This window comes from Diabrotica virgifera, chromosome 2 (assembly GCF_917563875.1).
Source record: "Diabrotica virgifera virgifera chromosome 2, PGI_DIABVI_V3a".
NCBI lineage: Eukaryota > Metazoa > Arthropoda > Insecta > Coleoptera > Chrysomelidae > Diabrotica > Diabrotica virgifera.
In genome coordinates, this window is record NC_065444.1 from 230442809 (window position 1) to 230586987 (window position 144179).

Here is a 144179-nt window from a genome sequence, read left to right on the forward strand (position 1 = left end):
TATAGCATAGGGAGACGACGAAAAAATCCATCAATGTTCCATTGAAGTATCGAGTTGAATGTTGTTAACAGATTCTGAGTTAGATGATACTGAACAATTGTCTACAGAAGAATCACTGTCTAAGTCAGAACTCTCTTTCCCTAAATGAATGTATAGTTTCTTTTGAAGTTTTGTAAACTTGGTTTTTGTAGATCATTTGCATATTGATAGCTGCTTTGTAAAAGATGGAGTAAACCAGCCATATCAGTTGTAAATTCTTTAACGACGCTAATAGTGTCGGGGGAGCCCTTGACATTATCAATCAGTAAGGACAATTGGTGGTAATTTAAAACTAATGGTGGGGTATGATTATCAATAAAATTTTCAAGAGTTTCCCGTGTAGATGGGACTTTAGATGAGCGCGGTTTTTTTGGTTTAGAGGATTTGGGTTTTGCAAACAGATTTTGTGATGAAATTGCCGAGTCTGAAGGAGGCGTATCGATCTCACCAATACTGCGTTTTATGGAAGAACTTGCGATTTCGCAAGTGCTATTAGAGTTTTCACTTAGATGCTGTGGATTTATTACATGTGGAAGTATTGGAGCAAACTCATTGGTAGTGACAGAAGTCCAGCTTGAAGTTTTATTTGTAAGATTGGTTGAAATGGTTGTTTCAGAAAATTGTGGTGATGTATCAGTTTTGCTAGAGTTTTCTGCAGTTGTATCTAATGGAAGAGGTGCTGAAAACGGTATTGCCGCTGAATGAGGTTGAATAAGAGTGTTGCTATGAGTAGGAGTATTAGTAATTTCTTGGAGATTTGTAGGTGTAGGTGATATGCTCGGATTTGATAATGGATAACTTGATGACTGCTGAGTGTTTGGTACCTTGTGTAGTATACTTGTTGGAGCTGTTTGATTTGGTACTTCATTGTTTGACTCCATATTAGTTGATTCCGTTACTGAACTGTTATTGCATTGGGATGATATATGTCCTGTATTATTGCAAACAAAGCAGGTGAGTGTACCTTGTGACAAAAATATGCGGTAAGGTGTTTGGTCGAAATTTATTAGAATAGAATCTGGAATTGATGATGTTATAGGGCTTACATAAACTTGCCTCCGAAAGCTCAATATGTGACTATATTCGGGAAGAGTCGAGCTAATTTTCAGAAATGTTATTGGGGAAATAAGCTTTAACCCGATATTCTGTAATATTCTGTTGATGAGGAATTGACGGGCAGACACCAGAAAAGACTAGTCTTTCTGCTGGAAAGACAAGTCTCCGTGCTGTTACAACTTCGCCGAGTACTTCTATAGAGCCATGCTGTGTCATGAAATTATCTACTACGGTTTTGTTTGCCAAATACATGCAGATTCTATTATGAGATAATCTAGATGAAAAAATAATATTTTTTGGGTTGATGATTGTGCCCAACGGAATTAAATAATCCTGCAGTTTAGCATTATCGATACAACTAAATACAATTGCTTGGGTCTTACTCGGAAAAGAATTTGAAGCGGCTAATGCATAACTGTTTGTGATATTCGAACGTTGATTTACTGGACTGGTTAGATCGGAAGGTGTGTTTACATTCTGTGAAGACATTTTAAGCTGCGTTGGCGAAAGCTTCACTCCGACTCTGGTAAGTGACAAACCAACCGCATGCTAGCTAACCTCACAAAATGATTGTACCGTGGTGTATATTTATTATTTGACGTTTTCTTTTCAGAATAATAGAATATTAATTACGTATAGATGACTTACGTAGTAATATCTAGTAGATAAACACTTTAATGTTAAAAAACTATTTAATAATACCACTTGTTTTTAGTAAAAACTAGGAGTACAATATCAGTACAACTTAACCATTCCTTGCCAGGGCCGGTCTCTATATTAAAAATTGTTCCTATTCTGAAATGATTTTAGAATAAAATAGTTATTTAGAATTAAATATACATATATTCTACAACTGTACAAACTTAAAAATCACTTTTCTGCTTAACTAAAACATCACTTTTATATCATAATATGTCCATATTTTGTCCTCCTGGTAGTTTGGTCGCAGCTAGGTATGGGTTATCTATATAATTCGAACTGTTTGCATTGTCCTCGCTTGTTCTAGATTCATTCAAATTATCGGGTTCGGCATCTTCTTTCTTTTCTTGCTTCACATTATTTTTCGCTTTATCATGATTCTTCTGCTGTTGTAATATTTGACTCTTGGGGTCGATATCCAAATCTTCTGCATCGAAAATTTGATCTTGTGGAAGAAGAGCGCTGAGATATGGAGGATATACAGGAACACAAGCAATCACTAAAAATAAAGTTATTTGATTAATATGGAATAAGTACTTTGATTTGATTCTGTACATGATACTATATCCAACAGGTATGATGTTACAGTAGACATAAATTAATTGAAACCTGGGGCATAGTTGATTTATTAAGCTTTTTTATGTATTTTGCCAAAGCCAGTGTAGGAAACATACAAAATAAAAATTCCTACCAATCATCATTAATAACTGAAATAAACTTATCTTGAAGATTTTTTTATTGAAAGAAGAAGAATATTTTGAAACACTTAAGGCGTTCTGGAAGAATGCTAAAAGTCTGGAAATGCATAATTATCTCTTAAATGGATGGTCCGAATATTATAAAAACAGGGGGACACCTATTTTGCAATACCAAGATTTGAAGTTTAAATGTAAATTATTAGACAAGTGTGGATCTGTGAAACAACGTCTATTTTTGGATGTGCGAGGTGACATTCGGATTTTTGCAGATAAAGTTAGGTGACAGCTTCAATAATAATAATTGACTTATGCTCCTTCTCAAATATGCCCGGAACATTAATAAAAAAAATAAAATATATCGAAAAACATCGATTTTTTTCTACTTTTTTGCTTATAACTTTAAAACAATTCATTTTGGAAAAAAGTCGTGGAGAAGTAAAATAAAGATAATTGAATTTTGTATCATATTCGTCCGGTTAAAAATGTCTTAAATTATTAACTGTAAAGAATATTTGCTATGCCGATGCCTGCCCTGGAGGATGACATAAGGAATACGATGTTTATAATATAGGAATAAGATGTTTACAATAACAGCATTAACAACCAAGGCCGAAAATGGGTTAAGCTAATTAAAAAGTGTCATTAGAGATTGATATTTCATGATATTCAGATCGGTGTACCTTTTTACAAACTAAATGTGTTTAATTCGGAATTTGCCTTTAAATTATTTAACATAACCTTTCTGCAAAATAGCAATAAATACAAAATAAGGGGGCAAAACAAGCCTATTCTTATTCAATGTTTTTCAACCACTTTGGTTGCACTTAGAACCTTCGTAATTCGCTTAGAAAATTCTTACAACATACTTAAATCGTCCACCAAATTTCATTAAAATCGACTTAATAGACTTTGCATAATAATTTTGCAATCTAAATTTTTTTTTAAAAAGTTAAAATTTTTTAAAATAGTATAGTATAGTTAATCCAAAAGATGGCATAACCCAGAAATCCAAAGTGAAAGTTATCCTTCAACGCCAAATTGTTCTATACGGTCCACACAATGTCCAGAAAAAAGTCACACCATTTTGAGCGTCGGGTTTGGGGGGGGGGGGGAGAGGGGCTAGAAATCGGAAAATTCGTAGTTTTTTAGGTTTTTTCGTCAATATTTCTAAAACTATGCGGTTTAGCATGAACAACCTTTTATACAAAATTGTTCTACATTAAATTTGAAATAAAAAAGGCCCTATGCATAATCTTTCTAAAATGAATGGTTCCAAAGTTACGGAGGTAGTATAGTATAACTGGTCCAAAAAATGGCCTAACCCAAACATATAAAGTAAAAGTTTTCCTCTAACACCAAATTGTTCTGTATGATCCACATATTGTTCAGTAAAAAGTTACACCATTTTGAGCGTCCGGTTTGGGGGGGAGATGGGGAGATGGGGAAGAAGTCGGTAAACTAGTAGTGTTTTTAGGTTTTTCGTCAATATTTCTAAAACTATGCTTTAGCGTAAACAATGTTATATACAGAAATGTTCTAAATGAAATTTAAAACAAAAAATCTTGTATACATAATTGTTATAAAATCAACGGTTCCAGAGTTACGGAGGGTGAAACGTCGAGGTTTTCGATACTTTTTATATTTTATGGGCAATGTATGGGTATAACTATATCAAAAACCCAGACATCCAAAGTGAAAGTTATCCTCCAACACCAAATTGTTCTATATGGTCCACATAATGTTCAGAAAAAAGTCACACCATTTTGAGCGTCGGGTTTGGGGGGGGAGAGGGGGGAGAAATCGGTGAATATAAAAAGTATCGAAAACCTCCATTTTTCACCCTCCGTAACTCTGGAACCGTTGATTTTATAACAATTATGTATAGAACCTTTTTTGTTTTAAATTTTATGTAGAACATTTTTCTATAGAATATTCTTTACGCTAAAGCACAGTTTTAGAAATATTGACGAAAAACGTAAAAAAACTACTAATTTACCGACTTCTCCCCCATCTCCCCCCCCCCCAAACCGGACGCTCAAAATGGTTGTAACTTTTTACTGAACAGTATGTGGACCATATAGAACAATTTGGTGATGAAGGAAAACTTTTACTTTGGATGTCTGGGTTAGGCCTTTTTTTGGACCAATTATACTATACTACCTCCGTAACTTTGAAACCGTTCATTTTAGAAGGGTTATGCATAGGGCCTTTTTTATTTTAAATTTAATATGGAACAATTTTGTATAGAGAGTTGTTCATGCTAAAGCGCATAGTTTTAGAAATATTGACGAAAAACGTAAAAAACTACGAATTTACAGATTTCTCCCCTTTCTCCCCCCCCCCCCCCCCAAACCCGACGCTCAAAATGGTGTGACTTTTTCTGAACATTATGTGGACCATATAGAAGAATTTTGTGTTGGAGGATACCTTTCACTTTGGATGTCTGGGTTTGGGTCTAACTATACCATACTAAAAACTTTCTGAACAAAAATAGACAATTTAGAGGTTTGCTAATTTTTTTACATATAAAGAGGCGCTCTACCTATCTAATGCACTTTACAGAACCATTTGATTATTTAAGCGGCCTCAGCACTGTTTTAAAGTTATAAACAATATTTTGGTTTATAAACAAATACAGTGAGGACGTTTGAGTTGGAATAAATTCATTTTTTAGTTATTTATCAAATAAACATTTTTTTCTGTTTTAGGACAACAGTAGAATGTATTTCGAATTAAATAAATTATATACTTTCTTCTTTTTGTCTCAATTAATTAAAAAAAAATTTTGGGCACCCTGTATAAATAATTATGTTAATGTTCATATTAATGAATAGAGAATTGAATAAGCTTTCGAATAAGCTAGCACACGACCCCTATTCTCATTTTAAAAAAATCATCGATTACGTCATCACACCCAGATGGATGACGTCACTAGTATGATATATATGCCAAACAATTATAATTTAAATATAAAAATCGACCTGTTTCGGGATTTATCTGCAGAACCGCTCATTCTCGAGAAAATGAATTTATTCCAACTCAAACGTCCTCACTATATTTGTTTATAAGCCAAAAAATTGTTTACAACTTTAAAACAGTGCTGAGGCCGCTTAAATAGTCCGATTTTAATTCTGTAAAGTGTAGTAGATAGGTGACGAAAGACTTCTAAACGCCACATTCTGGGAAAGGCCCGATGGAAAAAGGTCAGTTGGTCGCCCAAGAAAGAGATGGAAGGACGCAGTAGCCAGCGATCTACGCAAAATGGGAGTACAGCAATGGGAAATAGCTGCTCAAGACCGACAACAATGGAGGGAAATAGTAAACGCGGCCAAGACTCACATAGAGTTGTAGAGCCAAATGATGATGATGGTGATGTAGTAGATAGGTAGAGCGCCTCTTGATATGTAAAAAAAATTAGCAAACTTCTAAATGGTCTACTTTTTGTTCAAAAAATTTTTTAAAAATTTGAACTTTTTTAAAAAAATTTAGATTGCAAAATTATTATGCAAAATCTATTATATCGATTTTAATGAAATTTGGTGGACGGATTAAGTATGTTGTATAACATTGAATAAAAACAGGCTTATTTTGCCCCCTTATTTTGTATTTATTGCTATTTTGCAGAAAGGGTAATAATTTAAGACATTTTAAACCAGTCGTATATCATACAAAATTCAATTATCTTTATTTTATTTCCTTACGACTTTGTTCCAAAATGAATCGTTTTAATGTTATAAGCAATGAAAGTTGAAAAGATCGATGTTTTTCGAAATTTTTAAATATTTTAATTTTTTTATTAATGTTCGGATATATTTGAGGAGCATAAGTCAAATATAATTACTGAAGTTGTCACTTAATTTTATCTGCAAAAATCCAAATGCCACCTCTCACATCCACCTCAAAAGAGATCCGCCCTGGTCTATATTACATTTCTAACTCCATGTTTCTCTACAAAAAGGTGGACTCAAAGATAATGGATGTCTTGGCTCTGCATTATTTGCAGGTTTCATTTTATAATCGAGTATCCCCAATAAAAATAATATTTAGGATTCAAATCGGGTGAACAAGAAGGCCATTCAATACTACCTAATCTATCAATCTATCATCTGGGATATTACTGAATTACTTCAAAACTATTTGGTACTGAGAAGTTTTATTTATTTAAGACTTAATAAGACTTTCGTGACTAGATAAAATAACAAATGTTACATATGGTTTAAGGCGTATTGAAGAAGTGAAGATTCGAATTAAAATTACACAGTGTTGTATCAAAAAAATTTAAAGTGATTAATAGTATCAGAAAAATGGTAAATCTGGCAACATTGCAAGCATCAAATTTGAAATCTTGCAGAATACCTATCCCGGTTTTTGTACAATTCGGGCTATTAATTTAAGAGATAATTAGCAATTTATTTAAACAGTACCAAATATAAAAAAAAATAAAAAATAGCAAGGAATAACTTTGCAAAGATTATATATAGTGAAAGCATACATCCAAGATGAACGGTGGCAGTTAGATTCAGATTCTAACTGGTAGGATATGACCATTATGATGCTGGTTTTTCGCGCCAACAGTGTAGAGCGTTGACTGATCAGTGTGGCATGGAATACTGATATGCGTCAGGTACCTGAAACCAGAATGAAAGGTTCACTCTGGTAAACGTCTGAGTCAGACTACCATTTTGCGCCATGCTCGCCTAAATACAATAGATTTTCTCTATCCCTATTATTTGCACATCGACTCCACGCCGGCTGTCTGAGTCTGAAAACCAGTGTGCATCTTGGACATACCCAAAGATTATGTTGGCTTATGGAACAAGAACTTCTTCTTCTTGCAGTACCGTCTCCTATCGGAGGTTGGCTACCATCACAGCAATCTTAACTTTGTTGGCTGCAGCTCTGAACAACTGTACTGAAGTGCACCCATACCACTCCCTTAAATTTCGCAACCAGGAAATCCTCCTACGTCCCACATTTCTCTTTCCCGAGATTTTTCCTTGGACTATGAGTCTTAGCAGAGAGTACTTTTCTCCTCTCATTATGTGGCCTAGATATTCCAGTTTTTCGTTTGTATGGTTTTTATGACTTCGCATTCCTTCTCCATCTTCAGCAAAACATCTTGATTTGTTACTCTTTCTGTCCATGGTATTTTCCACATTCTCCTGTAGCACCACATCTAGAATGCCTCAATGTTTTTTTTTGTTTTTGAGATGAACCCAGTGAAGATTATTCTTTGTAAATAGACAATTTACTAATTTTATGACGCTAATCTTAAATTACTATAAATTTTTTATGGCTATACTTACATGGAAAAATATTAGCCTCATCTGTATCAAACAAATTATGTGTAGTATTAGTTTTAGCAAGGAACTTGGTTAGGGCCTTCTCAATATCTCTTTTTTGAATGGCCGCTTTTTCTCGTACAGATTCATAATCAATAATTGGTTGTTTATGTGTCTGAAATGTAAATTAAAATTAGTTGTGATTTGACTATTTTTATATTGCTAACATTTGATTTTAACAATATGATTTTTTTCACTAGTTTAATTCAAATTTCAACTTAATTCCTTTTTCTTATTTAATTAAAAATATAAATTACATACAAAAGGTAAAGAGGGTTCCAAAATCTGTAATAGACGGCTTTTATCGCAAAAGGCAAATTCTCAAGTTAAGGTTGCAGAAATAAAATTCAGACTTATCTTACAATCTGTTTAATTAAGTCAAAAGGACGACAGGGCCGGTTTCGGACATTACAATTTACTGTCCATGTTCAAGACCAGTTAACTGATAAAATTGCAATAGAACGAGGAGTACGACAGGGCTGTATTTTATCTCCACTACTATTCAATATTTACTCTGAATGGGTATTTAAGGAAGCTTTAGACGGTTGTGCCAAAGAGTATTAATAAATGGTGAATGGTTGAATAACATTACATATGCAGATGACACCATAGTTTTTGCCGATAATCTCAATGATTTACAGATATTAACAAATCGTATAACAGAAGTCAGCAACAGATATGGACTAGCTCTTAACAAGAAGACCAAATTTATGACAATTAGTAAGAAACCAATACTAAACGCTCAACTTACAATCAACCAACAGAATATCGAAAGAGTTGAGCAATATACATATCTGGGTACGAATTTAAATAGCCAATGGGACCACTCAACAGAAATTAAACAGCGAATAATACGGGCGAAAGCAGCATAGGTTAGAATAAGACCCATTTTCAACAGTCGAGACATAGCATTAAAAACAAAATACCGTCTATTGAAATGCTACATATTCTCAGTTCCGCTCTACGGAATGAAAGCAAGGACACTAACTGTTGCATCACTAATGGTGACCAGACGCACACATGGCAGAACATGGGGACTTAAACCGGACATGATGTATTGGATATACAACATGATGGTAAAGCCCACAATAACGTATGTAGCATTGGTCTGGTGGCCAAAGGTGCAACAGAGAAATGCTATAGAGAAGTTAGGCAAGATACAAAGGCTTGTCTGTCTCAGCATAACAGGAGCAATGAGAGGCACACCAACTGCAGCAATGGAAGCCTTACTAGACCTTCCTCCCTTACACATCACAGTGAAGGGCGAGGCAAGGATGGGGTTACATAGACTGCAGGGTAATCAAAGCAAAATTGCAGTGGGCAAAGGACACTGCAGCATCAATGATATATGCGGGGATCCAATATGGGAGATGATAACAGACCATTGTATCCCCAAATATAAAATGGAAATACCTTTTCAGGTGGAAATACACTCCAGAGAGGTATGGGAAGATCCTGGCAGACATCTGAAGTATGAGGGCCACACCTGGTATACAGATGGGTCCAAGACAGAAGATGGTTCGGGATCAGGAGTATATAGTGAGGATAGGAACTATAACGGTTCCATCCCACTAGGAGAATATACCTCTGTATTTCAGGCGGAGGTATATGCAATCCTGCACTGTGCACGGATAAACAGATTGAGGACTTATACTAATAAGAGAATCAATATCTGTTCAGACAGCCAAGCGGCCTTGAGGGCTTTAAAGAACCCAAGGATAACCTCAAGGCTTGTATGGGAATGCCGCGAAGAACTTGACACCCTGGCGGAACATAATGAGGTAAAACTCATTTGGGTGCCTGGACATCAAGGGATCGCTGGTAATGAAAAAGCTGACGAACTTGCTAGACGAGGATCAGCAACAGGATACTTCGGTCCAGCACCGGCACTGGGAGTGCCCAAAAGCACAATCAGAGACCGATTAAGAGGCTGGATACGAAGACAGCACAAAGAATACTGGGAAGAAATTCCCACGCAAAAGCATGCGAAGAGATTTATACCTCAGACATGCGCAAAAAGAGCTGAAGAACTGTTCAAAATGAACAGGAATCAGCTCAAAATTATTACAGGTTTCTTAACTGGACACTTTCCAGTAAAAGGACACCTACACACGATAGGACTATATAACGGAGATCTCAGCTGCAGACTATGCAATAGAGAGACCGAGACAGTCAGACATTTATTGTGCGATTGCGAGGCGCTGGATCGTAAGAGACAAGCAATATATGGAGACTGCAAACCAAGTCCGACAGTGTATGGCACTAACCCAATGGACCTTTACAGGCTAGTAAAGGGCACTGCATTATTGGATTGGGTGTCATGAGAACAAATGGAAGGAAGCACAATAAGCTGAAAAGCTGCAGTGCCACCAGGGTGCATGCAGGGACGGCTTCCGGAAAAAAAAAAAAAAACTGTTGCATCTGTGAATCGGCTCGAGGCTTTCGAAATGTGGTGTTATAGGCGCATCTTACGTATATCCTGGGTTGACCGAATTACCAATGTGGAAGTCCTGCGTAGAATGGGGAAAGAGTGTGAAATTCTCATAACCGTAAAAACAAAAAAATTAGAATATCTAGGACATGTAATGAGAAATCAAGAACATTACGGCCTTCTTCAACTGATTCTCCAAGGGAAGGTAAATGGTAAAAGAGGACCGGGAAGAAGACGCATTTCCTGGCTTCAAAATTTACGTAAATGGTATAACACTGGACTACCACTGAACTGTTCCGCGCTGCGGTAAACAAAGTCAAGATAGCCATGATGATCGCCAACATCCGGAACGGATAGGCACTTTAAGAAGAAGTCCATGTTCAGGTCTCTGGTAAGGTCAGCTTAAAATGATGCCGGTTCAAGGAATATAGTAAGAAAGCTGAAAACCTGAAGATTGACAGTAAATTGTAGTGTCTGAAACCGGTTGTCCTTTTTTGCTCAATAAAACAAATTGTGAGGAAATATGAATTTTGATTCTACAACCCAATTGAAATGAACTCACATGTGCAACCCACTCATCATTTAAACCAACAGGTTTACAAAAAATTAGATGTTGTCATGGAAAATTACAGGGTGTCAGAAAAAATTAGAGGGAGTCAGAAAAAATTAGAGAGAAAGTTAGGAAAAATTAGAGGGAGACATGATAAAATTGGAGGAACTACAGTGAGGTCTCTTTTTATGCGGATTATTTTAATGTGATTTTGAAGTTGTGCGGTTTGTATCTCATCCAAAAATTTCTATTATTAACAACTGGTATAATTAATATTAACTATTCCATCCAGATGTCAGTAATCTGAGGGTTTACAATTCGGGTATTCCCCTTGTTACATGATGTAGCATGTAGCTATTAAGCTATTACATCAATCTGAGTTTCGCATTGAAAGGTATAACCTGTACTTAATTGTTTTGAAATTAAATTTAACCGATTATTAATTAAGCTGATTGACGTACTGGTATGTTATTCAAAGAATACTTTGATAGATGGGTGCCGTGCATGTACTACTTTGTATGCAATAGCTTGAGACGGCTGCCATACACGTTTTTACCTCTTTTGCATTTTTTCTGGACTGATGCCGTACATATACTGCTATATACACTCCTGGCCAAAAAATCGGGACACCTTAAAAATGGGTCATTTTTGATGTCGCTCGAATCTCCTAAACCTGTTGTCCGATTTTAGTGATTTTTTAGTATGTTACAGTCTTATTCTTTAAGAATCTCGATGTAGTAATATTGTTGCTGAACAGGTAAATGTCATTGTATACCGGGTGTAACAATAATACTGTGTTTTTCCTCAAAGTTCTGAACACCCTGTGGAATATTCTAGCATTTAAAAAACATTGATATTAAAACTCAATTGTTGCCTTAGGCTTTCTTAACAGTCTGTTCTTTGACTCATTGACTTATGTTGGATAATAAAAAAGTTAGGTACTTTAACAACTAGCCATGTTCTTCATCAATACAGGATGTTTCTAAATAAGTGCGACAAACTTTAAGGGTTAATTCTGCATGAAAAAATAGTGACAGTTTGCTTTATAAACATATGTCCGCAAATACTTCGTTTCCGGGATACAGGATGTTGAATTTTTGCTTACAAAATGACAAATTTTTTATTGCTCTAAAACTGGTTGAGATATGCAAATAAAATTCAGTAGGTTTTAAGAGGTAGTATTTCACATTTTTTGACATACAACTCAAAATTTTATATTCACCATTGACGTGCATACAGGTAATATGTCCGGGTAACATGACCCGTATGCACACCAATGGTAAATATAAAATACAGAATTGTATGTCAAAAAATGCGCAGTAACTACCATTTAAAACCCACCAAATTTCATTTGTATATATCTCAACCGGTTTTAGAGCAATAAATAAATCGTCAGTGTGTAAGAAAAAATTCAACATCCCGTATTTCGGAAACGAAGCATTTGCAGACATATGTTCATAAATCAAACAATCATTATTTTTTCATGCACAATTACCCCTTAAAGTTTCTCGCACTTATTTAGAAACACCCTGTATTAATGAAGAGCATGGCTAGTTGTCAACGTACCTAACTTTTTCATCATGCAACATAAGTGAATGAGTCAAAAAGCAAAATGTTAAGAAAGGCTAAGGCTACAATTGAGTTTTAATTTCAATATTTCTTAAATGCTAGATTATTCGTCAGGGCTTTCCGAACATTGAGGAAAAAGCACAGTATTATTGTTACACTCGGTATACAATAACATTTACCTGTTCAACAACACTATTACTATGTCGATATTCTTAGAGAATAAGGCTATAACATATTAAAAAAAATACTAAAATCGGACAACAGGTTTAGGAGATTCGAGACATCAAAAATGGCCCATTTTTAAGGTGTCTCGATTGTTTTGGCCAGGAGTATATATTATATATGTACATATACATAATGTCATAGATGTACAGCCGGTTCCTAAAAAAACTGATACGACTCTTAGTAAGATTTGATCATGTTGAGCAGTGTATTTGATTGATCTGACATTATATTTATTATGACATACAAATAATAAAATAAACAAACAACAAACAACTGATTACATATTATGTTAATTCATAAATTGTACTAATTATTAAGGTCTAAATGTTTATATTATTTTAAATATATCTAAACTTTTATATTAACTATCTAAATGATAGTTTTTACATCAAATAGATCACATAATATATTATTTTAAATATATCTAAACTTTTATATTAACTATCTAAATGATAGTTTTTACATCAAATAGATCACATAATTATTGTAAACGTGGATTATACAACAAAACAAATTAATATTCAATTCAGCCCTGTAACTTATTAAAATAAATATTATAGAAGTTTTCAGGGACTTTCAGCCCTCGGTAATAATGTAGACTTTCATTCTGAGTTTAAATTTTTCAAAAATATTTATTAGTTTTCTCAGGATTCGAAGAAAATGAATACAATTAAAATACATTGAGAATTTTGACATGCGTCACAATTTTGCATTAACTCAATGTAAAATTCTAAACTGTTAAATTCCAGCTTCAAAAGACATTACTATTAAAGACTAATTATTTGACATCAAAAGACATTAGAAACTATTTGTAGAAGATTGAAATCTGTATTGAAAACAACTGTTAAAATTGGTCTACGTAATTAAACATATTCCAAAATTTTGTAAAAATGTAATACATTTCAGTTTTCAGCCCAAACTTAGGCCACACACAATGCAATAATGTTCACATTTTTGAACTGTCAATATTTTTATTTTATCATCTATTGTTTAAAAAAAACCCAGTTGATAAGATACTCTCAGTTGCGGAGAAAGTATTAATAATAAAGATTAATAATAAAGTCTAATAACCGTGGAACAGAATAAGCTATCTGACAAATTTTAAGATTTGGCAGTGACATTGACAGTATGTAAATATTTAGTATTTATCCTTCAAAATACACTGCTCAATTTTCTACAAGGAGTGTATATTATATATGTACATATACATAATGTCATAGATGTACGTCAGTAATATTCTCTTTGAAAGACTGCTGCCGCACCGGTACGGCAGTTGGAAACATAGATATAATAACACAATAGATTAGGCCAGGTCCGAAAAATAGCGTAACACGGAGCAGTTCGGGTCGGTGGTCTATTTATCTCTCTCTCTACCGGCGCTTAGCTTTCTCTCTCTAGCATATGATGGCTGCCGCCTCTGTGTCTGTGTCGTTCCATTACTCCCACCTCTTGGTAGATACGCTCACACTCGCACGACAGACAAAGATAGCTAGACCACTGTACTTAATATTGGCGTTACACCCCGATGCATTGAGTGGCATATCCCTAGCCAGATCTATTGTTGACATATCTCTGGTTGGAAAACGCATTAGTCTCAGTACGACCAACATACAGGTACGACATTGATTATTTTTGGGGTTGTAAATAAAAAGCATTTGTAATTAATATGTTTTAATCTTGAATAAGTAATCAGCAAGAAACAAACTATAAAAGCAAAGATTTTAGTTAGTTTTTCTAAAAACGCATCATTCTCGCCTGACGGTATTCGCGGTGTGCAAGTACTTGGAAGGGAAACGAGAAACGACCGTGCGCGAGTCGCAGAGAAATATTGCAACTATCTTAAATAATTCATATTGTTAATTGAAACTGTCAAATTGACGTATATTTCATACCTTCTGTCATTGAAGCAGAAAAATTATATATTGCTCCACAATATCGATATGATATGCAATTATTATATAAAGGTAAATTTAATGAATTGTATTTTGCTTGCAGTACTGCATTTTAATAACTAATTTTATTTACTACATACAATTGTTTACGTTTGCATAACATAACCTGCATCTTATTTTTTCTTCTTATTATTTTTTTGGACTATGACCTTGACAATTATCCAGTAACCAGGACTAATATAATTGGCTAATATAATTAAAAGTGCGAATAAAAGCACAGAGCGTAGAAATAGGGGTCGCTTTGCCGAACTTGCACGGTCCCAATAGTATGGAACCATCCACACCCCTTGGATTCCTGACACCGTCCTAGACAGAGGCGCGCGATAAATCGGTCCGTCCTGAATGGGTTAAATGTTTAAGTATTTAAGATTTTAAATGTTGCTGATTTTAAGTTGAAGTATAATAAACAGCACATTTTGATTTCTTGATTAAAATGTTTAATTAAGACCCGGTACTTTATGTCTCGATTAACAGCCGGTTAGTTAACCGAGGTTTAATCGGGACCTCTTTAGGGTCTCTTGCGTTGTAATAAATGCAATTACAAGTATTATTATAATTATGAATAAGTATAATAATAATTATAATTACATTTATTACAACTCAACAGACCCTACAGAGGTCCCGATTAAACCCCGGTTAACTAACCGGCTGTTAATCGAGACATAAAGTACCGGACCTAAGTGTTGTAAAGTTTTATATTCCATTAGAAGAGGTTTTTGAAATCTCAATATCGTTAGTCTGCGTTTTTAATTTCTTCTTTAAGATTTTATTTGGCCCAATGGAGAAAAAAAAATCAGAGACATACAATTTTTGGTGAACAAACATCCACCATTTTATGTTATTTTAGAAAACTACGGAATATATCCCTACTTTTTCAATGCAAGTAAAGTCTTTTTTATGCGATTTTTTTATATGCGCTTTTCTTTAGAATGTATCCACCGCATAAAACGAGGCCTTACTGTATGGGACCTATGTAGATTCTTAAAATTGTTTTGTCACAAACTTAATTAACACTCATATGATCTTTCGAGCAGAATTTATTCTATACTTAAACTTGTATTCATATCAAATCAGTGGCGTAGCGTAGTGGGGGCGGTAGGGGCGGCCCGCCCCGGGCGGCACTTTTTAGGGGGCGGCTAAATTTAACAATAGATAATAAAAATATTTTGTATATATTTGAACCATTTTATATTTTTATCGCAACTACAAATTCGGACCGATTGAAAGGAGCACGGAATTTTTCATTACTTTTGTAATTTGTAATTTGAATGATATTTTGTAGAGACTGGCAATAACGTCTATATACTGCCTTATGTGGAACGTCTATACGATACTGTACGTCGTGAACATCTTGTAAGGTTTAAAATATGTGGCAAAATTTCAATCACTTACATGTCACCACAAATACAAAACGAATTTATTGCCATTTTTAGAAATAATGCACTCCAGATCTTTCTCATAAAGACCAAACAAGTAAATTATTAAGATACGTAGTAATTGAAAATCAGGAAGTAAAAGTAATGGAATCTTCTATAGATTTCATTGAAACTAAACACAACTGCTTAAGGAATTTTAAAGATGATTTTTAACAAGATTCAAGCTGATGGCCTAGATAAAAGCAACTGTGGAGACCAAGCATATGATAATGCTACTGTTATAGCTGGAAAGGATTCAGGAGTTCAGCAAAGAATTCAACAAATAAGCCCTAAAGCAGAATTCGTACCTTACTCAAATCATTCGTTAAACCTAGTTTGTTTACACGCTGCCTCAGTTGAGGTGGATTCAGTAACTTTTTTCAGCACTTTAGAACGTTGCTATTCTTTTTTTTTCCTCATCGATACATCGTTGGGAAGTTCTGATAGCAGCTAGAGGCAAAAGTAAAAGGGGTTCAAGGCACGCGGTGGAGTGCAAGAAGCGATGCCGTAAATGTGACATGGCATCATTACAAAGATATTCTCGTCATTTTGGAAAAACTGAGGTGAAAGCAGGTGAAAAACTGAGGCAGGTAAAAGCGTAAACATTAGGACAGATGCAGGTGCTTTACTAGTTTCGATGCAGTCATTTTCCTTTCTTTGTTTTTTGGACGGTGCTACATGAAGTGAATGATGCACAAAATATTTACACACAAGAGGACTTGACATAAGATTGTGCGCTCAGAAAGTAAATGCTGCGCAGATGATATTGACAAAGAAAAGAAAGTAATGGGTAAATGGCGCCGTAGGTTATGCAAAAAATATGTGTGAGGAACTTGGAATTTCCATACAACCTCGGAGGCGCATAACAAGAAAGCATATTTTTAATGACGGAACTAGGCATGCTAACATGTCTTGTGAAAATGAGTTGAGACGAAAACTATTTTCTTCGTTAGATAGTTATTGTAGAAATTCGTGAGTGTGTTCAACAGCTACAGAAGTTAACGGATAAGTTTGCTTATCTAAATTGACGAGCAGGATTTCAAGCTGGAAAGACTTTGACTGCGGACTTTCGTTGCTGCTATACAGGCATGAAAATAAATTGATTAACGCAGACTCACTTAAATTATTTAAATTTATTGTTAAATCCAAGCTTGAAGATACTCTGCCCAATATTTTAATAATGTTCCGAATAGTTTTCACAGTTGCTATAAGCAATGCCAGCTGTGAGAGAAGTGTTTGAAAATTGAAATTGATTAAAAATTATTTAAGATCGACAATGAGTACTCTAAGACTAACTAATTTGGCTATTTTGTCTATTTAGCGAGAGGTGTGTGATGCGATAGACATTGACGGTGCAATAAAAGACTTTGCTCTTAAAAAAGTAGAAGTATAAATTTTTAATTGAAAACGGAAGTTTTGTTTTTAATTCTAACAAATACTCATACCAATTACTTTGCAATAAAAAAATATAACATTATAGTATCGTTCTAGTTCTAATTAAAAACTGATTTTATTTAATCTTGTCGATCGTCAAGGTGTACCTACCTAATCTTAAGTGATAGCTACCTAAGTTATATCAATGTATCTAATTGGTTAAAGTAAAAGAATTTTTGTATTAATAAACGTGATTAACTTAGATCCACTTTTTTTTATTTAAAATCTAACCTGTATAATGTAAAATAATGATGACTGTTGTTACGGTTTTTAATGCAACCTTCACAATTCATTTAAATACGTCATCTAGATATTGGAAGACGTATTGGAAATACGTAAAAAAATTGGAAATTAATAGTTATTTATGATATAAGTGTTAAAAGTACACGTTTAAGGCACGCATGTGAAAGTTTGCAGAATGAGCGATAGCGAGTTCTGCAATTCAAATGAGTGTCTTAAAAATGTACTTTTTAACACGCATATCATACAATATTTTTTTCTACAAACGTAATTACAGGACAATATCTACAAAAACTTTTACTTGAACTTGACTGACATTCCATTTTTATATTTTTTGACATTACATTAAATTTGCCTATACGGTCAATACGAACTGTAGTGCCTTAAAAATTTTAAAGCACTAGTTCCTTAGAGTAGCATTTTTAACGCTCGTATGGAGTGCTAAAAATTGCATTTTTAACACGGTTGTAGAAAAATGTATTTAAATGAATTGTGAAGGTTGCATTAAAAACCGTAACATGTTCTTGCTGAAAAGTTCTCTATAATTAATGTATGTACTGTATAGTATACATTAAATTAAAATACCGAAACAAGAGGGCGGCAAAATTGTCTTCCGCCCCGGGCAGCCGACACTCACGCTACGCCACTGTATCAAATACGATATTTATATGAATAAATCTTAATGTTAATTATTTTAATAATGTGTTCATACTTTCCGCTGTTGTCAGTATAACGGCATTGTCTGTATTATTGATGTTTATAGTTTGGAAATAATAATCAATATTAGCTATTATTATTAGCAAAATTTATACTTACAGGAGTTCTAACATACGCATGTGGATCTGGAAATGGTGGAAAATGTTGGGGTATATGAGCCGGTAAAGGTTGTTTACTACCAGCTGCTAACATATTCAACTGTTTTTGAGGTTGTTGTTGTTGAAGTGAAGGCAAAATACTATGATTGGAACCTTTGACATAACTTTCCAATGTGTTAAAATTAAAACCTAAAAAACAACATACAGTTTTAAATGACTTTATTATCAACTACAAGATATTATGGTTGTGAAACTATTTTTGTGTTAAGTTTCACATACATAGTTTAACACTGGATTACGACAGAACATTTCAAATTTAATATATCAAAAAATAGCTTGAAAGGATTTTCTGTATTAAGATTTGATGAGAAAAATGTGTACCCATGATTATGAAAACAGTGAATATTAGAATTTGATATGAATATTTTCTAAACTTACCCATTTCTACAAATCCTAAAACTATATCACCTAGGACTGGATCTACACGTCCTGAGAGTTCACAGTAATTTCTAGACATTGAAGCAACCTCTGTAATAACTAAAAAATATTTTAGTAAAACTTTACATAAGTTTGATTTCAAGTACAGAATACTAATTAGCATAAATTGTGCACCATATTATGTGCAGGACAATGGTATATGTAATAATACAGTAAAATAGGTAATACAGCAATAATACAGAAAAAATCCATTTCAGATTGAATATTTGATTATGATGAAACTAGTGTGGACTTTAATGATTCCATGGAATACAAAAAAAAGATAATATAGTTGAATCAGTCATTTTAAAAACAATATATCTACATTTTGTCAAAAAAAATCAAACTAATCCGACCCCGAAGGTGTTACATATATTATATAAGTAACAAGTCACAACAATTGCCTTATCAAACAAGATATTGCATGTAAAATGGTTTTTCTCAAAAGTACTTCAGTGGATATATGAGGAGGTGGCGTTCAAAAAAGGATTTGTCACAATAAATCACCTGTTGAGATTTTGGTGTCATTTTAAAACTTATTTTGAACCCTACATGTTAGTGAATAAAAAGTGTGATCAAAATAAATTTTGTCATATGGTTTTTCACATATGAAATATAGGTAGCCGAACAAAACAAGTTTTGTCCACCATAAGTGGTTGATCAGAAAAGGTTTAGTCACAACAAGCCAATCACAGGACAGCATTCACCCTACCCATGATGTTCTGTTGTTTGAGGTTAGGAGTTTTGGCAGTGTTCTGTTCAGTTTCGTTGTTACAGTGTTGCAGAGCTAGTAGTTAACTTTCGATTTTAAACTCATAAGTAATAAAATTATTGATGTTTACGTACATCAAATTTATTGTTTTGTAAATTCATCTGACCTACATACCTACCTACATTTGACCTATATGATTAATCAAAAGAGGATTAGTCCTCATAGAGTTTATTCAAAAGAGGTTTTGCCCATAGCAGTCGATCAAAACGCGTTTAGTCCATTAAATAAACCCATTTTTTTGCAAAATAAGCAGATACTATTTTACTTTTGTTTATTTTTAGTGTCCAGAACTACCAATCTAAACTTACGTGCATAGAAATCGGCCTACTTAAAAATTTGGTCATTTTTGATGTCTCATATTTCCCAAACCTGTTGGCCGATGTAAGTGATTTTTTTAACATGTTATAGCCTGATTCTTTAACAATACCACTGTAATAATATTATTGCTAAACAGGTAAATTTTCATTGTATACCGGGTGTACCAATCAAACTGTGTTTTTTTCTCAAAGTTCGCATCACCCTGTGGAATATTCTAGCATTTATAAAATACTGAAATTAAAACCCAACTATAGCCTCAGGTTTTCTTAACATTCTGTTTTTTGGTTCATTCGTTTATGTTGGATAATAAAAAGGTTGGGTACTTTAACAACTACACATGTTCTTCATCAATACACGGTGTATCTAAATAAGTGCGACAAACTTTAAGGGATAATTCTGCATGAAAAAATAATGACAGTTGGCTTTATAAACGTATGTCCGCAAATGTTTCGTTTCCGAGATACGGGATGTAGTATTTTTTTCTTACAAACTGACGATTTATTTTATTGCTTTAAAACCGGTTGGATATGCCAATGAAATTTGGTGGGTTTTAAGACGTAGTTATTGCCCATTTTTTGACATACAACTAAGAATTTAATATTCACTATTAGCGCGCATACGTGGAATATGACCGATCATATTACCCGTATACACGCTAATGGTAAATATAAAATTCTTAATTTTATATAAAAAAAATCCGCAATAACTATCTCTTAAAACCTACCAAATTTCATTTGCATATCTCAACTGGTTTTAAAGCAATAAATAAATCGTCCGTTTGTAAGAAAAAATTCAACATCCCGTATCTCGGAAACAAAACACTTGCGGACATACGTTTATAAAGCCAACTGCCATTATTTTTTCATGCAGAATTACCCCTTTAAGTTTGTCTCACTTATTTAAAGACACCGTGTATTGATGAAGAACATGTCTAGTTGTTAAAGTACCTAACTTTTTTATTACCCAACATAAACGAATGAATCAAAAAACATAATGTTAAGAAAACCTGAGGCTATCGTTGGGTTTTAATTTCAGTATTTTATAAATGCTATAATATTCCACAGGGTGATGCGAACTTTGAGAAAAAAACACAGTTTGATTGGTACACCCAGTATACAATGAAAATTTGCCTGTTTAGCAATAATATTATTCCAGTGGGATTTTTAAAGAATAAGGCTATAACATGTTCAAAAAATCACTTAAATCGGCCAACAGGTTTAGGGAATATGAGACGTCAAAAATGACCAAATTTTTAAGTGGAAACCATAACCACAAACTTGGAAAATAAAGAAATAGTTTTTTTGATTTTCTGGACATTTTTCTAGTTGTGATAATTCCTTTTTTGAATGCCACCTCCTCATATGTTGTTTTAAAAATGACTGATTCAGTTAGTTTAAGCTCTAATATACCCACAAAACTATGAACTTGCATATAAGAGCCCTAAGGTATTATGTATTATCTACTTTGTTATAAGGACTGGAAACTAAAAACTAAAAATAAGAATTAGATTTGGAAGCATGTAAAAACAGATTGTGATGCGATGTACAGCTAAAGAAGCTGGACTGAACTTACAATGATGACCAAATACGACAAAATACGGACAAAGATTTAAAAATATACATGTGGAAAGTGCTTTATGAACCTGGAAATCTTAAAAAATTAGTAGACATACCTACTAACTCAATATAAAACACATATTACTACTGTGCAAGAAGATAGACTGGCCAATAACTTAACCACAAGTGACAATGCGATATCTATTACAGCTGTTACAAGATCAATCATGAATTCGGGAAAGCATTAATGTCAATAAAAAAAGCAAAAGATCTTATTATGCACTTATTACAGCAGGGAGGCGAGCTAGCATGTATTCTCTTTAATATTGCTTCAGAAAAGACAGAGATATAGAGTGGCACAATAGATCAATCTTTAATAAGGCAACTCAGAATATGGCTTATGCTGTAGATTTGGATTTAGTCACAAGCACCACACAAGAACTAAAGAGATGACTGGCTTACACCTTTTTAAAGCAAAAGACCACTATAATTTTCAGGTCGTAAATAAGTTTAGGCATCTGGGTTCTCTCATAACAAGCAATAATAGCACATCTGAAGAAGTAAAATAAAGGATACTGATAGCAAACAAATGTTATTTTGAACTAAAGAAGCAGCTAAACAGAAATTTAAGCCAAAAAACCCAAATAACAATATATAAAACACTCATCCTATGACTGCTGACATATGGGTCAGAAACATAGAACATCTCAAGATGGGATAAAAATTATCTGCGTCTTCAAAAGGAAGATACTAAGAAGTAAATGGGAGCAATCTGTGAGAACAGTATTTGGAAAATGCGATAAAACGAATTATATAAGAAATATAAAGAAACAGTAAATGGCAGAGATGTAATATCTTTCATAAAAATAGGTAGGCTTAGATGGTATGGACATGTGTCAAGAGCAAATGAAAATTAACCAGCCAGACAGATTTTTCGCGGTACCAGTAGAAAATAGAAGTACATAGATGCAGATGAAGAGATATTAAAGGATAGTGTGGATAAGGATGCAAGGGAAAGTTTCAACCAAGCTAATGAGATACAAATTGGTATATTACAGGTAATATTGATATATCGACAGCCCCATCGAACAAGGTTGTAACTCAAGTTACATCTTTTTTCAGATTTCAACATAGGCGAATTCAGCAAAAAATCAGCACACATCAATATAAACGACATAGTTAAATTCTCAATAGTTTGGCTAATAAGATGTTGCATTTTAAGTGACGTGTGCTATTTTAGTGTGAAAAAGGTAGTAACACTGGATACTCCCTATGTTAAATATTTACTTTCTTTATACTTGACAATTAACAAGGTTTTTAAATGAGTTACAACTTTGTTGCAAGTATGTTTAATTTATAAAGTAATCAAACATATGCTGCATCTCATAATAAGTCAATTTATCGAAATGTAAATAAAAAAGGATTTACAAACTTTTTTCCTTTTTGATAGTTGAGGTGGACAAAATAAATATAGAATAGTTTTTGCTACATACTTCTACGTAGTAGAAAAAGTTTAATATTTAATGTATTTTTTGAAATAGCACATTCCAAAACAGAGGGTGATTCAATGCATGCCCTTATAGAAAAACAGAAAAAAATAAGTCGTATATGCTCCAGACCAATGGATAACCATGATACGATGTGCCAAAGCATCAGGCAAGTTTTAATCAGTAACTGAAATAAATCAGAAGCAAATTCTAAATTTTAAACTATTTAAGGACACCCATGTTAATTTTGAAGTAGATGTTAATAGTAAAAGAGTAAAGTAATAAAGCAAAATGATCTAAAATTAAATATTTACAGATACGCAATAGAAATGAGAAAAATTTGATATATTTTATAACATGTTTTCTTCATAGTGATAGAATATTATTGTTATTGTAAAATTTATAATTTCCAATGAAAGTTGTGAAAACTATGAGTTGATATTTTGTTTAAATATACCATAAAAACTAATTTTCTCCTATCTATATTGCCGATGACTCAAAACATACAATCTTTTAATAGTAAAACTTTAAAAATAATTAACACGGAGAGTGTAAAATGGTTGTTAGACAAGTTACAACCTTTTTCTACAAAGAATCATCATTATTCTTAAAGTTGTATCTCAATCAAACTCAAGATTTTCAATAGTTAATAAAAATACAAAACATACATCTCACAGTAATCCCTTATTATGTTATAAATATCATATCGCATCAGTGTAAAAGAGTCTAACCATTTCGCTACAAATTTTTAAAAATTTAATTTTTCGTTTTTTGCCCCTTCTGTAAAATCGCTAAAAATGAGTTACAACCTTATTCGATGGGGGTGTTGATATTATTGGTATATGGTACAGATAGTAGAACTGTTGATATCTTACCAGACTTGATATACCATTTTGACTTGTAAACTGTATACAGTGGAGCCTTCAATAACCTAGAAGTGCGACTAACCTGAACCGATTTTCATCAGATGAAATTGACAAAACCGCAACTGAAGTGAGTTTTTTACCAAGAAATGAACAATACCGTATACAACTTTACGTATTTTAGGTGTACTGTGCATATGTACTTCCATGTTTTTGCAATTATAATGGAGTTTATCTGTAAGTATACAATATTTTATTAATTTTTAGCATATTCTCCGGCTAACCCGGATTCTCGATAACCCAGATCTGGCTTGGTCCCGATTAATCCGACTTATCGAGGTTCCACTGTACCTTGTAGCAGAGCAACTAATTCCATAGAAATATTTTTTAATCTTAAATTTAAATCAATTGAAGTTTGGCTGAAAGACTTCCTGGATGGCCTTTTTGTATCAATAAAGTATGTCTCTCTCAATTGAAGTTATATTTGTATGATGAATTATGACTAGTATTATCAAGTAAAACAAAACATTTGATTCCAAAATTAAAAACTTACAAGCTTGCATCATTTCTGTAAGAGTTCCTAAACATTCTCTATCCACAGTATCAACACCATATTCTAATAAAATACTGGAAACGGCTGCTGCTAGCATCTTTCTATATATGCTTGGTTGATGTTCCATATTTAATTTACTATTTAGTTTCTATTTTATAATAGAGAGTATTTTCTCTATTTTAATTTTTACATTTATTACTTATTTTGTTATTTAGTTTGAAAACAAACCTAATGTCAAATTTGACACTTGACATGGTTAACCTTAACCTACAAATTCATCTGTTCTTCTTCTATTATTTGTTGTTCATAATAGGAAAACCTCCTGTTAATAGGTATAAAATATATAAAAATAATATGACTTATTTTATGCAAAAAAATGAAAATTTTATGAAAAATTACCTTTGGAGTAAATTAGAATTAGAAGGAATCATATAGAGCTACATATTTTACCAAAAATGATAATTTTATGTTGAAATATTTATGTTAGATGCTAGAAAACTACTTTTTTTTAACAGATAAAGTATATTTATTTATGTAAATTTTATTCAGGGGATGTCTAATAATATGTAAAAAAATCATAATTTTTCTGAAAATTATTCCATGTCAAAATACAGAACAGAAACAAGCCTTGTGATTCTGCGATTCTGGATGATACTATTGGGTTAGTAGAAGACAGAAGATGCCAAATTCTTGCCAAAAATAAAAGATAGTGTTTTTTCAGATGTCGGAGATTACATCAGTAAGTGGCAGTATTGCCACTGTCACCAAATTCTCAGGAGACCTCTAGATTTTTTTAAGGTATCAGGCTCTTATCTATGGTATTTAGGTATTTAAATTTTGAATATTTTTGTTCCTTCTTTTCCTTTTCAACTGGATTTAGGGAACATGATAATTCATTTAGCGATAGGTACATACAAAAGTAGTAAGTAATTACGATTACGCAAGTCAGTGTGATGAAAATATATTACGCCCGGTTTCATAATCAACTTAAAGTGAACATTAACTAAAGTCCACTTTAACGTTGACATTTACCCATATGAATTGCATTGACAAGGGTACCAACCTAAAACTTAATGTCCACTTTAACTGATTATGAAACCGGGCGTTAGAATGAATAAAGTTTTTGAAGTTATACTTCTTTACCGGCGATAGAGGGTGATTTTTTTATATGTTAAAACCTATCAGCCCGGCGCATGCGCATTATAACTTTGTTCTGATTGGATGTTCAAATGACATGTCAAAAATTATCCGATATGGCAGCTGTGGTTTGGAGGTAAAGGTAAACAAATGTATAATATATTAGTTTTATTGTTGTGAGGACAGAAAAAAAAAGTTTATAATATTGTAGTGACTTTTAAATAGTTTTTAAAAGCAACAGGTACGTAATAATTGTTAATGTATCATGGGTATAAACCTACCTATTTGATCTGCCAAAATACATAGTATGTAATACTTTCATTTATATAATTTGATTACCATCAAAATTTCTATCAATATTCACCTAATATATTGTTTTTTACTCTATGTTTTGTTGTATTTTTTCAATTCTAAATCATTTCAATTCAAAATTAAAATAATTTGATCAATTTTCAAAATATCAAAATATCACAAGTTTACTCCGTTTAGTTAGTCGATCTTCGTAAATAATGACACATAGTGTCCATGGCTAAGCGGAGAAGGCGAATGAATTCCAATACCAGCCGCTCTTATCAGCGCTGGTTCGAGTCCCAATAGAAACTTTCTTTTTTGTTTTTTTTATACATTTTATGATTGTAAGTATATTTATTATATAATTGTATTTTCAGAAAATACGTATTTAGTTAAAAAAATTTTCGACAATTAATGTTCAGACATCATTTGTGGCTTGTTTAATGTGTTTGTGTGTGTTTTATTCTTTTATTATTTTAATTTTTGGCACTGTTCTAATAAAAATGTTTGAGAAGTAGTAAGTATAAATTAGTTTAATATTTAAACAAAATATAAATAAAAAGTATATTAATTTCGTTTAAATCATATAATAGAAGTATAACTTCTTACGTGCGTACAAAGTACACACACATTCTTTTTTTATTTATTGCATTATTAATTGTATCACATGGAAATATTTATATTTGTAAAATCCACAAGGAAACGAAAAAACTTTCCCGTAGTTGTCTGTACACCATCAATCACAAATATTAGAAAAAAAAATCCTTTGTAAAAGGTATAAAATTTTATTAAAATCCCTTTAAGGACTACATCACAGAACATATTATTAAAAAATCATCATCAGTGTTTTTTTAGGCAGGTTAAATGTCAGCTGAGCCACCAAAGAAATACTAGGGTGAAAACCCTAGTTGGGGTATGTAGCTACCTATTTATGTAGTTGCATTAAAGGTGCATACCTACTTGATTAAAACTCCATAGGATGGATATAAATAAAAAACACGCAACATAAACATGCAACAAGAAAACTGTTTCACAATCAGAACCTTTTCAACATTTTTAATTCTTTTATAATTGTTATATTGGCACAGTTTCACTCAGAATTATTTTTTTGCAACTACATAATATAAGTCGAACCCGCTTATTGGAATAGCCTTCGTGCCAAGCAAAAGTATTCCTATAACAGGGATATTCTAATAACCGATCATATGTGCCTAGTAAAAACGTTTTGGGACTTCAAATTTCTATTCCTTAAACCGAGATATTCCTTTAACCGGTTTTCTAATAAGTGGGTTCGACTGTATTGGTTTTATCATAGAATACAGTTTAGGTAATCCACTGAAGATACCAATATTTAGATTTGTGGAAGTGGAAATTCAAGCAAGTTGTGTTTTTTCAATGTAAAAGGAAACAATTTTTCTTTGTTTCCTCAGTTCATATTTTTTAGCATTTAAACTTGGCAACATTGCGCGGTGCCCAAATTACCGACGTTCATCTGTCAAAAAACAATATGGCAATGGCTCATTGATGAGCAATAGAATTTTATAAATATTTTTGAATGATTAAAAGATTTGTTGTGTATTAATCAAGTTCAGTTTTAATGAAGTTTTGTGATGAACGGAATGTTACCTTCTTTTACACCACCGGTGGTTAAACGACTGTTAGGCTGGAAAAAAGGCACAGACGCCGATGACAAATGGTGTGAGAAAGCAGTGAAAAGTTTGGTGAAAAAATTAAAAAAGTCAGGTGCTTTGGAGGAGTTAGAACGCGCTATTTCTTCGCAAAATCCCAATACTAAGTGTGTAACTATACCCAGGTGAGTGTACTTGAAAATGTTTTTCTTTTAGTTGCTAAATAAAGTTTAAGGTCATATTATTTAGTAATAGAAACCATCGAATAGATAGCATCGAATAGTTCGATGAATACTATCGATTAATTTGACAGTTCCTAACAATCATTTTACGTTTTTAAATTTAAATTATTGTATAATTGAAAGTAACAATAATTTTCACTGTCGGGATGATAGCTGAAATTAGAAAACAATCTATTCTTGCTTATTCGCTCTTGCAAATTTGGACAAGCTCATTAGACAAGCCGATTGCAAAAAAATAAATACGAAAATCTGGTTTATTCTGGTTCATTTCGAAAATGTTTTTGTTTGTTATGAAAAATATTCCACCAAAACAAATAATCGATCATTGCTGTAGTTCAGTGAACGGACATTCGATAGCGGAAATCATTCGATTGTTCTCATCATTACATATTATGGATTTGCTTCCCCCTCACCTCACTATGTCTGGCTTGTGACCTACCCTAAATGTCTGCCAAATGTCCTGGACCTTGATCTAAACTTGCACCACTTCCTTGAAATTGAAATGGTTCTTGTTTTGCTAATGGGAATAATAATTAGCCTTTGGTTTATTAATTCATTTGAGAGTAATAATAATTATTTAATAATAATAATTTAGAATATTGTTAGACATACAAAATTAAATATTTATGACTTGATTAGCCTTGGAAACAATTAAGAACAAATAAAATTTATATTTTGGCAAATTACTTATAGTCTATTCCATGAACATAGGACCATTTTTGATGCCTGACAAGGAATATTTTACTGTGAGACATAAGAAGTACAGATGTAAATTGCTGTAATAATTATTCCAATAAAAAGGTTCTCCTGTCAGCTTGACATAATTTAACTAACACATGGGCTGCGTTACGAGACAAATAGATCTCATATTACACTAACGGTTGAGTGCGCCGACTGTGGTGTAATGTACTGTGGCAAAGTTTCACTTTGGGACATATATGCCTCGTAACGCACTCAAAGTAAGTTATAAATATCTCTAAACGCAACCAAGCCAAGTGTTAATACAGTACAACCTGCCATATCCGGACTTGTCATATCCAGACCTCCCCATATCCGGACAGTTCTGTGCCGTCCGGATCTACCGAAATCTACCGAGAAAGGCAGTCCTGCTGTTGGACAACGCACTAAAAGAAGAACTAAAAGATGGCGAAATAATGTATTATAGAATCTAGAAAACGTGTCTATCGATGAAAGTTATTGACGGCGTTGATTACTGGAATGAATGAAGAAGAAAACGTTTCAGAGACTATAAAAGAAGTAGTGGTCTTGATATCCGGATTTTTTCATATCCGGATCGGTCTGTCGCCACATTGATCCGTTAATGGCAGGTTTGACTGTACTGATTCTTCAAAGAGTGTGTTTGTGTATTAAAAAAAAAATGCTGAGACATATTTTAGGTGTAGATAACTTTATATTTAATCTAGTTGCTTATGTTACTGCTGAAAAAAACCAATGGGAGCCTTTGCTACCAAGGGAGCCTTGCCTAAGCGTGTGTGTGAAACACTGTGTATTAGTGAAATAAAACTAAAGTCAGTTTTGCAAATAGCAAAAAAAGGATAAAGAGAACAAAATACCGCACAATACAAACCTTGCTGACACCCAAAGACTACAGATATTCCTGCTGAAGGTTGCCAATTTGAAATCTGTGAGACTTATAAAATGTGTGAAAACAAAGAACATTTTTTTTAGATTCAATGTTACAGATATTAAAAGAAAGTAATGTATTTGAAATTTCCAGACAAGTCTCTGGAGACTTTTGAGATAGATTGGGTTAAGTTCAAAAAGGAAAACAATTGAAAAGCTTTGTGTGAAAGAGCTAGTGTTGTTCACAAAAGATTAGAATTTTTAAAAAATTGTAACTAATTTAAAAAACAATGTTCTTCCTTTGTTTATTTAGATGAAACATGGATTTTTGCTAATGGTGGAATAAAACGGATTTGGCAGGATGAGAATAAAATTCATAAAACACATTGATACTGACAGAAAGATACCTAGTGCATTCATGTGGAGAACATGGTTTTATTGATGGAGCCAATCTTGTGTTTTTATCAAAATGAAAATCAGCTAATTATCATGACAATATGAATAGGGAGATGTTTGTGAAATGGTTAGAAGAAAAACTGTTGCCACCTGCTATAGTACTGGACAATGCTACATACTATTTGGAAATTTTAAATGAGCAACCCACAAATGCCTGGACTCTCTAGTAAAAAGAATGGTTAACCCTTAGTTGACGGACGGTACTTTAAAGTACCACTTATTTAAAAATATGTATACAACATATCTTTATATTTACCTTGATTTTTTCCTGTAGGTACTTTAAAGTACCTTATAGAGAATAATATAAGTTAATTTCAATCAACCGGCAACATTGTTTTAGAACTTGTTTTAAATAGAACAATTGTTTTAAAACAATAACGATATTAATGCATAACCTAACTATTGTGTTGTGATTTGTCATCTGTAACACATGTGCAAATAAATTGAAAATTATCAACGTATTTCGGTATAACTGATTATAATATTGTATACTAAACATTTGAGTGCAAGCGTAAGTATTTACTTTTGATAAATAATTACTGGTGTTTGAGAAAACTGATACTTTTCGCTGCGGACTTAAAAGTACCGTCAGGCATTTGGAAGTACATAATTTATTACTGGACATATATTTGTTTCGCGACTATCGTTTCTTTATTCTAACCCGTTTCTTTTTTTAGATGAAAAAAAATAGACTGGACTAGCAAAAAACCTCTAAGTGATGCGGAATTATTAAATATTGTTGACAATTTCTTGTTTGACGATATACCGGATGGCCTAAATTTCCAAACTGATGAAGAATCAGATAGGTAATGATGATGAGGCATTAATTAATTCTAACAATGCTGTACCAGAACCTTCAAGTACATTAGGCTACAAATTGTGGTGTCTTTCCGATCAATATGGATATATTATGAAATTTACCAGGGAAAACACAGCATAGTTGAAGAAAAGTATAAGGACTTTGGACTAGGAGCCCGTGTAGTTCTGCATCTTACTGAACAAGAATGGGGAAAGCAAAGAATGATTTATTTCGATAACTATTTTACCTCCATACCCTTGTTAGAGAAGTTAAAAAGTGAACAAACTTTAGCATGTGGAACAATTAGACAGAATAAAAAGTTTCTTTTTCATCGATGGATATTGGAGTGTGGAAATGGAAGGACAATAAAGTTGTTCACTTCGCTAGTAATTACCATGGTTGTGAGGATATAACTGTTCAAAGAACCCAAAAAGATGGTGCTAAGGCTGATATTGTTGCTCCCATGATTGTAAAAGATTACAATAAATTCATGGGTGGTGTTGACCATGCTGATCGTTTGAGAACTGCTTATGGACTAGACAGACGCAGTAAGAAGTAGTGGCATAGGCTATTTTGGGAATTAATAGATATAGCATTCGTTAATGCTTATATAATATTCTGTGACATACGAGAAACCCAATTTTTTTTGGAGTTTCAAAGAGGAATTGCTGTGGGCCTGATGGCTCACAAACTTCAGCAAACTCCATCAAAACGACGAAGACCGAATAGTGATGTGTACCCTGAAAGAAGAAGAAGAGGAACATATTATTCAGTCCCATCTGATGTACGCCTTTCAAATACAGGCTCCCACTGGGTAAAATATGGTGCCCAAAGAGGTAGATGTGAGGTATGCAGCAGCCAAAGTGTTCAATCGCGACCTCATTCAACATGTTCTACCTGCAAAGTTTATCTGTGTTCTAATGAGAAGAAGAACTGTTTCAATATATATCACAATATTGAATGTTGATATAGTTTTTACAAATAAATTGATAAAAATCTCCGTATTTACCATTAGTCACCTAATAACTTACTACCTACACTAAATTACTCTACACAGCCTGACAGTACTTTAAAGTACCACATCTGTTTTTTTGCGTAAAAGGTTTTGAAAAATTTTGAAAAAAATTATACTTCTTTTTGAATGTATTTTTGAACATATTTCATCAAAAAATTAAAAAATTTTGTGTTATTTTTATAATCCGGCAACTAAGGGTTAATGAATGAATGAAAATATTACATTTCTTCAGTATTGCTTTAGTTTCAATTAAGTACCTACTAATGTTAAAGTTAAAAGTCATACACAACCAAACATATATACAGGGTATCCAGAAACTCTCCTAGAAAGTATATGTCCAGTACAAAGAGACTTGTTGAGTTAATCCATACATAAGAAGACGACTTTCACACTGTCGGATGTCACGAGAAATGCAAGCTATTATGTCTATGTTGAATTCTTGACATACCTGCCTCAAATTTACACGAAGATAATGGGGCACTTACCTTACAAAAACATAAAATGTGCACAACTTGTCCATTAATCAAGCATATAATGACTCATTACTTTTGTATCCAATACAAGCATGCGATTTAACCTTCAGTATTCCATACCGATTTGGTGATTGCAGCAGACCATAATCCTGTTTTTTTTTTTAATATATAATATTTATGTAGTCACCTTTTTAATTCAACAGTTATCTAGTACTCATAAAAATATAGTTTAATTATTAGTTTTTTATAGAGTTTTTAACTCTATAATCTTTTAAAATGTTACAATTTTTTTACCCTCTTAAAGTTACTTGCAGTTTACTGCGTTTTTTTTTGAAAAATTAAAGATATCTTAACCCTGTGACGGACAGTGCATCAAATGAATATTATGCTAGATCAATGGAAATTAGAACGTCTATAGACAATGTGTCCGTCAATGTGTTAACAATGAATATGATATTTATCAGAACATTTTAATACCTAAGTTAGCTGAGTAATGTTTTTTTAAATATCACCTTATGACAAAAATATATAGGGATTATATACAATCAAATGTGAGACCAGATCTTTCCATTTGTGTTGCAAAAGTCTTTTGGTTAAGGGTTAAAGCTTGTTGTCACCATAGACATATTATACCTAGACTGCGAGCTGCCATCTAAAACTATGTGACAATTGCGACAGACAAAACTGAGGCTATTAGGTGGGAAGTCTCTTTCTAAGTGACAGAGTTTATCTAATGACGTTGGGTTTGTTAATCACATCACTTTCCTACTATCACCGATTTGATGAACTACGATTAGAAAGAGGTTTCCCACCTAATACCCTCAGTTTTCTCTGTCATAATCGTCACTTAGTTTTAGATTACAGAGTGCAGTCTAAGTATTAATATATAGGTATGTATGGTTGTCACTGCTTAATTTTTAATTTACCTATTGGTTATTCATTTTTAGGGTACGTCCCAATGCTGAGATAGGGAACCTGCAGCAACAGCGTAAGGGGTTACCTCATGTTATTTATTGTCGTTTATGGAGGTGGCCTGAACTTCAGTCACATCATGAGCTAAGGTCTTTGGATCATTGTGAATATGGTTATGCTTTAAAAAAGGAGGAGGTTTGTGTTAATCCATACCATTACACAAGAATCGAGACCCCAGGTAAGATGTGTTATTTATATTTTGTTTGCATATGATTCCTTCCCTTTATATAAGTAGGCATTGTAGATCTTTAAAAATGTGTATACTAACTTATACTCAATTCTTGTAATCTTTCTATTCCTGTTGGCCTTTTCACTAATACCCTTTTCCTGTTGGCCTTTTCACTAATAATCAGTTCAATTGAAAATATTTTTAATTAATCTCTATTAATTTGTTTTTACTTACTACTTAGGTATCTATTTTTCTTTTATTTATATTCTTCTTAATATCTCAAAATTTGTCTGTATCCCTTATGTATTGCTCTTAGTTTTGTACTACCTATGTAGTAGGCACATTCTGTAATACCCATATTTTATATGCTGTAAATTTATTTATTTATTTATTTATTAACGGGATAAACCCAATACATACAAAATACAATAAAGCAGAGCTTTCGTCATAATAATGAAAATATAAAAATTAGATACACATAAAACTACAACTATAAAACACAAACATAAAAAATAAAAAAGAATAATTATTTTCAAATGATGAAAACAACAGAATCAATTACAACAGTTAAATCTATTTAATTTTTTTTAAATTCAAAATTTAAGATGCCAGAGTTCTTGTTTAATATAGGAAATTGAAGAACCAAACAAATCTATTAGATGACTAAACTTGTTTCCATACAGGGTCAATCTACTAATTGGTGCATATTGACCATAATTTGTAGCATGCCGGTGTTCCTTGAATATTTGTGGATTTCGTGTCAATCTAACAGGTAGGTATATTAAAGCACACAAGACTTATCAATTCTTCGGAATTAATAACACCAGAGATAATTTTGCGAAGACAACAAATATCCAACATGACTCGTCTGCGTTCAAGAGTTTGTAAATTTAATCTCATTAATATATTGTCATAAGTATAATTTCTAACTGTTAAACCCATCTTAAAAGCTGCAAAACGTAAAAATTTGTTTTGAACCTTTTCAATATTTAGGATTTGATATGCATATCTAGGTGACCAGACAATAGAACCATATTCAATAATTGATCTCACGATACTGCAATATAAGATTTTTATTGTGTGAATTGACAAATCTTTTGATGAACGTATACAAAATCCAACATCTTAAATGCCTTCGAAACAGTATGGTCAATGTGAGAGTAAAATGTTAATTTACAATCAAATATTATACCTAAATCCAGAATTTCATTCACACGTGTGACAGGAGTATTATTAATAAAATATTGATGGTGAATAGGCGAACGGGATCTAGCAAAAGTTATTAAAAAGCATTTATTAATATTAAGTTCCATATCATTTCTACCACACCACTCATAAAAATCATTTACTTGTGACTGAAGCTGAGAAATGTTATCGTCAGTTTTGATTTACACTTATGTATATACAGTAGAACCCGTAAGGCGTTCCACAAGTATAAACCGGTTACCGGTTTCGAAACTTATTAGTCTCTTATCAGGAGGCACATATGCTCCTCTCTCTGATCCAACCAAAACAAACCTTGGCTTGCAGTCGTCACGGATTGCAAAGAATGAAACGGCATAGATGCCCTAGCGGCAACTGCTAGCAAAAGACTAAGTTTTCAATCTAATGGCATATAAAACAACATAATGTTACTCTACATCCCACCAGACTAAAAACAATGGGAACCTTCTCTGGTTACACCTCCGAGATAGATTGAAAACTTAGTCTTTTTCATCTTATTGTATTTGTATGACTAACTACTGTATTATTTATTTTAGCACTACCTGCAATTTTAGTACCTCGTCATACATTAGGTGATGAAAATAATTTATTTCCCCATTCTCTTGAGGATTTGAGCACTTCTGTTCCAGAGAATACTTCTTTTCCCCACCACAATACTAATACGTTAGTAGGGTAAGTAATATTAAATGTTTTGTTATATTTCAAGATACTGACATACAATACAATAAAATCACAAATAGGGATGTTAACTGAGGAGAAATAGAATTTAATAGTAGAAGAATAATTTATCAGTGAAACTCTAATAGATAGATACGTATAATATATCCGTAGTATGTTATTTATACAGATATATATGAATAGAACAAATTATACAATAAAGAAGATCTTTTTTTTCTGAAAAATGGCTTTGGTGGATTCGTCAATCAAAAATTAAATACATATATTATTTTTTCTACTTTGTTAATTTCTTTTGTTAATTTTCTACTTTGGCAACGCTGTTCTTGCAGAAACATACCTACGAAACGGATTGGTTAGGTCACACTGGCTTCTTATATCTTCTATATCGTTTTAGGCCGATCGTCCATTGAAAGCGTAGTCGCGCGACTCGAAGGTAGCGCGTATACGCCCGTATAGAAGCGACTGATCCTAACAAATAAAAGGTAACTAAACAACGTCCACTGCAAACGACTTTGAGCGACCGGGCTCGGCCGACCACAAGCGACTGATCCCTCTAGAATGGGATTAGTCGCTGGTAATCGCATGTTGATGCTACATTGGTTTGCAATAAATATATGTTCAGGTATTTTTGATATTGTATTAATTTTCGATAATTGTGTTATTTTCGATATGGAAATTAATAACGAAAAACTGATTAGTGCCGTTTATGAAAAGTCTCCGTTGTGGGACAAAACGTGAAAGACACAAGATATCATTCACGTGATGTTCAAAGGACATTGTGGTCGAAAGTTGCAGAAGAAATAGGTGCTAGTTATAAGAGTTTTTAATATTATTATTTTATAATATATAATTACAATGTAAACGAAAAATAAAAAAATAGAGCGTGGCACTTGCGAGTGCCGACAGAAGTGAATACTTCTTATAGTTTTAGGATTAACAAACTTTCGAAAGAATTTTTATTTGAAATTTTTACAATAATAAACGTCTTACATCTAAACCAAGTAAATATAAAGTTATATAAATCTTTAAATTATTTTTATTAACAAATTACTTAATGTTTTTTTTTCAATTTGGTGAAAAATGTAATTAAATACTGATAAAGTATAGTAAATATTTCGTGTAAATTTGAATCGCCAACAATATATGGAAGAGTCGATTCCCGCTAAAGGGGAGGCCATTGTACAAAGGTACAAACCTTTTTTTAAAGTTGTTAATAAATAACATACATATTTGTGTAATAAATTATTCCTTTCAAACTATGCTTTCTATGTATATTTTACACGCTATTCACAAAAATACACCTTCTTTTGATGATGACAGCCAGTTTGACAGTCGCGAACTAAGTAGTATACAGTCGTCTGCAGTGGATGATACCAGTCGCTCAGTCGCATGATCGCACATACACGGACGTATACGCGCTACCTACGAGTCGTGCGACTACGCTTCCAATGGACGACCGGCCTTATATGGGCGTCTCTCTGTTGCTCCCACTGAAAGCGCATACCTACGTTGAACTATTTCCTAAGTACCTAACTACATTGAATTAAATATAAAATAATGCCCTTGCCAACACTATGGCTATACAATGTTCTCGTGGAAACACACAAAACTGCAGATACTTTAATTAAACAGTCTGACTTGCATAATTACAGCACAAGAGGTGCCAATAATATCAGAACAGTCAAATATCGTTTGAGTAAATCACAAAAAAACTCTATTGACTTTAACATATATAATGTCCTACCTAAGGGGTTTTAAAAACCTTACAATCAATAAATTTAAAGTCATTCTGAAAAAATATCTTCTGAGATTTGCTTTTTTACTCTGTTAGTGAATATTTTGATCATTTTAAAGCAGTATCATGGACATGAATATTACTCACTATGTTTTCCGATGTCTCATTTTGTGAATTCGCGTGAATGTACAGTATTTCTCATCTCATGATCATTTTTCAGTGCGTAACAAATGATAGGAAAAAGGGTAAGTCCGTGATAATACACATTTATGACATTTATTCTAACATGACATTTTAGTTAAATCTGACAGTTGTCACATTTTATTTTCAATTTGGAATAAAAACAAATCAAAAGTGTTTCTTGCATTTTTAAAATGGTATTTTCTTTGATTTGTATAGTCTTATAAATTATACAGATTATATTTGTAATATTATTATCTAATTAAAAAAAAAATATTTTTTTATTATGGCGCCGTCTATCGACAACTAGAATAAATGTTATAAAAATGTCACCGACGAAATGTAATCACCGACGTGCCTTTTTTTCTGTCACATACAATTTAATGCGTTAGAAAGAAATCGAAAAACTGTGACGCACTGAAAGATGATCACGAGAAATACTGTATCTATATTTCTATATATTTGTATATATTTACACATTATCTTATATATCTTATATATTTTATATATATCAAATTGACTTGCTACAATTCAAAAACATTTTTTTTTGAAAAACGTAGTCAATAAATTTTTGAATCTTGAATCTTTGAATCTTTCCCATACTGTATATTTTACTAATTAATTCCTAATAATCCTATATTTATTATCTAATAATTAAAGGAAGCATCATCTAATTTTTGATTGATTTGTTAGATTGCACCTGCAGCACCCCACCACTTACATGGATACGGTAGGCATATGTCCCACTCCGACAAATATGGAATCACCTCACAGTGTAGTTCCTCCGACAGAGACACCCCCTCCTGGATATATGTCAGAAGATGGAGATCCTATTGATCCAAATGACAACATGAGTACGTATAATCTCATAAATAATAAAAATATTAATTTAAAAGTCTCAGTGAAAGGCAGTTTATGTTTATTTTTTATTCAGAGGTGGTTTACGATCCCCAGACAGCTGTTTCTGTCTCTAGACGTCTTCAGTGAGACTACATGAACACCTCTGAATCGAAAAAAAAAAGAAACTGCGTATTTAAGCAGAATTATAAAAATAATGTTATAATCCACTTTAAGGACGCTGTAACGACATCTCTTAAAGAAAAGATGAAAAGTCCAGATGCAGAACTTATTAAAAATAATAATTAATCATTTAAATCTAAAAATCCACGAGGAAAATAAAATTCATGTAGCTGGCTGTATACCATCAATCACAAAAAATACAAGATCCTTTGTAAAAGGTATATTAAAAGACCCCAATAAGGGTTACATCACAAAACAAAACGTTTTCGGATTAATAGGTAATCCATCATCAGTGTTAAGCCCTAAAATAGTAAGTATAACCTAATTAATAATAGACAATGTTATGTGCACCGAAGCAGCTGTTATGCAGCCTTCCACAGTTATGTGCACCGACTAGAGACAATTCCATTATCTCCATCTGACTATAATAAAGAACTCAATATTCTCCGTCAAATAGCATTTAACAACGGTTACGACTACGACCCTAATCTTATAAACAAACTCATCCAAAAGAGACACCTTAGAGTCTTGAGAGAGACTGCTTTCCCCAGAGACTTGACCATTAAAGCCCTCTATGCTTCCCTACCGTATCATCATGAACATCTTTCCGGTGATATCAGATACCTTCTTAAAAGATCAGTTGATAACACTCACATTTCTTTTAAAGTACAAAATAATCTAGGACAGTGTCTTACCAATTCTAAAGACACTATTAACTATATGAATCGTAGTGGAGTCTATAGTTTACAATGCTCCAATTGTGATGCTACATATACAGGGTAGCGAGAAAGTATGGAAACACGGTAATTTTTCGGAAACCGCTTGAACTATTGTTATAAATTTTGGTGGGTAAGGATATTCTAATACGGCCGATATTATAGTGGTAATTACATTGTTGTCAAATCTTCCGTTTTTTTGGAAATCTAATGAATTTTGTTATTTTAAATTGAACACCTTGTATATTTTTTGATACTATACAAATTTATTTTTTTGAACCGGGTAGATACTATTTTAGGTTCTGTGAGTTATTGGGAACAAAAAGGTCTTTTGTAATTTTCCTCAAAAGTTAATCCTTTCCGAGTTATAAACAATTTAAAACTGAAAAAAATCAAAAAATGACGATTTCCTGGGTTCAAAAACATAAGTAAAAAATATTATTTTTTAAACTATGAACTGCCTAAATTCAAGTTCAAACTTTATTTGATCAGATGCCGATAAGTGATTTGGTCTTATTTTATTCTAAAACATTATTTTTTATTTGTTAATGATGTGCGATAGCCCGTCCTCCCATATGAGCTTTATTAACAATTAAAAAAAAACAATGTTTTAGAATAAAATATGCCAAAAATTCTTATAGGGATCTGATAGAAAAATGTTTGAGCTTGAATTTAGGTACTTCGTAATTTTAAAACTGATTTTTTTACTTGTGTTTTGAACGTTGAAAGTCGTCATTTTCGATTTTTTTTCAGTTTTAAATTGTTTATAACTCGGAAACCATTAACTTTGAGGAAAATTACAAAAGACCTTTTTTGTTCCCAATGATACAAAGAACCTAAAATAACGTCTACTTGGGCCGAAAAAATTGATTTTTATAAATTGTTAAAATTTAGTTTTTTTACAAATGTAGCAATAACTCCGAAATTATGGCATTTAGGTATAGGGAACATAACATGAAAAATAATCAGTATTTTTTAAGGACTTCAAAACTCAAAAAATATACAGGGTGTTCCATTTAAAGTAAGAAAGTTCATTAGATTTTCAGAAAAACGGAAGATTTGACAACAATGTAATTACCACCATAATATCGGCCGCATTAGGACACCCCTACCCACCAAAATTTATAAAAATCGTTACAGCGATTTCCGAGAAATCACCGTGTTTCCATACTTTCTCGCTACCCTGTATAGGAAGAACCTGTAGATCACTAGCTTCTCGTTCCTTAGAACATACCAAAAGAGAGAACACTTCAACTTTCTCACAACATCTCATACAAAATAAACATACTCTCAACATCCCAGAAGACGTCTCATTGTTACATAACATCCCTCAAAAAAACTTCCTAAAATTGGACCTGTATGAGGACTTAGAAATAGTTAAAGAGAAGCAGAAAAGTCCTAATTGTGTTAATCGCCATTTTCCTTTAAATCGAGATTTTCAACCCCTACACTGACAACTTTTTTCATAACACATATCATCTATATCCTATCATCTTATGTGTATCATCATACTTTGACTATCCTAACCTTTGACTAGCTTTGACTAACCTTTTTTATTTCTATACAAATTTTCTATCGGCAACATCGTACTTCAAACTCTCAATACATTTTATTCACATTTTATCGTTCCACATTCTTATTATTTCGCTTCTACGGCAATTGAGACATACTTCTACATTATCCGTTTTATTTTCTACATTATTGATTATCTCCACATCCTTCCACCCTGATCCTCCACCCTTCTTCCTACCACCCTACCTTCCACCCCTACCTTCCTACCACCCTTCCTACCACCCTTCATCCATTCATTTTCGGGCGGTTTGGGGTTGAGTCTCTTGGGTTATCAGTCTTATCAAGTGTTTTTAGTCTCATTCTCATTCGCACATAACGACAAAATTTCTTCAGCCGAACGAAATATACCATCACTTTCCAATTTTGTCAAGTTTATCTGTACTCAACAAATTAGATCAAATTATCAGTCATCAAAACACTCACACATTAATCAATTACTTAGAATTGTACATTTATGTACACATTAAACAAATTCTGATATCCTAGACGTTTTTCGTAAAAGGCCTTTTTAATAATTCTAAGTCTATTACCACTTCTGTAAGATCCTAATGTGTTGCTGACTGCATAACTCCTAGTACCTATTTATCATTTGTCCTGTTCATATATTTAATCATCACATATTTCACAATTTTACATTGATGTTCGAATATTTCTAACACCAATATTTTTCAACATCAACATAAACTTTAAATTCGTTGGCTGAAGTAACAAAATAGTTCATAACGTCGCATTGACAATCTGTCACTGGCATACTTCTAAAGTTCTTTCACCTTTCAGTTCAGTTGATACTCAATTTTCAATATGTGAGGTACGTTCCTTGCATATCACATCCACGTGGATTAGAGTCCTGTGTTGTCTAGGGTTACATCCAGGAATATTTGCAACATCCATCCGTTTTAATAAAAATATGTAATATCATTTAAGATCTTGAAACTTTTAAAGGGTTCTTACCCATAACTTTTTGGTGGCTCACGCATGCATGCTATTGTAAGTATGGCCTGTGTCAATTCTTAACCTTAGTCAACTCTTATAACATTGTCTATTATTAATTAGGTTATACTTACTATTTTAGGGCTTAACACTGATGGTGGATTACCTATTAATCCGAAAACGTTTTGTTTTGTGATGTAGCCCTTATTGGGGTCTTTTAAATATACCCTTTACAAAGGATCTTGTATTTTTTGTACTTTAAATCTGAAAACCTTTCGTAGAACTACTTTCTGGTAACATCCTTAATCCCTGACTGTTACAATTTATAAGACAAGAAACGGCGAACAAAGAAGGCGAAAATGACTCACCAATATGCAGTCACATTCCGCCTCATTCGTCTAGGAAGAGGTCCGAAAAATAGTTCCGAGTACTCAAAATCTGAGTAAAGATAAAGTGAAAGACAGTTTAGTTTCATCGGACATGGACAGTTTATCTTTCGGACCTTTTCCTATACGAATGAGGAGGAATGTGACTGCATATTTAGACCGGTCTAGTTAGACGCAAAAATAGGAGTGAGGTTACAATAATTACCATCAGGCTGAAAATTGGCAGCATTGTTCAAAATACCATCATAAATGAAATCTAAAAAGTCCTCATAAATCAGACCTGAGCTAAAAAATTTACGCGGGGTCAAAGGTCACCAAATATGGTTTTTAGCGGTTTTCAGCGAAACGGTAAGTTGTAAGTTTTATCATAAAATTAGTTCTAACAAAAAATGTAGATTAGATAATAATATATAAAAAATATGTTAATACTTTTTTTTCTAAGAGCCACCGTTTTTGAGATACAACGATTCAAAGAGTTGAAAGAGTTCTAATCGTCATAATATGTATTAGTACACCACGTATATTATACATCACACATAACTGAAGCTGTAATACGAGTAAACATAATATTCTATCGGTCAACTTAACTTATATTACTCATAATAATATAAGATATTATAAATATGATAATGTTTCTACTATACAGCTTGCGGTCTACCGAGGGAGGCAATGTATAAGCTGTATTATATTACACTGCCGTGCTAAGCCCAAAGGCGGTAACTGATTTTTTATCGAAAATGAGATTTTTGTATTTCTAGGTAGAACAGGGTATTTAGTACATATTTACAAAGTCTTTTGAGTTGTAGAAGCAATATATTTTAAATACAATTGCAATTTTGTTAGCGGTATCTACACTTTTCAATTAAAATACTAAGCCATTTGGCGGCAAATGGTAAATACTATGGCGTTTTGACGGTATCTGCTACAGTTACCGTACATATACCTTAGCATATTGCACTTGCCGCTAATATACTTTTAAGAAAGCTACGCCTACATTTAGAAACCGCCAAATCGCCTTAGTATTACAAAGTAAATTCGGCCTAACTTTACATGTTAGATTTTTGTGTAAGTTAAAAGAATTGTGTTAGTAAAAGAAATATTTAGCGAGGATGGTAAGAACTTTTCGAGATTATTATATCTATTGAAATTTATTTTCATTTTTGCTTATAGTATTTCAAGAATTAACCAATTATGTTGTCCTAAACAATATGACTCTGCGCCAACTGGATGATTTATATCTTGAATTAGGCGGTAAAAGATATTTTTTTTAATTAGGCTTTAAAAACTTAATAATATATCCACATGCTGTCCACAAACATTTTTAGAAAAAGTGACTTAAAATATTTTATGTTTGTTTATTACTCGAAAATCGAGTAGAGTCGAGTAAGAGTTGTGAAACACGAGGTGAAACCACTGAAGACAATATTATAGAAAGATAACAATTTATTGTAAAGCAATTACAAGAGGTGGAAAAAAATTATGTTCAGCCTGTACAGGCGCAAGGTTTGTTTCATACTTAAAGGTTTCTGTAATTAACCCTTTGTTGGTCGTACATGGGATTAGCAGTCCCATTGATTGCATTTCTTTGTTTAAATACAAGCTATTATCATTGTTTAACTAGACAATGTCTAGTTATACAATGCTATTATAGATACGGGATTGTAGATTTGGGATATATTTACTTAATCTTTTGAGAATCCTTTACCTAAGTTTTATACAAAAATGCTGGTTTTATTCCTTTATAAAATTTCTAAGAATGCGTCTGGTACCTGGATAATGATACAAAAATTTGTTTGAATATTTTAAAAATCTTATATATCCCATAATTAGGTACTCTTTCGGCATAAAAGACAATGTGATCATATTTTAATCATAACATATAACAGTTTGTACAATACCACTAATAAAATATTAAAATTTGCCCTAATTACTGTAAGTAATGGTATTTTACCGAATATAATATTGTGAAATGCCCAATAATATAACAATGCATAATAATATTGGGCTCGGTGTCGGCGATCATAAAAATCTTAAAGCTCTATAATAACAGGTCGTAAAAAATAGGAAACCTTTGTCGTTAAAAATATAATAGCTGAGAAAGTGAAAAGTACGGTATAAATTCACAGTTGAAGAATTCTTTAAAACGCTTAACAGCAGCAGATGTTTAAACATTTGATAACAATCTGAACAAGTTCTGTTTTTTTCGTAGTATAAGTACAGTTTCTGGCCAAATTATTAGACTCACTATAAAAGATTTTATAAAAAATGTTAATTATGAGGTAATACCATTGTAATACTAAATAGGTTTTTTGTATGTACCAGACACAAGGTATGTTGTTTGGTTGTATGTATATTTAATTGTCTATATTGAATGACAAATAGAACATCATTATTAATGAACCAATATGTATTTATTGACTCTTGAAAGAAAACAGAGATAACGACAACTAAATATTGTCAATTTGTTGTTGTCAAATTGAAACTCAACAAAATAATAACATTTAATAGTACTTTAATTCTTTCAATTTAATAAACTTAAATACACAGAAAAGCTTTTTATTTCATATCAATCACAACTGTAAACCACATACCGCTAATAGGCTTAGTTTTATAGTAATTTTTGATAAAACGTTTTAGCGGTATCTACCTTTTTTTATATAAAACTTTGTTTTAAAATATAATTAATGGTTCCCTTAATAAACTTGGGCATATATCCATGCATAAAAACTATTAGCTAGTCCATAAATCCCTAACGGGCCAAAATTTTAGCATTCAATTTTGAAATCGATTTTGCCACCATTTTGTCAAAGTTAGTTACCGCCTTTGGGCCTAGCACGGCAGTACAGTGCCAACAAAAAAATCTTTACAAAGTGAATAGAACGCGAAAATAATAAGAATTATTATTTCAATTTTACGGCTTATTCCCAAAAAAATATTAAATTGATATGACAAAGTATTAACTTATAATAATTCTTCTTACTTATGCGTCTTACTCAATTTGTAAAGATGGGTTTTGTCGGAATAAACACGTTCTATCGGTACGTCGGCTAATCTAATCACCCTACCTATTCTTTTCTAAGAAGAGTTTGAACATAATAATAAAAGCCAACTTTCTAGGCAAAATGTTTATTGCTAAGTACTAATAAACATTTCAATAATAAACGTTATGCAAATTTAGTTTGTTTACTATTATGCAAATTACACCGTAATCTTCCTGGGTAGCGAAATCCTTCAGGTAGATGACACCCTCGAGGTATTAATTAGTCTTGAGTACTACTCCGGAGTGAAAATACGTGTTAAACCTATATTTTTTAACCTATTTCGTGTTATTTTCATTGTTATAACAAAAATATCAGAATATTGTTTTATTTGTGGTAAAATTTTAACTGAAAGTGAAATTGTTACCGTTGAACGTGGTATAAAAACATTAATCAATGCAAGTACTGAAATAGCTAATGAATTTTTAGAATTTCTTGAAGAGCAGAAATCTGTGACCATACATGTGGAGTGTCGTAAAAGTGATACTCGAAAGTGTTCAAACTAATTCAACTCCACAAGAAGTTATTTCCAACGGAATTAGCTTTCTTCTCTCTATGTATGGAGCGCTTAAAAAAACTACGTGCTTAGATAAGTTTCGATATGCATGTTTCTTTAAAAATACTTGAAATAAAAAACAAGTGCAGTTATCTTGTCTTCCTCCAACCTCAGCGGCTGCCCATCAACATTTTTTTCGGGTATATTACCAAAAGTAGGGCTTGGTTATCAGCTATGTTTGTTTTTTAACCAAGAGGAGTGATTCAAATTTACCGCGCCGTAATACTTGTTTCTAATTGGTCCAACCGCAGGCAAGTTTACTCCACTGTTATTAAATTTTGACACTAATGACATTTATGAAATTTTGTCACTTCTGTCATTTTATAGGTTAATTAAGTATATCGGCGATTTTTTGTGTTTTCTGCATTATTCCTTTAATTTTTAAATTTTTATTCTACTTTTATATAAAAACAGTTGTTTTTAGAACTCTTTAGCGATGTGTTAGTATAATATAATATGTATGGATTATCATCGAAAAGTGATATGATCAACGAAAAAAGAAGATGAATTTGGTGACTTTTCTAGTAACTTTCTTGGGTGTGGATCTGTCTTTTTAGTTTACTCCTCTTGGTTAAAAAATCAACTAGATCCAAAAGACTGGGGATGGAAATTAGTCGACAGTTCATTAGAACCAATTCAAACTTTACTCCCACCTGCGCCGGAAAAACTCCTGAACACAATTTTTTGCAACTGTAAAAAGTGATGTAGCGCTAAATGTGGTTGCAAAAAAGTTGGACTGTTTTGTTTGGTAGCATGCACTAATTGTCAAAACCGGTCGTGCTCCAATGTTCAATCACCAACAATTGAGGATTCATTTGATTCTATCGAGGAGCCATGCGATGTGTCATTATTGGGGTAACTTACTTGCACCCAGGATGAACAAGAAGAAGAAGAAGAACAACAACAAGAAGACAAAGAAGAAGAACAAGGAGAAGAGGAAGCAGAAGTACTAGAAAATTATGAACCAGTTGGATACATTTCCCTTTTTTTAATATATATTGCATTTTATAACTTTTATCATTTTTAACCCTTGCCAATATCAATTATTCAATAGCTTCAAATTAAACAGAATCATAACAGATCCGTAAAATAGGCCTACTGGGGAAACCACGTTAAAAAAACGCGCTAAGTACACTACTTCAAAGGTGGTGTGGAAACGTGTGCGCATATTATTACAACTTCTTGAATCGTTGTATCTCAAAAACAATCGTTGTATCTCTTAGGAAAAAAAGTAATAAGACATTTTTTATAGATAATTATCGAATCTACATTTTTTGTTAGAACTAATTTTATGATAAAACTTACCGTTTCGCTGAGAATCGCTAAAAACTATATTTGGTGACCTTTGATCCCACATAAATTTTTTAGCTCGGGTCGGGTTTTTGAGGACTTTTTAGATTTCATTGATGATGGTATTTTGAACAATCCTGCCAATTTTCAGCTTGATGGTAATTTTTGTAACCTAGGATGTGTAAGTTGACCGGAGTAATTGTAGAATCATTTCCGCCTTCTTTATTCGTCGTCTCTTGTCTTATAAATTGTAAAAGTCAGAGATTAAGGATGTTACCAGAAAGTAGTTCCACGAAAAGTTTTCAGATTTAAATTATTATTTATTATTTTTAATAAATTTTGCTTCTTAACTTTTCATCTTTTCTTTAAAAGTCTTAATTCGACAACCTATATAATTACAGTAAATATCTTCAATGGTAAATATTTGTTCCAGGTATGTCAAGAATCACCCCTAGTCCTCCAGTTGATGCTCAACCAGTGCTTTACTGTGAACCAGCTTTCTGGTGCAGTATCAGTTACTACGAACTGAATACAAGGGTAGGAGAGACCTTTCATGCAAGTCAACCTTCAATAACTGTAGATGGTTTCACAGATCCCAGCAATTCTGAAAGGTACTATTTATATTTATTCAGTAATCCAAGTACACAGGAATACAATCTAAAAATGGAATGTCATGATCTTCTTATTGTGACGTTATGTGAAATAGCGCCTCTGAAAATTTCTGTTGATATTTTACCGAGGCATTGTCAGGAGGAATTCTTGAGCCAACACTGTTAAAATTATTTCCTGAATTTTTTCTTCGCTGATCAACCAAAGTAAATCAACCATAGCAGCGTAAGGCCTGGTTTTTCGAAGGCAAATCATGTAGTTGATTATAATCAAGTCTCCTTAATAACCATCAAATAACAGGTGTGCAGGACGCTTCACCAATGGTAAAATGGATCTGGTGAATACTTGTCCGTCACATAAGAGGGGAACCAGCTTCTGTAGTGGTTGATAAGTAGACTCTGATAATCTTTGTCGAGTCGAAGCAAGGTGTAAATCGGTGTGAAATGATTAAAAAACGTGTGGGATAATTATTTTATTATTTAACACAATCACTATTATTTACAATCACTGTACAAATATACTTATTATTCAGTTTACTTCAAAAAATACATACATTAGCTATGTAGAATTGAAAGTAAAGGGAACCGCGATTATTGAGAGTCAGGTATGTGAGTACTAAGGAGTGAGAGAATAGATAATTCGCGTGAATACCGATTAATGGTAATAAGAAAATGAGAGCCGTGAAGTGAGAATGTAATCATTCGAGAGAATACATTCTAAGTAGAGCTAAAAACGCGAGCTTCTACCCATGAGGGTGGCTAATAAGCGACTGAGAAACTAAACCCGACTAAAGCATAAGAATTCTTCTTTCCTTCGGGTTTCGCAATAAGAGGGGAGACCAATTTATCAAAGTCCTATGCGTGTCTAATTTAAGTTTCAGAATAAACAAAAACTCTAATGCTGTCCGGTACGGACAAAGGCCTTTATTGATTTTGAGGAAACATAAATCCAACAGCGAGACAGCTTAAATCACACATGGTCAAATTAAGGTATAAAGATTGTTCTTATTTTCGACCGAGCCTATGGGAAACAGGATGTATCTAAGAATCGAATGTTTTCATAGTTCAGAGCTCCTTGTATAAACGACTCAAGAAAGAGGCCACCGGAGAGGCAATGTTTTCTCGGAGTTAGTTAATTTGGAAACTACATAAGGCAGATATGTTCGTTTTGAAATAGTCAAGGATGCAATGAATTGTATCGAGATTATATAAGCAGAAATTATAATTATCGTTATGTTAGAACATTTTCTAACAAACAGGATTAAGTCTTAGGTCTAGATCCTGCCTGATGAAGTAGCCTAGCCTGTTCTGTCTGGTGAGATGATAGCGCTGTCATCTAAAAAAACTGTTCTAGAAAGCCTAACCTTTTTAAGGCATAGGTACATGTCAAATTTTAGCGCAATATGGCCAATAGTATATTTCTGAAAGATGCATAGAGTTGATGTGTTTGAAAAAATGACTCATACGGAGAAAAACGATTTTCGATCTCTCATTAAACATTAGAATTTGAGGATAAAAGGGCGAGGAAAACAATAGAAAAGCTGGAGAAATATTATGGAACCAATGCTCCTTCAGACTACACTCTCAAATTTTGGTTCCGTGAATTGTTGTATATCTACTGCAACAAGTAATAAAAAAGGCATTAAAGAAAAATAGAGAAATATATCTGAGCTTTATAGACATAGAAAAAGCATTCGACTTAGTCAAAAGAAAAGATATACGGGAAAGCCTAAAGAAGAAGGAAGTAAGTGAAGAACTGATAGAAGCAACAAAGAGTATATACATGAAAACAACAAATACAGTAAGAATGTTAAATATACATTCAGAACCATTTGAAACAACTCAAGGAGTTAGACAATGGGGAAGTCTCAGCCCAGTGCTATTCATAAATGTAATAGATGAGATAGTGAAAGAATGTAAGAAAACTTTCAAGAAATACTGCATCGGTTGGAACAGAATGCAAATGATAAACGCTGAGATGTGTATATTTGCAGACGACATAGTATTAATTGCGGAAACAGCAGAAAAACTGAAATACAACTTAGAGAAATGGAACCTAGAAGCAAGCAAATACAACATAAACGTAAACAAAGAGAAGACTCATATAATGAAAATATCAAGGAAACAAGGGACGGAATATCAAATAGAAGTAATGATAGACCAACAAAAAATAATACAGACAAATTCATACAAATACTTAGGAACAGTAATCAACAACAAAGGAGACATCGAGGACGATCTTAACAACAGAATGGAAAACACAGGAAAGCTATTCCAAGCACTAAATAGAGGATTCCTTAATAACAAGGAAATATCAACAAAGACCAAGATGACAATATACAAAACAATATATATAGACCTACGGTGACATATGGAGCAGAAAATTGGATATTAAACAAAAGACATCAGAGCAGAATTCAGGCAGCAGAGATGAAATACCTCAGAAGAACGGTCGGAGTAAAAAGAACTGATAGAATCAGAAATGAAGAAATAAGAGAAAGACTCAAAATCAAACCGATACTCTACTCCTACTCAATCAAGGAGAAAAAATTGGCATGGTTCGGACATCTAACCCGGATGGACAATAATAGACAAGTAAAAAGAGTGTGGGACGCCAAACCAATAGGGAAGAATAGAAGAGGAAGACCCATTAAAGAATGGAACAGTGACATTTCGCAGATACTGTAGAGTAAGGGTAAGACGTGGCAGGAAGCAACACAGATGGCATTCAATAGGAAGGAATGGAGAAAGTTCGTTAAGAGCTAGGACAATTCAGAAGATTGTAAAATATTGTAATTTAATGAATTGTATTATAAATGGCCCAACACCGAAAGGTACAAATGTGTCTACTGATTAAGTAAAGTAAAGTATATCTACATGGCCCACCGATGATGCCACAGCAGAAAATGTGAAGAAAGTTCATGAAGTGGTTCTAGCTGATCTAAAGTGAAGGTGTGTCTATTGACAGATGCCACAAGAATCAGTAAAGACCGCACTAGCCATATTTTGAACGAAGTTTTAAATATACAAAAATTATAATTATCCTGCCAAGGGTGCCGCGTTTGCTGACCATTGACCGAGAACATGATCTGACCACTTCTTAGCACTATTTGACTTTATGAGGCGCAATTCGTCGTACTTTTGGCGTCGATTGTTGACCGATGATTTCCAATCTCCGCCAAAGACATAATTATTGTACGATACCTTGTACATATGTGAGAGTATGAATATACTCTAAAAGGGTATGATTGTGGACTGTAGTGAGGATTGCTAGTTTACTGGTTCAAGTGGGAGTATATATGTTTTATACAGACAATATTGATATGTAGATAAAGAGTCTTACCAAGCTGTGAGACCTTGTCCCGAACACTGAAGCCGGTCACACACGAGTTGACTGTTCCCATTCCACGTGCCTCGCGTTTTGAGTGTTGCTAAATCGTGTATGGCGTCACTCCCGAATTAACTGTTCGTGCACGACTTTTGATTGTTCGTTTCAGCCCAAAAGAAAGGCTGTACCGTCAAGAGATGAGCGGTACCCGAGTTGACTCTTCGAAAGGTCGTAGAGAAAAAAGGTTGCACCTTCACGTGTGGCGAGAGCTACGAGAGAGAAGCTCACCCTTCGACGGGTGTAGGAGAAGAGAATTTTTCTCAATCGCAAATGGACGGCCGGAGTGATGACGTAGAAGTGTCAATTTTTATTGACATATGTCATGTCAGATCTTTCCAAACAAACGTTGTTTAGTGTGGCAAATTTGTATTTTTTATTGTTTTTTCAGTTTTTACAGAGAATATTTCAGTTTTTTGCAATATGTAAGTATTGTTATAGTTACTACAACAATTTTACAAGGTTGTGTAAATAATAAAGCATGATGTTTTATATAAATAGCAATAAAATGTATGTATGTGTGAAGTAAGGTTAGAATTTATTTGATTTTTAGAAATTTTAGATTTTATATTTTGTTTTTATTTTTTTTTTAGATTTTTTACTAATTAAAAAGTCTTGAGATTCGGTAAAACCTTAGTTTTCAACGTGTTTACAATCTTTGTTTGGAAAATAATCATCATAACACTGAATATAGCCGCAGTTGGCTGTGACGTCACACTCCGGCCGTCTATTGTCCAAATATTGTCTATTGGGAGGGATGGAATTAGGTGGGGATGAACTAGGTGGTGCTGGACAGGACAGGGTCGGCCTGGTACTTATTTAAAGTTAAGGGTTGTAATAAGAAATTTAACAGAGTAAAAAATATAATAGTATTTTTGACATGTGAAACTTGAACAATTATTTTAATTGACTATCTTGAAAAAGGTAACACTATCAATAGCCAGTATTATTGTGCATTATTGGACAAACTAAAGCAGGAACCCAGTGAGAAACAGCCGCATATGCTTAAGTAAAAAGTGTTGTTTCTCCAATACAATGCACCGACTCACAAGAGCGTTATCACAATGGCAAACATTAATGTTGGTCTTCGAATTGCTTTCTCATCTAGCTTGTTCTCCTGATTTAGCCCCCTCCGATTATCATGTGTTCCCAACGCTGAAAAGATGGTTAGTAAATAAAAAAAAATCCACCCTAACGAAGAGGTAATTGTGAAACGAAAAAAGGCGATAGACTATCCCAGCTAATTGAAATACCATTCGAAAATAATATTTCAACCAACTAAGATAGCTATCGTCCACCCCAGCCTAGCTGTCTCTCAGGGTCTGTGTTCGTCTTGTCCTAATCTTAGATAAATATGAACTCTGAAAATTCAGAATGGAAGCAAACAAAACAAATACTTTAACTAATCATGTTTGTTGTTCAATAAAGATATAATAAAAATATGACTTATTAAATGCATTAAGAGGATCGGTACGTTTTTTCGGCTGCAATGCTATTCAAATGGGGATTCATTTTTTTCGAATCCTAGGAAAACTAATAAGTATTTTTAAAAAATTTAAACGCAGAATGAAAGATTACGTTATTAGCGAGGGCCAAAAGTCCTTGAGAACTTCTATAATGTTTATTTTAATAAGTGACAGGGGTGAAAAATGAAGAGAAAATTTAGTGTTAATTTTAATTCCAAATATCTCATTCAAAATAAACTTTTTATTTATTCTAAGGGACTTTCGGCCCTCGGTAATAATTTAGTCTTTCATTCTGCGTTTTTTTTTCAAAAATATTTATTGGTTTTTTCAGGATTCGAAAAAAATGAACACAATGTCCGTGGTAATATTTTCCAAATCTATCTTTGTCATACAACGCACTTAGTCGAATAGAATATTGTCAGTCAGACACTGACAATCAGTGACAATTTTAAATAATTATTTGACATGAATCGGGAATATTTTTAGTTGTTGATTAAATAATATTGATATATAGTGTATTTGATAAATAATTGATTTAAGAGGTGAACTTTATAAAAAGTTATTTATTGTGTATTATTTGTGATAGAAGCAGAGAATACATCAAGATATATTCTGTGATCAAAGTATTTTGTTGTTAAAGATGTTCAAAATTGTAAGCGTTCCATAGTAACAATATATTATTACAATAGAATAGAATAGAATAGAAATATGCTTTATTGCCATGAAAAATTTTACGATTTTATCGACAAAGCTTATAAATAGTAAAAAAAAAACAAAACAGTAACAATCCAATTTACTAAAATTACATAAATCGTCAATAAGTTAAATAAAATAAATAAATAAATCGAAGTTAAAACAGAAATAATCAATTGCAAAAATTTAAATAAATTGCAAATCCATAGTCTACCTAATAATTAATAAAAAAGGTTTAAAAGTTAAAAAGTTAAGCTGCTGCATATGACACCCAAATATAGATAAAAAAAATAATAAAAATACTACTTGTGCAAAGGGTACTGTAATTTCTTAGTTATTGACTAAAATAATCTTCTACTGAATAATATGGTCTTTCAGACAGGTAGGCTTTTGTCAGTTTACGGAATTTGGGAAAAGATGTTGCAGATTTTAGTTGTAGGGGGAGATGGTTGTACATTTTTTTTGCGGAATATAATATCGATTTCTTTACTAACTCCGAGGACGGGGTCGGCAGATAGACGTCAAACGTAGAATTTCTCGTGAAGTAGTGATGATTAGGTCTTGGTGGAAAGACATGTAGATGTTTACGAATTAAGCAAACTGTTTCTAAAATATACAAAGATGGAAGGGTTAAAATTCCGTGATCTTTGAAGTAACTTCTGCAGTGTGTTGTTCTTCTGAGGCCAAACAGATATCTTATAGCTCTTTTTTGTAATTTGAAAATAACATCGAATTGGGCAGCTGTACCAGAACCCCAAAAAGGAAGACCATAACGAAGATGTGACTCGAACAAAGAAAAATATGTTATTTTGGAAGATGCTAAATTGAGTTCATTCGAAACAGATCTTATAGCATAGCAGGCTGAAGAGAGTTTCTTCCGTAACAAATCGATATGGAGGGACCATTTAAGGTTGCTGTCTAAAAAAATGCCAAGAAATTTTACAGAATCAACGGTACTGATCTGGCTGTTATTAAGAGGTAAGGGTTGAAGAGCTCCTTTATAAGACAATGCTACTGTTTTATCTACGTTAAACGAGAGTAAATTTGAGTCAGACCAGGTTTTTATTGTAAGTAGATCAGAAGTTATAGTAGCATGAAGAGTTGCAATATTTGAGTTGCTCCAAGTGATACTGGTATCATCAGCAAAAAGAAAGATGTTTCCATCGATTTTTAAATTAGTGATGTCATTAATAAAGATAAGGAAAAGTAGAGGACCCAATACTGAACCTTGAGGTACCCCACATACAATGTTTTTGAGACTAGAGTCTTTATCATTTGCTCTAACTAGTTGTTTCCTATCTTCCAAGTAAGATTTGAACCAATCTAAAGAAATGCCTCGAATTCCGTAGAAATTTAGTTTTTTTATCAAAATGTTGTGATTTACACAATCAAAAGCTTTGGCATAGTCACAAAAAACGGTGGCAGTGTAAAGATTATTGTTCAGTGCTTGATAAACCTCATGTAGTACAGAAAACATGGCATCAGTGGTGCATTTATTATTTAAAAAGCCGAACTGATTTTGTGATAAAATGTTGTTTTCAACTAGAAAGGACATAAGTCGGGCTTTTATGAGTCTCAATAATTTTGGAGAGTACCGGTAGTAGTGCAATAGGTCTATAATTGCAGGTATTAGATATTTCACCACCCTTATGAAGAGGAATAATGATGGCTGTCTTCAGGCACTCTGGAAATTTACCTTTCTCAAAAGAATCATTAATTAGTGAGATGAGGACTTCTAAAACATTTTCTGGAAGATTAGAAAAAATTTTGATCGATAGACCATCAGTACTACAGGAAGATTTGCTTTTGATACTATTAATTGTTTGGATTAGTTCAGATTTAACGACTGGTTTTATAAAGAATGAATTCGAGACCTTTCTTGAATTAGGGAGATATGAAATGGGATCTTGTGGCAAAATAGTTGATGTAATATTTTTACTCACATTAACAAAGTATTCATTCAGATTTTCAGGGTCTGGAAGGGAAAATGTTTGAGCAGTGTGGGTTTTATTTCGAAGATCGTTTATTATGGACCAAGTTTCTTTTGCAACACTTTTGGAGCTTCCCAGACGGTTCTGGTAGTAGACTTTTTTAGCTGATTTTATAAGTTTAAGATAGGTTGCCCTGTACTTGGTGATATATTCAGTGATAGAGACGTTGGTAGTAAATTTCTTGATGTAGAGAAGAGAACGCATATTCTTGGAAGATATTCGGATACCTTTAGTAGTCCAGGGTTTGTGATATTTTGGCTTAATTGCAATTAAAGGAAATGCTTTATTGAAGATACAGATAAGCTTATCTAAGAATTCACTGAAATTATTATTCACGTCCATGGCAGAAAAGCGCCACTCGGAGGTTAAGCATAAATTTTGGAATTTACGAAAGTTCCGGGTGGAAAAAATCCTGCCTAAACGTCGGGTTTTCGAGGAGGGTTTGCTGGAGATATTAAACTTCGTATGAACTGCTTCATGATCAGATAGTCCAGCATTAATAATTGTAGAGTGGACATCAAGTGGTGAGAAATCTGAGACTGTATAATCAATTATGGTAGATGAAGTTTTTGTAATCCTTGTTGTAGGAGAATCAACGTGCATTGTTAGACCATACGATTCAAATATGTTGACCAAGGATATTCGTGTAGCACAAGCAGCAGCATAATCAATGTTAAAGTCCCCGCATAAAATTTTTCTACTTTTATGGGGCAGGTCATCTAACAAATTTAGCAGGTTCTGAAAAAATAGTTCCACGGAAGAAGCAGGTGATCTATAAATGCAAATAATATAAAGATTAAGATTCTTATTGTAAACTAAGGAAAACTCAAAGGAGGCTTCACTTAAAAGAAAGTCATATTTTGTTACCAAAGAAAAATCATTACTCGTAGACAAAATTAGTGTCCCCCCATAAGCTGAGCTTGGACGATCATACCTAGCAATTGTGGTGTATTTATCTACAAACAAAGGCTCGTTGACTTCAAGCCAGTGCTCTGTAACCGCAACTACCGGGGGAAACCCTAATTCCTCTAGAATCACTGAATACATAGCTAGTGAAAAAATTATCAGTAGTAATTGCACAAGAGCTCTGAAATTATTGAATTTTTCCCGAGTGACACTTTGACAGTTTTAATTTCACTCGCCTTCGGCTCGTGAAATTATGTCAAAGTGTCACGAGAGCAAAAATTCTATATTAATTTCAGAGGTCGAGTGCAATTTGTTGCGATTATTTCATGAATAAAACTGTTCAAAACCAAAATTTTATTGTAATTTATTTATGTAAGTGCCATTAAACACGCAGTTTTTATAAATATTTGACGATTGAAAGTCATCACTTTTATAATTTTTAAAACATTAATTGTGATTAATGTCACTGAATGTATTTTTTAGTAGCAACGAAGGGCATCTGACGTAATATACTTAACGACGGGAGATTATCAAAAATTATCGATTTAATTCAGATTTCTGTAGCTTTCTATTGGTCAGAATCTCCTATGAATGAAATAATCACATTTATTAACTGAATTAATAATTTGCAATTATACAAAAAATAACAGTTATCCAAGAACATTCAAAAGCCATCTCTTTAAGCTAATTATGACATTGTCAAGTAGAATGCCATTCTAGTAATATGTACATATTCATACCAGTGTGAATTTTACTACACGTAATTTGCCATGTAAAGACAGAAAAGGTAGGGATAGCCGTAAAATATTTGCGAATTATGTACCCATAGCCTTAACAAAAATATATTCAAATTCTTGCCAAAAACTAACAATTTTTGGATTATACTTATGCATGGCTTGTGGTACTGGTTCGATGGTAACTTCTTGATGTCTAATGGTACTGCTGTTGGTTCTGCAACGGGCTCTGGGGTTGTAGGTGTTCAGGAGGTGTTGGTTGGTTGCAGTCTATATGAAGTTCAGTGTTGCAGTCTAGATGATTTTGTCCTCGTTGTTCTATCGCCGGGATTGAGGGTTGTTGAAACTCCCGGAGGGAGAACGGTGATCTTTTATCCCAAAAACTAGAAAATAAGACACATATCAAACATCAAGAAGTGAAAACCAATATGTGCCAAGTCTGCCATTCTTTTAAGGAATAATCGTCAGAAAGAGTAGCAGATGACAAGGATAAATTAAATGGAATTAATATGAGGGGAATAGTTAAATTATTTGATTACTCACATGCATATTATTATTATGTAAGTTAAAAAGTTATATTTACACTAAAATATCAGAGCACATGCTTTGGCATTGGAGGTTAGATTAGATACGTAAAAATGATTATAAAAAGCTGTTAGATGTAGAAATGTAATTAAAATATGATATGTAATATTCCTTCCTCAAGAGAGATGATTGTTGAAATAGAAATGTTTTAATTTTGAAGCTTCTTTGGCTTTTATACTGAAATTAATTTTTCACCACCATACTGAGAATTGAGAGACGAAGTGTCACTGCCATGACAGTGGGACGTAGGAGGTGCCAGGCATGTTCCGTATTAAAAGACAGATATCTACAGAGTTTTTTTTTTATTTTTTTTTTATTTATTTATTTATTTATTGTTCATACATATGACCTGGCCTCTAGTGACTAATCCAGGTCGTTTTTTTCCTGATGGGATTACAGATATTTTTTTTTATATTTTTACATTTTTTACTAAACTACTAAATCTATTTTTACAATTAATAATTTGCCATAATCTATTAATTACATTTAACAAATTTAAAGAAACAATATATATTTGTTAAAATATTTTTGGTACTATCAACTCCCTTCTAAGTTATAAAGACAGTCCCTCTATTTTCAGAAGAGAGTTGGTAGTTTTCTACCAACTTTGGTAGTTGTTTTTTTTTTAATTTAATGAATTATGTATTGAATTATTATTTTTATTTATTTATTTTATATTGAATTTTTATTATTATTATAATTGTGAATATCTATTTTTGAATTTATATTTTATTTTATTTATTTTAACTTTGTCTCACTCAACTTCATCAGGGTTGGATTATTTGTTGTCTTCTTCTATTATTATAAATTTCTTGTTGTTTTTTAGATATTATTTCTGTTAGATTGTTTAATATTCCAAAATATTCTTCATTTTGTAATATATCTCTTATTTCAATTCTTTCTAATCTTCTTCTCATTTCTCTATGTTCTTCATTTTCTATAGTATTTTCACAATGTAACACTATATGTTTTGGTGTACCTAGTTCTCCACATTCACAATATGCATCATCTTTTAAGTTAAATCTTTCCAAATATGTTGGGTACGGTCCATGTCCTGTTAAAAAGTGTACTAAACCTTGTTTTGGATTAAAATAATTTGGAATGTTTTCTGATATTGGTATAAAATTGTATAAACGTCTAGATTTTGTTGAATTTTCCCATTCATTTTGTCTTTTTCTATGATATCTACAGAGTAAGGATATACGGGGTACGTTCAGTATGTTCAGTTGATGATTTAAATAAAAAGAGTTATAGTAAATAGAAGATAATAAAAGAGGGCGCCAACGAGTTTTTAACGAAGAAAACTGGTAAAACAAATACAGAAGATAATTATGAATGAAATATTAAAGAAAATAAAGTAAAATAATTATTTAAAAATAAAATATCAAAGATTTGACGTTTGCAACGTTACAATTGACGAAACAAACACCTATTTTGCAAAGCTTCCAGAATCGTATTATTAAATTTTGCACAGAAAAATGATTTTCGTTCATTTAATATAACCATTTGTATTTGCAGATTTTGTTTGGGCTTGCTGTCAAACGTAAATCGTAATACAGTAGTAGAACAAACTAGACGGCATATAGGAAAGGGAGTAAGACTGTATTATATAGGTAAGTTATTTTAATTGCAGTATCTGTTTCTTATTATTTATACAGTAACCACCACGCTACTAGACACACGGGAACATTGAGCTATTACAGTCCTGGACCCTTCACTTACTTGCAATGTTTATTTTTATGTGTAGTGACGTTTAGAACGTCAGAAAATGTATAGAAACCGGATATTATCATAGAAAGTTGAGAGAAAAGTTATTTTAAAGCAGAGTAACAACTCTACAGGGTGATTGATTAGTGGGGTAAAGCTCAATATATCCGCTGTAGTAATAGATAGCAATAAAAGTTAATAACAAACATTTTAGCCACCTTTGAGCATTACATTAATTATCATCAATTACAAAATTAGTTAGAATGTTGCAGGGTGTTCGATAACACAGTGGCAGACCAAACTTGTTTTTTTTTTATATGGAACACCCTATATTTTATTTTAACTTCGAAATCCTGTTAACTTCTCCATCACAAAAATATAAAGATTTGTTATGTTATACAGGGTATTTACAAAGTTATAACCAATTTTATATGAAAATCGTAACAAGTTCAACTCCCAGTATAAATAAAAATAAGCAAAACAGCGATGGCCATATTTTTTTACGTATTGTCAAAATTTTCAAGAATGATTGATACTGCTAATTTTCTTTATATCAAATACAGGGTGAGTCAAAACGCAAGTACATTATTTTCTCAGTAATTTTAAATGGAACACCCTGTATTTTATATCACTATTGAAAAGTACCATTACCGTACTTTAATTTTTAGATAACATTTCCTATGTCTAGATTTATTAGTTTTCGAGATATTTTCATTTTTGAATGGACCAGTAGCGTTGCCACCCAGATCACCAGAATTTAATAAATTGGACTGATTTTTTTGGGGTTACGTTAACAATGAAGTTTATAAAATACCTCCAACAACAAGGGATGAGATGAAAAATAGAATACAAAGTGTATTTCGATGCGTTAATTTACAAATGCTTCGTAGAGTAAGTAGCTCATTCAATGATCGTTTTTAGTCGTGCTTATGTGTTAGGGGGTAATTTTGAACACCTTATGTAATTAAATATTAAAAATATTTTATTAAAAGTAGCTTCTAATTTTTTCAAATATGTTTTTTTTTTCAAAATGTATTACTGATAAATTATTTTTCGTTTTTTATTTATTACATTGTTACATTTACATACAAAAGTAGTAGGTCTGGATCCCGCGTATGAAAAAAAAGTTGATTAATAGCAAGCTGAAAATTTATTAATAGCTTAAGGGTGTCTAGTCGGACAAACTTTGATATATGGGAACACTGGAACAGGGGAAGTTTTAATTGTGGAACAGGTTAAAATTTTGGAACTGTCAGACCACGAAAACGGCACATGTATTTTGTCCGACAGAACAAACTCTCCGAACAGAGATTAAACTCTCATGCAAAAATCAGACTGCTATTTATCACCAAATGGGCGTTTTAATGAGTGGAACATGTAGAATATGTCAAATGACAGGAATTATGACAGGTGATAAATAGCAGTCTGATTTTTGCATGAGAGTTTAATCTCTGTTCGGAGAGTTTAAGTTGGTTCTGTCGGACAAAATAAATGTGCCGTTTTCGTGGTCTGCCCGTTCCAAATTTTTAACCTGTTCCACAATTAAAACTGCCCTGTTCCAGTGTTCCCATATATCAAAGTTTATCCGACTAGACACCCTTAAGCTATTAACAACTTTTCAGCTTGCTATTAATTAACTTTTTTTTCATACGCGGGATCCAGACCTATAGTGTTTAATTGTCTTCACAAAATGTTGTATTTTGTGTTTGTTTGTTTTTTTTTTGGAAAATTTATTACTAATTTTCTTTCTTTATTTGTTACATTTACATACAAAAGTATTTTTTAGTTGTTTCAAAAATGTTGCATGTTGTGGTTGTGTTTTTTTTTGTAAAATGTATTACTAATAAATTATTTTTATTTCTTTATTTGCTACATTGTTACATTGATTACCGGATTGATAATCAATAATCGTCAATTGTCAATTCAGTCATGGCTTACTTAAAATTTAGATAAATTTAGATACCTAAAATAATTTGCTCTGAAAAATGAAAATATCTCGAAAACTAATAAATTTGGACATAGGAAATATAAAAATTATCGTACGGTAATGTTACTTTTTAATAATGATATAAAATACAGGGTGTTCCATTTAACATTACTGAGAAAATAATGTACATGCGTTTTGACTCACCCTGTATTTGATATAAAGAAAATTAGCAATGTCAATAATTCTTGAAAATTTTGACCATAAATAAAAAAATATGGCATTCATAAACCATTGCTGTTGTGCTTATTTTTATTTATACAGGGAGTTGAACTGTAGATCATAACAAACCTTTATATTTTTGTGATAGAGAAGTTAACAGGATTTCGAATATAAAATAAAATGTAGGGTGTTCCATTTTAAAAACATAAGTTTGGTCTGCCACTGTATTATCGAACAACCTGTAACATGCTCTCTAATTTTGTAATGTGAAGCTTAAAGTTGGCTACAATTTTTGTTATTAACCTTTATTGCTAGCTATGACTATATCGGATCTATTGAGCTCTATCCCACTAATCAATCACCCTGTATTAATTAATGTATTTTTTGTATTGAAAAACAATTATTTTGAATAGTTCCTTGTCAGTAACATGGCAGAGATGAAAGTCACACCTGAGAACGGACCGGATTAGCTCATAAGCATAGCAATTAGGTATCTACCCATGTGTCTAGTAAGGTGGCGCCTACTGTATAGTGATATGACAATTGTTAATAACGTCGCTTTACTCAGAATTGACATTATTTGTTTCATATTTTAACAGTTTTACCTTATCAAATACGAACTTATATAATTCTTTATATGAAATAAAGTTATTTGTTATAGGTGGAGAAGTGTTTGCTGAATGTTTGAGTGATTCCAGTATTTTTGTACAATCTCCAAATTGTAATCAAAGATATGGCTGGCATCCTGCTACAGTTTGTAAAATACCACCAGGTAATATATTTTTATCAATTAAGGATTACCTCAGTCATTCCTTACTCAGTTCCAGTTTTTCAGTGACTGGTTAAAATTTTGGTTAGCTAACCCAGTTTAAATTTTAACCAATATTTTAACCCTCATAGCGTTTTTCAATGTTTTAAACCAAGTTAAGAAAATCTCGGTTAGCTAACCACTTTTTTTCTTCTGTTGGCAGCAGTGACTGTACTTGCGCATGTGCAATTCGAGAAATAATGATCAATTTGACAGAAAAATAAATAAAAAACAATTTCATAACCAAATTAAAAAAAAAATATTATTGCAAGATCAAGTTCGAAATCTTTTTAGTTCATAACGTCTACCTCGGTTTCATAACAGAAGAGCATTACAATTACTGTGACGATTTAGACTTTTTTTGCCGATTTCGTTTATCAAAGACCACGGTGTTATCACTATTTGAACAGATTGACCAGGAAATAAGGAGTCAAACTGTTTGGTACATAATTATTTTGCTGTATAGACAAATATACAGTTGAGTCCGCGAGTCTTTACTCGTGCGTCATTAATACCTGGTGAGACAAGACACATACTTTTTATTTAGCATCATTCTCTTCCACGCATGAAATTAATGACAAACCAGCTGCCGTCTGTTATTAAGTAATAACACATGTTATTTTTATCAACGATTTAGACTCAGTGTATTGAAAAGAGATAGGTACAAAGAAAGACGATTGGGGATGTCTTCACATATTTTAAGTACAATTTCTGACGTTTTGGTTTGTTTACTTTTGTGGCTGTCAGTTTGTTGAGTTCTTTGCTGTTATTCTGTCGAATTTTTCCATGTTAAAGTTTTTTATAGTATACAAACAGTTGTTTTCACAACTAATTTTATATTGGAGTTAGAAATTTTGTGATAAGTTTATGTTATTTTAAGATAAATTTTGACGACGTACAAAGCTAACCTCATTGTTGACACAGTTGAATGCTTGTGTTTAAGGTTCCGCCAAAGTGAATAAAATAACAAAAAGAAAATATGTTATTGAATTTTTTTATAAATTGTTTATTTATTTATTAATCAATGATAATAAAATAATTGATTAAGCTACTTCAAATGTAGCTGTAATTATGCACCAGAATTTTAAAGCAAAACTTATATTTGACATTCTATTTAGTTGATAACGTCAAATTTTATAATAACCCGTAATCGGAATAATATCCATTTGCCGTTGCGTTTAGTAAATTTCCGACTTATTTCGTATGCTTTAAATGATGACGCACGGGTAAAGACTCGCGGACTCAACTGTAAAATTATCTTTTTAAAATACTACTAAGAATGGTGCATTAAATCCTGTTACATATGTGTAAACATAGGTACCTGTTACAGTTATAATATATTTCCTTATAATTCCTTCCTATATAATAACGATAATAATTTATAATTTAGATAAAAATATATTATAATTTTCTTATAATAATAAGGAGGTAGAATACTTCCCGCGATAAAAACAAAATAACATAACCCAACTAATCTCTTCTGTCCGACAGCCGACAGGTACTCAAAATAAACATCTGATGCATTCACTGCATGCATGCGCAAGCGTAATCGCAAAATTCGGAGCTAAACCATCTAACGAGGATCGGTTAAAATCTTGGTTAACTTAAACGAGTTTAAACTCTAACCTAGTACTGAAAAACTGATTGATCATGAATATTTCGGTGACCGAAAAATAAATAGGTTAACCCAGCACTGAAAAACCGGCCCTCAGTTATTTACCACTGCAATGTCACACGATGATAATGAGTTGGAATATAATAGACTAAGGACAGGAGACAGCATAACACTACCAATGTTAATTTCTCATATAAAGTGCCGCTACACTCTTTTATCTCGTAAACTGCATCTTACATCCAAAGAGATGTACATGGTTGCCGGATTTTTGGAAGACCAATGACAGTTGGACAGTTGGTCAGACAAAAGGTCAGTCTTTGATTAAACAGTGACACATTTTTACTGAAACTCAAACTAAAAGAAATCCAGTCTCCTAATACCTAAGTGCCATAAGAAAACTTAGTCTTTTGCTAGCAGTTGCCGCTAGGGCATCTATGCCATTTCGTTCGTTGCAATCCGTGACTGCACGCCGGGGTTTGTTTTGGTTGGATCAGAGAGAGCAGCATGTGTGCCTCCTGATGAGAGACTAATAAGTTTCGAAACCGGTAGAGGTGCTTTCTGTACTCTCTGATTGGACTAGAATATGATGCGGCTGTATTTTTGTTTTGCAACGAAATTAAAAATGGTTATTCATTTTTGATTTACATGTTTACTCTGATTGGAGTACGAAGGGAACCATTCTCGTTGGAACTTTACCGCGCTGAGCAGATAGGACGTGAATTATAAATTGTAAAATTCCCTCATCTTCCTTAGTCTCAGCATCCGTTATGGCTTGCAAATTGTAGAAGCCTCGGAGGTGTAACCAGAGAAGGTTCCCATTGTTTTCACTCTGGTGGGATGTAGAGTAACATTACATTGTTTTATATGCCATTAGAGTGAAAACTTATTCTTTTTTCTAATATAAAATAACTCGCTGTAAAACAAAATCACGACACTTCTTATATTTCAGTTCGTTCAGAGAGCGTCTTAAACGCCGTTACGTACGTTTCACTCTCATTAGAGATCCTCAGACGGTGTATATATGACTACCTCTGAATTGTTATTTTAAACTAGCTGACCCGGCAGACTTCGTACTGCCTCAATAGATAAAAACAAACTTTTGTATACAATAAACTTAAAATAAACAAAAGGAATTCGTAATTAATAAACAAAAAATTCTCGATGTGAATGAGGTCTTATTATTTTTAATTAATTACACATGATGTTTGAAGTAATAAAATTTAGTTAGAAGTAACAAAATAAAGTTTGTAGTGCAACAGTTACAATCTAAAATTTGTTTATCTTATAATGAATATAACAGCTTTATTTTATCTACATTCAAAACAACCCTGTATTTATAATTGGGTTCGGGGTTGACCAAATACATAGGTGTTGATTAATCAAAATAAAATTAAATTAAAATTAAATATCATTAAATAAAATGAAATAAAAGTAAATAGAATCTAATAAAAATAAAAATAAAATTTATTAAAATGAAATAAAATAAATAAATAAATGGAATTAAAAAACAAAATAAAATAAACGAAAATAAATAAAATACTTAAATTAAATAAAATTAAACAAAATTATTTAAAATTAAATACAATTTTATAATTTGCTGCTTGTTCTTTTCGTGTGCTCAGAAATTTCTCCTGCTTGCCGTTCGTCAGAAAAGTTCGGTTTAGAGATATTTTTTGAAAATTTCTAAAAATTAAAAAATTCATATTTTGCCTAATTTCAGTCCAAAAGTTAAACAGTTGCACTTTTCTTCGATGAAATTTGTTCCTCGTTCTTCTTCTGTCCTCAGAATATTTCTACGGCTTAAGATATTGTATTTCGGACACCGATTGCGCTAGAAAAAAATTAGTACGGTTCTGCTCGGAATTCAGCAAGGAGTCAACCTACTTAATTTCGTATTTTTCACCTCATTATTATGAGAGTTCTGGCGTCATCAGCAACCCCCTTGTGACGTACGGGTATGAAATATAGATAACAACCTACACCCAGACCGGACGAATATACCTGCCAAATTTTATAAAAATCGGTTAAGCGGCTTCGGAAGAGTATGGCAACAAACACTGTAAAAAGAGCATTTTATACATATAGATGTAAAAATTTTGGTGGCTACTAACATGACTATATAAAACCGTATAAACCTTCCCTGAACTTCCAGAAATAATTCAACATTAAAATTAGCCAAATCGGTCCAGCCATTCTCGAGTTGTAGCGAGACTAACGAACATCAATTGATTTTTATATATAAGATGTTTACCACTATATGGTTTTATTTTTAGGATGCAATTTAAAAATTTTCAATAATCAGGAATTTGCGGCGTTGTTATCACAATCAGTTAGTCAGGGATTTGAAGCAGTTTATCAGTTGACAAGAATGTGTACGATAAGAATGTCCTTTGTCAAAGGATGGGGAGCAGAGTATAGGTAAGACTCATTTAGTAAATACAGTCCGTTTACTTTTTAATTAGATATAGAACAGTGAAGGAAGCACACTAAAATTGGCAACATTGCCTAGGATATCGCTTAAAATATCGTTGTTTAAAATTGTATTTTAACTTTTAAAGATGTTCAAAATTTATCTACTCGTTCCGATAGTAACAGTATGATATTAAAATTGCTTTATCAATTTTTCTCGATTATTAGTTTTTATTACATGTAGTACATAAATTATAGTAATCACTGAATATATAGTTAGTTAAAAATAGTCCTATGAAGTGAATTAATGAATAATTCAAGCAATTGGCAAGTAACGATTGTCCAATAATATTCAAAAACTAAACCAAGTAGCCCTTTCTATTTCTGCAGGTGAAACTGATACTCTATGCTGTCGCCTACACTGCTAATGTTTACGTATCTATAAATTATAATAATAAGGCCCGGCGCAAATTGAACCTAAGCCGGCGGGACGGGTGACCCGTGCAGTTATTTTTCTAGCGCACCGCATATTAAACCCAACCCGACCCAACCGTTGGCTGTCGCTGTGACGAATAGAGACGGGCAAAATCAGTGCGGAGCTGTAACGGTTACTTTTGATACCGATTCTTAGTGGTACTGAGTACAAATACTGATTACAAAATACTGATGTATCTGATCCTTGTACTGAATTGAGTAGGCAACTTTAAATCGGTATTTCCATACTGGTAACTCGTAACGTTTTAAAAACATCTTACACGTCCCTAGTAGTCGTAGTATTATGACTTTCGAAAACATCGAATTTGATCATAAGCGGGTGCATAAAAAGATATGTTACACTGAGTAATTTATTTCTGCACATAATACCTACATAATATTTAAAATTCAGAGTTATTTAATAATCCCTCCGCTACTCATCGGTCATAAAAAATAACACTATCTGCATATTTCGTTTTTAATTTTTAAGCATAAACAAAAATGTAATATGCCGACAAGTTGAATTTGAGGGTAATACGATATTTTTATCGATCACGGTTTAAGTAACATTAATCATTTTCACCTTATTTTTCTAATAATTTGTTATTGTAAAGGCATAACTTTGATTATTAATTTCGTATCACCGCTTATTAGTCTACCAAAAGTTATCAGAATTTAATGACAAAGACAAAGGTACTATCCGTATTCATTTCAGATACGTCTATCTCGCAAACAAAAACAAGTAAAAATAAACAACTGGCAGTGAGTCAAGCGTCCCACGACCCAAGAAAGCTGTACGCCGATGACAAACGTTCCCAAGCGAGACCTGCGAACGCATGCACTGATCGTATGATGTGTTCAATTTGCGGTCTCTCGCTTATAAGCGTGCTTCACAAAACTGTCCACGTAGTTCGCCGGTGCAGGTTGTGTCTCGCTTAGGATCAATTTGCGCCGGGGTTAAATCATAGCTTATTGAATTATAATAGTTGTTATATTAGATGTTGTATAATAGATGTTACTTTTTTTTTTAAATTTTAATGAATGGATTTGTGTAACCATTTTTCCATTGAACTTTTTTTCTATTTTAGGAGACAGACTGTAACGTCAACACCTTGTTGGATAGAGCTACACTTGAACGGACCGCTACAGTGGTTAGATCGAGTACTCACTCAAATGGGATCACCCAGGTTACCATGTAGTTCGATGTCGTAATTGTTTAAGTTTTGCTCTGTCGGTTGTCTGACAGAAAGTACGTATTTTTTTATTAATATATTATTCGACATTGTGAAGCAATATAAACGTTATGTACTTTTATATATTTCGACATGGATTTTTATTCAATTTCTTAACTGAATACGTAATAGAAAACTAAATGTGAAATATTACAAAGAATAAATTAGCATAATTATCATCATCATCATCAGTGATGCTACAGCTCTAGTTGATCCTCGATCTTCCCCAGTCTATTTCGCCAGTAGTTCCTGTTTATCACCAACTGTTTCCAATTTGTTGCGCAGATCTGCCTCGCATTAATGTTCACACCGTCCCTCCATCGCAGCCTTGGTCTACCTCTACTTCTATTTCCTACTGGTAACGCTAATAGGGTTCGTCTGGATTGCTAATAATTTACTCTTGACACATGTCCAGTCTAATACTACCTATTTTTATAAAAAAAATATATCTCTACCATATAATATTTTTTTATACTTCTTGTACAATTCAAAATTATATCGCCTTCTCCAAATACCATTAATACCACAGACTCCGCTCGTTATTCTTCTTAGTATTTTCCTTTTGTTTTAGTGGACGCTATATTTATAATGAGGCAAGTTCAAGAGAAATCGTTAGAATACAACAAACCGGCATATTTATGTTTCGTGGACCTTAAGAAAGCATTTGACGGGGTCAAATTAAAAGACGTTATCCATTTGTTATACTCAAGACAGGTACCTCTAGGTATAATTAAAACGATCGAAAACATCTTCCAGAACGAGACGATAAAAGTAAAAGTGGAAGATAAACTAACTGACCCAATAGAAGCCGGCAATGGGATAAGACAGGGGGATTCCTTGAGTCCTTTATTGTTCAACCTGATCACGGACGAAATAATAAAAAAAGGATACGAAATGGGAGAAAAATAACTTCTGCTATTCTGCCATTCAGACGATGCAATACTAATTTCTCAAAGTGAAGATGATTTACAACGTATGCACCATTTAGAGCAAAAGAGTCTGATAAAATTTTAAGTCAACAGTTTTAAAAAAAATAATTTATTAATTTTATTGCATTTGATTAATGTCCACAGAATTGCAAATACAGCCGGCAACGCTGCGTTCCTTCTTCTGTGTAAAAATAATTTTATGTACTGGAACTCAACTATCATGAATCATCGACCATTAGGCATAATATGTATTGATAAAATACTGATAACAGTGATAGAAGACAGCATAATGTTTGTGTTTATTAAATATCGAATAAATAAGATTTGTATAGTGTTTTAACTTACATAAATTTTTTTTATTACAATCAACTCAATCAAGCTACGTCTTGAAGAAGTATCTATCGGTAGAACATGTTACAAAAAAATTGAGTACAATTACACTTCTCCATTCAATCTTCTGGGAAGTTCGAGTGGTTCAATCAGATGATTACTAATAATCCCAGCCCATACGTTAATACTTTTGGCATTATTAAAGTAAAACACACAAACACCATTTCTCGTAAAACAAGCTTTATCTGCACACAACACTTTACACGTTTTGTTTTGAAACCATCTACAAATCCTTAAACTTCGAGGTAAATCGCCTTGGTGTACCTAAATCTTGCACTAATTATACACTATAGGTATTACGTAATTAACATGATACTTGCGATCGAAATCATGATAATACCACAACAATACGATGTATTCTCGGGTTACAGGTAATTATTATATGACTGTTTGTGTTTACAATTTTAAATATCTTCGCTGTATCAAAATAAATAAAACTGCCGGGTTGCCAACTGTAAATTTTAGTAAAAGACGTTATTTTATTTTTTTGAGGCAACAGACGACTTTAGAAAAAAAAATTATAAGAAAGTTTTCTTTTAAATGTTGCATTCTACCCACACCTTTAACACCTTCGTGCCGGATCGTCATTCGGCAAGTCGGCTTCTATATACGGATTCGAGCGCTTACCGGGCGGCTTCTCGCGGTCGGTTAAAATACAGCATCACACTACAACTAATTAAAGTTAATGGAATGATAACACTAATTTTAGAAATACAACTATTTTTATTAAATTTATTATTCTACATAGTATGTGAGTTAAATTAAAGTTTATTCATAAAATGCCATTTTAAACAAAAATTATTTAAAAAGATAAATAACATAATTCTGATGGAATTCCCCAGATTATTTTTTGCTTGATATCGCCCCAGTCTCCTAATCGAGGAAATTCCATCCGAATTATCTTGCAAGGGATAGTAAGGTAAGTTGTAAACAGCAGCACAGTAACTTTACCTCCCACACAATCCCATCAGTCAAACATCCAAACAACCTTATCACTTTATCACCAATCAAATTAACTAAATCTAATCTCCTTCTGGACATCACCCACTTTTGGGCGTGGTTTAACCACTTTTAGATGTGAATAAGGTAATTCGGACGGAACAAAAATACCTGAAATATGATTCAGATGGTGGCCCGCCGTATATGGCGAACGAAAACTCATGATGCACCCGTGTGCATCACCGTACTGAGCGGACAGTCAAGCATGATGCACACGGGTGCATCACCGTACCGAAGGGGTTAAGGAACGCACTATTTTCCGGGACACCCTGTATACACAATGTTATAGACATAACATTATTATTGCATCATCCATACTATCAGCTATAAGGACGATGACAATTTGTGAATCTCAATCGCTTCTCTCCGTTTATGTTGATACCATACTCGTTCTTAGACGGTGGACACGACGAATCATAAGATGGAGGCCCAGAAACTATAAAAGAAGCCGAAGACGACCACCGACTAGATGGACCGACGACAGAGTAGCGGGAAATTGGTAACAAGCGGTCCAGTGTAGAGAACACTGGAAAGAACCATGTCCAGTAGTGGACGCGACTGGCTGATTGATAATGATGATACTCGTTCAGATCTGCATTGTTACAAGTATGTTCTAAAAGCGTCGTGAATAACTTTGGAGAGACGGAAACTAAACGTGAAGACGTGAAACGTGCGACAATGAAGTAGTAAGATCCTTGTTTTCTTCTCCACTTTTGCGACCAATAACTCTCCCACAAGTATCCTTGGGAACCCGATATTTTATTTGAATTGACGTTCGTACTCCTTTTTTTTTAGATATATCTCGCTCTTTATAAAAAAAAAACGTTAAAGTGGCATTTTTCTTAAAAGTATAATTTATTTTAGAACACCGTGTGCACGTCTAAAGGGTTTTAATTCAATATTGATCCAGTAGAGGATTTTACCGCTGAGTGTAAACTTATGAATTTTATTAAATCTGGAAAAATAAAGTACAATTTCTGTTATATTGCTGTACAATGTCAAGTCAACATGTTACCGATTACTTTTTTATTTCCTTTTCTCTTTTTGTTTTAGCTGTGAATCGATTTTAAAGTTGTGAGAGTTGAGTGTTTTTTCCTATTGTAAGTAATAATATTAGGAGCTACTGTTTTAAAAATAGAAGACTATCTCTGTGTTTTGGTAGTTTTAAATTATGGCTACTGTATTATTTGTGTTTCGATATCTTTGATAAAAGTGTCATTGGCATATGTTAAATAATTTGATTATTTATCGCCATAACAAAGGTACGTTTACAATATGGAAAAAATGTTTTATTATATTTTACTGATAAAATTGCAATAATTTTCATAACTGATAAAAATAAGATTTTAATAAAGGTTTGTTATATTTATCAAATTAATAACATACACTGCCAGTTAATTATTATCAATCCGTTAATCTTTTCACTCTGGAAAGATGCAAATAAGTTTTATAATGGGGAAAAAGTATATCACTTGCGATCAACAATGCTCTGCATCAGATCCATCAAGTATAATAAAACTATTAATTTTTAGAGAACAATAAAATGCTTTAAAATGAATGACAGTTAATATTTCATTCTGTTTCATAGACGACCATCACCCTCTTACGTACGATTCCCCCTTATGGGATCTTCAGAGAGGCTTATGATCTGCTTTGAATCAAGATCTTTTGATTTGATCATAACTGATAACTAATAGACTAAGAGCCGCTATAGGTGAAATTTCTTAATCATTTTAGGCACGATGGGACCCTATAACTTAAATAGTAGAACCTAAAAGAAAACGTTTGAACAGTGTGCCGTCACTTTTTAGTGGCACATGCGTCGACAGTGGCGCATCAAACTTTCCACTTATGGACGGGATAAATAAATTAAAAGTTACCCTCCCTTACTAACAGAATTATTTTTTTTATTTTTTAAGTTTTATGTGATTAACACATAGGATTCAGCGTAATTTTAACCCACCACCCTCTTCCCCCTGCCCCCACCATCAAAAACTTCATTTTTCGTTTTTATTTTTTTTATTTTTTTGGTGGGATGCAATCAGTTTTAAAATTACAAAAAATTCACACGCATAGCTGAGGCTTTTATAAAACATCCCTATTTTTATAGACCCATAGGTAAAGTGTACATAACCTCAAAAAATTAAAAGAATTTTTTTTTCAAAAATGCGTATAACTTTTTTTGAGGAATAGCTGCAGGTCGAATTTTTTCTTAATATTGTGTGTTTTCTCAAACACTATATTTTATTTTTTTTTTCAGATTTTTCCGTAAGGCTCCCCACCTTCAAAAATCCGAAAAACTATTTTTTGGGGGTGTTGGGGGATTTTCCCTATTTTATAGACTTCATAATATATTAAATCAATTTTGTTTTTATAGGTTATATGTAACTTGAAGTAACTGAGTCCTTTAGAATATTTAAAAGTCAGAAAACACGTTCAAACCCCCCCAAAAACCCCTTAAAAACAGTTTTTTGGATTTTTGAAGATGACCAGCGTTACACAAAAATCTAAAAAAAATTAGAAATATAGTGTTTGATAAAATACACCAGACTAAGAAAAAATTAGATCTGCAGCTATCCCCAAAAAAAAGTTATATACTTTTTTCCAAAAAAAAATTTTTTTCATTTTTTGAGGTTATGTACACTCAACCTACAGGTCTATAAAAAATAGACGTGTTTTATAAAAGCCTTAACTATGCGTGTGAATTTTTTGAAATTTTAAAATTGATTGCATTTCACAAAAAAAAAATAAAATCGAAAAATAAAGTTTTTGATGGTGGGGGCAGGGAGAAGGGGGTGGTGGGTTAAAATTACGATGAATCTTATATCTTAATCACATAGAATTTAAAAAAATGAAAAAAATTAAATTCTGGTAATGAGGGAGGGTATTTTTTAATTTATGTGTCCCGTCCATAAGTGGAAAGTTTGATGCGCCACTGTAGACGCATGTGCCACTAAAAAGTGACGGCACAGTGCTCAAACGTTTTCTTTTAGGTTCTACTATTTAAGTTATAGGGTCCCGTTGTGCCTAAAATGATTAAAAAATTTCACCTATACGTTGTGAGCTCGTACGTAGAGGGGATATTTACAAATTCGCGAGCGCCAGTAGTGGCAAGTATGTAAACGTTTACCGGAAATTTGATATAAATGTCAAAGTGATTAATTTAAAATTAAAATTAAAAACATTAATTATAAAAAATATTAGTTGGTCAAAGCTGTGGTATATATTTTTACCTTAAATATGCTTACGTTTTAAATGCTGAATTTAAGTTTTTTTAATGTTCCGTAATATGTAATTATAAATTAATCTGCGCCATCTACACGATAATTGTGAAATTATCCGAAGTAAGAAATTCATATTTTATCAATAGAACGTCAAAATGATTAGCAAAATCTTAAAAAAATCGATTACAATTTAATTACTTTTTTGCGTTGTAAATATTAAGCGATAACAATTAAATAATAAATTTAAAAATTACCGGTGAAAGTTGAATTAGTAATCCGCCAGGAGCGACACCAGCGAAGCTCAGGGCGAATAGCGGCTCTTAGGGCCGGTTGTTCGAACGCTAATCAACACTGATCACTATCAAATATTTAATTACTGTCACAACTGTCAATGTCAACTTTGGTTGGGTTGCTGAAAACATAATTTATTATAATTATGAGATTAGTTAATCAATTAACATAACAATTATTAACATAATTGATTAATTAATTTCATAATTGTAATCAATAACATTGTTTTCAGCAACCCAATCAAAGTTGACATTGACAGTTGTGAAAGTAATTAAATATTTGATAATGATCATTTTTGATTAGCGTTCGAACAACCGGCCCTTAGTCTATAACTTTATTTTATTTTTCACTCGAAATAAATATTTTTATCCTCTATATTTGAAGCAATGATTTAATTTTTTTATATTCGATTAGAGATTTCCAGATGTGGTAGTGACATTTTAGTGGAGCACTATATTTACTGAGACGTCAAAAAAAATCGTAATTAGAGTAGGCTATGGAATTTACATTTAAATGACAATTCAATGTTGAATTAACAATTCAACAATTTTATGAGCAAATGTTTCTTAAAAACCTATGTTTTGTTGATAATCTATTATACACTGCGAGTCAGAGAAAACGGGCACCCCAAAAAATGCTCATTTTTGATGTCTCGTATCTCCTAAACCTGTTGTGCGATTTAAGTAATTTTTTTAATATGTACCATTTTTTAGCAATATCGCTGTAATAATATTGTTGCTGAATAGGTAAATATTCATTGTATACCGGGTGTACGAATCAAACTGTGTTTTTTTCTTAAAGTTCGCAACACCCTGTGGAATATTCTAGCATTTATAAAATACTGAAATTAAAACCCAACTATAGCCTCAGGTTTTCTTAACATTCTGTTTTTGATTCATTCTTTTATGTTTGATAATACAAAAGTTAGGTACTTTAACAACTAGTCAACTAGCCATGTTCTTCATCAGTACAAGTTGTTTCTAAATAAGTGCGACAAACTTTAAGAGGTAATTCTTCATGAAAAAATAATGTCCATCTGTTTTATAAACATATATCCGCAAATGCTTCGTTTCCGCGATATGGGATGTTGCATGGTTTCTTACAAACTGACGATTTATTTATTGCCCGAAAACCGGTTGAGATATGCAAATGAAATGTGCTGGGCTTTAAGAGACAGTTATTGCGCATTTTTTGACATGCAATTAAGAATTTTATAATCAAGCCAATGGTGAATATAAAATTAATAATTGTATATCAAAAAATGTGCAATAGCTACGTCTCAAAATCCACCAAATTTCATTTACATATCTCAACCGAAAGCAATAAATAAATCGTCAATTTGTAAGAAAAAATTCAACATTCCGTATCTCGGAAACGAAGCGTGTGCGGACATATAATTATAAAGCAAACTGTCATTATTTTTTACTGCAGAATTACCCCTTAAAGTTTGTCGCACTTATTTAGAAACACCCTGTACTGATGAAGAACATGGCTAGTTGTTAAAGTACCTAACTTTTGTATTATCCAACATAGGCGAATGAATCAAAAAACAGAATGTTAAGACACTATAATCGGAACTATTACCTGAGGCTATAGTTGCGCTTTAATTTCAGTATTTTATAAATGCTAGAAGATTCCACAGGACAGGGTGTTGCGAACTTTCAAAAAAAAAAACAGTTTGATTCGTACACCCAGTATACAATGAAAATTTATCTGTTTAGCAACAGAACTATTACAGCGATATTGCTAAAGAATAAGGCTATAACATATTAAAAAAATTACTTAAATCGGACGACAGGTTCAGGATATACAAGACATAAAAAATGATCCATTTTTTGGGGTACCCATTTTCTCTTACGCGCAGTATATTTACAAATTATAGTATTAAAAATAAAATTTCTATATTTTTCCATGTAGAGTACAGTATATAATTAATTGATTATTAAATTATTTGGCATATGTACCATTAACGGAGGATGATTTAATACACAACTTATTTACATAGTTGTAGGGTTGTTGGTATGATGTAAATGAGAAATTTAGAGAAATCTTTACAGTTTTGTATATATTATATTACATACATTTTGTCTGATCTTTTTATCTTAACCTTTTAAATACCAGAGGTATTCAAACAAAAATTGCATTTTAAAATTAGTTACAATCTTAGAGGGTATTTCACAACGGGGTATTTTATTTTAATTTTGAAATCTGCCTCGGTTCTTTATCACAGAAATGTAAAGTGGCAAAGTGTTTTACTGGGTCTTTAAAAAGTTATTACCAATGAAAATCGTATCAAAATCTTTCTATAAATCTAAAAAAACCATCTAAAAAAACTAATAACTTTAAACATAGGAAATGCTTCATAAAATTGAAGTATGGTAATAGTACTTTTCGATAGTAATATAAAATATAATATGGTGATCCATTTAAAAATTAGCAAGAAAATATTATATACTGAATTCACTCTACCGAGATTCACTTTGACACATTCGGAATAGGAAACATACAACACAAAAATTCCTACCTCACACTATTAACTGCTAAAATTAACTTAATCTTTCATTAAAAAAGAAGAATTATTAGCAATAGTGGGAGTGTCTACTAATCTCATAAAATTTTGTGGAGTTTATTTCTACAAAATATTTTTATTTTGTACAATAAATAATTTTCTCATTTGATATCAATACATTATAATGGTGTAAATAAATAATTATTGATTGGCGTAAGGATTATGTTATTTTTATGTCTGTTTACTATTAATAATATTGGCTATGAGCAGGTGCGTTGGTTGTGTAGTAATTTCCAGTTACTTCTGACAACTGAACTTCCCAAAAAAGAAATTACTAACGTCAGTGTCAAAGTGAATCTCGATAGAACGAATTTAGATATTTGCGTTTTGACTTACCCGGGTAGATATAGTGACATGCCATACCCGTTCCAGTTGTGTTGAATCAGGTTCTGAGGTTCTTCAATTAGGATGGTCTTCTTCCTGGACCCCCGTTTTCCAAATATTGTTCATTGCAGGACGACTTATAGGAGGGCATATCTGGATTCATTTCGCATGTGTCCGAAATATTATAACTTTCGGGGTTTGATGGTCGTCAGTACCTCTTGATTCTTTTTCATTCTTCTCAGGACCTCCTCTTTTGTGACTCGATCAGTCCACGGGATTTTAAACATTATCCGGTATAGCCACGTCTCAGATGCTTCCAATTTTCTGCACATATCGTTCAAGGTCCACTATTCAACACCATAAAAAAGGACAGAACACGTAGCATCGCACCATTCTCACTTTTGTACTACGAGAGAGGTTGTGGCTCTTATAACATAATAGGTTGTAGTAATGTGGAGGTGAACCTCGCTAGGGCTAGGAATACACTAAGTACTCATAATATGTTTATTTGATCACTGTTAAATATATCAGTAACTAGTTGGTGGACGAAAGTCTAAATTTTAACTACATTGATGGTTTAATAATGAATGATGAATAATGACTGATCTCTTTCTTTACTTGCTACGTATCTATAATCAATCCCAATTGTTTTTTATGATTCCATGCCTGACTGTGACCATGAAATACTAACAGTACCAAATTGCTGACTCCGTTGTTTTCCAAAACGAGTGATCTACATTGAAGAAGCAATGTCACCTACTTTTACGAAATCAAAACAATGCATGCAACTAATATTTGTTTAATCCTTTAAACTTTAAACATTAAATCGATATAGGTTACTCTTATTTTTGAATGATAATATAAATCCTGTACACTCTTAAGAAGGCTCCCATCCATTGTTATCCCGTTCATCATTTATTATTGTGCCGAGGTAGTTGCAATGCTTCGCTCTTTCTACAGGGGTTTGGTTGACATACAGTTGATCTTGTTATCTTTTTCTTTCTAATGACCATAAGCTTTGTTTTCTTTACTTTTACATATCTTCTTCTTGTACGGCACTACAGCCCAAATTGAGCCTTGGCCTCCTTTATTTTTTGCCTCAACCCTTGCTTGTCTGTGGCTGCTTTTCTCCATACAATGACTCCTAAAAGGACTTGTGCGTCGCTGTTTACTGTGTCTTCCCGGCGTTTTCTTGGCTATCCAACCGGTCTCTTTCCCTACATTCTAGCATTCAGTTCTCTTTTTGGTAGCCTATCCTCTCCCATTCTTATCACATGTCCGGCCCATTGCAATCTTTGTATTCTAATGAAGTCTGACAGGGGTGCTTCCTTATAAAGTTGATAAAGTTCGTTGTTGTATCGACTTCAGAAGATTCCGTTTTCCCTTACAGGTCCTAGTATTCTCCTCAGTACTTTCCTTTCTAATGTGTCGAGTTTGTTTTTGGATGTTTCTTTCAGGACCCAGGCTTTTCTGCCATAGCATGTTATTGGTCGAATTAAAGTTTTATAGATTCTCATCTTTGTATTTCGGTGGACACTTTTAGACCGAAATATATGGGAGAGGGCAAAATAAGCTCTGTTTGCCTGCGTTATTCTCTTCCGTATTTCTCCGTCTTCTGATCCGTCGGCATATATTTCTACTCCCAGGTATGTAAACTTTCCAACCGTTTCAATGTCATCTTCATGTATTACATACAACTTTTACATATATTGAGTCCATAATATTGTCTGTAATACATATGACACAATACTCGTGTAGATTTTTTCTCTTTTTACTGACTCCTAAATCACAAAACCATCCAAAAGTAGAGTTCACTAGCGCAGGTGTATACTTTTCAACGACGGTATGCAAAACTAACAGTAATTTTGATGTCGACTACTAATTGGACTATGTGATATTTTATTTTAATCTCATTTTTCCATTTCTTTGCATATTTATTTTGAATTGGAGAAGATTATAAAGATTTCTGGTACACACGTTGTAAAAAATATCAATTCTTTCGATAAAGTACGATTTTTATGCCTTCAAATACAACAATCTTACAAAAAAACATTTTTTTTTCGATGGAAATGAAATATTTTTGAAGGTTATGTGGATCAATATACATAAATATAATACTGGCCTAGCCAACTTAGCCGTTGTATGAAACAATGTAAATAGACATTATGTCTACGATAATTTTGTATTCTTTTTTGTTATCTTATTTAAAATTGATATTTTATTTGTTACAAGTTATTAATATTGTCAGTGACAATACTCTGAACGTTGCAAAATAATATTTATATACAGGGTGCTTCGAAAATAGGTAACAGCGTTTCTAAGATAGGTAAAAAACTGAAAAATAATTGGGATTTACTTAGTAGAAAAATTTTGTAACGGCATCCGTTTTCAAAATACAGGGCGTTAAAAAAAATTAACACATTTTTTACGATTTTGCTGAAACTACTGGCAACATTGTACCTAATTAAATTTGGTGGGTTGTAAGAGATAGTTATTGTCCATTTTTTTATATACAGTTAAGAATGTTATATTCATCATTGACGCGCATACGGGTAATGTTCTGAATTTTATAAAGAAAAACATAGTACGCCACTGAGATATGTCAAATTAAAAATCATTTTTGAATTCCTCGTTCAATTTGTGTCAAAAAATCTAGCTTCCCATTTTTTCTTACGACGCGCCTATTTTATGCAAAAAAATAAAACATCTTAACACGTACAAAATATTCGAAGTTTCTATACATTCATATAGAAACTTAATTAATAAACAAGAATTGAACGAAGAATTCAAAAATTATTATTTAATTAGAATATCTCAGTGGCGTATTATTTTTTTTATAAAATTCAGATCATTACTCGTATATGCGACAATGATGAATATAAAATTCTTAACTGTACGTCAGAAAATGGACAATAACTACCCCTTAAAACCCACCAAATTGCATTAGAATGTTACCAGTAGTTTCGGCAAAATCGTAAAATATATGTAAATTTTTTTTCTTCGACGCTCTGTATCTTGAAAACAGATAGCGTTAGAAAAAGTTTTTTTACTAATCAAACCCCAATTATTTTTTAGTTGTTTTACTATCCAAGAGATGGTGTTAGCTTTTTTGAAACACCCTGTAGAAGATACAAGTTGGTTCATTAATATGTTTAGTAGTAAGTAAATTTTTTATGTGCCTTTTAGTGTCTCTTGATGAAATCAAGATTTTAAGTAAAACTAAAATATATTTACTAATATGATAATTTTAATGTCGATATTTTTCATTAAATTTCTTGTCTTGGGTAGAGACCGATGTTTATTATTAAGCAATCATTTCACTTCTTGGAACACTTTTGGAAAATAGATTTTATTAGTTTTGAACAATCATAAATTAGTTACAGGCGAAAATATGTGCTCAAAAAGCAAAAATTTTCGAATTGTTTTTTCAGATTTTGTTAAATAAAAAATTTGTGACTGGACAAAACACTTAAAAACGAGACTTTCTTCTGCTTGCTTATTAGTAGTCACTTCTCTCTACTCTTCTCTGTCATGCAGTTTAACAGTGTTTGTAAGTCTTCTGGTGTGTTCGTTAGACATATATTATCATCTAGGTATCAGTTAACAGTCATACCTTGTTATCTTTCATATATACTACCGTCCTCAATTAAAACGCGGTATCTGCAAAAAAAATTGAAAATCGAGTGTTTGCTATATGTGGTTTCCTTGTGACCTTATTTATGTTTCTGCAATGTCTGAAAGCCGTATCATTTTATTTACTACCAAAATAAACAAATTGGAATATGCCGTATGTGCTAAATTTCAATAGTTGCTTAATTAGAATGCGTTATCTACAGAGTACTCAACTAAAAGGCGGTATGTGCTAGCGAGTATCATGTACTTGCCGCGTTTTAATTGAGCACAGCGCATATACCGAGTTTTTATCAAGACTCGTGTTGCGACCTCGTATTTTGAACATTTATGACATGTAGGTATTTTGCGTAAATAATAAACAATTATAAGCTATTTATTTTTCTTTTTTGGTAACTACTCTTCCTGGTAAAAAGTGCTGTTTGTAAATAAAATGCAGATACGGCACTATGTCTAATCCAGTAATATATCCGCTACTCAATTAAAACGCGGTATATGACTTTTTATTTACAGCTGTGATAAAAACATGATTTTTTTAAGAATATATTTTTAAATAATGTTCAACTATCATTAGAACATGTTTTGCGTTAAAAAGTTGTCAAAACATATAGATTCCTGAGAAAAAACTTTGAGAGCCGATTTCTCGGTTTTAAGTTGGTTGCACTTACCGCGTTTTATTTGAGGACGGCAGTATAATAGTTGCTGGAAGATATTTAATATCTCATCTGATATATTTTTTCCTACTGTTCCTGATGACTGCATCGAAAGTCTACTTGTAATCTATAGACAACAGGTGAGACAAGAGTCTCATTGTCTCACCTGTACCCATTCCATTTTTTTTTAAATCAAACTATATTGTCCATGTTCTCTTCATAATTTCTGTAAATACGGTTGTGAATGGTTTTCAAAAATATTTTTGACTTATAAGACTGATTGTCGCTACAATATTTTGCATTTACCTCTTAAGTCGTGTCACAAAGGTAGAAACTGATCAGTCTTTATAAATTTTGACCTTCGGTAGATTAGTGTTTGTCCTTCTAGAAGTAGTTTTAACAGTTCGAAATATATTTCGTCTGTTCCTTTGTATTTATTCAGGATAATTTTCCCTTAATAATGATAGTTGATCCATTAATAATCCAGTAGGCTTTACTTTTATAGAATCTGGTAGCATCTTTCACTTCTTTATACATGTTGAATAGATGAGGTCTTTCTTCTAGATTCTAGATGTCACTGTCTTGAGTTAATTTTTAAAATAGCCACAACGTAAAATCCTTTGAATGATATATTATGGCCCTTGCAGAGACAGCGTGACAAACGGAAGGAGGCGCAGATACAATAACGAGTTAGAGTCTCTATTGGGAAAGAAAAATCTAGTCAGATGTATAAAGGCCAATAGACTCAGATGGGCAGGGCATGTGATACGCAGTAACGATAATCGCCTTATGAACAATGTGTTCTGGAAAAGGCTAGATGGAAGGTCTGTATGACCGCCTAGAAAAAGGTGGAAAGGTGCAGTCAAAGAAGATCTGGAGAAAATGGGAGGGAGACAATGGGAATTAGTGGCACGGGACCGACAAACATGGAAGGCAACAGTAAACGCGGCAAAAACTCACGAAGAGTTGTAACGCCATTGATGATGACAATCCGGTAATGGCATAAACATGAGTTTGTAGTTTTTATCATTTTTTGGCCTCTCGAGTTTCCCCACGAATAGTTTTAAGTCTATACTCCAGCTCTAGAGAACTTCTAAACAACTAATGATTCGGCGATGATATAGTCATACTAGAAGTATTTAAGAATGGCTAGAGAGATGGTACAGGAACTCGTTGTGGCTACAGAAAATGTGGGTTTAAATATAAACATCTCAGAAACAAAAATAATGACAAAGTTACCCACCCAGAACATCAGTATTGGTGTGCAAGAAATAGAACTCATAGATAAATATAACTACCTAGGATATGAAATTGTGATTGGCAAGGATAATCAGACCCATTAACTGAATAGAAGAATCTTGGGTGGGCAGTATATGGAAAAGTGAGCTGCCCACAGGCCTGAAGAGAAAAGTATTTGAGCAATGTACCCTCCCAGTTTTGACATATGGAGCAGAAACACTTACCTTAACAAAGACCTCGGCTACTAAACTGAGAGTCACCCAGAGAAGAATGGAACTATCCATGTTAGGAATAATTCTGCGAGATAAAATAAAAAACAAAAAGATTAGGAGAAGGAGCAAGGTGACTGACGTTATCGAAAGGATAGTCAGTAAATGGAGTTGAACAGTAAACCTAGCTAGAATGACAGATGGGCGATGGACAAAGAGGATATTGGAATGAAGACCAACGAAAGATTTTGTCAGTTTAATAATTATTCTATCAATATGTATTCGCCGTGTGCAAGTTCTTGGAGGGGATACGAGAAACTATAGTGCGCGAATTGCGGAGAAATCTTGCAACTTTCTTAAATAATTCATAGTGTCAATTGAAATTGTCAAATTGACGTATATTTCATATCTACTGTCAATGAAGAAGAAAAATTATGTTGCTCCACAATATTTATATGATATGCAATTATATAATGAAAGTAAATTTAATCAATTGTATCCCAGGCAACCAAACGACATTTTTATAACGTAGATAACACGCCATAAAAATGACCAATTGACGTGTTTTTATGACGTAGTACTGACATTGAAAATCACGTGTATTTGTCTCATTGATTTGACGTCATAATTGTGACGATTTTAAAACGTAATCGTATCTACGTTATTTTCACGTCGAGATTGTGACGATTTTCAAACGTCAAAAAGATGACGACCTTTATACGTCGGTAAAATCACGTCTTTATTACTTTCAAAAAGTGACCTCTTTCAGATGTTTCAAAATAGTATAAAAAATAGGTAACATGAAACCTATAGGCCTAAGTCCCATATGTGTCGAAGATATACTACCACTTGTTTAAGATCGCTTGTGCGCTAGAAGCAACATTGATTCTGCATGATTGTACCAGCCCTCACATAGAATTTTCACTAGTTATATATACCTACTTACTGTGTTAAAACTAAAACAACATATACCTATATGAAACATGAAACTAATAAATAATTTATTAACAAATTATCCAGCGTACTCAATATCTTAATTTAACGCTGTCTTAATATCTTCATTTAACGCTTAATTAAAAACAAATAAACATAACCTCAAATAGTTCTCAAGAAGAATTACTGCATTAAACTAACTCACTGAGCAAAAACACATAAAAATCTCTTAATTAATACGTTTATTCAACTAAATATCTAAATGAAAAGTCTTATTTTATCACACAAAACACAAACCGCGTAAACACTAAATGAGAAATTTCTTATGAACATTTAGCGTTATACCTAAACGAAATTGTATTGAGTCAATACAAACAAGCAAGCTCCTCCCAATTTTGTGACGTCACACTTAGGCTATCTGAAATTAAAACGTTTTTTAAACGTAATTTTAACGTCATTAATCTTACTTATTTAAAATCACCTACAAAAGACGTCTATATGACGTAATGTTCAAACACGTGTTATATTCAACCAAAAACTGACGTTTCCTCAACGTTATATGACGTCACTTGGTTGCCTGGGATTTGGCTTGTAGTACTGCATTTTAATAATTAATTTTATTTACTACATACAATTACCTTTTAATAACATAACCTTAATATTACTTTTTCTTTTTATAATTTTTTTTGGGCTATGGCATTGACAATAATTGTCCAGTAACCAGGACCAATATAATTAAAAGTGCGAAAAATGTTGCCGTGCTATGAAACCAGGTGCCGCTTTTCCGAACTTGCACGGTCCCAATAGCCTTATGGCATCCAAACCAGGACTTTTATTTATAATATTTATATTACATAAACGAACTGACGAAGAAACTGTAGTATATGAAAATAAAGAGCTACATCGCCGCTGATAGAAAAGAGCGTCTCCCTATCCTGGTCCGTCAAAAACGATTGCGCATCACTAGCTCAGAGATAAAGTGGATTGGAGCGGGTCGATCCCAATTCCTCAACTGTCATCAACACGCCTAACTTCACGCGCAACTTTGATACGAGAATTATAAAAAAATATGCATTGAAATCCACATCCCGTAATTTTTTGAGCATTATAAAGTGAGTACAAAGACATACATAATTTTTTTTTAATTTTATCTCCAATTTACCTTGTACTTCTCGTTGATTCTTACCGATAAGGTAGAGTGGTAACACTGGAACAGGGGAAGTTTTAATTGTGGAACAGGTTAACAATTTTGAACGGTCAGACCACGAAAACGGCACATGTATTTTGTCCGACAGAACAGACTTAAACTCTCATGCAAAAATCAGACTGCTATTTATCACCAAATGGGCGTTTTAATGAGTGGAACATATAGAATATGTCAAATGACAGGTGATAAATAGCAGTCTGATTTTTGCACGAGAGTTTAATCTCTGTCCGGAGAGTTTAAGTCTGTTCTGTCGGACAAAATAAATGTGCCATTTTCGTGGTCTGACCGTTCCAAATTTTTAACCTGTTCCACAATTAAAACTGCCCTTGTTACAGTATTCCATTTATCAAAGTTTATCCGACTAGACACCCTTAAGCTATTAACAAATTTTCAGCTTGCTATTAATCAACTTTTTTTTCATATGTGCGATCCAGACCTATATTATGTGTTTCCAAGACTTGGATTGACTTTTTCAATTTTAATAATTATTTTAATTTAGTGATAATACGGTTATACTAAAGACATATAGCATTTGTTTTAAAATAAATTTTATATGATGAACCAACCTGTATTCTATATTGTCTAATATTTTGTTCAGTTTTGGATGTTAACATGTGTGATATGATGTTGCACTTTTTTGTAAATGTTTTGCAGTTTTCTTTTAAGTGCATTTTTTGTATTGTAAGCTTACGAGTTTATTAATCAGTTCCACGTTGAACTCTTCTTTGTACTATATTAAAATTAGTTTTAATTATTATTATTATTGTATAGATATAGTTTTTATTGAGGCAACTACCAAATTGAATGTATTTCACTTTCCAAAAATATATAGCCGTTAATTTATTTGATGTTTTTTTACCGACACTTTTTAATTGAAATCATCATCATCCAGCCTCAAAAGTCCACTGCTGAACATAGCCAGTGTAACAAAAGGTACAACTTCTGTTGGAGTGAAAGCAAAGAGAATGATATACTACAACAGAAGTAAGAAAAAGAAGAAACATTTTGTGTAACTAAATGAAACAAAAATGAAAATTAATAGAAAATAGCTTCTCGCTGGAGAGGCTGAAGTAATAAAAGTAGGTACTACTGGTGTAGTAGTATTATGTAGGGGGAAATAATGAGATGTAGAAATAGATGGACTGAAATAATAAAAGTATGAATAGAAGTTGAGGAAAGGGGAAGTAAAAGGGATAGAAGTAGAAGTATGAAGAGACAGAGGCAAACTGAATAGAGTTGGCTAGCAAGAGAACAACTTGACACTCAAGGATGGATACGGCTTGCTTGCATGCCTGTCGAAGAACAGTAGCTCAAAGCAGATAATTATGACTGGAAAAGGTAAATACTAAAATAAGAATAATGTACTGAAACGGCAACAGGCTGGTTGCCGAACACACATACTGCCGTGCTTAGCCAAAACGCCGTATCTACAGAGACATCACATTCGAGTAAAATCGATTATAGTTTAAGAATTCATATACATTTACACAGGATACAGCAGAAGACGCGGTGTGTTTAATGTGTTTTGGCTTAACTTACGTCATTTTTAGTAAGCAAATAAGATAGATATGCACATTTGGGTTAGAAAGAAGTAAAAATTTCATTTTTTCAGATTTTTGTGGATACGGCGCTTTCGCTAAGCACGCCTATTATTGGTTTCGTTTATAAAAAAAATATTTGGCACAAACCATTGATATTAAAAAAATTTGGTTGGTTGCTGAACACACCTACTTGTACTGTGTAAGGGTTCCGTTTATCAAAAAAAAAAATGTTGGCACCAACGATTGATGTTATAAAATTTTTTGGCAATCAAACTGTTAAAACGGAAAAAATGGAAACAAAGAATTAAAAAAGCTTTGCTGATCTAAGATTTATTTCCAATAATTAAACACCAATTTATATCAAATAAAAAGCTTAGCCTGGTGGCCATTGCATTTGCCTTCCAGACAAAACATGTATATGAAGATGGTAAACTGATTGAGCACCTATAGGACCATCATTAATCACAATTCTAAAACCATTTTTCAAATTCCTTTTCTGAGCAATTTTCCTTGCCACTACTAAAAGGTGACCCAATAGAGCTTCATCATCGTCTTCAGCCTTTGATAACTGTGGAATACATTTCCTGGGAATTACAAGAAAATGGACTGGCGCTTGTGGGTTGACGTCGTCAAAAGCAACACACTAAAAATAGCAAATTATTTTTTATTGTACTTCAATTCACGGACATAACTGCTAAAGAAAAAACTGATTTTAATCTGCTAAACATACAAATAGGCTTAAGTCTTTAATTCAGAACTATATATTTTACTGGAGACATTTTCTGGAGATATTTTTAGTTGTACATATCTATGTATTCCTGTCACTTTCTTCTGGGTTGGATAATGACTTTATAATATACTCTGTTCACTGAACCGAACACAGTTACATAGTTTAGTAATATTAATTATAGCTACATAATTGAATGGATCTGCCGAGTAACATAAGGCACATTATTCGTTTTTAAAAAATTAAACAAAAAGTGTTAAAATTGTAGGTAAATTTATAGATATATTTTAAAGGTTAGTAATACAGTTTGTAGCTGACTACAATGCACTGTATTACTAACCCTTAAAATGTATAAATTTAGCATTATTATAATTTTAACACTTTTTGTTGGATTTCTTAAAAACAAATAATGTGGCTCTTAAAACATTATTCGGTGGACCCATTGAATTATCCACACATCTTTTACATTATAATTGAGGCGCTCAGAGCAACAATGGCCTAACCCACAAAGTGAGCATTTTTAGATTAATATATCAATAAAAGCAGCAATATTAAATCTTTGGATTAACAAGGGTTACACAACCTAACTCTATATTTGGCTAAATGGTGCTACATAATTTGTACTGCCATCCCATAAACATAATGTAAATATGAAGGCAAAGATTGCATTTCTCTCAAAACTTCGTTTTTGGGGTTAGGCCCCTGTTGCTCTGAGCGCCTCAATTAATCGCATAGGAACATATGATAACAAATTAAAGCTTGTCATGCAGGGCAAACTATTCTTCTTCTTTAAGTGCTGTCTCCCAATCGGAGGTTGGATATCATCATCACTAACTTTGCTCTACAGAGTTCTATTGAACTGCATTTAAACCAGTCCCTTAAATTTTTCAATTACACTCTCTTCCTGACCTTCAACCATAACACAGGGAATTACTTATAGTCTGTCCGCTCTAACTTTTCCCATGCGTTACGACTTATTTTCAAACAAATTAAGTCAAAACCTAAAGTGAACCGACCGACCGACGATGTGTATATACATTTTGTATACTATATACTACACACATCAGCGTACGTTTCACTTTAGGTTTTGATTTAATTTGTTTGAAAATAAGTCATGACACGTGGGAAAAGTTAGAGCGGACGGACTATACTTATTCCTGTTCACTCCATATGGAGCATAGGGCGTCAACTGTCTGCGTCCATTCTGTCCTGTCCTTTGCACTAATCTTTATTTCTGCCAATTTCTTTTTCCACACTTCTTTTCCATGTTTCTACAGGTCTACCTGGTCTTCTCTTGCCATGTGGTGTGTATTATAGGGCTTGCCTCGCTATGTCTGTATCAGGTCTTCTTAGTGTGTGCCCCATCCAACTCCATTTCCTTTTGCATATTGTCTTAGATATAGGTACCTGGTTAGTTCTTGTCCATAATAATTCTTGGTTTGATATGCGGTTTGGCCAGTAAATGTTAAGAATCTTCTTTAGGTATTTATTTATAAACACTTGCATCTGTACGATACATTTTCTTGACACTTTCCAAGTTTCTGCTCCGTATAATAACACAGTCTCCACGTTGCTGTTAAATAATCTTATCTTGGTTTTACTTGTCATCTGACGTAAAGACCACATTTTCCTTAGCATATTGAATGCGTTTTGAGCTATTCCTATTCTCTGTTTTACGTCCTCCTCCATCCCTCCTTTGTTGTTCAAAATACTGCCCAAGTAGTTAAATTTCGCTACCGTTTCTAATTCCGTGCCTCCCAGTGATATTCCCATTTCTCTTGGTGTATTCATTATCTTAGTTTTTCTGACATTTATGTTAACCCTTAAGTACTAACACACTGTCTCTCAAACGGCATCGCTTGTTGAAAGTGGGATATTTCCCTTTCTAGAAATTTTTGAAGGTCACCCGTTTATGACTTTTTAAGTTGGGTTGTTACTTAGCAGTATTGAATTCGGCAATGTGCGGCAGGTTGTTATTCGAAAGATATTTACACTCAAAGTGTGATTTCCGTCTAATAGATGGGGTGTTAGTGTTTGTGCCCAGTTCGTAATTTAACATAATGTGCCCCAGTTCATCAAAGAGTTCAAATAAGGGGATAAAGACTATGAGGAAACCCTTTTGAAATGACTTGACCAGGTATAAGACGACATAAGCGAAGTGGGATCAATTTGTGATGAAAATGATGCCACTGACTACCATTGCTACACTGTACAAATGTTAGTGCCTGTCAGTTTTTTTTGTTTTAACATTTTTTAAAAACGTTTTTATTTTCATGTTTGTTACTCTTTGTTTAAATCGATTCTAAATTTTTATCAAGATTCTTTGATTTGTTTCATTTTTATCACACTTTTTCACGAATAAAAAGTCACACAAACAATCCTTCTATTTTTGTTATCATCATTGGCTCCAGGGGCGGTTTCTCCATTGGTTCATTTGTGCAGTGAACACCCAATCATATTTCATTAAAATACATATTTTTAAAAATCTCATAAATATCATTAAAATATTTTTTCTTAATTCTCATAAATATCATAGTATCATTAAAATATAACTGTATTTATTAATCACATAATTTGTTTGCACAACACCGCTACGCTAGATGCACGTGGTAAGTGCAGAATTGAAATTGAACCAAGCCACTATACAGTAACCCTATAGAAGAACGAGAGCTCTTAAATCCGTGAACCAGGGATTCTCCTATCTTAAAACATTGACCATTTGTGCACTGCACACAGAGACCGGGGCGAAGCGTTTCGATTCACAGTTTGGCATTTTCTATTGTGGAATTTCATTAAATACAATATTGGTAGGTAGTTTTTTTAGGATGGTGGAGCCTTATTCAGTAAAGTTTATAAAAGAAAATGGAAATAGTTTTGAAAATCGACTTCTTATAAAAAGAATGGACTAACTTGGCCGGAGATAAACTTGGTACAAGAATGTGCAATAAGAAACAAAAAGTTTAAACATTGTTTTAAAGCTGAACATTATAGAAAAACTTAGTGATTATGTTGGTGTAATAAACTACATTTTTTATTTTGTTTTCCATGTTTAGTATTTTCAAAGAATAAAACTATAATTTCAATCTCGGTCTTTGGATGCTGTTAAAATAAACGGATTTTTAAACAGTTTTGACAAAGCCATTTCATTATTCGTAACTTCTGCCTCCACCTTCACCACCGAAGAAGCGCCATCATTCAGTAGGTATCATATTCTGCACAAAACAAAAAAAGTGTGTGACATCCTGAATAATCGGGTAAAAGATAGGTTTCATTTTACAGAACATCTTTTGGCGACGCCCCAAAAATTTTTCGCCTGCGGCGCGTATTCACCGTTCGTATAATTACATTCTTTAATTGAACACCCTCTTTAAATTACCACGAGCCGCCACTGATTGGCTCGATAGCCCTTTCTGGGTATTGGCCTGTTCCAGGATTCTTCTCCACTCTGATCTGTTTCATGCTTTTTTTCTCCAGTTTTTTATTTTTAAAATCCGGATACAAAATGAACTAACGGAAACAATAGATGTGAAAAAGGGACTATGCCAGGGAGACGCTCTATCATGCATCTTGTTCAACATTGTACTCGAGAAAATAATGAGGGACACAACAGTCAATACTCGAGGAACAATAATTAATAAAAGCGTGCAAATACTAGCATTTGCAGATGATGTTGACATAATCGCAAGATCAAGAAGAGAAATGATAGAGGCATTCAATCAAATAGAACGAGCTGCACAAAATAGTGGCCTGAAAATCAACCAGAACAAAACAAAATATATGCAGGTAAGTAAAAACACAGAAATAAGGCAGCCACAAAATATAACAATAGGAGAATACAACATTGAGGGGGTAAAAAACTTTACATACTTGGGATCCCTAGTCACATCTGATAATAACGTAGCAGAGGAAGTGAAGAGGCAAATATTTATTGCCAATAAAAGTTATCATGGCTTAATTCGGCAACTAAGATCAGACAACGTCGCAAGGAAAACAAAATGCCAAATATACAAAACCCTAATAAGACCGGTACTCACATATGGCTCAGAAACCTGGACACTCACTAAAAGAGAGAAAACATTGCTAGCCACCTTTGAAAGAAAAATCTTGCGACACATATATAAGGGCACAAAAGAAAATGGAATTTGGAGAAGAAGGTACAACTTTGAACTATATGAAATATACCAGGATCCAGATATCATAACATTCATTAAAATAGGACGGCTGCGTTGGATGGGACATGTAGAAAGAATGGAAGAAGGCGAAATACCAAACAAAATATTCAAACAGATGCCAGTAGGAAAAAGAACAAGAGGAAGACCGAAGCTGAGATATTTAGAACAAATCTATTTTTGTTATGTTTTTTATTTTAATAAATACAGAAAAACTAGATCAACTACTGTGTTTTTTAGATAAGTAATACTTTCAGTAAGTCATCGAAATATTTTTCTGCATTAAAGTATTAAACAAATAAAAAATAACAAGTAAAATGTTAAACCTGTCTGACGGTTAGTTAGTGTTTAGGTCATTGATTTAAGGTGTTAGTACTTAGGGGTTAAGTCCGACCTTCTTCCCTGACTCTGCTACTTTTTCAGTTTTGCGTTGCATGTGTTGTCTTTTTTCTGTTAAAAGGCATATGTATCTGCAAATTCCAAGTCCTCAAGTTGATTAAAAACATTCCATCTTATTACTAGTAGCCTTAGACATGATCCAGTCAATTACTATCAGGAATAAGGTTGGACAGAGCATACAGCCCTACTCCTGTAAGTGAATTATACTATATTAATTTATATTATATCTCATATATTACAAAAATACCACTCACTATAATAACCAGTGAGCCTGCATAGCCAAAACTGACATTTCGCCACCAAAACGAAGTGTTATTTGGTTTGATAAAAGTGCAAAATGGAGCATCTTACATCCTCAGATGAACTATCAATCAAATCTACAAAGAAATTAAGACTACTTGCTGCCATTGTCTGTAAATTTATATATTATAGTATAGCTCAGTGTGCCTGACGAGCTTTGTTGCCGAATTTCCTTGTGTAATGTGAACATAACATGTGTCCAGTGCCCATGATTAATGATTATTAACAGGATTAATATCTAGGATTAATGATTATTAACATTGCCTACAATTAATACACACAGTGTTCTGGTTTTTCCACAAAACTTGCATACAATTTAATGTTAATTTGACCTTTAAAGCTTTACTGGTCATAAAGCACAAGTACAAAACAAATTTGGTAAGACAGTTGCAAGAAGCTGAATATAAATTATTACCAAATTATCCTCATAAATGAAGTTACATGGAATTTCTTTTCTTAATATTTTGCCAAATATTGTATCTCCACCGGCTTCGGCAACTTGTGCAAGTTGTACTTCATCGGCCATTTTTAACTTGATTGTGACTTGACACAGACACATTGACATTGACACTTCTTGACACTGTTAAGTTGACACTCTTGACTGGTTGACCAAGTTTTCTCAACTGTCGTCAATACGACTAACTTCACGCGTAACTTTGATACGAGAATTATAAAAAAATATGCTTTGAAATCCAGATCCCGTAATTTTTTAAACATTAATAAAGTGAGTACAAAGACATACATAAATAATTGTTGTAATTCCAACTTTAATTTACCCTGAACTTCTCGTAGACTGTGTTATCGACTGTACTGACAGTTGAGAAAACCTAGCGTGTCCACCGCTGTGGTGTGGGTCACATTAAAATTTGGCAACTGTGCATAGAGGTCCTATAAAAATATCTGTGTATCTGTTTAAATATGCATTCTGTTGGTATTTTAAAAACTTAAAGAAAAATACCTTCTTTTAGAGAATATTCCGAAAATATTTATCTTCTGACCATCTTAGCAATTCCACAGATTTTACAGAACTTACTTGTTTTTACTAACACGTCAAAAATTATTCTAACCTCATACTTTTTAAAAATTACTTAAAAATAATGGCTCAATACGTTTAGGTTTTACGGTTTTAGTTTTAAAATAAATCTACGCATCTATGGTTATCATGTTTATAATTACTTAAATATTAACCATATGCCTACTCCTGCAAATACCACTCAATGCAGTCTCAAGGAGCTGAAATTAATAAAGAAAATGTGAAAAACGTATGTTCCATCTGTGGTTTTGGTATGTTAACTAATTATGTAATTAATTTTTGTTAAAGTAAAACTTATCTGAATAAGATTTTTCTATTCAGTTTTGATTGGTATAGATCAGAAGACCGTTGAATATTTTCAAATTTCCGCGCTGTAAACCAAATGTCCCGCCCGTCAAAAAAAATACCGCCAAGATTTTGGCGGTCTTATATATACCAGCCCGGCAAATTCGTTACTTCTTCATTTTGTAAGCATCTTTTGTCCGGGAAACTTTGATTTTTATCGAATAACATTTCAATTATGCCTTCAGCAAATGGAGCCAATATTTTACTTAAATACACCAAAGTAATTGAAGAAGCTTATCCTCCAACCAAGGGTTCTGTAAAAGCTGCTGGTTATGACTTAAAAAGTGCACATGATGTCGTGGTACCGGCTAGGGGCAAAGCCCTGGTGGATACAGGGCTGAAAATTGAACTACCAGAAGGTTGCTATGGAAGAATTGCTCCAAGATCTGGTTTAGCTGTAAAGAACTTCATTGATGTCGGAGGTAAGATAATTTAACATGATATACAGTATTCACTTTGTATTAATGATATTTTTGAATCTCTATTAATAAAGAAACTCTGTATTAATAAGGTAAGTATCATTATCTATTTCGAAGGTACATATTTGTAAAATTATTCTTAAATGGTATAAATACTTCTTAGTTCTTCAGCGTGTTGGCATCCACTCCTGGATAAAGACCTCCCCATGAGTTCTCCATTCTTCTCTGTTTTATGCTATTTGGTGCCAGTTTCTGTGATGTCGAGCCATCATTTTTGTGGTCTCCCTCTACTACAACTGTGCTCGCTTGGTCTCCAATGTACAATGTTTCTCGTCCACCTTTTATTGTTTTGCCGTGCCACGTGTCTTACCCAGTTCCATTTCATTTGTGCAATTCCTCCAAGTACATCTTCCACCGTTGTGCTGCTTCACACGTCCTCATTTCTTATATCCTAACACAGCTTGTTCGATTGCCCTTGGTGTCATTCTCAATCTATTGGCTGATAACTCTGTAAGTTATTTTTCTTTAATAGAATTAGCAAAGATCTATCATTATTTTCAAGGATCACTGTATTTAGAAGTATAATTCAGCCCCATTTTGACTACTGTTCAAGTGCTTTATATTTAGGTGATAAAGGATCAATTCAATCATTGCAAATTTTGTATAACAGAGGTATGAGAACAATTCTTCGATGCAATCGCTACACGCCAATTGAGATGATGTACTCTACTTTAGGTTGGTTTTCAGTTCAACAAAGGCTTTACTACCTTACTATGGTTTTCATTTTTAAATTAAAAAAAGGAATGCTGCCTGCATATTTTAATGAATATGTTACATTGAGGGGTCAAGTTCATTCATATACCATGAGAAATATTGAAGATTTTGATATTCAAAAAACTAATAAACATAGCACAATGACATCCCTGTTTTACAAATGTATGAATGAATTTAACCATCTTCCCCCCAGTGTTAAGAATGCACTGACAGTTCAAATTTTTAAAAAATTACTAAAGACATATATTTTACCTAGATAAAAAAATAATTTTTAATAAATCTGTATGTGTTGTATAATATTGCATGTATTGTATATTGTATTTAATTAAGCAAATTCATATTTAAATATTGTTAGTAGGATTTCTATTTCAATAAAGAATTTCAAAGTGTCATGGTCTCCATTCCATATAGCATAACCAGCAGAATACAACTGTTGAATACCCTTTTCTTCAAATTTATTGGTATCTTTTTGTTTTTCGGCACATCACCGAGTCTTCCTACTGCTGCCCAAGTCATTTGGATTCTTCTAGTTATCCCTGTTGTTTGATTCTGTTTGCTTAATTTGATTGTGTGAGGTAGTATACTCTTCGACACTTTAGATCTCACTTCCATCTAAGTTGATGTGATATTTTGATTTGTCATCACTCTTGTTTAATTTATTCTTTATTCCTAAATGGGGTAGGCTTCACCAATTGCGTTTCTGTCTTGGATTATACGAATATCAATCTCCTTTTCCAATATCGATGGCTTAGTGTGAAAACCTCGTATCTCATTAAATTACAATTTTAAAGGAGAGGCAAAAAACTGATTTTCTGCATAATACAACCTAAAAACAAAAATTATGTTACGTATGTTTAATTCGAGCACATTAAGAAAAATATCTGATATTGCCACAGAGCTAAAAGTGTTAAATGTTGCTATTAAATTGGAAATACAAATATTAACTATGAAAAACATGTAAATATCCTTGCAGTATATAGAGCCTTTGCCCAAGCAACTATGATAACCTCGTATATCTTGATATACGTGTTTTTCATCTTAAATGAGATTATGTTTATTATTATTTATAGGTTTTCATTTTCCATAGCTTATTGCACACCTCCAAATACAGTGGAACCTCGATAAGACGGATTAATCGGGACCGCTGCCGATCCGGGTTATCGAAAATCCGGGTTAGCCGGAGAATATGGTAAAAATTCATAAAATATGGTACTCTTACAGATAAACTTAATTATAATTGCCAAAAAATGAAATACTTATGTCCAGTACATGTAAATTACGTACAGTTGTATACATTATTGTTTATTTCTTGGTAAAAAAACTCAGTCGAAAGTGAAAACATTTTTATTTTATCTGATGAAAATCGATCCGGGTTAGCCGGACTTCCGGGTTATCGGAGGCCGACTCATCGGGGTTCCACTGTACTAGGTCGATACAATACAAATCTTTTGATTTAAGGTTCATAAAATGTTCCTATATGCCCGACTGCCTTTTGTTGTTCACAAAAAACATTTCTGCAAGTCGAATCTCTCAAACGTACCAAATTCTTGGTTATAAATATATGTGGTATTCACACTAAATCAAGAGAGCAATTGATATACGTGGTTTCTTTTTTCGGCTGTAGAAAATAGTCTAGTGTATTTGGAATTTTTCTAACAGTTGTAAATCGTGAGATACAAGGGTTTCAAACTAAAACCACCAAAATGTCATTTTCGAAAAAAAATGAGATACGAGGTTTTCACACTAAGCTGCAAAAGTTCGGGTTCCATCATCAGATTGTCTTGTGGTTTCAAAGTTCACTAATTGGCCGGGTTCAGTATGTTAAAATTGGTGGCAACCTCTCTGAAACTATATTCGCTACTTCTGGTGTTCCTCAAGGGGGACACTGTTCTCCTTTACTGTTCAATGTTTTTGTTAATGATATCGTTAATTGTTTTAAACATAGTCACTGTTTAATGTTTGCAGATGATTTAAAACTTTGGAGGATTGTTGAGGGCCCAGACGATCAGTTGCTTTTACAGAATGATTTAGACCAATTACACTGTTGGTGTCGGGTTAATAAGCTGGATCTCAATGTTAAAAAATGTTGTTTTATTAGTTTTACACGTAAAATATTCAAATACCAGTCATCATATGTTATTGATAATCAACCACTTAAATATGTTACTACTATCAAAGACTTGGGAATCATATTTGATGAGAAATTAACTTTTATAAATCATATTAATTCAATAGCTGTAAAGAGTAGTAAAATGCTTGGTTTTGTGCTAAGAAATTGCAAATACTTTTCAGTTCATACTGTCAGGGTTGTTTATTGTTGTTTGGTCAGATCAATTTTGGAATACTGTTCAATAATTTGGTCTCCTTATTTTCAAAATCACATGATTTATTTGGAAAGAGTACAACATAGATTCTTAAGAGTGTGTGCTTTTAAATGTGGAATTACTATAGCTATAGCTAATCATAATTACATGGAGATTGAGCAACACATTTCATTGACTCCACTAAGCATCCGTAGAGATAGATTTTCACTAATATTCTTATTTAAGTTGGTTAATGGTCTGTTAGATTGTCCTAATATCTTAGAATATGTTACTTTCCACATACCACATCGTAATTTAAGGCATCAACCAACTTTTCGAATTCCCTTTCATAGAACAACTTATGGTGTGAATAATCCTCTTGACAGATGCATGTCTTTGGCCAATAATCTGCAGATCAACTTATTTAAATACAGTTTGAACCAACTAAAGAGGTACCTATCTTGTATTACATAGTATTAGGTTTGTTCTAAATGTTTTTGTTTTAATAGTTTGAAATTATTATTTTTATAATAGCCTATGTACTAGTTATCTCAATGGTCTAGATTCAGTGTCTGATACAATTATAATTACTTTGAATTTTTTAACTTGGATATACCTAGTTATAAGATCTAACCTGTCTTAAAAATTTAACTTATGTTTTTGTACTGTTAATGGGGGTTTCCCGTAAATAAATAAATAAATAAAAGCCATCGATATGTCCTGTCATAAGCATCTTTCTTCAGTTTTCCTTTAGTTTTCCTCTCCTATTCCTTCCAGGAACTTGCAAATCAGAATGTCTTTGTATTTGGTGTTCAGCATCTGAGTTGTTGTTCCTCTTTCTTTTTAAGATATTCATTGACATGTCTTCATATGCAGACAGTAATTTCCCCTTTATAAGTGTCTGCAGCTGTGTTCACGAATGGGTTAACTGCCAAACAATCAGTTCAGTACGTGATAGCTGATCTTATGGCAGTTTTAGGAAAGCAAAACCAAAATTGCTTTGTTTTTTAAAATTTTTCATTTTAAAAATAAAAATGTATACCATTTTTATTCATTCAGTTGCGGTGCGAAACCAAAACTGTCTTAATTTTTACTCAGATCAGAGAGTGCAGCCAGCACCCTTATCGACGATTTCACCTCTTGTTAGAGGTTCATCAGAGACTGCATAGGCTACTTTTCTCTGGCCCAGGTAAAAATCTTCGACATATCCATCTCCCACCGCAACTGACGAGATGGTAGTAGGTGCCTCGCGGCATCTGCTAAATAAAAGACTAAGTTTTTCAACCTAATAAAAATATTTGTAAATTAAATATTTTTAAAAGATTTTTAATTGAAAAACTTTATTGGCCCATTTCCTGGTGACAACCTCCAAGGCTTCTACAATATGCAAGCCAAATGGATGCTGCAGTGAAGACTAAAGGGAAGGAATTCTACACTATGCAATTCACAACCCCCGTCTGCAGCGTGGTAAAGTTCCAACGGAAAATGGACCTAGTTACTCTACTAGGTCCATTTTCCGTTGGAACTTTACCACGCTGCAGACGGGGGTTGTGAATTGCATAGTGTAGAATTCCTTCCCTTTAGTCTTCACTGCAGCATCCATTTGGCTTGCATATTGTAGAAGCCTTGGAGGTTGTCACCAGGAAATGGGCCAATAAAGTTTTTCAATTAAAAATCTTTTAAAAATATTTAATTTACAAATATTTTTATTAGGTTGAAAAACTTAGTCTTTTTTTTTTCATTTTAGTTAGTATAGGTACATTTTAATTTTTGGATCAATGTTTTACCTATTGCAATTTGACTAGAGTAAGATAGGAAAAATATTTGTTAAAAGAAAATAGCAACTAAAAAACTACAAACAGTGTTCTTCAAAAAATTCTATTTATGATACTTTTTCCTGAAAGAAATGTTAAACATGTGTTACACATGGTCGTTTTTTGAATTAATACTTTTTTAAATATCCTTTTCACTGGAAACTAGCACATCTTGTCAACAAGTTCAAATGCTACTGTTTGTATCAGACCATTAGCTTTGATTTTGGATTGTGACATATTGTTTCGCTCATTTATTGTTGCGATATTATGGTTTTCTGAGGAAAAAGATGATGCATAATACATTTTGTTGATGAGATAGACAAAAATTAAATCTTTTTGCTGTGTTACACCTTGGCTGTGTTACAAGACAAATAGGCCTCGTATTACAATAACGGTTGGCTGTGTTGACTCTTTTGTAATGGACTGTGGCAAATGTTCATTACAGGACATAATATATGCCTTGTAACACACTCAACGTAAGTTTATAAATATCTCTAAACGCAGCCAAGGTTTAATACATATCGTCGGCTTACTGCCAAAACCAACTAACTCCACTTTTTGTCGATTCTGAGTTAAGTACGCCTTTGTACTTAATAATTATCAAAGAATGTACTGATGAAACCAGACACTTCAAAGCAGATTTTAAATGTGGGAAACAGAAGGGTCTCAAAACAACTAATTCCAATGATGACACTTTTATTCAGCCAAAAACAGATATGTGCAGTTGTCTGCACATCTCTGTTTAAATAAAATAGTATTTTATCATTTACAATATTCTAGTTCTGCCAAAACAAGACAAGTGCCTGATATGGAGGACAGTGATGTTCAAAGTTACCTAGAAGTTGACTAACTTTGTACAGCCAAAACCCGACAAGTGCCGAAAAAAAAATGTTTTTTGTACTTTTTTTTAACTTTCACTTCATTTTAATAATTTTTTAACAAAATGTTTCGTTTATAATGTTATTTACTTTAATATTTTTCAGTCATTAAATCATTTTTAAATTCAAACGATTTTTCATTTCAAATTAAAGTTTAAAACGTTGATTCCTCAAAACTTTAAAAAGTGGAGTTAGTTGGTTTTGGCAGTAAGCCGACGATATATGACCAAAATAAAATATATTCTACATAGTTTTAACAAAAGTTCTATCAATTTACTTATTGACTTTTCTTTTTAACAGCTGGAGTAGTTGATGAAGATTACCGTGGCCTACTGAAGGTTGTTCTATTCAACCATTCCGACAATGATTTTGAAGTAAAGAGTGGAGATAGAATTGCTCAGCTGATCTGTGAAAGAATCTTTTATCCTGAACTTGAAGAAGTAAAGGTATGATTTTTAATTCAATATTTAATTTCAGTTACCTTATTGTGTAAAAAAATGGTGTCCACATTTTGTTACTGAGTTTTATTCATTTAGTCAGCACATGTGAACATATATGTACGTATAGTATGTACAACCGGAATTCGGTCAGAATCTGCAGATTATAAATTGAAGCTTCTAATCCCTGAGTCCTATCAACAGGACCATATGAATGGCTTAAAGCACACTTATTGAATGTCATTTTGTTCTATTATTGAGTTATGCACTGTACCTTGATGAGCTCCTAACAGTCTTATCATCCTACACAAAAATTGCATGTCCTAATGCGTTTGGTATGGTACAAATGACATTTCAAAACTGTGCTGTAGCACTGTGCTACAAGAGCTTAAACATTCAAACTCGATTTTCTCAAAAAGTACATGCACGGACATACAATAAGTGTGCTTTAAGCCATCGATCTTATGCTTTAAAATTTTAAATACGAAAGTTTTCCTTCAATGTGTTATCAATGTTGCTCCAATTAAAATAAATAGGTTATGGTTTTAAATAAGAAAGCCTGTATATATACATTTTCCCTGTTATAGCAAAATTGAAGAATCAGAAGTTGAAGTCTTATTTGAGTATTTATTATGAAACATATTTGACACTTGAAAGTGGTGATCAAAATCGCTGATTTGTCACCCATCGTGTGTGACAAAATGTGTGGGAAGCCTAAATCTATTGCCTAAATCTCCAGCAAACTAAGAAGACTTGCTAAGAAAATGCAAATTTGTTTGTAATCTAATTAAATAATAAGAATATCGAGGGGTTTGAGCGAAAACCCGATAACTAAAAATAACATTGTTTCGAGATAATCGCGATTAAAGATTTTAGGAAGTTTGAAGAAGTTTTCAAATCTTCATAGAAAGTTTAATGACGATTTTATTGAACTTCCTATGACGATTTGAAATCTTCTTTAAACTTACTAAAATCTTTAATCGCGATTATTTCGAAGCAATATTATTTTTAGTTATCAGGTTTTCGCTCGAACCCCTCGATATATTATAATGCATACTTCCATAAATAAATATTTGTCCTTGTAGATGTTGAATTTTTTTGGGTCATCTGTATATTTTGAAGCAACATATATGAAAAAGCAATTATTAGAGGTGACTCAAAGTAAGCAATTTCAAAAGAAATATGTTGTTGATGAGTGTGCTCTCAAAAATGGACATACCGTGCTTAGACTACATCCTCATTTTTGAATATTAAATCCAATAGAATTAATATGAGCGCAATTAAAAGGAAATATAAGAAGAAAAAATGTGGCTCCCAAATTTTCATCAGCTGTTTTCTGATTAATTGCAGAAGTAAAAAACAAAAGCTACAAGTTGGAAAAATGTCATTGAACACGTAACGGGGGTGGAAATGAATACGCTAAATATTTGCCAACATTTACCAATTTATTATAACTGTAGACAATACCAGTGATGACAGTGATATAATGTGCAACACAGTGATTCTGAATAGAGTTGTAAGTACCTAATTAGAAATAGATCTATAGTATTTATACTTGGTTTAGTGTATTTTTATATTTGATACTTACGACTTTCCAGATTTTTCATTTTTGATATACACTCTGGGCCAAAATTAATCAGCCACCTTAAAAATTGGTCATTTTTGATGCCTTATATCTCCTAAACCTGTTGTCCGATTTAAGTGACTTTTTTAATATGTTATAGCGTTATTCCTTGACAATATCATTATAATATTATTGTTGCTAAACAGGTAAATTTTCATTGTATACTGGGTGTATGAATCAAACTGGGTTTTTTTCTTAAAGTTTGCATCACCCTGCGGAATATTCTAGCATTTGTAGAATACTGAAATTAAAACCTAACTATAGCCTCATGCTTTCTCAGCATTTTGTTGTTTGATTGATTGGCTTGTTGGATAATAAAAAATTTAGGTGCTTTAACAACTAGACCTGTTTTTTATCAATACAGGGTGTTTTTAAAAAATTTTTGGCAAGTTTAAGGGAATTCTGCATGAAAAGATAATGACAGTTTGCTTTATAAACTTATGTCCGCAAATGCTTCGTTTCCGAGATAGGGGGTGTTGAAATTTTTCTGACAAACTGACGATTTATTTATTACTTTAAAACCAGTTGAGGCATACAATGAAAATTTACCTGTTTAGGAACAATATTATTATAACGATATTGTCAAGGAATAAGGCTATAAAATACTAAAAATATCACTTAAATCGGACAACAGATTTATGAGATATAAGACATCAAAAATGACCCATTTTTAAGGTGGCCAGTTAATTTTAGCCCGAGCGGCCGTGGAGTAACGGCATAATCGCTGGCCTCATACGCCAGTGTACGTGGGTTCGATCCCTGCCAAAGACAAACCATTTTCATTTCCAATAATGACACGAGCCGTCTCACCGTGCCTCGGAGAGTACGTTAAGCCGTCGGTCCCCCTGGGCTAGTGTACATCGACACTAGTTACTTGAAACAGGGTTAAAGATGTAATTGGCGCTGGAACTATCCGAAAGGATCTCCCCGGCAAAAATGCCATACGATATTATTATTATTATTAATTTTAGCCCAAAGTGTATGTAACAGGGAAAATGTACATGCTTTTCTATTTAAAATCATATAACTTTTTATTTTAATTGGAGCACTATTGATAAAACTTCGTGAGAAACTAATTTATGTAATTTAAAATTTTAAAGTATAATACCACCATTATACACAGTCCTGTTGAAATTTAAGAATACCTGTTCTTACCACAATGTTGCCAAACTGAATTTTACTCAATTTGGCAACATTCAATTTCAATTTTCCAGCCGAATTCTGAGTCTATTCGCTCTGCGCGTTAACAAAGTGTCAAAGCAAAATCGACCGACCTGCTCATGGTGGCGGTTTTTTGAAATTTTATCAGGACGCTTTGTGTATGTTTAAATGAGACATTTAAAAAAATGCCGTGTCACGCTAGTGATATTATGTATTAATATAAACAGAAAATAAAAACGCACTTAATCTGATATAAATTCTTCTATTTCCAATATTGATTATCAGTTTGATTTTGTATACATAACCTCACTATCGCAGTTTATGTCAATAAATCTTTATTAATGAAAAAGAAAATATTTTTGTTGTACTATAAATTGCAGTATAAATTAATAACTAATGAACTCTAACAATTCCGTGGCTGGCGTGAATAACTTGACAAGTCAAAATTTTGCATTTTTGTGATATTTATTGCAATGGATTGCTTATTAATGACTTTATGCTGTGAATAACTGAATATCTTAAGAAATCACATTAATAACGTTTAAACCCATTGTGAATATACTGACAGCTCTTTGAAAGCCGAGATATATCTAATATCTATAGATATCAAATTGATAAAGAAAATTTAAATTTGACCAGTCGAGTTGTTGACATAATCTTTACTTTAGATTCCTTTACGTATTTTTATAACTCATTTTGTGATGTTACACTTGTTAGAATGCCACTATATCTAATGTGATACATCGACTTATCCAGTTATTCCTGATCCTCTTTTTGTAATAATAAATTGATAACTAGTTATGTGAAACTTGACGTCTCGTTTCTGACTATTATGTATTTTGATATCATGACTTGTCATTTTGGGTACAATATGATCTTAAGTTGATAAAATGAGATGCACGATCTGAACATTTCCCGCCTTCAATATCAGGATGCTTCGATTATGTAGGTGCGTGGGTCACGTGATGTACATACAGTTTAACGGTTTTCTGTCTGCTGCCGCTGTTCAGTTGTTCAGTTAATCACATATGTTAATGTTGAAAACACCAGTTACTTCTGTTACAATGGCAAAGCGGGTACAATTTTTAAGAGAATTGCACAAAAATGTCAAAGAAGGTTGTGTACCAAGTAATGACGAGGAATTTCTGGAAGTGGAAAATCTTATTCCAGAGAATAAAAGTGAAAGTTGTTCACCAACAGGAGAAAACAATATCCTAGAAGAAGGTAAGTGTAAGGCTTTACTGTAAGAAATGCATGCTAATTTGGTAAAAAAACTTATATTAATATTAAAGGTAACAAAAGTTGCATGTTTACCTTTGTACTCAAGTATCAATTTGTGAGATATTGTTAGAGGCAATGGGTTTTAAAATATATGTCGTATGCTATGGTTATAGCGTTGATTGAATATAGGCTTAAAGGCGTTACAACTATTCATTTTAATTATAAATTATTATCCTTATATACACTGAAAACATAACTGGTTTAATCTTTTTTCTTCGAGGTATGGGGCACACAATTTTTCAGTTACGTTTCATAGTAAACTTTAGCCCAGGAAATATTTGAATATTTGTGAACATTGCCGTAGGTACAAAATATCAACTAAATAGTCTAGTAAAAATAAAATGACATGAACGTTATTGTTTTTTAGTAAGTACCTATCTTTAATTCAAAAAGTTGTGAACTGCCGTATCTAAAAGTTGGTCTATATTTCTGAAGATTTTGTAAAATAATACTTTGCAAAGTAAGGTGCTAAATTAAAATCATCAGAATTTTTTCGAAATAGGTTGTCTTTATCAAATAAAGTAGCTGTTACATCAATGTATTTTTTTTGTTAATATGACTACGCAAAATTTATTAATGAAATAATTGTAAAAACGTGGATGTTAATCAATTTTTAATAGGTTGTAATGATATCAACGGAAATTTTTGTGAGAAATTTATTTAAATTAGCTAGGTGTGTAGAATTGTATACAGTGTGGGCCAAAACAAAAACTCAACCTCGATATTTGGCAGTATTTATTAGATTTTAAAGAAATAACGAAAGAGGTCGATTTTTGATCTAAGGGGGACACATTTTTATGGTACATACATTTGCATTTTGTCAACCACCTCCCTTCCACTTCCCCCGCCACTTATTTTTAAATAGGGAATATGGGTCCTATGCTAGTCCATTTGAAAGGAAATTAAATTCTATATTCAGTAATATAAACATTAACATAATTATTTATAAAGGGTGTCTAAGAAAAAAAAATTTAATTAAATTATTTCACCCAAAAAGAAGAATATATGTAATTTATTTAACTGAAAATACATTATACTGCTGACAGAAAACAGAAAAAAATGTTTATTTGATAACTAAACATTGTTTGTTGCTTAAATTCAATTTTCAACCTACCACGAGACAGATGGGTGGCAGCTTGAACATTGAAATTAAGCGAAAAGCAATGTTTATTTATCAAAAAACATTTTTTTCTGTTTTGTGACAGCAGTAGAATGTATTTTGAATTAAATAAATGACATACATTCTTCTTTTTGGGTGAAAAAATTTAACTAAATTTTTTTCTTGGACACCGCCTATAAATAATTATGTTAATGTTTATATTACTGAGTATAGAATTCAATATTCTTTCAAATGAGCTAGCACAGGACCCATATTCCCTATTTAAAAATATGTAGTGGGGGAAGTGGAAGGGAAGTGGTTGACAAATGGCGGATGTATGTAATGTAAAAATTTGTCCCCCTTAGATCAAAAATCGACCTGTTTAGTCAATTCTTTAAAATCTAATAAATACTGCTAAATATTGAGGTGGATTGTTTCCTTTGGGTCACACTCTATTATTATTATTTTTTTTTCAGACTTAAATCTCTCAGACGATAGTGTAGCAGATCCAGATTATGTTTTATCCAAAGAAAATTTCATGAAACATCCAGTCGAAAACCTGCAAAATAACGACAGCAACTCTGATACGGAAAATATTCCAGTTTTGCAAACTCTAACCAGTAGAAATGATACAAAAAGAAAAGGTCGAACACGAAGAGAAAGAGAAGAATGTAAAAGGCTTAGAAATGCAGGAGAGAGCTATACTACAGAAAAAGGCAAAACTAAACCCAAAAGATTATCGAAAAACTTATTACCTTGTAGGCTAAAATGTGCGGAAAGGTTCAGTGAAGCCGAAAGGGCTACATGTTTTAATGATTACTGGAAGTTAGGGAGTAGAGATCGAAGGGCTCTGTACATATCGGGGTTAGTTTCAATTTTACCTAAAAAGACCCAGAAAACCGGCGGCAGAGCAATAAATAGAGAGTGTTATTGTACATACAAACTGATCGTTAATAATGAAGCAAAACGAACCTGCAAAGAATGTTTTTGTAGAATATTAGGGGAGACTAAAGGATTTATCAATGTACTTGTCCAGAAGAAGAAGTTTTCTTCAACCGGAATAATAGAATCCGATCAAAGGGGTGTAGGTCCTCCTGCCAACAAAAAAAGTATAGAAGATATAACTTCAGTCAAAAATCATATTCTATCTTTTCCTAGCTACGAAAGCCATTACTGTAGAAAATCCACGAATAAAAAATATTTATCTCCTGATCTTTCTATAGCAAAAATGTATAGGCTATATAAAGAAACTTGCTTAGAGCCGGTTTCTTTAAAACTGTACTCAAACTGTTTTCACGACTTAAAACTGTCTTTTAAAAAACCATCAAAAGACACCTGTCACACCTGTGATATGATAACGATGCAGATGAAGTTAGCTGAGGAAAATGGAGATTTAAAAATTCAGTTAGCTGAGCATCATTTGCAGGCTGAAAAGGCTTATTCTGCAAAACGCGCCAGTAAAGTAAGAGCTCAAGAAGATTCCTCGTTTCAGGCTTATGCGTTTGACCTCCAACAGTGTCTACCCACACCACTTTTACAAACCTCAATTGCCTTTTACAAGAGGCAGCTTTGGACCTTTAATTTAACGGTTCACAACTTGGCAACGGATGAAGCTATGTGTTACATGTGGGATGAGACAATTGGAGCACGTGGTGCAAATCAAATCGCATCCTGTCTGTGGCACTTTTGTTTAAATTATCTTCCACCAGTTGTCAAAGAAATTACATTCTTTTCAGATACTTGCGGTGGACAGAATAAAAATAACATCGTGGCAATGATGTTTACATTTTTATTAGACAAGCACCCAACTTTAGAAATTATTAATCACAAATTTCTCCTTAGTGGTCATAGTCACATGGAATGTGACTCTGATCACGCCATTATTGAGAAAACTAAAAAAAAAACACAAATGAAAATTAACCATCTTCATGATTGGATTCAACTGGTTAGATCATGTAAGATAAAAAACCCATTTAAAGTTGTTCATATGAGTTTAAACGATTTTTATAATTTTACTGAGCTTGGCTTAAGAAAAGGACCTTTCACAATTAGAAAAAAGGATGTTGCTGGAGATAAGTTTTTATGGCAACCGGTTAAATGGCTGCAATATCAAAAATCCGTTGGCGAAATTCATTTTAAAGATAATCTCGAAGATAATACCCCCTTTAAATGTCTTACTTTCAGAAAAAGAGGAAAACCTACACACTCCTTTCACTTAAACGTAATAACGAAAGAACCTTTACCAATAAGCAAAGAAAAGAAAAAAGATCTTCTGGACATTTTGCATCTAATAGATCCTTTGTTCCACGACTTCTATTCAAATATAAAAACAACTGAAACCAAATCAACAGATCCCGATATTGACGAAAGAGATCCAGATGATGTCGATAATGACAATGCAGATGAAGAGAGCATTGAATAATAACAAAAACTATTTACTGTTTTTAGTTTTATTTGTATGTGACAAAGAAGACTGTTTTATTTTAGTTACAGTTTTTTATTTTATGTTTCGTTCCTGTTAGTTTCTGAAATAAATATTCCAAACCGAAGGGCATGTTTTATTTAGCTGTAAAGTTCTCTATTTCATCAGATTTATTTAAATTAGAGTTAGTTGCTTATGGTGAATAAGTTGACAAGTACTAGGTGAACAATGTGACAAGTCTGATTTCTATAAAATAACCAAAGGAAATCCCACTTTTTTTCCAGATTTGTAAAAATCGACTAAAATTACTTATATTTACGATACTAAACTAAAAAAAAGTTAATAATCTTTTTTACAGCTAATTGTCAAAACTTAAAATCAATGCCCTGAAAAACTGCATTTTTAGACATGTCAACATATTCACGCCAGCCACGGAATTGTATTCGGTTATTATCACTACAAAATAGAATTTTCAAGTTTAACAAAATAATCCCATAAGACTCGATGTTAAAACGTCCTGACAAAATCTGACAGCGTGTCACGTGACTTGTAAGTAGAGGAGAGACGCACGGAGCCAATACACCCATATTTTGAGTGATTAATTATTCTAAAATAAAAAGAGCATTTTTTTAAGATTTTGCTTATAACTACTCACATATTTTTCTTTCTTCAAAGTGCTTATGCACTTCAAAGAAGTAGAGACTAATAATTCTTGATTATTATAGTGATAGTGATTATTATTTAATTTTTAGGAGTTGACTGATACTGCCCGTGGTGAAGGAGGCTTTGGATCCACAGGAACCCAGTAGAAATGTATTATTTTAGTTACCATGTTCTGAGTATTTTTAAGATTTAATGTTTTTGTTTCCTATGTAGTATTTAAAATTCGTTTGTAAATGTTTAATCAGCAGTTCTTTGTGGATTTATGTTAAATTTATTTAGAAATGTATGATTAAAATTCCTATTTTTTTTATCTTATGAGTTTTATTCAAATGTGTACTGTTGTTCTGCATTCTTGTACTGAATTACCTCTGTTCCATGTGATTTTTGAATTGTAAAGCAATTGCATGTCACATGCATATGCACATGCAAGTAAAATAGATTCATTACATATGTGTTACAGGTTAAGTAACTAAATATAAGTGTTCACTATAAATAAACTGAACAAGGAAGGTACAATAAAACAAAAAAAAACGACATCAAAACAATGCGAAACAAATCACTATACAGAAGTACAAAGAGCTATTAACCAGGAGACTAAATGAAGAACCAGAAACATTAAACCTGGAAGAAAAGTGGGAAAGCATAAAAAAGTTTTAAACATGAATAAAGAAACCTTAATAAAAACTTATAGAAATAGAAGAACAAAAGATTGGTATGACGAGAAATGTCAAAAAGTAGCAGAAGCAATTAGAAAAATTAGAATAAAAAAGAATGTGTGTGTACTTTGTACGCACGTAAGCAGTTATACTTCTATTATATGATTTCTTAAAAATAAGTATACTTTAAACAGTTTGTTTTAATTTTTTTTAAACATCAAACTAATTTTGTGCTTACCGCTTTCAAAAAAATAAAAAGTATAGGATTGCTCCGGACTCGAACTCAAGACCTCTCGATCTCTGGCTGAATGCTATACCAAATGCTACGAGGGCTGTGTCTGTATCGGTTCGGACGTACCTAATGACAATTCACGGTAACAAACAGACTGGAAGGTGAAGTATAATAAATATACAATAAAATGTTTTAATAATACTCATCTTACTCCTGAGGAAGACAAATCCAAAGACACAAAAATAATAAATATATTTACTAAAAACACTAATATATTCTTTTCACACCTTTTCTTGTACTGATATATTTATACATAACTTGAAAGATTCAGCAACTAAACGCCATACTGTCTGTGCGCATGCGCGCAGTATTACGAAATTTTACTCTCAATCGCGCCTAAAGAAGTATAACTTCAAAAATTTAACTCAAAAATGAATAACCATTTTCAATTTCGTTGCAAAACGAAAATACAGCCAGACCATATTCTATTACAGAGAGTGCAGCAAGCACCTTTTAATGAGAGTGCAGCAAGTAAAAAATTTAACAATCATAACCCTATGTAGCAACCATACGGAGAACTATGAAGGCAACATAAAAAAATACAAAAAATATTCCAAAACTGAAATAACATATAAAAATAAAATAAAAATTTTATTTTTAATTCAGTTGCAATGCGAAGGCAAAACAATCTTACTTTTCAATTAGAATACGGCTTGTTCTCCATACCCCAATTGATCAGCACTTAGAGCTTCTCCCACCCATCGCAACTGAAGTGAAAATATTAGGTGACTAGCGTCATTTGGCAATTAAAAGGTGAAGTTTTCGATCCTAATAGCATTATTAATAATATTTAGAAAATATTAAAATATTACTAAAAGATTTTTAAATCGAAAACTTATTGGTCCATTTCCTTGGTAACACCTCCAAGGCTTCTGAAATTTGCAAGCCAAATGGATGCTGAAGCGAAGAAGACAGGGAATTCAAAAAACTTACAATTCACGACCCCGTCTGTTCAGCTGGTAAATTGCAACAGAAAATGGACCTAGTTACTTGAAGGAGTAAAGACCAATATAAAAATAAAATAAAAATTTTATTTTTAATTCAGTTGCAATGTAAGATTGTTTTGCCTTCGCATTGCAACTGAATTAAAAATAAAAATTTTATTTTATTTTTATATTGGTCTTTACTCCTTCGAGTAACTAGGTCCATTTTCTGTTGGAATTTACCAGCTGAACAGACGGGGTCGTGAATTGTAAGTTTTTTGAATTCCCTCTTGTCTTCTTCGCTTCAGCATTAATTTGGCTTGCAAATTTTAGAAGCCTTGGAGGTGTTACCAAGGAAATGGACCAATAAGTTTTCGATTTAAAAATCTTTTAGTAATATTTTAATATTTTCTAAATATTAATAATGCTATTAGGATCGAAAACTTCACCTTTTGAAATAACATACTTTTATCAGAAAACTAGAAGGGTAAGAGGATATCAGAAAAATAATTCATACATGAAAATGATGAAGGGATATTAATAAATGAACCAGGGGAAATAATGAGAAATTGGCAAACTTAGTTTACACTACTGTAAACAAAAATGAAGAAGATAGTGGAACGATTCAAGAAATTGAAGATGATCACATACCAGTAGAAATACCTACAAAGGAGGAAATAGAAAATAAAATAAAGGAATTAAGACATTTAAAGCCCAGGCATTTAAATGATAAAGGCAGCAGGAGACAAAATACCAAATATTTGCGCTAAAAGAAATCGACATTTTGTGCTACAAACATAAAACAAGAGTATATCGCCGCCGCCTACGAAAATTATAACTCCGAAAAATGCCGTTAAGAATAGAACTTTCAATGAACGCCGCGAAAAATATTATTTTCGATTATATGATTGTGAAAATTATAATCCCTAATAAAGTGTTAACGAAAAAATTTATTTTTTGAGGAGTATCGGCAAAAAACGTCATTTCTGTTTGTGGGTCCACGAAAATTATAATTACTAAAAAGTTCTCAGAAATAATTGTTTTCGTCGGCAGAAACAGAAAGGGAAATAATTGTTTTCGTCGACATAATATGAACTAAATCTTTTCGTTATAAATATTTTGGGAGTTATAATCTTCGCGGACACGCATATACAAAAAAATTGTATCGCCAACACTTATCAAAGAGTTATTATTTTCACTGGAAATGTATTAGGAATCACATTAATCATAGGTACCAGCGATATGTCATGTTAGTCGACTTTAATAAGCAGGCCTACGATAGGGTGAGAAGACAAATGTAGGAATATTGTGCCGATGTGTGCTTTTGCCCTGGGGGTGACTTTCACCCCCTTCTTGGGGGTGAAAAAAATATGTCCAAAATAAGTCCGGAAATGGGTAAACTGACTAATTTTAAGTAACTTGTGCTCTATAGAGCTTTTTCGCTAAGTCAACACTTTTCGAGTTATTTGCAAGTGAATATGTTCATTTTTCAACAAAATGACCACATTTTTAGACGGTTTTTCGCAAATAACTCAAAAATTAAGTATATTGTCGAAAAAAACGTTCTTAGGAAAAATATAGCCTATAAATAAGTAAAAAAAATGGTGTACGCGTTAGGTCTCTGGATCTCGTAGAATTAGAGTTATTTTTTTTTTTTTTTGAGTGAATTTGATGGCCTTGGCCGAGCCAATTAGCCAGACATTTTGTTATTTTAAAAACAAACAAATTTGATTTTTCAATCAGAGGAATTTTTTCTGTATTTCTAACTCTAAATACATAACAAACTAACATTATTATCTACAATTATTATCTAAATAATACTCTGTTTTGGTTGTTCATTTTTTTTTTGTAAAAATTAGAGTTATAGCCAATGAAAAATAAATTCATATTCACCAAATTTCAAATAGAATATTTCGACGTGAAATATCCAAAAAATTAAGCACTTTTTGGGGAAAACCAATTATAACTTTTTTAAAGTGTTTAAAAAAATCTTTATTTCTGTTTTTACAAAAAGTCTCTGGCATTAAATTTAAGCAAGTTACGCTCAAAATAAAGTTGGTCCCTTTTGTTTTTCCAAAAAAATCGGGAAGACCACCCCCTAATTAGCAACTTAAATTAAATTAATCGATACCGCTCCACAAATTATTTTACTTATGTTGTGTTTATATGATCTGTATGTGTCATCGATTCAAAGTGCTTATTTTTGAAAAAATTTGGTTTCAAAGTAAAATTTTTAAAAATTTAAATTTTGAAAAATATGCTTTTTTTCAAAATAACTTAAAAATTGTTAGAGATACCAAAAATCTCGAAAAACAAAAAAAGTTAGATTTGCTTTTCTGAATATCATGTATTTTTTTGTTTTTCTGTTGGACAAAAATTGATTAAGATTTGGTGTTTCTAAATTTGCATACATTCGTGATCAGTGACTCATTTAACCCCTTTTAACTACAGCCCTTTCAATAATAAGGACTTTGAACCGATGAAACTTACAGATTATATAAACAATATATACAGGAGTGAAGAAACTTATGAAGTCCTAACGATTAAGTTCATTTAAGATACTAATTAGGGGGTGATTTTCTCGATTTTTTTATCAAAACCAAAAGGGACTAACTATTTTGAGCGTAACTTGTTTAATTTTGATGCTAGAATTTTTTTATAAAACAAAAAGGAAGCTTTTTTTAAACACTTTAAATAAGTTTTAATGAGTTTTCCCCGAAATGTGCTTCATTTTTGGTTATTTCACGTTAAAGTATTTCATTTGGAATTTGACGAATATGAACCTATTTTTCATTAGCTATAACTCTGCTTCTACTAGGTGTAGAGACGTGATGTATACACCATTTTTTTAAATTTTTTACAGGCTATATTTTTGCTAAGAATGTCTTTTCGACAAAATACTTACTATTTGAGTTATTTGCGAAAAACCGTCTAAAAGCGTGGTTATTTGTTGAAAAAATGAATATATTCACTGCCAAATAATTCGAAAAGTATTGACTTAGTGAAAAAACTCTATAGAACAAAAGTTACTTAAAATTAGCCAGTTTATCCATATCCTGACTTTCTTAGGACGAAAATTTGTTCACCCCCAAGAGGGGGTGAAAAGCACCCCCAGGGCAAAAGCACATATCGGCACAATATCACTTTTTTTCTTTGACTTGTTAGCTATGTGTATGCCAAATTTCATGTCAATCCAAGCGGTTCTTTATAATTTAGAGGTTTTGCAATATTTTACCGTTAAAGAACGGACTAATAGTGAAAAGCAGAGCATAATGCTTGTGTGCCTGTGTATGTTAGAATAGTGCGGTTAGAAAAGCAGGCATAGTGCTTGTGTGCCTGTTAGATTAGATAAGAGACGCTATGGGGTAAGCTCTTCATCTTCATTTTAAGGAACAGTAGTAATTTAGGTTAAATTAAAATTGCTCATTGGTCAGAGTTATGACCTGATTGTAATTGTAATGTACAATTCAATACAATGAATCGTCATCGTAGTAATGATTATGGAAAAAAATATATGACAAGATTTTGTGCAATAAAAATGTTTATATTTATCAAGGATGTATTATTTGGTACGGCCACATATACTTCTGGTATATCGTCGGTGAAGTGACAATACCTCCTATCTGCTTTTTCATGAATTTTGTGGAAGATGAAAAACTTGTTTGGGCCACCTCCTGTTTTCATATATTTTTTGACTTGTTTTGTAGTAAATTCAACTATCTATTTACTACAAAACAAGTCAAAACTTACGTATGAAAACAGGAGGTGACCTTAAAAAATGTTTTTCGTCTCCTGCAAAACTCATGAAAAAACATATAGGAGGTATTGTCACATGACTGACGATATATTTCAGAGAATGTCTAAAAAATATACTTCGAATGTCCTAAGAACATTCGTAGACATTCATGGAATGTTTCAAGACATTCATGGAATGTTTCAACAAGACATTCAGTCTAAAAAATATACTGTGAATGTTCAAAGAACATTCGTAGACATTCATGGAATGTTCCAACAAGACATTCAAGGAATGTTTAAAATGCTGACACAGCACTTTCCTGGGACTTTCCAGGAACGTTCGTGTGCTTTTAGGGACATTCCAGGAATGTTTTCAATGTCCTGTGTGTACCTTCTAGGAACATTCCTGGAATGTTTTGTGTTATTAGGGAACTAATGAAAGAGATAAGGCTATCAAGTAAAATCATCAGGATGGTAACAATGACTGGATACCACAACAAACCAAATACCATGGAAGGTTCATAAAGCAATTTCGAAACAAACGATTATGACAAGGAGAACTACTATAAACGTCTCTTTGTAATCTGATACCGGAAGGAATAATCAGAAAAAGCAAAATAAATATACAGAAAACAATCTAAAAAAAAATGCCATTGATATACCTATGTATATAATTCGCAGACGATCTAACACTCTTAACGACAAGTAAGAAAGAATTAAAAAGGGCTTTTAATAAATAAGGAAAAGACAAAATACATGATAATAAGAGAAACAGATAAAGAAAAAGAAAACAATTTCACATTGGAGATAGACGGAGAAAATATATGCATGGTCAAAAGAGTTTGAGAATTTACTTACCTAGGTGTAAAATTAGATGAAACGGGACATGAGGAAAGGGAGATAAAGGCAAGAATAGCAAAAGGCAACAAAAAATTGCCACTTGCGCATTGCGATCATTAATGAAATCCAAACACATGTCTTCATCATCAATGGTGCTACAGCCCTATGAAAGAGCCTCGACCTTCCCAAGTCTATTACGCCAGTCAGTCCTATCCATTGCACACAATGACATGTCTTAAGAAAAACAAAAATCTAGAATCTACAAAACAGTTATCAGGCTTACAGCTACATCCTATGCACGTGAAATATGGCTGATTAAAAAAATAGACCTTTTAGGAAGATGGGAGAAGAACATACTAAAAAGCAATATTAAGCAGGGAGGTGTGAAAATAGATGGTCAATTGAGAAGAAGGAATATAATACAGAATTTTAGTAACTATATAACGGACCAAAAATAATGACGGTAATGAAAGAATGCCGAAAATAGTACTATCACGAAAGCCAATGCAAAAAGAAGATAAGGTGGAAGAAAGAGATGGAAAAACTGCGTATATTATGAAAATTTGCAAAAACGTAATATACATATTGAGATTTGGAAAGAAAAAGCGTTGGGCAAAAATCAATGGAAGGGAATGGTTATCTTCTTCTTCTTTAAGTACCGTGCCCAAATTTTTAGGCGTGGGTAGCTTCCATAACAATTTTCCGATATCGTTCTCGATCTTGTGCGGCATGTAACAATTGATCTGCTGATAGTCTTTTGACGAAGGTTTCGGAGCCATGAATATTTCCGACCAATTCCTCTTTTTCCGTCGATCTTTCCATTGAGTATTAACTGCAGCATCCTGTATCTGCTACCACTCATTATATGCCCCAGATATTCAAGTTTTCTCTTTTTTATCATCTTGGTTAAATTACCTTCGCCTTGACCTACTCTGTTTAAGACTTCTCTGTTTGAAATGCGTTGAACCCAAGATATTCTGAGCATTCTTCGATACGACCACATCTCAAAGGCTTCTAATTTGTTCATCATGTTAACCTTTATAATCGAGGTTTCACATCCATATAGTAATACAGGATACACATAACATTTTAGGAACTTGATTCTTAGTTGTAAGTTCAGCTGAGAGTTGCTCAGAATAGATCCAAGTTTCGTAAATGCTCCTCTTGCAATTTCTATACGAGTTTTAATTTCTACATCCGGATTTAGTGTCTCGTTTATCCAATATCCTAGTTATTTAAAATGGTTAACTTTTGTTATTGGTTCATCACTGACAATTAGTTGCATAGGGCCGACGTCTTTGTTTACTAACCACAAGTAACTTTGTCTTTGTTGCATTTGCATTTATGGTTATATTTGTATGGTATTATTGTCAATAGTTATGTTTCCACTCATTACGAGATTTGTCATAAGTTTAGGTGTTAGTCTCTTCGTTAAGATTTTCATAAAGAGTTTGTACATACGTCAAGAGGCTGATGGGTCTATAATTTTCTATTGTTTGTTTGTTATCCAAGAGAAGTGATTCAAATTTACCGCTCCGTAATGTTTGTTTCTAATTGGTCCAACTGCAGGCAAGTTTACTCCACCGTTATTAAATTTTGACACTAATGGCATTTATGAAATTTTGGCACTTCTGTCATTTTATAGGTTAATTAAGTAATTTTCTGCATTATTCCTTTAATTTTTAGATTTGTAGTATATTTTTATATAAAAACAGTTGTTTTTAGAACTCTTTAGCGATGTGTTAGTATATTATAATATGTATAGATTATCATCGAAAGGTGATATGATCAACGAAAAAAGAAGATGAATTTGGTGACTTTTCTAGTAACTTTTCTGGGTGTGAATCTGTCTTTTTAGTTTACTCCTCTTGGTTAAAAAATCAACTATAGTTTAGTAATATCACCTTTTTTGTGTAACAATACTATCACTGAATTGTGCCAGTCTTTTGGAATCGTACCCACATGTAAGCATTAATTTATTAAACAGTTCGCTTACTGATTTTAATAGAATTTGGCCTCCTGCTATTATATTGCCTCACTAACAAATCCATCATCACCAGGCGATCGATGATTCTTAATTTCCTTTAAAGAATAATTAGGTGTTTTAAAATAAAATTTTAACAGCAATTCATGTTTTCAAAGTCCATTTTATTAATAAAAATTTTTAACAGAGTGATTGAGTGACTTTTTATTACAACTGCAGAATGAGTAATTTCCACTTTATGGCAGGTGGACGTAATATTTTCTAATTTTTACATCGAGATGTATAATTAAACTATTCAAATAGAGGCAACATGTTGTCAGCCTGGTTATCTAGCTTGTTAAGAACAGAAAGGATAGTTGGGGCAGGCGTGAGCATCTACTCCAGCTGGAATTTGACCTACACCATGTGCTTGTTGGGCATTTGGTGGAATACCTCCGTTGTTCCATTGGTTGTGGGCTCCTTGGTTGGGAGCTCCTTGGTTGGGGTTATCCCATTGGGAAATCAAGTTTTGGTTTTCTGAAAACAGCAAACATACAAATATAGTAGGAATAAACTCAGTCAACGAGAGATTTCTTTCGAAATGGACCATTTTGATTATAGTCCAAGTAATGAAGCTTAAAATAGGACAAATCCTCGCAATTTTTACGGAATATATTGATTTGCTTGAAAATTTGAGAGTAAGTAGTGAATGGTCCAAGGATCAAAATCTATATGATGCCGAGAGGCGCTTTTACCATGGGGGTGGTTGCCACCCCATCTCGGGGATGGAAATTGTTTATTATATTTTGACCGCAAAAGTTGATAAAAACATTCATTCTAAGCAAAAAATGTTCTATACATTTGTTTGATAAAATTAATAGTTTTCGATTTATTCGCTACCGAAAGTGTTAGTTTTATATCGAAAAAATCAATGTTTTTAATAAGTTTTCTGCTAATAACTCCGAAAATTTTTGTTTTATCAAAACAATTTTACTTAACAAAAATGTACCTTTTGAAAAAATAAAGAAAACGGTTTTTTTATTTTCTTTAAGACCAATAGTAATCGAGCTATACTTTATTATATGTTAGCTCTTCTTCGTCAAATGCTAAATATTGTAGTTTCAAACTCAAAAGACGGGAAAACTATGCATTTTTCGAGGATAACTTGTTCAAACTAATTTAAAGTATTTAAAAATATCTATCTCCAGAAATAAAAATAGTCTCTAGCTCAAAATTTAAGTGACTTCTAATGAAAAGAATGTCAATCCCTATTTTTTCAGCGAAAAAGTGATCGGAAGCAGTCCCCTAATCACCACCTTAATTAAAATTAGTCATTGATCTTATATGGTCTTCTTTATTTATGTATTACTAATAGGTTCTGGAAGTTTGACTGGCTTATTAGTTTAAAAAAATTGAGTTAAAAGCAAATAACGAATTTTTGTAGTTTGGAAAAATATGGCTTTTTCTTCAAAATAAAAAGATTGGCATCAGATATACGAAAAAATGTTTAAATATGAAATTGTAGCCTATTTAAGCCAAAATTTTTTACTAAGGCAAAAATTGAGTGAGCTATTGACAATTAAAACTTGTATTAACATTCAAAAACCACCTTTACCAACCCTTTCAAAGTCACCTCTTTTTGCTACTGAGGATTTTAAAAAGATTTAATATTAATAGGCTTCTAGATCTTGTAAAAACCTATACAATTCTTTTTTACCAAACTTTCTAAGATAAAAAATAAAAAAGTTACGGTTAAAAAATCAATATATTTTTTTGAAAAAAAAAAAGGAGGAATCCAATTGAAAGCATAATAATGTAAGTTAGCGATGTTTTTAGTCATTGGCCCTATTCATTCTTCTTTATTTATGTATTATTAATAGATTCTAGAAGTTTGACTGGCTTAGAATTATTAGTTTTTAAAAAACTGGAGTTAAAAGCAAATAACGAATTTTTATAGTTTGGTAAAAAATGCCATTTTCTTCAGAATAGACAGATCACCATCAGAGATACGCAAAATATGTAGATATGAAATTGTAGGTTATTTAATTCCTTAGAACTTGTTTTGAAAAAAAAAAATTTCTACAGCAAAAATTGAGTGAATCGTAAATGAGTACCTATATCGAAAAACATTGCGTTTTTCGGTATAAAACTAACACTTTTGATAGCGAATAAATCGAATATTATTAATTTTATCAAACAAATGTATAGAACATTTTTGAAGTTATACTGGTTTAGGCGCGATTGAGAGTAAAATTTCATAATTCTGCGCGCATGCGCACATAGAAGGTATGTACTAAGAGGTAGAGCATTGGACTAGAGATCGAGAGGTCGCGGGTTCAAATCCCGGACGATTCACGTTTTTTTTTTTAATTTTTGGTAGTTTTAATAAAAATTTTTTGAAAATGGTAGGTAAGAAAGTTAGTTTAATATGCAAATAAAATGCAAATATAAACAGTTAAGTATATTTATTTCATTGAAATTATATAATAGAAGTATAACTTCTTGCGTGCGTACAAAGTACACATACATTCTTTTTTTGCTTAGAATGAATGTTTTTATCAACTTTTGCAGTCGGTCAAAATATAATAAACAATTTCTACCCCCGAGATGGGGTGGCAACCACCCCCATGGTAAAGCGCCTTTCGGCATCATATAGATATTGAGCCTTGGACTATCCATTACTTATTCTCAAATTTTCAAGCAAATCGATCCATTCTGTAAAAATTGCGAGGTGAAAAACGCTTCGGTTCCTGGACTATTAGTATGTTAGAACATTTTATATATAAATTCATTGTTAATATTAATAGTAAATAAATTTATTTTTATACTAGTTGTACTAACCATAACCTGGAGCACGAGCTTCAACAAGACCTTCACCGTGGTAATCTCCATCACCGATGTATTCTCCGCTGTTAAGTCTAGATGTAGCATCATTTCCCCATTGTTGTGGAACTGGAGCTGGGTTGTATTGTCCCTTAAATAAATGACAATTAGTTACATTATTATTAAACAACTTATAGTTGAGACTTTATTTAGTTGAGAGTATGGTCACAGTATGGTGATAAGTTTCTTTATTTGTTTTTGTACTAGGTAACTACATGAGATTAATCTATATTAGTAGAAAAAATGAAAGACTACCCATAAACGAACATATAAAACACGCTGTAATTTCCTGTCACCGTGCCACAAAAAAATTGGCCAGCGCAAGTGCATGTAATAATTATATAAACTGTTCTTATAATACTGGTACTGGTTTATTACTTTCTAGAACATAGAAAATATGTGTTTAACATGATCGCTCATGGGTATTCTTTCAGTTTTCCTACTATATAGATTTTGAACTAAGAAACGGAATAGAATACACGAAAAATACACATAACCCAGTCCATATTCGTTTGTCAAATTTTCTATGTTTTTAACCCAGATATTACTACCGTCCTTTTAAAAGGCAGTGTAAATTATGCGTAATTTAGGTTAGTACAGCTACCAACTGATAGATGGCTCTAGATGGAGTGTTTTCAAGAGCCAGCATTCGACAAGTTTTAACGATTTTAGTGCGCGCACATGCTGTAATTGTGAGGTTATCCTGTGTAAATTGCCAGGTTTTGGACTACAAAATGGATGCTTATAATTGGAGGTAAGTCTAGAATTAAAAAACTGTTATTTCACGGCATTGGCATGTGGATTATTGTATAATAGGGACTTATGTACGTATATTCTTGGCTTGAATAGTTGTCACGTTGTTTCAAAGGCTCGCCGCTTGGGATTTCATTTTGTTCTTTTAAAAGGACGGTAGTAATTAGCACTACCAACGTGCGTATTGTTTCAGGAGGCCTCTCAAATTGCATGAGCTATTAGAAGAGCTTGATTCTGATGAAATCCCAGTCCCTCCAGATGGTTTGATCATATTTCCCCCAGAAAATGCCAATGATGATGTCACCGATTGCGACTCCGGCGATGAAGAACTAACTACAATAAATAATTTACCGGGTAGTCAGTTGAGAAACGATGTAGAACTTGTTTTTGACAACGCGACTGAATTACCACAAGATTCTGTGAATTCCAGCCTACCAGAAGAAGATTCGGATGATGACAATATACCATTGGCTTTGTTTCTTTCCAAGGAAAAGCTGCCCCATCAATTAGAGAAGAGAATATCTGCACACTGGATTCAAGGAGACTTGTATCAACACCCTGATTGTACTTACTGGAAAACTCAATTTGGACCGAAAATGACTCAGTCGCCGATGGAAATTTTCAATTTGTTTTTTGATGATGAAGTCATCAATTTGGTTACCGAATACACTAACATCTACGCAGGACAAAGAAATCTTTTGAACTACATTACTCAAAATGAGATTCGATGTTTTATAGGCGTTCTTGTATTGAGTGGTTATGTGGTTGTGCCGAAAAGGTACATGTACTGGGAAAATCGTGACGATTCGCACAACGCAATGGTGGTAGCTGCTATATCTAGGGATAGATTTTCCCACATAATGAAAGTTTTGCATGTTTGCAATAACTTGTCATTAGATAAATTTGATAGATTTGCCAAGATGCGACCCCTGTTCGACGTAATAAACAAAAAATTTATACAATTTTCCCCTTTAGAACAACATCACAGCATAGATGAGGCAATGGTTCCGTATTTTGGTCGCCATCCCACAAAACAATTTATCAGGGGAAAACCAATCCGTTGGGGGTACAAAATGTGGGTAGGAGCCCTTCGTCTGGGATACATAGTTTGGTTTTCTCCTTACCAAGGTAATTCCACTACAATACCTGAACAATATAAAGTCCTTGGATTGGGTGCATCAGTAGTTCTATCCTATGCAGACAGATTGAATGAAGTATGGCCTCAAAGGCGATTCCATCTTATTTTTGATAATTATTTTACTTCTATTCATTTACTGCATGAGCTAAAACAAAGAGGCATATTTGGTACAGGCACTGTAAGGGAAAATCGCACCATGAAATGCCCTTTACCCTATTCATCTATTATGAAAAAAACTGAACGTGGTAAATACGAGTATCGTCTTGATAAAAATACAGGAATAGTGGTTTGCCGCTGGCATGATAATAATATCGTTTCTATTGCTTCCAATTTTGTACCAGTAATGCCTTGCTTCTCTGTAAAGAGATTTTCACAAGCAGAGAAAAACATATTCAAGTTCCTCAACCAAATATTGTTAGAATATACAACAACTTCATGGGCGGCGTTGATCGCAGTGACCAGAACATCAGTTTATATCGAGTGTCCATAAGAGGAAAGAAATGGTATTTTCCCCTTTTTGCTCATTGCGTTGATATGGCTATTCAAAATGCGTGGCAGATTCACAAAACTCAAGACGGTAAACTGGATCAACTTGAATTTAGAAGATCTATTGCAACTAATATTTTGGAAACTTTTAAAAAAGAAACAAAACGCGGACCTTCTAAGCGGAATTCGAATTCGGTAGCCAATTCAAGATATGACGGTATTAACCACTTGGTTCTTTATCAAGAAAAGCAATCGCGATGTGGATATTATCACAAAAAAGTCCAGTTTTTGTGTGAAAAGTGCAAAATACCTTTACATCCAAAATTTTGTTTTAAATCCTTTCATTCTTTGTAAATTGATACTAATAAAATATATATGATATCTGGTACCGTATATTACTACCGTCCTTTTAAAAGAACATGTCAAAACTTGACAGGTATCGTCATAAAAAAATATATGATTGTGTTCTTTGGTTCCATATGCTATAATTTCCATGAAAATTCGAAATTAATTCAAAATGTTAACAATAAAAGTTTCAGTAATATCTGGGTTAATAGAGTTATCTTAGGTTTCTATCCTAATAATAACGGGTGAAGAAAGAGATTCACAACTCTCGATAAGAGATTGCGAAAAATGCGAAGAATATAAATACCTAGGGACAGTGATAGTGATGGAAGAAACATCTAAACGGACATGCAGCAGAAAATACAACAGCGCTGAAATGTAGTACAAACACTAAATTCGTTACTTTGGTCTCCTAAAATTAGTTTACGAACAAAAATGACAATCTACAAGTCGGTTGTAGAACCAATTTTGACGTACTGTTCTAAATGCTGGCAAATCACGATAAAAGAAAAGACAAACATTGAAGTATGTAGTAGAAATGGGTTATCTAAGAAGAGCGTGTCGGACATCCCAAATGAAGAAATAAGTAGAAGATCAGGAAGGATTTACAATACCGTAGATACAATAGAATTCAAACAGTTTTTATGGTACGGGCATATAAAAAACAAAACCAATATTATAATAGTAGAAAGTATTTTTGAGAGGACTTAAAGATATTTTGAGGATTTATTAGTCGAGACAATAGATATATTTCTGCTAACAAACGAGTCGGTATAACTCACAGAAGGACAGATCTATTCAGAGAACAACTAAAAGAATCAGTTAAATCCATAAAGACTAAAAACAGTCTGCCTTTTTGGCAGAAAAAAATCAAGATCTTTCTCTTGCTAGAGATGCTACAAGTATTCTCCCCTTTCATTTAGCTACCTTAGACCAAACTTAATTTAATCCTAACTCTCTAACGTCTCACCTGAAAAGACAATGTTCGGTGGACTCCTATTAGCCCAATAAATGACCGTTTTGGAGTGTAATTTTCAGGGGCAACTCCGAATTGCATGAAAATTTGGATTTAGGTTCTACTTACCCTCCGCTTCAAAGTTGAATTTGTCCAGTTGGTTGCTTTTACTTGGGGGTTACAGTCACCCCTTCTCGGGGGGTGAAAGAAGCGTGTTTAAAATAAGCCCGGAAATGGATAAATTGACCGATTATAAGCAACTTTAGTTCTATAAAGTTTTTTAGTAAGTCAATACTTTTCGAGTTATTCGCAATTGAAAATGTTGATTTTTCGACAAAAAACTACGTTTTCAGACCGTTTTTCGCAAATAACTCAAAAAGTAAATATTTTATCGAAAAAAATATTCTTGGCAAAAGTGTAGGTTATGAAAAAATAAAAAAAAATGGTGTATCGCTAAAGTATATAAATTGAGAAAAAGCAAAGTTGTAGCTCATGAAAAATACGTTCTTATTTGTCTAATTCCAAATCGAATAGGTCAGCGCAAAATCACCGAAAAATTAAGCACTTTTCGGGAAAAGCTTATTAACATTTTTAAAGTATTTAAAAAAAGCTTTATACTTGTTTTCCACAAAAGTTTCTAGCACCAAAAATAAACGAGTTACACTGAAAAAAAAAGGTGGCCCCTTTTTTGGTAAAAAAAAATGTGAAAACCTCCCTCTATTTAGCACCCTAAATAAAATTAATCGTTACCGCTTTACCATTTATTTTATTGGTATGTATATTGTTTATATGATCTGTAAGCTTGATTGGTTTGAAGTGCCTATTTTTTTTAAAAAATTTGGTTTTATATTAAAAAAAAAATTCTAAAAATTTTTGAAAAATTTCCTTTTTTCAAAATAACAAAAAGTATTAATTATAATAAAAATCTTAAAGAGTAAAGAAATGTAGACTTTGCTATTATAAATATGCTAGTTTCATTTTGTTTTTCCGCAAGACAAAAATTGGTTAAGGTATGGCTGTTCAAAATTTGCATACACTCGTGATTAGTGACCCGTTTCAAGCTTTTTTAACTATGACCCTTTCAAAAATAAGCACTTTAAACCGGTGAGACTGACAGATCATATAAAAAATAGATAAGTAAGTAAATTTTTTGTACAGCGGTAGCGATTAATTTCATTTGGAGAGTTTCACACGGCGAGATTTTCATGATTTTTTTACAAAAAAAAAAGAGGGCCAACTTTATTTTGAGCGTAACTCGCTTATTTTTAATGCTAGAAACTTTTATGAACAAATAGAATAAAGTTCCTTATAAACACTTTAAAAATGTTTAAATAGGTTTTTCCCCAAAAGTGCTTAGTTTTTCGGTGATTTCACCGTGAAATATTCGATTTGGAATTAGATGCATAAGAACATATTTTTCATGAGCTACAACTTTGGTTTTGTTCAGTTGATAGACTTTACTGATACACATTTTTTTTCGGTTTTTTATAAGCTACACTTTTGCCAAGGATATTTTTTTCGATCAAATATTTACTTTTTGAGTTATTTGCGAAAATTCGTCCGAAAACGTAGTTTTTTTTTGTCAAAAAATAAACATTTTCAATCGCAAATAACTCGTAAAGTATTGACTTACACAAAAAACTCTATAAAACAAAAGTTGCTTAAAATCAGTCAATTTATCCATTTCCGGTCCTATCTTGAATGTATGTTTTTTCACCCCCGAGAAGGGGTGACTGTCACCCCCCAAGTAAAAGCAACCAACGCGCAACGGCACAATTTCAACTTTGAAGTGGATGGTGAGTAGAACCTAAATCCAAATTTTCATGCATTTCGGAGTTGCCCCTGAAAATTACACGGTATCGCCGTATTTCCCGTTCATTTACTGGGCTATATGTAGAAATGCATGCCACCTTAAGAAGACGACCAAACTTTGCGTAACATAATATTATGCACTAACAACAATATATTTTGATCCAAACTTGGCTTTAAAATTGGCCTTTTTTATCATAGCTAAGGGTTTTAATATGTACAATATTTCTCTGTAGGTATATATGCAGCTGATGCAGCTCTATGTGGTTAGTGTACTTACAGGATTAAGTAAACAATGGCATGAGTAGAGCAGTGCCTTGTTCATGCCATGAGACCATAAAAAAAATTATGAAAAAATATATCCGCTATATTATATTATGTAATATGTACTGTAACAATTTTTTTTATAATAATAATTATATAATAGATATCTTACTTGATTCCACTGATTATTATTGTTGTTCCATTGTTGAGGTTGTGCATTCCATTGTGGTTGAGGAGCTCCCCATTGTTGAGCAGCTGGAGCTTGTGGATTGGCAGCTACTGAGGGATTAGCACAGTTAGGGAAATTTGGACAGGCTTGTGGACTAACTCCTGCGGGGAATTGATGCGCTGGCTGGCCACCGGCTAAGGGTCCATTCCAGGTTGCTTTGACTGCTGCCAAAGAACAAGCTAATACGACCTAATGAAAAAGCAAACTATTTTTAAAAGAAATCTAATCTAAAATTATCGTAGTTGTGTAAAAGCTAAATAAGAAAAGAAATATATCAATTATCCGATTGATAGGTATTGGATCACAACAAAATTTTGTTAAAACAGTTTTAGTGTTAGGAAGTACCTAACAAATTAAAATAAAGTTATTTAAAGAAATATTGCGATTGAATTAAACGTTAATACATAGGCGTAACCAGGGGGTGGTTTTGGAGGTTATAACCCCCCTTTTGGATGTACGTTGAGCTCTATACGCTTAACACCATTATTATTCCATACCCCCCAGAAACCTTTAAGTAGATGTAACCCCCAACTTATGATCATCCTCGGTTACACCTCTGCGTTAACACGCACAAATAGATCGCCTACAGCACTGCTAATTATTGAAAATTATAGTTCTTGAACCCACCATTAAAAAATTTATTAACTCCCTCATGAGACATTTTTTATTCAGGTATTCATGTCGAGTCAGACAATTTTTCGATTTTGGAAAATTTTCGGGAGGGGGCGTTTCGTAAATGTAGAGTTTTCTAAACTTTGGTCCTCCCGATAACTGGAGTATGTACTCAACTATTATGAAGGAAATAAAAATGAGCTACTCCGGTCACATACTAAGAAATGACAAATATGAGTAGATGCGGTTAGCTATACAAGGGAAAGTAGGATGCCAATGTCTTAAAGGATGAGAAGAAAAGGAAGTGACAATATTTTCGAAAGCAAATACAAAAAACAATTCTAAAATCCATCATCCGATCTAAAATACTGGCATGTTGTATATATTAAAGTAAATATAAATTGGGTCAAATACAAACACAATTAAAGATCCAATTTGTCATGTACCTACCTAACGTGTTAAAACAATTATTTTAATTTTATAATAAGACAAATAAAAACTGGTCTTATACAACTTTATTAATATATGAGAAAAAACCGAGTCGCGCAAAAGTATTAAAAAAACTTAATAATAAATTACCTTCAATTAATAGGTATATTTATTTGATTTCCGCATTTTACTGTTATTAATTCTAAGGAAAACGACATGTCACGATTAATCCAGTTATTCGTCGCATAATTTGCGTACAATTACTTTATGACTGCATCTAGTTAAGAAACATTTATATTTCAATTTACATATTGATATAGGAAAAATTGTTCTCTGTTTCGAGATTGGTTTTACGAATACCTAATTAGTTGCTTAGTACTTGGGTACACGCCCCATTGGTTATTGAACATATTACACACTTGGCCTAGAGACTTTTATCAAGATATACTTACTACAATTTTTTTTTATTGGCTTTAGGATTAGACCATGCGGCCAGAAACAAAGTAAATAGTACATACATAAACATAATATATCTTATCTAAACTATCTAATTATTAATCTAATTTAAGGTTATCTAAGTCTGACCGACCTTTTTGTTATGAATAGATATAATAAATATTTTATTTTCAAAGTTAGAGACTTTTATCAAGATTTTATCAATTTATCAATTTTTGCTAAATTAATCTTAATAAAAATTTTGGGATAAGGACAAGGGTCACACTTTTCTCATTCAAGGGTTTTTCTTTTTTCTTAATAATTATTGATTATCTACCTATATATCCACCCCACACGGTAAGGCAGGCATGTAGGCAATCAAAAGGAAACACATTTAAGGTTACAAGCCTAATCTAGTCATTATATAACTTAATTTTACAGTCATATAGGAAAAACAAAATAAAATCAAAAATACGTTTATCACTCAGTGCCAAAAGATACATAACATTATAGGGACCGTAAACGTTTAAACTTCCTAAATTTTTTATAAGAATGTCCGACTGACGTGTGTACTTCTTACAATTAAAAAATATATGATCCAAGTCCGCCGTTTCATTGCAAATATCACAAAGATTGTTATCAATTATTTTTATTTTGTATAAATGTGCCGGATAGCAAGCATGTCCAAATTTCATCCGAGCTATGGTTGTTATGGAACTTCTCGGATAATCGTAATTTTTAAACCAGTAATTTTTTCGAATATCGGGTTCTAGTAATACAGGGTGTAACAAAAATACAGGTCATAAATTTAATCGCATATTCTGGGACCAAAAATAGTTCGATTGAACCTAACTTACCTTAGTACAAATGTGCACGGAAAAAAAGTTACAGCCCTTTGAAGTTACAAAATGAAAATCGAATTTTTCCAATATATAGAAAACTATTAGAGATTTTTTATTGAAAATGGACATGTGGTATTCTTATGGCAGTAGTATTTTAAGAAAAAATTATAATGAAATTTGAACACCCCGTAACAATTTTATGGGGGTTTGGTTCCTTTAAACCCCCCCAAACTTTTGTGTACGTTCCAATTTAAATATTATTGTAGCGCCATTAGTTAAACATAAGTTTTTAAAAACTTTTTTAACTCCTAGTATTTTTTCCAAAAGTCAGTTTTTATCGAGATAGTTCAATATTTGTCAAATCCACCACATATTTGTATATGGTAAAGTACGATTATGGAGACTTGGTAATATTATGAAAATTTATTTTATGATTTACATTTTTAAGTATATTTTGAACCATATTAAAAAAGAAGCCACATCTCGATAAAAGATGCTTTATCAAAAAAATACAAAGAAACAAAAAAGTTTTAAAAACACTGTGTTTAACTAATGGTACCGCAGTACTAGTTTAATTGGAACGAACACAAACATTTGGGGGGTTTAAAGGAAGAAAACCCTCATAAAAATTTTATGTAATATATTAAAAAAGAAGCCGCAACTCGATAAAAACTGCCTTATCGAAAAAATACTAAGAAGCAGAAAAGTTTTAAAAATATTGAATTTAACTAATGGCACCACAATAATAATATATTTGGAACGTACACAAAAGTTTGGGGGGGTTTAAGGGAACAAAACCCCCATAAAATTTTTATGGGTTGCACAAATTTTACTATAATTTTTCTTTACGATGTTCTTTCCATAAGAATGCCACGTGTCCATTTTCAACAAAAAATCTCTAATAGTTTTCGATATATTCAAAATAATCGATTTTCATTTTGTAATTTTGAAGGGCTGTAACTTCTTTTGTGTGCATATTTGTACTAAGGTATGTTAGGTTCATTCGAACTATTTTTGGTCCCACAATATGTGGTTTAATTTATGAACTGTATTTTTGTTACACCCTGTATATATCTTGTGCCTTTTGTCAAAATAAAATGTTTGTATTGTTTAGACCATTTTTTATATAAATTATCCTTAGCAATATTTATTCTCTCATCTAATGTTAATAAGGGTGTAACATCTTCTCCCAACTGTATGCTTTCTTTAGCCGCTTTATCAACTTGTTCATTGAATGTGATACCTGAGTGTGCTTTCACCCACATAAAAATAAATTTTCTAGTTTTTTGCATTTGAGAGAGCAAAGTTTTTATTTTGGCTATGTAAGGATGACTATATGCGGAGTTGATTTCTAAATGTGATTGTAAACTATTTAAAACCGAAAGTGAATCAGAAAAAATTATGGAGTATGAAATGTTATTTTCCATTATATATTCTATAGCTTTCAAAATAGCAAACGCTTCTGCTGTAAAAATGCATGTTTTTCTACTCAATTTAAATCTGCGTTGTACTTGCAGTGGGACAATAAACGCCGCACCTGTGCCATAAGGATCTTTTGATGCATCTGTGTAAATAGCAGTATAGTACAATTTTGAGTACAGGGTTATTTGAATCTGCGATTATGTGATAATTTTAAGGGGAAAGGAACAAAATGCAAAATTTTGACGCCTGTCAAAATTTTCAATGTATTTTAAATGTAATAGTCCTTGGGCCCACACTTAAAATTATTATTTATGACCACACCGTCGAAACTTTTTGTACTTGTTATTTGGGTGGAGTCGGACAAATTTGGAGCTTGGCGCATTATGGTAGTGGGGCGTTTGTCTGTCAAGCTGTCACGAAGTTGTCAATTTTATGCAAGAAAAAAATTTATAACCACATTGGTCATTTTATTTTAATCAATGGTTTTTATCATATAAACAGCGAAAACAATGTTGTCGGTCAAAAATATTGCGCCATATGACGCGTCGGACACGCTAAATATGTCAAATTTATGAAAATAATAAATTTATTACCACATGGTTAATTTTAACAGAATCTACCATAAAACATTTTTACAATAATGTGGTAAACTTGTCAGACAATTTTCACGGGGCATATGCGCATTCGGATGCGCCGAAGATGTCAATTTCCTGGAATTTTTTTATTTAGTACCACAGATGTCATTTTTATTTTGTACTGTTTTTTTACACGTGTAATGCAATTGGATCACTTGTCGGACAAAAATATTGGGTCCAAAACTTTCAAAAAATTTTCCGAAAGTTTCCCTCTTGTCTGAAATTTTTTTTGAAAATTCGAGAAAAGAAACTACATAATGATGCTTGTCATTGTTCAAGGAGTATGTACACAAATTTTCAGATCAAAATTTTTCCAAACTTTTTCCTCTTGTCGGAAATTTTTTTGGAAAATTTTGGGCACAACTCTAGTCACACTCTTTTAAATGTTGTACTTAGTGTGTGTACCAATTTTCAGCTAAATCGATTCAAAAGTAACCGAGAAAAACTGTTTTAAAAATTTTTTTGACAATGCTCTTAAGGGCGTCGATAACCTAAAAGAATTAAGTTTGATTGTTCGTTTGCCCCAACATTTTTGTCAGACAATTACATTTTTTGTTTAAGAATATAATTACTTGTAACCTACTACTTTTTTCGGAAAAATGGTTGTGAAGATAAGGGATGCACGAACCCAGCATAGTTTAAAAGTATAGTTTACTAATAAAAATTACATTTTTTGTCCGACTGTCGATTTGCCCCAATATTTTTGTCGGGCATAATTTCTTATAACCTCCTATTTTTGTCGGAAAAATGGTTGTAAATAAAAATTTTTCAGGAAATTGACATCTTCGGCTCATCCGACTGCGCATAAGCCCCGTGAAAATTGTCCAAGGTTACCACATTATTGTAAAAATGTTTTATGGTAGATTCTGTTAAAATTAGCCATGTGGTAATAAATTTATTATTTTCATAAATTTGACATATTTAGCGTGTCCAACGCGTCATATGGCCCAATATTTTTGTGCGACAAAATTGTTTTCGCTGTTTATATGATAAGAACCATTGATTAAAATAAAATGACCAATGTGGTTATACATTTTTTTCTTGCATAAAATTGACAACTTCGTGACAGCTTGACAGACAATAAACGCCCCACTACCATAATGCGCCAAGCTCCAAATTTGTCCGACTCCACCCAAATAACAAGTACAAAAAGTTTCGACGGTGTGGTCATAAATAATAATTTTATATGTGGGCCCAAGGACTATAATCATTTTTTTCGAATCCTGAGAAAACTAATAAGTATTTTTGACAAATTTAAACGCAGAATGAAAGATTACTTTATTACCGAGGGCTGAAAGTCCCTCAGAATGAATAAAAAGTTTCTTTTGAATGAGATATTTAAAATTAAAAATCACACTAAATTTTCTCTTAGTTTTTCACCCCTGTAACTTATTAAAATAAACATTATAGAAGTTTTCAGGGATTTTCGGCCCTCGGTAATAACGTAATCTTTCATTCTGCGTTTAAATTTTTCAAAAATACTTATTAGTTTTCTCACGATTTGAAAAAAAAATGAATCCCATTTAAATAGCATTGAAGCTGAAAGTTCGTACCCATCCCCTTAAGTAATAGTTTAATTTATACAGTGTGACAAAGCCAAATGGAATAAATTCATTATCTCGTAAACCGGAGACTTTAAGGAAAAATTCCGAACTGGCACTATGCAGTAATTTATAAACATTAACAGCATGTGCAAAATTTTTGGACATTGGAAATTTTTTAAATTAAATTAGTTGATACAAAAACAAGAATTTATGTAGTTTGTTTAATTTAAAATACATTTTACTGCTGTCAGAAAATAGACAAAAATATTTATTTGATAAATATACATTATTCTTCGCTTAAATTCAATGTTCAAGCTGCCACCCACCTGCCTCTTGTCAGTTTGAACATTTAATTTAAGCGAACAGCAATGTTTATTTGTCTAATAAATTTGTTAAACTGCCAAGAGGCAGGGTGAGGCTGTTTCAGCTTTTTTTCTCTTTTTTGACAGCTATAAAATGTATTTTGAATTAAGGCCATCGTTACATAATTCGCAAATATTTTACGGCTATCCCTACTTTTTTTGTCTTTACACGGCAAATTACTTGTAGTAAAATTCACACTGGTATGGATATGTAAACATTACTAGAATGTCATTCTAGTTGACAATGTCATCATTAACTTTAAAGAGATGGCTTTTGAATGTTCTTGGATAACTGTTATTTGTTTAATTAAAAATTATTAATTCAGATAATATATGTGATAATTTTTTCACTAACTATGTATTTAGTGACTGTAATAATTTATATGTACAACAAAAACTAATACTCAATCGATAAAAGAGAAAAAGTGTTAAAGTGATTTTTTAATAATAAATTGTTACTTCTGGAATGCTTACAATTTTGAACATCTTTAACAAAAAATATACTTGTATCACAGAATATATCCTGATGTATTCTCTGCTTGGATGCTCCATAAATAATAAACAATAAATAACTTTTTATTAAGTTCACGTCTTAAATCAACTATTTATCAAATACACTATTGTCCTTTTCATGATCATTTTTCAGTGCGTAACAAATGATAGGAAAAAGGGTAAGTCCGTGATAATACACATTTATGACATTTATTCTAACATGACATTTTAGTTAAATCTGACAGTTGTCACATTTTATTTTCAATAAGGAATATGAACAAATAAAATGTGTTTCTTGCATTTATAAAATGGTATTTTCTTTGATTTGTATAGTCTTATAAATTATACAAATTATATTTGTAATATTATTATCTAATTAAAAAAAATTATTTTTTTTAACCTAGAATAATCACTGAACTAGAATAATTACCAAAGTAATCACCGACGTGCCTTTTTTTCTGTCATATACAATTTAATACGTTAGAAAGAAATCGAAAAACTGTGACGCACTGAAAGATGATCATGAGAAAAAGAGTATCAATATTATTTAATCAACAACTCAAAATATTCCCGATGCCATGTAAAATATTTAAAGCTGTTACTGTCTTGTCATCATATTCTATTTGAAAGATAGCGAATGTTCGATTTGAAAAATATCACCACGGACGCGCTTTTCGACTGCAATGCTATTTAAATGGGGATTCATTTTTTTCGAATCCTGAAAAAACTAATAAATATTTCTAAAAAATTTAAACGAAGAATGAAAGACTAAATTATTGTCGAGGGCCGAAAGTCCCTTGGAATAAATAAAAAGTTTCTTTTGAATGAGATATTTGAAATTAAAAATCACAGTAGATTTTCTCTTAGTTTTTCACCCCTTTAATTTATTAAAATAAACATTATAGAAGTTTTCAGGGACTTTCGGCCTTCGGTAAGAGCGTAATCTTTCATTCTGCGTTTAAATTTTTCAAAAATACTAGTTTTCCCAGGATTCGAAAAAAATGAATCCCCATTTGAATATCATTGCAGCCGAAAATACGTACCCCTCCCCTTAAATAAATTACATAGTACATTTTTCTTTTTGTGTCAATTAATTTAAATAAAGAAATTATTTTGAACATCTTGTATAAATAATTATGTTAATGTTTATATTAATGAATATAGAATTGAATAATTTTTCAAAGGACCCCTATTCTCATTTTAAAAAATCGTCAATTGCGTCATCACGCCCAGATGGATGACGTCACTAGTACGATATACCTATATGCCAAAAATCATAATCTAAAAATAAAAATCGACCCATTTCGGGATTTTTCCTTAAAGTCAAGAAGCACGTGGGCTCTAGGTGGATGACTGTAGCGACAGACAAAGGAGAATGGAAAAGGATTGGGGAGACCTATGTCCAAAGATGGACCGAAGAAGGCTAATTTGATAGATAGATACCATATCTAGATTTTGTGTCACATTGGAACTACTAAAATCGATTATCTATAACTAGAAATCGAACTTAACTGACTTATGTGGAAACATTTAGCGCGCCTATGAGTATTTATTAGTAAATATTGTGCCTTCGTCTTCGGTAGTGTTACGTACTGCCGACGCACTGTTGTCAAAGGTTCGCAGAACTTTCGAAAAACGGTGCGGCTACTATCTCTCGAATTAGAGCCCGTTCACGTAGAGTTGTCATGAGAACGGGTCCATAAGGTAACAACATTTGTAGAGACGAAACAGGCACCAACTAAAGGATACTTATATAATGTTATACCGTTGATTGATAAATATAAAATAGTATCAATCAACGGTTTAACGCTGGTCTCCTCTTTAGGTATAAATATATCTCCTCATATATTAATCGTGACAGCAATATTATGGAATTAGATGGCGATTATAGATGGAGCAAATCTCAATAGGAACTGCATAAACAATGTTGGAAAAGATTGAAATGAAAACCATGTAGTAGATAGATTTTAAATAAAAAAAGATACAATAAAAATATAAGAAGATTAACAATAACCACAGGTAACTGCTATGAAGATTAACATACAAAACAATCCAACCTTAAGATTAGTTGTAACAAACTTATTACTATGGGCCATTCCACGAACATACGCCTGTTTTGGATTACTTCGACAACGAATATTTTACTGTGCAACATAAGAAGTACGAAAGTAAATGGCGCTAATAATTATTCCAATAAACAATAATGTAATTTGCAATTTACTTTCGTTCTTCTTATTTTGCACAGTAAAATATTCGTTGTCGAAGTAATCCAAAACAGGCGTATGTTCGTGGAATAGGGTATAATTCAAACATTTACTCAATAACTAAACTTAGTGTTGTTACTTAATTGAATCACCAGAATGGAATTTGTCCAACCAAAAATCACCCTTATACTCCAGGGAAATACCTAAGCAAAAAAATACCACGTTCGGAACTGAATAATTCAGGTGTCTGATAACTTTTTGAGTTATTGTAAACCTATAGAATATAGAAAGAAAATGCTACCTGTTTCCTGCTAAGAGTTCTGGGCGGTTTTTTTATTTATTAACAGTTTAGTGCAGAAAACACGATTTTTAGAACATTGAAAAACAATTTGTTGCTTCGTAAAGGGCAAAATCGTTATTTGCTAATAATAATGATTAAAAATAACCTATAATTTTGTTATTTCACTTAAAGTTGGGGTATTTAAAAAACCCTCAAAATTTCTGAACAATCCATCAATTAGTTTAAAAGTTACTCTATTTGTGTATCCCAGAAACCTTTTTTGTTTGTAATAACATTAGTCAGAAAATAATGAAGATAGGTACAGAGTTAAACTTTCAATATATATCAAAAAAGGGTTAAGAAAATCATTTCTATAACCCAAAAACCGTTTTTTAAAATTACTTTCATTTTTAACGTATAAACAATAATTATAAGGTTTAATTATTAGCTATAATTATTTAAAATAATTTATAAGCTATTATTCGTAGACGAAATATTTTTCCATATTTTAAAAGCTGACAATTTTACACAAATTCAAAAAAATAAAAAGTTATTGTAGAACGATTAGGTAAAACGTAGGGATCAGATTAAAGTTAGACAGCATTGTCTGTGACTGCTAAAGATGAGGCTGAAATGAAAATGAGTTGGACCATGTTAAGGGGAAACTAAAAATTCAAGCGTCCAAAGATATTAATGAACTTCAAAATACCTCAAGTTTCTTTATCTCGGGTTCTATTAGGGTTCTATAATAATTAGAACCCGAGATAAAGAAACTTTAGGAAATTTGAGAAAATTTAATAAGGTCTGCATTGCCTATGTTCCTTATACTGTAAAGTTAAGGTGAGACGGACTATAGTTCTAGATGATAGATTTTGATCTTTTTTAATTTGTATGCGTATATTACAAACATGCAATTTCTTAATAATATTAGATATTAATTAACAAACAATATAATTTGTTTAAACAGTTAAAAAACATATTTTTCCCAAAAAATTCTAATTTTTGATTCAGTTCTAATTAATCCTCTACTGTATGATAAAACTGTAAGTGTTTATCTTTAAAATGAAACTAATTACTTTTTTAATTATTGTAAATAAATTAGTGGAAGTTACAGAAATAATTTCTACTTTTTACCTAGTCGTCTCAGGATAACTATTAGCCCAGTCGGGATAACTATAGCCCAGTTGAAATATTAAAATATGTTAGCTGACATGAAACTTAATTATCGACAGACAAATTCAACCAATAAAACACGCTAGTTAATAAAATTAAGTGAACTTAATGCATATAAGTTATTATTTATGTCTTTTATGTACTTAGTTTGGTTGGTGTTTTATTGGAAGTTTCAAAAATTGTATAAAATATAATTCTCTTTATTTTTGTTTATGTACAATTATGTCGTAAAGTTAATAATAAATGAGACAATTCAATAATTATGCTTTCCCTCCACTTTCACTATTTTCCTCGGAGAATATTGATCGCATAAAAAAATTGTGGAAAAGAAATTGTAGGAAATTGCTTTTTTAACAATTTTAGTTCCTACCGTTTTTGTCGAAAAGAAAAAAGCCGCTGCTTTTCTCACTCTACACAGCCGATATACCAGAGTCTCATAATACTACGATCGCTTCCTTTGCTGATGACGTAGCAATACTAGCGGTAAATGAAGATCACATACAAGCCTCACAAGACCTGCAACACCATCTGGACATACTCAGTGAATGGTACACAAAATGGCGAACAAAAGTAAATAAAACAAAATCATCTCAAATAACGTTTACAAACCGCCACAACACATGACCACCTGTAAGAATGGAAAATGTACGAATACCAACAGTAACAGACGATAAATACCTTGGCCTCCATCTTGACCAACGTCTTACTTGGAAAAAACATATACAGACTAAAAGAAGACAACTAGACTTAAAATTTCGGCAAATGTATTGGCTCCTTGGACGCAGATCAAAACTCAACATCCAAAACAAAATTCTTCAGTACAAAGCAATACTCAAACCTATTTGGTACTACGGACTACACCTCTGGGGCTGTGCAAAGTCAACATCACTGAATATCATCCAAAGATTTCAGTCTAAAGTTCTAAGATCAATAGTGGATGCACCATGGTATGTAACTAATCAAACACTTCACGAAGACTTAAATATACCTTTCATCAGAGAAGAAATCGATCGAGCCTCGGAATCACAAAACGAGCGTAACATTCACCATGACAATGAGTTAGTAAGGGAATTATTCCATAATGGCCCTGTCACAAGGAGACTAGATAGAACCTGGCCTCAGGACCTATTTTAAAACTTTAACATAAATAGAATAAGATGAGACATCATTGGAAGTCTCTTCTTCATGCCCAAAAAAACATGGAACAAATTTACTTAATACTCTTTTAATGATGTAGATTGTAAATAAACATAATTACATAAAAAAAATCAGTAATTATGCTCCCCCCACCACTTTTTACTATTTTCCCACTTAACTCGGAAAATATCAACCGAATGAAAAAAATTGTTAAAAAGAAATTGTAGGAAATCATATTTGGAACAATTTAAGTTGAAAATGGCGCGGATATTGAACAAAAACAATTGCTACAAAATAAATCAGGTCTTACGCTCGCGCCATTATCGCATTCATACTACCTTAAATATTAACTTTAGCAAAAAAATGAAAGAAACTAAAATTGTGTAGAATTCAGTTCTCTCTATTTTTATATAGGAATATTTTTGTCGTAAAACTAACAATAAACGAGATAATTCAATAATTATGCTCTATTTATATATAACTGTCAATATGTTCCGCTATAACTCGGAAAATATCGATGGCACGAAAAAATTGTAAAAATAGAAATGATAGAAAATTACATTTTCAACAATTTTGGTTGTTATACTTTTTGTCGAAAAGTTGAAAATGGCGGAGATATTGAGCAAAAACGGTTCTCGTTTAAAATCAAGATGGCGGCTAACGCAATAGCGGAATTAAGTCGAGATTTTAAATTTGCACTACTATTGACCCCCTAAAGATTAAAATAATAAAATTTGGGGCAGCTCCTAATGCAAGGTTAGGCCTGTTATTCGTCTAACACGACTGGACTATATCTATTTTTTCCAAATTTGTGGAAAACTTATCACCTTTTCGAATATAACAAGATTTTTTCTATTGGCAATATTGTAAAAGTTTTATTGTTTGTCCAATTTTTCATTAGGATTTTCGACTATAATAAATCATTGTTTATCTTTTTTTTAATGTTTATTGATACTACATATAAGTCTCATCCTACTTTCATTTGCTACCAAAAGCTATCAAGAGCTAAATACTTGACATAAAATTACAAAATTTCATTTTTTTGAACTTGAAAGTTAAAAAGTGAATTTGTTATAAACTCTAAAAATTTGAGACCGATCCATTAATTGGTTTAACAGTTATTATATTTGGTTAACCTAGAGACCTTTTTTTTGCAATAACATAAGACAGAAAATAATAAAGATAAAGCAATTCTGCGATTTCCAAGTGAAAGTGAAGAACTTATACTATCAATATGTGTTAAAAAAAGATAAAAAATTACTCACGGCAGTCAGAAATCCTAATGCCAAATTTTTAAATTTTTGTAGTGTATAAACATTTAGAATAACGTTAAAAGTTAAAAATATTGTCCATAGAAAAAAATCTATGTACATATTCGCAAAGCTGTTTTTTTAATTCACAGCTAATTTATTGATAATAATTAAGGAAACTTATGAATGTCATTTGACATAATGGGATTTGTATTTTTGTCAAAAAATTTTGCACAAACCTGGTACCTGCTCAGGACCCTCTACGAATTTTAAAAAATGTAGTTTAAATGCTACTTTAAATGTAATTTAAAAAAAAAAATGCTACTTTAAGGCACTAGTGCTTTAAAAATTTTAAGGCACTGCAGTTCATATTGACCGTGTAGGCAATTTTAATGTAATGTCAAAAAAATATAAAAATGGAATGTCAATCAAGTTCAAGTAAAAGATTTTGTAGATATTGTCCTGTAAGGTGAACCTACAAATCCACTGAGTTCAAATACTGAACAAGCAATTTCAAACTACTAAAATTTTCTGTACCTCCAGATCTACTCAATGGATTTTAATCTTTTTTTAATTTGTATGTAATTTCTACGTATATACAAATATACAAATTATTATTTATTAATAAATTAATTATTAAAAAAAAGAAACAGTTTAATTTGTTTAAAAAATTTTAAAAAAATAATTTTCTTTAAAAAATCTATTTTTTTACCATAGTGTTATTCATTATCATAGAAAAAGTTAAAATACAGTTTAATAAAACAATTATTTTTAATAATTTATTTTTCTATAACGAATAATGACAGTATGATTAAAAAAATAGATTTTTGGAAAAAAAAGTTATTTTCCAAAAATTGTTTAAATAAATTAGACTGTTTAATTAATAAATGTCTAGACAAATTGCATACTTCACGTGTACACAAAAAGTAGATACAGATTAAAGAAAAAGAAAGATCAAAATCCATTGAGTAGATCCCGAGATATAGAAAAAGACAGTAGTTTTAAGTTGCTTTTTTAGTTATTGAATTCGTGGATTTATAGGCTTCCCTCTTCACTTACTACGACTAGTAACCATCTGAACTACATTTACAAAAATTCGTGCAAAATAGGTAGATACAAATTTTTCGAATATGTAAAAATATTTTTTTTTCTACAACCGTGTTAAAAATGCAATTTTTAGCACTCCATACGAGCGTTAAAAATGCTACTTTAAGGCACTAGTGCTTTAAAAATTTTAAGGCACTGCAGTTCATATTGACCGTATAGGCAATTTTGATGTAATGTCAAAAAAATATAAAAATGGAATGTCAGTCAAGTTCAAGTAAAAGATTTGGTAGATATTGTCCTGTAATTACGTTTGTAGAAAAAATATTGTATGATATGCGTGTTAAAAAGTACATTTTTAAGGCACTCATGTGAATTGCAGAACTCGCTTCGCTCATTCTGCAAACTTTCACATGCGTGCCTTAAACGTGTACTTTTAACACATATCATAAATAACTATTGTACGGACAATAATTTTAAAGTTATTCTAAATGTATATAAACTACAAAACGTAAAAAATTTGGCATTAGGATTTTTGACTATAATAAATATTTTTTTTTTATTTTTTTTTTAATATATGTTGATAGTAAAATTCTTCTACTTTAATTTAGCATACGCAGAATTGCTCTACCTTCATTATTTTCTGTATTATGTTATTGCAAAAAAAGGTTTCTGTGATAAACAAATACAATAACTTTTAAACTAATCAATGGATGGGTCTCAAATTTTGAGTAACCACTTTTGTTAAGTACCACAATACCCAACTTTGGGTGAAACATCAAAGTTCAACGTTAGTTTTAATAACAGTTATTAATAAATAACGATTTTCACTTATTTTGCAGTTTGCTTTTGAAGTTTATCTTTAAAAAATCAGCAATTTGACCCTTTTTCAATGTTCTAAAAATATATAATTTTGTAATTTTATGTCAACTATTTAGATTCTTAATGGGATGCACTAAATTGTTAATAATTAAAAAAAAATGGCTCGGAACTCTGGACATGAAACATGTTTCTTTCTATGAGACACCATAGGTCTACAGTAACTAAAAAAATTCAAATACCTGGTTTATTTAGTCCTGAAAAAGACCTTACTTCCGTGGACTATTAGTTCTTCTAGTATTAACACTTAAATCCAATGTTGGCACTCACTAGGTAATCACAAAAATCACTTACCACAAAGTTCTTTATCGACACGACTGCATATGCGGACAGTAATTTCCCTTTGTAAGTGTCTGCATATGCAGTCATATCCGCGATTGGTTTAATATAAAAGCACAACTTACCAGTTTTACAAACATGTTGCTAAATAAAAATAGTGTGATCGAAAGACACAAATGTGGAGTATATATACTTACACCACACCCTGCTCTATACATGTGATAGTGAAAAAATGTTATTACCTATCCCACAAATGACAATGAATATAGATTTCTGATAGTATATAAAGGTTAATTGCTTAAATACTTTAAGAAAGTATAGATTTTTTATTATTTTAATTGACACTCAGTATGGTCCATTTTTGGCCTAAGTTTTATTAAAATATTCAATAATTTGACATTATAATGAAGGATTATTTTTTAACAAACGCAATCTTAAGAGAATTTTTTAATTATATTGAATTCGTAATCATTGGTGCCGCCAGGATTATTTTTAGGAGGCTGCATCTGAATTTCAGGGGGTGCATCTGAATTTTCAGCCTTGTTCTTTACGGCTTCTTTCAATGACGTCTATAACTTTGGTCTTAGCTCGTAGATCTTCGTTTCTAATCCTGTCTCGTAGAGTGGCCCCTATCATTGATCGCTCCATTCTTCTTTGCGTTTTTCTTAGTTTTTGTGCGTTTTTCTTTGTGAGCGAAAATGTTTCTGCACTTTTGTCATAAATATAAACTGGAATGTCACTCTATCTAGCTACGGAAGGCTCGAAACAGAAGCGGAAGATCAAGTGAATAGAGCAAACATAGCCGCAGGTTGCCTAATGACACAATATGGAGAAATAAAAATATCGGAAAAGAAATGAAAGGCAAAATTTACAAAACAGTCATCTGACCGATAATGACATATGCGGCAGAAACACGACCCGACACAAAGAGGACAAAAATATTGCTCGAAACAGCGGATATGAAAACCCTTCGAAAAATCGATGGTAAGACTCTATGGGACAGAGCTATAAGTACAGATATACGACGGAGATACAAGGTGTATAACATTAATAACTGGGTAAGAAACAGAAGAATTGAATGGAATGACCACATAAGCCGAATGACAACAAATAGGATAGTCAGGACAGCAAGAGACGGTTCCCCAATAGGAAGACGATCAGTGGGAAGACCACGAAAACGATGGAACGACAACTTACTAGAGGCACATTGAAAAAACAGACAGAGTCATGTCTATACAAATAGAAGAAGAAGAAGAAGGAATGTCACTCTTAAAAACGTTCCTAAAAGCTCCGTATACTGCTCATCCTTGTATTATTTTTCTTAATACTTCGTTTGTTTGACTGTCCTTACCTATCTTAATTTCGTGACCCAGATTTATGCCCGGGCGGTGTCCCGAAAAGATTGGTCATAAATTATACCATAGATTCTGGTGTCAAAAATAGGTTGATTGAACCTCACTTACCTATATACAATAGTGCACACAAAAAAAGTTACAGCCCTTTGAAGTTACAAAATGAAAATCGATTTTTTTTCAAAGGCGATCAAAGGGTTGATAAGGAGTCCTGGGGGTGGTTAAGGTTGCCGAAGCCTTGGCCACACAAAAAGCCTTGGGAGATGCTCACAGTATCAGGAGAAAAATCAACAAATCCTACTTCCACGTCCTTGTCGTGATTGCTGGGCAATGCATAGCGTACAATGGGTGTGCGTTATGTAGCAGACGGAAGAGGGTGAAAGGCGAATTTCCAGCGCCTGAAAAAATGGAATATCTCGGCTAAGGGAAAAAACCCTAACAGAAAATTCTAGCCCTCCAGGTTGGGGGTTGGGCGATGGGCTAACAACTCATTCCCGTAAAATACTAAAGTTGTTACAAATCCACGCGCTATGCCTCGGATCCAGGATGGAACTTACGGAAAACGAAACAGGCTACGGAAACGGACGATGATTTTCGGAACATGGAATATTCAAGGAATCTCTACAAAACATAATATTTTTGAAGAACTAAAAATGAATCGCATAGATATCTGCGCTCTGACAGAAACAAAAAAGAAAGGAACTGGAATGGAACAAAAGGAAAACTACATTCATATCTACAGCGGAGTGAAGAAGGAGAACAGAGCAAAGTCAGGAGTATCATTTGCAATACGCAAGAAATATAAGAAAAGTATAAAAGATTGGGAATACGTAAATGAACGAATTTTAAGAGTAGGTCTAAAACTCTATAACAGAGAATTAGAAATATTTGTTGTATATGCTCCTACCGATGATTCAAACCAGGATGTAAAAGATAAATTTGAGGAAAGCCTAGCGGACACCATCTCAAAAATCAGCAACCGAAAAGAGATTATCATGATGGGCGACTTCAATGCCAGAACTGGGTCAAAGATCAATGACGACATTGTGGGAAGATTTGGCGAAGAAACTGTTAACAACAACGGAACAAGACTTGTGGGACTATGTGAAGCGTATTCCTTACGGATAACGAATGGATTTTTTCAACACAGATCCATCCATAAATACACATGGACGCAGCCAACCCGACAATTGAAATCGATTATAGTTTACGTCATCATGAAGCAGAAATCATCAATTGTGACGAAAGATGTACGAGTCTATAGAGGTGCAGAATGTGGAACTGACCACTTTTTACTCAGAGCAGATCTATACTTTCCATATATCTTGAACAACAAAATTGAAGAGACCCAGGAAGAGATTACAGAAGAACACCAGCCTCAGTACAAATACAACATCGACGCACTGAAAGATAATTCAATCTCCTTTCTTTTTAAATTAAGACTGAGCCAAAAGATAACCAATACACAGTTTAATACAAGAACAGCAGATGAAAAATATGATCGGCTAAAAAAGTGCTTACATGAAGCTGCATTCGAAGCGTTAGGGGAAAAATCCTCAAATAACACTAATCACCCTTGGTTTACAGATTCTTTAAAAGAAAAGACGAGGGAAAAAAAAGAAGCATATCAAAAATGGCTCAGTACCAATTGCTCAGAAGACCGAAAAACCTACGCAAGAATAAGAATGGAAACAAAAAAAGAAGTGATTAAAACCAAAGAAAATATGTGGCTGAAGAAATGTGAAGAAATAGACACTCTTATGGGAGGAACAAAAAGCAGAGAAGCTTGGAGAACAATATCAAATACAAGACAAAACGTACAAGAAAGATGCCAGATATCCCTTATAAGTGTAAACGAGTGGGAAACATACTTTAGAAACCTATTGCAAGAGAATAGACAGGAATATGTAAGGCAAACCATCATCGCCCCAAACAACCTGGAACAACTAGAAGATATAACTATTCGAGAACTAGAACTAACGTTAAGAGAAATGAAAAACAATAAAGCTCCTGGTCCCGGAGGTATTCCAATTGAACTCATTAAGCACAGCACGACACAGGCAAAAGAAATTTTAGTTGAAATATTCAACGGATGCCTTTCAGGCAATAGTGGCGTGCCCTCTGAGTGGAAAAACTCCATAACTACCCCTATATACAAAAAGGGTGGTAGAAAAAATTGTAATAATTACAGAGGCATTAGTGTGACCAGCTCAGTTGGAAGACTGTACGGACGAATAATAAAGAAACGGATAGAAAAGGAGTGGCAAGATTCCGAAGAACAAAGTGGATTTAGGGCAGGTAGATCATGCACAGATAACATTTTCTGCATAAGGCAATTACTAGAAAAACGTTCTGCTAGAAATCTAGAAACTCACATGGTATTTGTAAACTTAAAAAAAGCATACGATACCGTTCCCAGAGGAAAAATGTTTGAGGTATTACAACAAACCACTTTAAATAGAAAATACATCCAAACAATAAAAGATCTCTATGCTAATGCAACAACAGCAATTAAAATTGGAACGAAACTTTCAAATACCTTTGAAACTTCGAAAGGCCTTTTGCAGGCATGCTGTCTGTCGCCCACTTTATTTAAAATTTACCTTACACATGTGTTAAAATATTGGACTAGGAAATGCCAAACAATGGGGATACCAGTAGGAGATTCTTATTTGTATACGTTGCTATTTGCTGACGACCAAGTTGTGATTGCTGCTGATAAAGATGACGCCAGTTACATGATTAGAAAATTGAAAGAGGAGTACCAAAAATGGGGTTTGGAAATGAGCATGGAGAAAACTGAATACCTTGTAGTCGGAGGTGATACTGAAGACTTAGAATTAGAAGGGGAATACATAAAAGGATGTGATGAATTTAAATATCTAGGTTCAATTTTTGACAAAAACTCCACATGCGATCAAGATATAGAATATCGAATAAGCCAAGGAAGAAAAGCTATAAAACAGCTAAAGGGCATTTGGTGGAGTACAGGACTGCAAAATCAGACAAAGAAACAAATCTACCAAACTATCGTGGAAGGAATTGTCCTGTACAACTCGGAAGTGTGGGAAGTAAAAGACCGACAAAATAAAAGACTTCAAGCTTTAGAAATGGACGCGCTTAGAAGAAGCTGCAGAATATCTAAACTGCAGCATATCCCAAACGAAGAAATAAAAGAAAGAATGGAAGTAGAAAAGGATATTATAGACA

At 32.5% G+C, this 144179-nt stretch overlaps 5 protein-coding genes and 1 long non-coding RNA gene across 8 annotated transcripts; 2 read left to right on the forward strand and 4 right to left on the reverse strand.

Annotated features, from left to right (window-relative positions):
* Positions 1 to 1915: 1915 nt before the first annotated feature.
* Positions 1916 to 24783, reverse strand: LOC126880471 (transcription initiation factor TFIID subunit 8-like). The gene is made up of 5 exons (XM_050644331.1): positions 24492 to 24783; positions 18904 to 19002; positions 18467 to 18654; positions 7799 to 7949; positions 1916 to 2293 (listed from the first exon to the last, which is right to left on the reverse strand). Exons 1-5 carry the CDS (start codon positions 24616 to 24618, stop codon positions 2001 to 2003), a joined length of 858 nt encoding a protein of 285 aa, XP_050500288.1. The 5' UTR covers positions 24619 to 24783; the 3' UTR covers positions 1916 to 2000.
* A 2617-nt stretch (positions 24784 to 27400) lies between these two features.
* On the forward strand, positions 27401 to 84781 carry LOC126880470 (mothers against decapentaplegic homolog 3). 3 transcript variants are annotated; one of them, XR_007696602.1, is made up of 11 exons: positions 27402 to 27732; positions 33064 to 33266; positions 35018 to 35153; positions 37768 to 37928; positions 47016 to 47193; positions 58469 to 58563; positions 61465 to 61575; positions 65500 to 65644; positions 67198 to 67358; positions 70713 to 80105; positions 80137 to 84781. XR_007696602.1 is itself a non-coding variant. In XM_050644330.1 (10 exons), the coding sequence occupies exons 1-9, from the start codon at positions 27530 to 27532 to the stop codon at positions 67319 to 67321; spliced, it is 1356 nt and encodes a 451-aa protein (XP_050500287.1). In that variant the 5' UTR covers positions 27401 to 27529; the 3' UTR covers positions 67322 to 67358; positions 67913 to 68524. The 3 variants fall into 3 exon arrangements, 2 of the variants coding, with proteins under 2 accessions (XP_050500287.1, XP_050500286.1); XM_050644330.1 differs by lacking the exons at positions 70713 to 80105; positions 80137 to 84781 and adding an exon at positions 67913 to 68524 and having other exon boundaries at positions 27401 to 27732; XM_050644329.1 differs by having other exon boundaries at positions 70713 to 84781.
* Positions 84782 to 85793: 1012 nt separating this feature from the next.
* LOC126880476 (adenosine 5'-monophosphoramidase HINT1-like) lies at positions 85794 to 91787 on the reverse strand. The gene is made up of 2 exons (XM_050644337.1): positions 91490 to 91787; positions 85794 to 86122 (listed from the first exon to the last, which is right to left on the reverse strand). Exons 1-2 carry the CDS (start codon positions 91637 to 91639, stop codon positions 85853 to 85855), a joined length of 420 nt encoding a protein of 139 aa, XP_050500294.1. The 5' UTR covers positions 91640 to 91787; the 3' UTR covers positions 85794 to 85852.
* On the reverse strand, positions 90553 to 91483 carry LOC126880477 (uncharacterized). The gene is made up of 2 exons (XR_007696603.1): positions 91029 to 91483; positions 90553 to 90980 (listed from the first exon to the last, which is right to left on the reverse strand). It is a non-coding gene; the product is annotated as an uncharacterized LOC126880477 (long non-coding RNA).
* Positions 91788 to 92096: 309 nt separating the features above from the next.
* LOC126880475 (deoxyuridine 5'-triphosphate nucleotidohydrolase) lies at positions 92097 to 107637 on the forward strand. Its single transcript, XM_050644336.1, has 4 exons — positions 92097 to 92358; positions 92638 to 92874; positions 98941 to 99086; positions 107417 to 107637. Exons 1-4 carry the CDS (start codon positions 92292 to 92294, stop codon positions 107471 to 107473), a joined length of 507 nt encoding a protein of 168 aa, XP_050500293.1. The 5' UTR covers positions 92097 to 92291; the 3' UTR covers positions 107474 to 107637.
* Positions 107638 to 115900: 8263 nt separating this feature from the next.
* Positions 115901 to 139882, reverse strand: LOC126880472 (uncharacterized). Its single transcript, XM_050644332.1, has 4 exons — positions 139743 to 139882; positions 124542 to 124787; positions 118578 to 118710; positions 115901 to 116273 (listed from the first exon to the last, which is right to left on the reverse strand). Exons 1-4 carry the CDS (start codon positions 139833 to 139835, stop codon positions 116095 to 116097), a joined length of 651 nt encoding a protein of 216 aa, XP_050500289.1. The 5' UTR covers positions 139836 to 139882; the 3' UTR covers positions 115901 to 116094.
* Between the last annotated feature and the right edge of the window lie 4297 nt (positions 139883 to 144179).

Coding starts and splice junctions, on each gene's coding strand:
- LOC126880471 (XM_050644331.1), bottom strand. CDS start 24,618: ATGGAACATCAACCAAGCATATATAGAAAGATGCTAGCAGCAGCCGTT. Junction 18,655..18,903: donor TTTAGGATTTGTAGAAATGG/GTAAGTTTAGAA, acceptor GTTGTTTTTTAG/GTTTTAATTTTAACACATTG. Junction 7,950..18,466: donor ATGCGTATGTTAGAACTCCT/GTAAGTATAAAT, acceptor TTTACATTTCAG/ACACATAAACAACCAATTAT.
- LOC126880470 (XM_050644330.1), top strand. CDS start 27,530: ATGAACGGAATGTTACCTTCTTTTACACCACCGGTGGTTAAACGACTG. Junction 27,733..33,063: donor AAGTGTGTAACTATACCCAG/GTGAGTGTACTT, acceptor ATTCATTTTTAG/GGTACGTCCCAATGCTGAGA. Junction 65,645..67,197: donor GGATGGGGAGCAGAGTATAG/GTAAGACTCATT, acceptor TTTCTATTTTAG/GAGACAGACTGTAACGTCAA.
- LOC126880476 (XM_050644337.1), bottom strand. CDS start 91,639: ATGTCAATGTGTCTGTGTCAAGTCACAATCAAGTTAAAAATGGCCGAT. Junction 86,123..91,489: donor TCATTTATGAGGATAATTTG/GTAATAATTTAT, acceptor TGCTATTTTTAG/TGTGTTGCTTTTGACGACGT.
- LOC126880475 (XM_050644336.1), top strand. CDS start 92,292: ATGCAGTCTCAAGGAGCTGAAATTAATAAAGAAAATGTGAAAAACGTA. Junction 92,359..92,637: donor ATGTTCCATCTGTGGTTTTG/GTATGTTAACTA, acceptor TTATGCCTTCAG/CAAATGGAGCCAATATTTTA. Junction 92,875..98,940: donor GAACTTCATTGATGTCGGAG/GTAAGATAATTT, acceptor TCTTTTTAACAG/CTGGAGTAGTTGATGAAGAT.
- LOC126880472 (XM_050644332.1), bottom strand. CDS start 139,835: ATGTATAGAGCAGGGTGTGGTGTAAGTATATATACTCCACATTTGTGT. Junction 124,788..139,742: donor GCAACATGTTTGTAAAACTG/GTAAGTTGTGCT, acceptor CTTTTTCATTAG/GTCGTATTAGCTTGTTCTTT. Junction 116,274..118,577: donor AGCTCGTGCTCCAGGTTATG/GTTAGTACAACT, acceptor TGCTGTTTTCAG/AAAACCAAAACTTGATTTCC.